The sequence below is a fragment of the Dipodomys spectabilis genome, unplaced genomic scaffold (genome assembly GCF_019054845.1).
Source record: "Dipodomys spectabilis isolate Male_0828 unplaced genomic scaffold, ASM1905484v1 ptg000120l, whole genome shotgun sequence".
Classification (NCBI taxonomy): domain Eukaryota; kingdom Metazoa; phylum Chordata; class Mammalia; order Rodentia; family Heteromyidae; genus Dipodomys; species Dipodomys spectabilis.
The window spans coordinates 4,225,874-4,370,052 of NW_024870797.1; the positions used below are offsets into that span (position 1 = coordinate 4,225,874).

A 144,179-nucleotide genomic window follows, 5' to 3' on the forward strand; every position below is an offset into this window, starting at 1 on the left:
AATTACATATTCCTTACTATTGCTGTAATCAGAAGGTCATTATAAAGTGAGGCAGGTGACAACCCAAAAATACAGAAAGCATTTATACTTCTTAGATATTTGGAATTGCTACCATTTAAGATATAATGAACGCTTACAGAAATCCCTATAGTAATGGGCTCAGGTTGAGCCCAAATCATGATACTTTTAATGATTCATGAATATCATTGTTGGTTGTACTTTATGCCTTGTCGTAGGTGCTGTGACCACTCAACAAAAAAGTCATGGATGAATATGGATTTGAGATGCAGCCACAAGAACCAGACTCAGCCATTGCAACAATGAGAAGTACAAGTTGTCATGTCGAAAACGAACTTTATAACTTTGGTGGTGGGGGGAGGACTGGGAGGGGGGACCGGGGGAGGATGGGAAGGGGAAACAAAGGAAGAGGCTACAATGCTTGATAAGAAATGTACTCATTATCTTGCCTATGTAATTGTAACCCCTCTGTACAGTATTTTCACAATAAAAAATAAATTTAAAAAAAAGAACCAAAGTCATTCTGTCCAGCAATAGGTATAAGTGTGTCTTACCATGTCCTATTGGAGTTGTTTATTAAGAGAAGAAATGTCCCGATCTAAGATTTATTGGCCTTATTATTCTGCCAGATTCTTATAGTTAATTCATTGGTCTTTTACTCTGGTCACTTGGTTTCTCTAATTATCCCAGTTATACACTTCCATCCTAGTAGCTATCACAATCAAAGTGTTTCTAGGTGGATGTGTTGGATGTGTCTATTAGTGTATTACCACAGTTCCCTACCATACATAACTGGATTCCCTTTGGAGTTTCTTCCATAAGAGCAAACTCAGGGTTTCTGTGTGGCTTCCTTTAGATTCTCCTGACTATGCAGATTTGGGGCCACATTAAATTCCTTTGGTTGTAAGGTTTCAGCCCTTCTTTGCTTTCCATTTATCCACCATGGTGATTTTTCCCTTTCAGATTTTTGCTCCTTGTACATTGCACAGGATTCCCTCAGGCAGCAGTGAAAGGAGTTTTCTCATGTATTGTATTTTCCATACCATGTCCTCCATCACATCTGGACTCCAGCCAGAAAACTATTCCCTCTAAGAATTGGTATGGTTATCATTAGAAATCCAGGCTATTGTGCCAGCTTTAGAATTTATCCTCTTAATTACATTTCCAGTTCTTTTGTATGCACACACACACACACACACACACACACACACACACACACCATGTGCTCACAGAATAATCTCACATATACAGTCAAATGTCATTTTTACAATATCAGGAAGTAGGAGTTTCTACCATGAGAGGTACCATGTGGTACCTACCTAATTAGTGAAATCTAAAAGGCCATTCTCAGTGTTCCCAGTCCATGAATGTCACTGAAGTTTAGCCCTTTTGAGTTGTAAAAGAACACTTAAATCTGATACTAAAGATCCTGTGGGCATATTATAGGAAGTGCAACAACCTTCTGCAATACAGTTTCTCTTGTGAGTTGACAAAAGTTACAAACACAAATTGCCTGTTACTAAGTTATAATAACAAAGTTCAAGATAGCCTGACACCTGATAAACATGGAGAAAAACCTCAGTTCACAGGTGTCTGCAATGCAAGCTACTCAGGATGTTGAGATCTGAGGATTCTGATTCCAAGCCATTCTGGGCAGGAAAGATAGAGAGTTAGGCTGGAGCCAAAGTCCTCTCAGAGACATTGTCAAGTCTTTTAGTTTTAGCCCCAGGAAAGGCAAGACAACATAGGAAAAAGAAAAGGGAAATTACAAAAGACAGTTTTAGGAGGTAGTAGCATTGGTAGAAGCACAGAAAGACTTTCTGGGGAAAGCCATCTTAGCTGGCTCTAGTGGCACACACATGTAATTGGGGTCCTCACAAGACTGAAGTGGAAGTTTCTCATATTTGAAAGTATCCCTGCTATATAGTGAGACCTTGTCTTAAACATGATTAAGGAATCCAGGCACATCTGAGAGATACTAAGAAAAGGACACAATAACAGAAGGAAATGGGACTCATCTCAATGGCAGCAATGGGAGAGCATGAATGAGAAGGAAAGAGGGAACATCTGACACTAAGCAAAAGGAAAGAAATGTACATATCACCTGATGTGGAAGATATAACTGTATTGTCAAAGCTCATAAACTCTATAGAACACGATAAAGATAATTTGCCTCATGAAAGTTTAATGTGTTTGTGACTTTCACTAAGCATCACTATCTCACAATACTGTGAAATTTATGTAATCACTTAATCACAATTTAAAAATACTAAAAGAAACAACAACTAATAATATCACTTGTTGTAGGGCCTAAGATTTTGGATTATTGCTTGTCTGATTGCTACATTTTACAGCATGTTTGTAAGAAGAAAGGTTTCAGTATATTCTTACCTGACAGTCTTGGTTCTTTGTAAAGAAAGATGTCAAGAGGTTTAACTTTTACTGCTGTTTTGCTTATAATGTTGGCTTTGCAATTGCTACAAATAATGAACCAATTTTAATTAGAAGATTTTAAAATAGTTCCAAGATTCCAAAATCTACCTCACCTGTTTACAAGCAGTTATTTAAAACTAGGATTAAGAATTGGAGATACTCAGCTGGGCACTGTTGGATCAGGCCTGTAATACTCAGGAGGTTGAGAGTGGAGGATCAGGGTACAAGGCGAAAGTAATGAAAGTATATCTCTTGTTTACTATTTCCCAATTTAGCAATACAATAAACATGTGATATGCTAGGACAATTTTTTCTCAAAGATCTATTATTCAGTTTTTTGTGAATCAGGTTAGAGATTGCGTTTGTGAAAAAGATGTAAGAAAATAGCAGTACTTCATGTATATAAATGTAATGATTCTAATTTATTTTCCACCTCTGTAGTGGATGATGCGTGCAAACTGGATCATGGTGGTCCCATTAGACTGAACATGGACATGGAACCAGAAGCCAGTTCTTGTAAAGTAGATGACATTTGCCTTGAAGTCATGAAGAAATCCACTATAAAATCTGACGGTGGAGTAGATGACTTAGGTAAAGAGGAAACCTTCAGCATGTTATATATGCTGTATTACTCATCTTAATACCTTAAATGGTTGAACCTTAGCTTTTGTAGACCAGAATAATTAATATTTTCTTTGGAGACATCTTTTAAGATTTATTTGCAATGTATGGTAAAAATATTATAGAGCATAGTGTTGAAATGAAGGTTCAAATGAATTTCTTGTCTTATTCCCTGACCGGTGGCCATGCAGATATGGTAGAGTGCCACCTGAGAGTAATCTTGGAGTGAAACTAGTGTATCAAAGCAAAAGAATTTGTGTTCCCAGGGAAAAGATAATGAGTATGCCTGTCAGGAACTCCAGGCAAAAAGAAGAAGTCTTAAGTAAGAAGAAGACATGTGGTGGGAAACATGTCCGTAAGGGATAAAGAGCTACTCGGAATTTTGTATTTGGGACAATAAGTTTACTATGAAGGCGCTCCGCTAACTGAATGTTTACATACCTCCATTTTATTATTATATTTCAGGCAGAACTAACATTTTTGTCCATGACAGCCTCAGCTTATATTGCTGCTAACTGTACACTGTTGCGTAGCTGGAATCACACATCCAGATTGTTGTTGTCTCAGATTGTATTACTCCTAAATATAGTCTACTGAGTAAGTAGCTGGGGCACACACACAGGCTGTCTGTTGTGATGCTGTCTCCGCGTTTTTTCCAAGTGGCTGTTCTCTTCTTTAATGGCTGGATTAAGATGCTCTGCCATAAGATGCTCTGCCATAAGATGCTCTGCCCAGCCTACACATGGTAACGAATGCAAGCAGTATTTGAATGAAGTAAGGAACACTGTTTTAGTAATTATTATGGTCTCTTTGCTTAAATAAGGCATCCTTGTCTTTTAAGTCCGCAAGAAATCCTTAGATTGTTGATTCTTTCCTTCTTGCTTTCTTTCATGAACTCTTTCTTTCTGTTCTTCTTTTTGCCTTTATTCTTTCCTTCTCAGCCATTGTTACTTCTTTTCTTCCTTCCTGTTTTCATTCCTTGTTTTCTTGCTTCCTCCCTGCTTCTCTTTCTTTGCTCCTTTCTTCCTTTCTTCTTTCCCTCCCTTCTTCCTTTGTTCCATATTTCCTCCTCTCTGTCTCGTTTTCTTTCTGTCTTTTCCTTCCTTCCCCTTGGGGTTTACATTCAGTGGTGGAATTCTGTGCTTTACCTTTGTGTTTTGAGGACTGGAGGTCTATCATTTGAGCAACAGCGTCTCTTTCAGCTTGAGGTTCTGATGTTTAACTGTAGAAAGAGTGACACATGCTTTTCTTCCCAGTCTGGCTTTGAACCTCAGATCTTCACATCTCAGCCTCCACAGCAGTTAAGGTTACACATATGAGCCCTCCCTTGCCCAGCTACATTGGTGCTTTGAAAGTTTATGGAAGGAGTTGATGGTATACACCTTCATTCATAGCACTTTGGGAAACTGAGACAGGAGGATCTCAGCCAGCCTGGGCTAGCAAGATTCTGTATGAAAAATCAAAGTATGAATTACAGCAGAGTCTCAGAAATTAACAATTCATCTCAGTAATATTTTTGTGCATTTACTTAATTTTGTACTTAGGTTTTGCTGAAATTACTGATGGAGGATATATAGATATGATTACAGGAAAGGAAGATGCCGCAGCTGTAGCATCAGCATCTTCTGCTATACATGAACAGCAAGTGGGTGACAATGAAGTGAAAGCCCTGATGCCAGTCATATGGACAGCTGCTTATGGTAAGTCACAAAGTGCTTGAAGAATTCAGTCTTTGAATAATGAAAAAACTGGCATCTGTGCTATTCAGAGTTTAGCACTGGGAAATGAATTTGTGGTGGTTTAAGGAGAGGTGAGGAACTCTCAGATGGATTTTCTTTTTTCCCTACGGATTTTGCCCTGAGTTTCCTGGGTGGCTAAAGGTATATTAGAAAGAGACAGACTATGCTGATTCATGACTGGTGACTTGACCCTTTAGGAGATTACTGGGTTTGGAAGCAAGGCATTTCTGTTCTTGATATGAATGTGCCCATAAGACAGTCCCTAAGGGGTATGAAGGTTCCTCAAAACACCACACATAGCGCTCCCCTATGAACCAACAAACTTACTTTTGGGCATTTATCCAGAGGATCACAAACAAAGCCTTACTAAAGCTACCAGGACAACTACTTTTATCGCAGCCTTCTTTACTATAGCTAAGATATGGAACCAACCCAGATGCCCCTCAGTAGATGAATGGATCAAGAAAATGTGGTATATATACACAATCAAATTCAATGCCTCCATTGGAAAGAATGACATTGCCCTATTTGTCAGGAAATGGAAAGACTTGGAAAAAATTATATTGAGTGAAGTAAGCCAAGCCCAAAGAAACATAAGTCCCATGGTTTCCCTTATTTGGAATAACTAGTATATATCTGAGTCAAGTAGAAAAGGTCAGATAAGTTGAGGTTAGGGAAATGAGCCCTAAGGTATGTATTCAAATGCTTTTTTTCTTTCATGCAATTGTTTCTAACACATTTATAAGATTATTTCTTTGTTGCTTTGTATGTCTCTCCCTCATGGCATAACCCCTGCTTTCACTGTATTTGATGTTGGTATAATTTGTGGAGGGGAAGGGAAAAAGCAAATTGTTTAAATAGGAATACAGGTGGACCCATTGCAACAATGAGATGTACAAGTTGTTATGTCAAAAATGAACTTTACAACTTAGGTTGGGGGCTGGGGAGAAGGTTGGGTGGGGGAGTGGGAGGTGGGGTGGATGGGAAGGAAAGGGGAAACAAAGGAGGAGGCTACAATGCTTGATAAGAAATGTACTCATTATCTTGCCCATGTAATTGTAACCCTCTGTACAGTATTTTCACAATTAAAAGAAATAAAAATAAATATAAATTCTGAAAAAAAAATACAAATGGACACTGCCAAATGAGGCATCTAATAGAATTGATTTTAAAAAGCATATTCTGACTTGAGAAAGATCTTCTGGTTCATGATACTCCAATCTACATCTGCTAATAGGCTTTTATTTTATTTTCCAGTGTCACACACACACACACACACAATTTCTTCACACTCATTTTCAAGGCTGACATCCCACCATAAATACAGATTGAGTTTTGAAGCCTCTTATACCTTCCTATCACATCTACATATTCCCTTGGCTTTTAGTATAATATTGAGGTATTGTGGAGAATAAATTTTTGTATGTGTAAGGATGTTTTCAAAGTTTTCTTTGAATTTCATTTTTAATAAAAAATATTCAGATGAAAATTTAACATGAGATATTTAAAAAGTATGAAAACATTAATATGGTGACATTCATTAAACAGAGAGATAACAGAACATTTTACATGCTTCCTGTTTCTCAGCCTCACTGGAGTCATAATTGTGTTGCTTTGAGCTTGTGGAATTGCAGAATGAAAAGAAAGAAAACTTTGGACAAGTAAATAATAAAAAAAATTGCCTCAAAGAAAAATGAATGTTGGGATTATAGCCTGGTTTTTGTTTTAAATTTGTTGGCTAAGTTAAAGAAGTTATTTCCATTAAAAATTTCCAAGAGTAGAAGATCTTAGCATGGCAAGTTATGATTTCACTGATATTTCCTATTAGATATTTTATGTCCTTTTGCACACGTTGTTTAAAATATCAATTATTTAAGAAACGTAAATGTATGCATTGTTGGAAATGTGTGTTTTAGAACGACATGCAAAAATAAGAAATGAGAATTTTTTTTTATTTCATCAAATTTAGTATAATTCTCAGGGAATTAGTCTTCATAGGTGATGATCCACCACTTGAGCCACACTCAATCCTATTTAGTTTCCAGCTAACATTGTTATTCTCATACTATAAAGAGCTAAATACAAATCCCCTGTGACTTTTTAAAATACTTAATCAATTGAGGTTTATTATGTTTGTATATACTAAGTTCATTTTTTAATATTTTATATGAATATTGATCTTAGTGAGCTACAAACCCTAGATTTTTTTTTATGACCTGGCATTCTATTATGAGTGAGGAATATAGTTGGTCAGTCTTCCATCACGTGAAATGTAATTTTTTTTGTCAGTAATGGGGCTTGAACTCTGGGCAAGGGTACGGTCTACCAGTTGACCTACAACAACACTTCTGGCTTTCTCTGTTTATGTGGTGCTGAGGAATCGAATCCAGGGCCCCATGCCTGCAAATCAATGATTCTACCACTAAGCCACCTTCCCAGCCCCTGAAAAGTAAAATCTTAAATGATAATTAATTCACTTTGACTCATGGTGTTTGAGGTTTCAGTCTGCCACCACATTACTGCCTAGGGATCTGGGTTAAGAAGAACGTGGTGGAAAAGTACGTATCTCAGATGATGAGGTGAGGGCACCTGTTCACCATATTTCAGTTCTAAACAGAGGGAGACAGAAAATGGAAATGGAGGCCTTTGAGAAGTCCATCTTTACTGGGTGCTGGTGGTGAGGCCTATAATCCTAGTGACTTAGGAAGCTGAGATCTTAAGTTCATGTACAAATACAGCGCAGGGAGAAGGGACCATGAGACTCTTAACTCCAGTTAACCAGAAAAATTGGGAAGCAGTGCTGTGGATAAAGTAGCTTCATGCACCAAAAGTCAGGGCTAGCACCTGGCCCCAAAGGTCCACTGCCAGATTTAGTGAAAAAAATAATAATAAGTAAATCAGGATCTTTTCCCAGAAATTTAGTTATTTAGTTATTTACTTATTTATTTATCAGTGAATTAGTTCATTCATGAAGACATCCATTATGATTCAACCAATCATCATTCAGTGTTTTGACCTATCAAAAAGAGACCAGACTTTCAACAGAAGAACTTTAGGGATGCTTGGCACAGAGACCAATTCATTTTGTGTTCTTTTAATATCTTTGCCTGGCTGTAATACTCTCATACTGTTGGCATTACACAGTAAGCCTATCACAGCCATAGTTTTACCCACTTTGCAGTAGCATGCTCAGCAAAGCTTAACAAATACATACTGTTTCAATGAAGCAAGGCAAACAGTAACAGTAACCTCTCCTGCCATAAAGATACGTTATGTGTAATATAAATGATAATGGGAAATTAGATTTTATGAAAGCAGTATGTTCTTTGTAGGTACTAGTTAGTGTTATGGGAAAATGAATCAAGTACTAAAAATTAAGTGGGGGAGTGTAGTTGTGGAGATGGGAGGGCAGGGATGGTAGGGGAAAAACAATGGAGGAGGCAACAATGCTTGACTTTGCTCATATAATTGTAACCCCTCTGTATGGTATTTTCACAATAAAAATTATTAAAAAATAAAAATTAAGAGCCAATGGAGCTGGGAAGGTGGCTCAGTGGTAGAGCGCTTGCCTTGCAAGCCTGAGGCCCTGGGTTTGATTCCTCAGAACCACATAAGCAAAAAGAAAAAAACCAGAAGTGGTGCTGTGGCTCAAGTGATAGAGTGCTAGCCTTGAGCTGAAGAGCTGAGGGACAGCGCCCAGGCCCAGAGTTCAGCCCCCATGACCGGACCCAAAAAATAAAAATTTAAGAGCCAATAAATAAGAACCTAACAATTCAGTGAGATTAATGTCACCTTTCCATGAGGTTTCAGTTTAAGGATGCTCATCTGTAATGCTCCTGTAGTATAAGTTAATGAGTGGTTGTGGAGTACTGAGCTTTTTGTATCCTGACCTTCCAAGGGCTTTTCTCAGTAATGGTCTCCTGGGAACCTTGTACTATCTGTACCAAGGGTCTAGTATACTAGCAGTTATGCAGTCTTTCATCCTCTTCAAATTTTTGGAAAGGTTTGATAAGAATTGGATTTAATTCTTCAAATGTTGGTGTGAATTCCATAGTGAAACATTTGGTCTTTGTTTCAGAGGTATATGTTGACAGACTCCTCTCTTCAGACAGACAGTCTTTTCAGATATCTGAAAAGATCTGTAATAAACTAGAAAAGCTAGACAACAGGATCATTTCATTTCTTCAATTTCAGTTGGAATATGTAGACCCTACATTAAAACGAACAGATAGAAATACATTTTAAACAATCAATTAAGCAATCTAAAAGATAATTGGTTAAAAGAATGTCCAATGTCAGCACAACTATGTTTATTGCAGCATTATTTACCATAGCTAAGACATGGAACCAACCCAGATGCCCCTCAGTAGATGAATGGATCAAGAAGATGTGGTATATATACACAATGGAATTCTATGCCTCCATCAGAAAGAATGACATTGCCCCATTTGTTAGGAAATGGAAAGGCTTGGAAAAAATTATATTAAGTGAAGTAAGCCAGGCCCAAAGAAACATAGGTCCCATGGTTTCCCTTATTTGCAATATCTAGTATAGGTATGAGTCAAGCGGAAAAAGTCAGATAATGTGATGTTAGGAAAACAAAACCTCAAATATGTATTTTAATGTTTTTGTTTCTTTCATGCATGTGTTTCTAATGCATTTATAAGATTATTTCTTTGTTGCTTTGTGTGTCCCTCCCCCACAGTGTAACCCCTGCTTTCACTATATTTGATGTCAGTATAACATGTGGAGGAGACGGGGACAAACAAGTCGTTTAAGGATTCAGGTGGACCTGTTGCAACAATGAGAAGTACAAAATGTCATGTCAAAACCAGCTTTACAATGTCGGTGGGGGGGGGGGGGGGGGAGGGGGGGTATGATTGGGTGGGAGGGAGGGGGGAGGCTGGGAAGGGAGGTGAAGGGTAAACAAAGGAGGAGGATGCAATGCTTGGTAAGAAATGTATGCATTATCCTGCCCATGTAATTGTAACCCCTCTGTACAGTATGTTCTCAAATAAAATAAAATAAAATTTAAAAAAAAAAAAAAAGAATGTCCAATGTTAGCTCCTTCTGGTACAAAGGAATTGCTTGAAATAGGAGTTTCTTGCCTGGCGCTGGTGGCTCACGCCTGTAATCCTAGCTACTCAGGAGGCTGAGATCTGAGGATCGCGGTTCAAAGCCAACCCGGGCAGGAGAGACCGTGAGACTCCTATCTGCAATAAACCACCAGAAAACCGGAAGTGGCGCTGTAGCTCAAGTGGTAGAGCGCTTGCCTTGAGCTGAAGAGCTGAAGGACAGCGCCCAGGCCCAGAGTTCAAGCCCCACAACCGACAAAAAAAAAAAAAAAAATAGGAGTTTCTTCTGGTTTATCTTTGGTTTTTGTTCGTTTGTGAGTTGTTGGAGTTGAACACAGGCCTATATGCCCCCCCTGGTTAGGGCTTGAGCTCTATCACATTAGTCACAGGTCTTCTTCCAAATTTTTAGTGGTTATTGGAGATAACAATCTCTGTAGAGATTTTTCTGCCTACAATCACTTTGAACATCCATCCTCACATCTCACCTCTGGAGAAGTTTGATTTTTCAGGCATGAGCCACTGGTGTTTATCTTGTAGAAATCAAAGCAATACACAGGAGATGATAAAGATTTAAAATCTTAGGTGTTTTAAGTTTTTATTGCTTTGGTGCTAGTTTTTTTTTTCCTTCTGTTTTCCTAGTACTCTGGCTTATACTTCGTAGGTCATTCGCAAGCTTACTACCATTACTCAGATTGACTAGATCCTCACTTTAAGCTCAATATATTTTAAGTTTCCTTGTTGTTGTTGTTTTGTCAATCCTGGCCCATAAGCACAGAAACAGCCAATAAGCTCAGGGCCATTGGCTGTCTCTGTGCTTTTTGTACTGATCGCTGTCTCTCTACCATAAGAGCCACAGCACTACTTCTGGCTCTTTTGTTGGCTCATTGAGATAAGTCTCCTGGACTTTCCTTACCAGCCTGGCTTTGTGCCATGATCCTGAGATCTCAGACTACTGGGAGCTATGATGACATTGCTGAGCCACCATCACCAAATAAATTGGAGAGGGTCACAAAATTTTCTCCCTACGATGGTTTGGAATCTCTTATTTTCTGATATCATTCTTCTAAGTAACTAGGATTATAGGATAGAGCCCTCAAAGCCTGCTCAAAATCAGCTTTCTAAAAATGAAATTCATTGATGGTTTTCTCATTCTGCTCAATTCTAACTTTATTTCCATTCTGTAAAGAGACATTTACTTTAAAAAAAATAAGTAGTGGATTACTGGCTACTATCACTAAATACATTTGTGACATTTATGAAAATATTGATTAAACCTTACCTGTCAATTCATTTTCTTAAAAGAGGGGGCTATCCTGGGCTTGAACTCAGGGCTGGGCACTGCATATAAGCTGTTCTGCTTAAAGCTAATATTCTATTTTGAGCCATAGTTACACTTAAAGCTTTCTTAGTAGTTAATTAGACATATGAGTCCCTTGGTTGTCTTGGAACTACATTCTCTAATCTCAGACTCTTGTGTAGCTAGTCTTATAGGTGTTAGCCACTGTTGCCAGTGTTTTCACCTATAAATTCTTATTATTTCTTGAGTTATTGAAGTTCTGTCTTTAAAGTTGCTGTGTCTATTTTTACTTAAAGTATTTTATCCAAGTATGCTCATTTTCTTCTTGTAGTTTCATAGTGTTAGGTTTACATTATTGTCTTTAAACTATTTTAACTCATTTCTTTACATGTTAGAGAAAATTTTTTAATGTTTTCCATGTGCACAAAATGATTTTTTTCACTACTTATTGAAGATAGTGTCTTTTCTTCAACAGTTTCTGTCAACTTTGTGGATAATCCAGTAGCTATAAATATGTGTGCTTATTTCTGGATTCAGTCCTATATCCTGTAGTTCGATATGTATTTTTTTTGTCAGTCATGGGGCTTGAACTCTGGGCCTGGGCACTATCCCTGAGCTCTTCAGCTCAAGGTGAGCACTCTACCGCTTGAGCCACAGCATCACTTCTGGTTTTCTAGTGGTTTATTGGAGATAAGAGTCTCACGGACTTTCCTGCCTGGGCTGCTTTTGAACCGTGATCCTCAGATCATGGTTAGGATTACAGGCATGAGCCACTGGCGCCAGGCAGTATGTATTTTTAATGTCTTACAATACTTGTTTTATTAATCTGAATTGTAAGTATGAATTTAAGTCAAGTATTTGAATACCCCCAAGATTGTTGTTTTCACTAAGACATTGCTTTAGTTAAGGTCAATATGACCATTACGTTTCTGTGAAGAATGTTATTGGATTGTTAATGAAGATTGAGTTGAACCAAAGATAAATTTTAGAAATGACTATTTGTAATATTATTTTTTGTAGCCATCATTTTTCTTGCTTTACATACTTTATCTCTTCTTTTGAGGCAATGTAATTGTGGAATAATGAAAAGTAGTACTTAATGGTCTTATTTTTCACCAAGTCTTGGTTTGCATGTTTTCTTTTTTTTCTACATTTTTATTGTAAAAAATGTACAGAGGGATTACAGTTACATGAGCAAGGTAATGAGTACATTTCCTATTGAGCATCATTGCCTCCTCCTTTGTTTTCACCCTGCCATCTCTTCCCTCCCACCTCCACAAGTCCCACCCCCCACAAGTTGTAAAGTTCCTTTTCAAGCAATTGTTACAGTGGTTCACCCTGTATCCTTATTTAAGCATTTTGTTTTTTCCTTTTCCCTCCCCGAATTAGAGAAGTGTATATACAAGATGCAGGGCACTGCCATCAAATACAGTGAAAATAGGGGTTATATCATGGGGAAGGAACATACAAAGCAACAAAAAAAATCACATGGTACATTATAAATACATTAGAAACAATAGCAAGCAAGAAAAAAGGTATTTGTGTCTCTATCTTAGGGTTGATTTCGCTTATCATCATCTTATATGGTCGTATGTATTCTTCCTTCATTGCTTCCTTTCTTCCATCTTTTCTTCTTCTTCTCTTCCTTCCTCCTTTTGCTTTCATTCGTTCATTTCTTTTCTTGTTTTGTTAGTTCCTTCCCTCTCTCCTTCATTTATTCCTCATCATTTTCTTATCCTTGCTTTATTTTGTTGTCTCTTCTTTTTCTCTTTGGTATTCTTTTATATATACATTATTTTCATCTCTCCAATGCTTTTAAAAATAAAGGGGTGAATTGAGAAGAGTGAATTTTTGGATGGGTTTGTCTAACCTGTAACCTTGCATTCTGATGTTTTAAACCCAAATTTCCAGGACTGGAATCTTCTGGTGGTGTGTTCTGGAACAGGTGCAAACAAAGTTTGGGGAAAAAATTTAAAAAAAAAAACCACAAAAACTCCCTAAGTCTACTTTGTGTACTTGAATAAGAAGTGAGAAACCTTGTTAAGGGATGAATGAGATAAAAATGGGCAAAGAAGAAGTGTAAGTCCTGGTGAGAAAGAGTTCCTCTGTGCTGTAAGAAAACCCTAGTATTCCACATTACTTCCTCTAAGCCCTAGGATTTTCGCATTTTGGGTACAACTGTTCCACTTTCACTTACTGCTTAAAACAATTGACCCAACTATTATCCCTAACTAGAAATAAGACTGCTCTCCTCAGTAGTACTGTGAGCATTAGCAGCATTGGCAGATTAGTTGCTTCTGACTTTTTCATGTCATTGTGTTGCTAATTGCAAATGGGTTATTTGCCATGGAGTCCCCTTGGCCTTCTCCTGAAAGCTATTTTCTTACCCATATTATCAATGTACCTCTAACTCCCAGGTAGTACACTCAGTAGAGGCCTCCTTAGTTCTTTACAACCTCTACCACTAGATAGTTTTATGGAATTGAATTTTATTTTTTGAAAATCCTAGCCTTAGAGTACAGTTATCCACTTTTCATCCTCTAGTCTCTCCTACTCTGTCTATTCCATTCCTCTTCCAGCCTTCCTTACTTGGAAATAGTTTTTATAATTAACAGATCCTTTCTTCTTAGGGATTTCATTTAATCTACAACTAAATTTGTGTGAATTCCAAAAGATATCTTTCTTCCTCTCAAGTTCTCCTTGAAGATAATGTGTTCCCAGAATAGATGACAAAGTCTCTTTAGGCCTCCAAATGTCATTTTAAAATGGTGTCAGCACTGAAGCACATTACTGTGTGCAAAGTGAACAAAACTTTCCCATTTTCCCCCCACTGGCTATGAAAAGCTTTTATGTTTAATATTCTGGTGAGTTTGCCTCTCATAATTTCTTCATATTAGACTAAGTCAAAATAAATATGTAATAAAGACTAGTACCAATGTTATTACTAGTCTGTTTCCCCATATGTTAATAGCGGCTTTATTTTATTCATCCTTTTTTATCCCAATAATGCTTATCTTTCCCCTCCTCTTTCTCTTGTTCTTCTCTGTATCTCTCCTTTCCTCTATCCCTTTCTTTGCCTGGCCCTCTGTGTATCTGTCCATTTGCCTGTCTCTTTTGCTCTCTTATTTTGTGTTTTTGTCTTACACTCTTTTCTTCCTACTTTCAGGTTCATCGTTCCTTTTTCCTCCATTAATTCCTTCCTTTTTATGACATAATATCTTGAAGAGATATTTGAACTCATAGTAATGAATCATTGGCTCTTTGTATAGAATTTTGGTTCTAGTATCTGAGGTGTGCAAAGCCATTTGGAACTATGCAAGCTGTGAATACAGCACATGACAGAATACCGGAATAAAAACCAAATATAAATGCCCCTTTACTTGAACAGCTCAAGGCTGACTTTTGGCAAAAAGTACAAGGGCCAACAATATGGGACAAATCTAGTTTTTCACAGAGATCTTGGGCTGATTTGACAGTCTGGCTCTCCATTGCAGGTTTAGAGAAATATGAAATTGCCCAACCTGCTTTGTGTATTAAACAAGGGAGTAGTAAAATCTGAGAAGAAATGAGCCCAACTTGACAAAGAGTAGCTTGGAAATCTTAGTGAAACTTTCCTTATTTCCACAAGAAGAAATCTCCCTTCTCACTATACTTCTCAGTTGGTTTGTATAAACCCTGTAATTTCACAGGAAGGGCTCCATACCTCATTCTGGCTGACTGGTCAAACAAGTTTACCATCCCACTTCTGTTTCTAAGTGGCTCTGAGCTATAGAAAGGTCTTGGTGTATGATTGTTTCCTTGCCATTGTCTGTCTGGTAACAGTGTGATTACATTGGGTGGTTCTTTAAAGCAAAGTTCTTTCCCTACCACTCTTTTTCTATTTTCATTAGTCTTAATTATCAGACAATAGGCCCACACCAGACATCCTAGTTCTCTTCTATCTACCCCACTAGTCCATAGAAGAGCTTCAGTGGTATAGTCCTCTCCAACTGTTCTAGTTTAGAATTCCAACTATTGATTCTTCCACTTCTGGTTTCCTTTCCCTACTATTGATTTGCTGACATCTGTTTTTTCCTTTTCTCTCTTCCCTCAACATGGAGTCCTTCTCTGTGATAGATTCTAGCTGATTTCCCACAGGGATTCAATTTAGCCTATAGCTTGTCAATTCCACTGCAATATTCAAAGCAGCCTTTCTTCCATCAGACTTCCAACACAGTTAAATTGAATGTATATGTGTGTGTTCATATCAGCTGGTGACCATTTCAAGTCAGGGGTGAGCACTTATGTTTTCATAATTATAATTGTTTTTTCAGTTTTCACACACACTTCTCTCTGTATACTTTATTTTTTTCTATGCTTAATATCATGCTTTATCTCCTTTATCTCAACCTTTCAGTTAAAGTAATTGTGGAAAACTGATGTAGTGATCTTAATCCTAATTTTTTCACCACTTGTGGACTTCTTCCTTCCTTTTTCTTTTTATTGTCCTCAATTGAGAGAAAGGAAAAAAATTAAGAAATGAGGAAAGAAAGATAAAAAGGCTCTCAAAGAGGAAAAAAAGAATTATGCATTGGTGGCTGATGCCTATAATTCTAGCTACTCAGAGGCTAAGATGTGAGGATTGTGGTTCAAAGCCAACCTGAGCAGGAAAGTCCATGAGACAACATGTCAGTTAACCACCAGAAAACCAGAAGTGGCTTGAGTGTTAGAAAGTTAGCAAACGGTGCTCAAGGACAGAGCCCAGGTCTAGATAGACTTAAAGCCCCAAGACAGGCAAAAAAATTTTTTGAGAAGATGACCTGTGTGGATGCAAACAAATAGATTCTTGTCCAGCATGTACCATGTATGTTATGGAAATTGAAAAGACTAGAAGATACTCAACTGAGGCAGTTCATTTGGTTTAAGTCCAAAGCCTCAGCTTCTGCAAGCTGCAGCCTTGCAGTACAGCCATGTTCTCTTCTTGCTTGGGTTTCCTTTTTCTGTTGTTAATTCACTGAAGTCTGGAAATTTTTCTTTAATATTCATCTGGAATTTTTCTTTGTGGTTTCATGATTTTTTTCTCTCAGTGTTTTAATTTAGCAATAGCTAAACTCTATTTTTTCATGCAGTATTCCAAGCAACCTTTTTTCCTTCAAACACCAATACATATAAGTTGAATTTAAATGTGTATGTTCTCACCAACAGGTGACATGACATTCAGGACATGACTTGGAATGAATATTTTCCTAATGATAACCCTTACTGACTACACGGTCCTCATTAAGAGTTTTGTCTGCATAACTCAGTGTTCATTGGTGGCTCATGCCTGTAATCATAGCTACTCAGGAGGCTAAGATATGAGGATCATGGTTCAAAGCCAATCTGGGCAGAAAAGTCAGTGAGACTCTTAGCTCCAATAAATCAACAGAAAACTAATAATTATGCTGTGGTTCAAGTGGTAAAGCGCTAGCCTTGAGCTGAAGAGCTGATGGACAATGCCCAGGCCCAGAGTTTAAGCCCCACAGACAAAAAAAGAAAAAAGATGCTGATGCTTGGAGATGTATCATGATGTAATTATGTATTTATAGAACATTTATTTAACATGGGGGATTTTCTTTCAAGTAGAAACATGGCTATCTAAGTCACCTATTCTTAATTTTCAATTTAAATGTTTATTATTTAAAATATTTACCTGTCACTTAAGAAACAAAGAACTCCCACTCATCTGGTCGAACCACTACTAAATATCCCCATGCTGCTGATCACATGTATGGTGTATATGTGTACACTGTTATATGTTATAGACTATGATAGACAATTTGTTCCAGGAAAGTTAGAATGAACTTGTGACTTTAAATGAGCATCATTATTCCACAATACTGTGAAATTTGGGAAATTATGTAATCACTTAATCACAATTAAAAAAAAAAAAAGAACCTTGGGGAAGGTAGGGAAGGAAGGGATGGTAGGGAGAAAACAATGGAGGGGGTAACAATGCTCAATAGGAAGTGTACTCATTACCTTGCTCATATAACTGTAACCCTCTGTATAGTATCTTTACAATAAAAAATTTTTAAAAAATATTTACTTGTCAAAGGTAAAGCTACTTCAATAATGAAGACATAAAGGAAAGAAAGGAAGGGCCTTGAAAATTTCTAGCAGGCCTAGTGGGATTTGGGTGTACAGCAGAAAACACACTTGCCTAGATCCCAAAATCTTATGACCCCATTAATTCAATTTTCACCTCCTGGAACTTAATTCCTGATAGACATATGGATGTTATTAGAGTATCAACAGCTCAGAGAATACCTTGTGATTGTTGATCTCATTCTTACCTAACTCAGAAGCAACACATAATGATTGAGCCATGGTTATTATTAACTTGGGACAATTTAATTGTAACAACTTTCTTTAGTTTTCTTCTTGTTCTTTTTTTATGTATAAAACAAAATCCTTAGCTATCACTTTGGAATAGATGTGACTCATCTACTTATCACATGCTGTGTGTCTTAACTTGACAACTTGACTCAGCTTGACAACAGTGTGAGAAATACTTTTGCTTGGCAGCTCTGAGCTTTGAAACAGAGACCTTGAATATTCTAGGCAAGACTTTTTTAAATTAATTTTTTATGATAGTATCTTGTGACATTGCCCAGGTTTATATTGAACCTCAATTCTTATCCTTTTTGTTTGTTTGTTTTTTGGTTTTTTGGTTTTTTTTCTATTTTTTATTGTGAAAAAACTGTACAGAGAGGTTACAATTACATGGGCAAGATAATGAGTACATTTCTATTTTTTTTTAATTGAAGTTAAATTTTTTTGTGAACATACTGAACAGAGGGGTTACAATTACATGGGCAGGATAATGCATACATTTCTTATCAAGCATTGCAGCCTCCTCCTTTATTTACCCTTCAGCTCTTCAGCTCAAGGCTAGTACTCTACCACCTGAGCCACAGTGCCACTTCTGGCTTTTTTCTTTTTGCTTATGTGGTGCTGGGGAATCGAACCCAAGGCCTCAGGCATGCAAGGCAAGCGCTCTACCACTGAGCCACCTTCCCAGCCCACTCTCTTTACCTTTGATGTGCTTTAAGGAGCTTAAAAGACACACATTTTCATATCCAAAGGTAATTCTTTTGTAAATCATGGAGAGTGTTCCTGGGCACACTAATGGAGAGTAATTCGCTGTACTTTCTTAAGCTTTCATTCTACAACCTTAAAAATTTGCTTCAATCTGGGCACCAGCAGCTCATACCTGTAATCTAGTTTCTCAGGAAGTTGACATCTGCCCTGGCAGAAAAAAGCCCATGAAATTTTATCTCCAGTTAGCAACTGTTGCTATTCACACAGCTAGACCTGGGAATGGGATGCCTGGGCAGAAAGCAAATTACACAATGTGGATATAGACAAAATTTAATAGGGGAAACTACCTACTCATATATGGCATACACACAAAGCAAGTCTTAGTCAGTGGGCATGTGACATTTCACAAGGCCAAAAGATTACAGGGATAGGCAAGGCCAAAAGGTTATAAGGTATATATGAGGTCCTTTCTTCCCTCCATCCCTTGCTCCTTCCCTCACTCCCTTCTTCTTTCCCTCCTTGCTTCCTTCCTTCCTTCCTTCCTTCCTTCACTCCCTTTCTCCCTCCCTTTCTCCTTCCCTCCCTTCCTTCCTGCCTGCCTGCCTGCCTTAGTTCCTTTCTTCCTTCCTCTCTTCCTACCTCCCTCCTTTTCTCCCTCCCTCCTTCCCTCCTTTCCTTCCTTCCTTCCTTCCTTCCTTCCTTCCTTCCTTCCTTCCTTCCTTCCTTCCTTCCTTCCTTCCTTCCTTCCTTCCTTCTTTCCTTTCCCTTTCCTTTTTCTTCCTCTCCATTTGCCTTTTTCTCATTTTTTTTTTCTTTTCTCCTCTTCTTTCCTTTATTTTTTATTTTGGTACTATTTCTTGGGCTTCACATAGAGCTCCCCTATGACCCAGCAATACCACTTTTGGGCATTTACCCTAATGTTTACAAACAAGACCACACTAAAGCTACCAGCACAACTATGTTTATTGCAGCATTATTTACCATAGCTAAGATATGGAACCAACCCAGATGCCCCTCAGTAGATGAATGGATCAAGAAAATGTGGTATATATACACAATGGAATTCTATGCCTCCATCAGAAAGAATGACATTGCCCCATTTGTTAGGAAATGGAAAGGCTTGGAAAAAATTATATTAAGTGAAGTAAGCCAGGCCCAAAGAAACATAGGTCCCATGGTTTCCCTTATATGCAATATCTAGTATATGTATGAGTCAAGCGGAAAAGGTCAGATAATGTGATGTCAGGAAAATGAACCCTTAGATGTGTATTTTAATGTTTTTTTTCTTTCATGCATGTGTTTCTAACACATTTATAAGATTATCTCTTTGTTGCTTTGTATGTCCCTCCTCCACAGTATAACCCCTGCTTTCACTATATTTGATGTCAGTATAACTTGTGGAGGAGATGGGGAAAAACCAGTTGTTTAAGGATACAGGTGGACCTGTTGCAACAATGAGAAGTACAAGTTGTCATGTCCAAAACGAGCTTTACAACGTTGGTGCGGGGGGGGGGGGGGGGAGGACAAGGATTGGGATTAGGGGGGGAGGGGGGAGGCTGGGAAGGGATGTGAAGGATAAACAAAGGAGGAGGCTGCAATGCTTGGTAAGAAATGTACGCATTATCCTGCCCATGTAACTGTAACTCCTCTGTACAGTATGTTCACAAATAAAATTAAATTAAATTTAAAAAAAAATTATACCCCTTAATATGTACTCATGATAAGTTTTCATTTAATCACAAAAAGAAGGCTAATAAAAGACAAAATTAAAGTTAAAAAGAACTAAGGGCTTTTTGGGTGCTAGTGCTAGTGCTTGAATTCAGGGCTTGAGGCTGTTTCTTAGTATTTTGCTCAAGTCTAGTGCTCTTAATACCTGAGCTGCAGCTCCACTTCTAGCTAATTTTTCTACTTAATTGGAAATAAGAGTCTAACAGACTTTCTTGTTCATACTGACCAAACCATCATCCTCAGATCTCAGCATCCTGAGTAGCTAGGATCATAGGCATGAGAAACCAGGCATTCAGCATAACAACTGACTTTGTGTATGTGTGTGTGTGTGTGTGAGAGAGAGAGTGCACATGGGTGCACCAGTCCTTGGACACAGGGCTTGGGCACTGACCCTGAGCTTTGATATAAAAAGCTAGCACTCTACCATTCCAAGCCACAGCTCCACTTCTGATTTCCTGGTTGTTAATTTGAGATATGAGTCTCATAGACTTTCTTGCTGAATTAGCTTAGACCAAAGATCCTCAGATCTCAGCTTCCTGAGTAGTTAGGAGTACAGGTGTGAGCCACCAATGCTAGCATGCCTGATGATTGATGCCTGATGATGGTGATTATAAATTGTAGAGTGAATAATTTAATTTTTATTTTTTCCTAAGTGTGATGTTACTTCAAATTATTTTTATGCTTTGATAACCATGAGTTATACAAAATAATTGTGGAATAACATAAAATAGAGAAAATAATAAGAAAAAAAGGTAAAGTTGTATGATAAATTTCTTAAACTATCTCTTTATAGGCATGGCCTGATTGATCACACTTGTAATCTAAACTATGGAGGAGACAAACATTGAAAAATGGCAGCTAGAAGGTATCGTCTCAAAAAAATCCAAGTCCCTTGGGGTGGGAATGTGACTTAGAGGTAGAGTGCTTGCCTAGCATGCATAAAGCCATGGGTTCGGTTCCTCAATACCATAGTCAGAGAAAAATCCAGTAGTGGAGCTATGGCTCAAGTGGTAGACTGCTATCCTTAAGTAAAAAGAAGCTCAGGAACAGTGCTCAGAACCTGAGTTCTAGCCCCGGGAAGAGCCATGCACACACATACAAAATATAAAAATAAAAAATAAATTCAGGATCCTATTTAAACATAAACTCTGCCAAGAGATAGGATCTCTGGGTCAAGTAATATAGTTCAAAATCCAGCAGCACAGAAAGAACAAAAACTAGTTGCATGTAGCAATTTTACTTATTTAGAAGCAAAGCCAGCTCTTTGTCTATATAGGGATTTTAAATCAAGTACAATTTTGTAGTATATGTTTGAAAAACTTCAGATGATGTAAACAACAAAAACAAAAACAAGAAATAGCACAGATACCTTCTCCTTTTATTTTCCTACAGGATTTTTCTTTGACACAAGCTTTTTATTGTGTATGTTTTAAAAGTATTGTTCAAAATGTATAATATTTCACTAAAAGTAAAATGCTACAATTTTTGTTTTACTGTGAGACATAGTCCATGTAACCCAAGTCTTGCATTAGAGTCAAGATAACAAAAAACCTGGTTCTACAATTTTCATTTTTATGACATCAATTATGTTTCCAAGTGGAAAATGAAGTGCCAGTAATGTTACTACAGGAAGAGATTTCTACACCCAGGTAGTTTTAAACTGTTTTTCATTTCTTTGGAATTTCCTGTTTGTAAATGCTTCTATTTTTTCTTCTATGAAGATGAGATTCTTGGGAGTAAAAACACCTAGGTATGTTAACTGAAATTTTAGGATGAAAAAAAAGACAGTTCTATATGATCAATATTATTTAATAATGTTCTACCAACAAACTTCCATTTCTAATGTTCATCCTATTTTCACAATTATTTTCATAGATTTTACTGAACTAGTTTAGAGCCAATTTGTGTGTGTGTGTGTGTGCATGTGCGCGAGCACATGTGCATGTGTATGCCACATCTCCACTTTTTTAGGGGGTAGATATTGGATAGTTTTGTGGGCTTTCCTGCTTGATCTGGCTTCAAATCACAACCCTCAGATCTCGGCCTCCTGAATAGCCACAAACACAAACATGAGTGTTTGACTGTCAGTTTCTTGCTTCCTGCCTGAGTAGGGAAGGAAATAACATTTATCTAAAAAATAACCAGTCTTCCAAGATATGGAAACAAAAACTTTTCTTCTTTTATTTTAGTTTTAAGTTTTTGATGATTTTTGTCTTCTTTTCCTTATGTATGATATACTCACATATATATCTTCTGGTGGGCTGAAGGAGGATGCTCAAGGAGAACTCAAGTGAAAAAGGGTGGAAAAGTACAGCAATGAATCTCACTGGACACATAAAAGTGAACTATACAATTTATGGTGGAGATGGGAAGGGAGGGTCTGGGAGAGAGGGAACAAAAGACGCCATATGAAAGGGTATGTTCTTAACATCTGACTCATGTAATTTCAATTCCACTGTCCATCTCCTTAATACATCATCTTTATAATAATAAAATAAATTAATAAAACAATCAACTCTTCTGGGCATTAGTGGCTCATACCTATAATCTTAGCTAGTTAGGAGGATAACATCTGAGAATTGAGATTTGAAGTCAGCTTGGGCAAGAAAGTCTACAAGATTCTTATCTCCACATAAGCACCCAAAAAAGGCTCAAGGTGTACCTGTATGAAGTGGTCAAACACTAGCCTTGAGCAAAGAGCTCAGAGACAGCACTCAGGACCTGAATTAAAGTCCCAAGACTGGCACAGACACACATATACAGACACACACAGACACACACAGACACACACAAAACAACAAAACCAAAAGCAAAAAAAAAAAAAAATTAAAAAAAAAAATATATGTCCAGAAAAGAAGAACTATGATTTCTACTTTAGCAGCCAGCAGAACAGTGTCAGGCCTTGAAAAAAATAGAAATAAGTAAGAAGGAAATTGCCTTCTAATAAATAGTAGAAATCAGACTTCATTTTTTAAAGTTTACAGTTTAAATGTTATCAGGAATGGACAATGGGAAATACTTTTTTTTGTCAGCTGTGGGGCTTGACGCAGGACCAGGGTGCTATCCCTCAGCTCTTCAGCTCAAGACGAGGACTCTACTGCTTGAGCCACAGCACCACTTCCAGTTTTCTAGTGCTTTAATGGAGATAAGAGTCTCATGGACTTTCCTGCCTGGGCTGGCTTTGAACCATGATCCTCAGATCTCAGCCTCCTGAGCAGCTAGGATTATAAGCAGGCGTGAGCCACCTGGGCCCAGCAAAAATTGGGAAATATTTATCTAGGAAAAAAGAACATCACAAACAAATTTATAAAGGCAATAAATATAGAAATAATTTAGCAAACAAAAGTGCTATTTTTTAAGGTTGTCATTCATTTAATTATTTTTTTGTGTGTATATGCCAAGATTGTGTGTATATGTTCAAGATTGGCACATTATTACTTGATTCACAATTCTAATCAATGCTTTTTGGTGGTTAATTGGAGGTAAATGTCTCACAGATACTCTGACTAGCTTTGAACTCTGATTCAAATCTCAGCCTCAGGTAGGATTACAGGTGTGAGTCACTGTTACCCTGCACACATTCTGCTCTTGCTTTACTTTAAAATAAGACACAGATCTGAGACAAGCAGAAACGGTCGGATAAGTTAATGTTAGGCGAAATGAACCCCAAGATAAGGGGTTCAAATAGTTTTTCTTTCTTGCTATTGTTTCTAACATATTTTTATAACCCCTGTTTTCATTGTATGCAATGTTTGTATAATTTGTGGAGGGGAAGGGAAAAAACAAATTGTTTAAATAGGGATGCAGGTGGACCTATTGCAACAATGAGATGTACAAGACGTTATGTCGAAAACGAGCATGCTTGAGGCCCTGGGTTCGATTCCTCAGCACCACGTAAGCAAAAAAGAAAAAAGCCGGAAGTGGTGCTGTGGCTCAAGTGGTAGAGCACTAGCCTTGAGCTGAAGAGCTGAGGGACTGTGCCCAGGCCTAGAGTTCAGGCCCCACGACCGGACCCCCCAAAAAAAAGAAAAAAAGAAAAACGAGGTTTACAACTTTGGCAGGGCGCTTGGGGGTGGGGGTGGGGGGCAGAGGGAGGAGAGTGGGGAGTGGAAAGGCATGGGAAGGGAAAACGAAGGAGGAAACAATACTTGATAAGAAATGTACTCATTGCCTTGCTCATGTAATCCCTCTTACGGTATTTTCACACACAAAAGATTGGAGGGGAGGGGGGATGGGAGTGATGGGATGGTAGGGAGAAAAAAGGAGGAAGCAACAATGCTGGATAAATGTACTCATTACCTTGCTCATGTAACTGTAACCCATCTGTACAGTATTTTCACAACAAGAAACTTATTTTAAAAATAAATAAAATAAAATAAAACACAGAGAGTAACTTTTGTAGGAAAGCAAAGATAAAAATAAAGCCCTCGTATGAGATGTAATCCTCTTGATATTTGTGGAATTTAGGTTAACAACATAATGAGGCTAGAATACAGACAGAAAACATTTTTGTACATCACTACCTGACTAATATTCAGTATTAAGTTATAAGTTAATTTGCTATGCATGAAAGTATATTTGGTATGGCAAAACTGCAACCAGTCACTATTTTATTTTTAACTATAAAACAAGTTACTTCAATTCTTCAAAATTCACCTATCTTTCCATGAGTTATGAGAATACCACTTTTATAGCCTTTAATTGGCTTCATTAATAATGCTGTATTATGATTCCAGCTTTTGTTCCCTTGAATAGAAATCTCTAGTCTCCCTATCAATTTCATTTCCAGAACAGTATCTTTTACATGCATATTCTCCATTCTTGCATCTTGTTAACTTCATCATGGAATTCTTATTTGTTTCCAAATTCATGACAGCAGTTCTCATAGTAATTTCACCAAAGAAAAATTAGTAGCAATTTTCAAGGATATTGAATGGAATCCCTCTTAAGCTTAATTTCCTAACTTACCTAGAAAATCCTAGGTAAGTCAGCAGACTTTTAAGAACAATTTAAAAATTTTCTAATTTTTCTAAGTATTTGAATCTTTGCCTCTATAGTGTACTAATGAAGGTTGGCATTAGTTATCTGGCTCACATTTACTTTATGTGTCAGCCAACCAATAATGTTTTTTAATCTAAAACTTTACTTAAATGGTAAAAATCATGTTTTAACATAATCAAATTTTTATAAAAATAACAAAAATACAATTTTAAAACTACTAGAGACAGTCATATATCATAACATTATGATGAAAGAAATTTCGGTTCAAATAGGCAAAATTAGGCTTTGAAGCAATTCATCTGTACAGTTCAAAAATGTGTTTTTAAATAAAGTTTATAATTGAAATATTTTAAGTAGTCATTTGACAAGCATCAGAAAAGTTTTAAAAGTAACAACCAGACCAACACAAAGGATGTAGAGAAGAGATGCTTTAAAATATTTGGGAGTTATATTCAGAATATATTGTTTTGCTATTTATTTTCTGTTCATTCCTATCTTTTTCTATTTCTGGTTCAAAAATAAAACTTATTGGGGCTGGGAAGGTTGCTCAGTGGTGGAGCGCTTGCCTTGCATGTCTGAGGTCCTGGGTTTGATTCCTCAGCACCACATAAGCAAAAAGAAAAAAGCTGGAAGTGGTGCTGTGACTCAAGTGGTAGAGCACTAGCCTTGAGCCGAAGAGCTGAGGGACAGCGCCCAGGCCCAGAGTTCAAGCCCCACAACCGGACCCTAAATAAATAAATAAATAAAATAAAACTTATCTATGTTAATAAGTTCTGATGTTTTTCCTAGTCCTTCCTGTAGTGATTTCTGCTTTTACATTAATAGCTCTGGTTAGCAAAATTGAATTCGATACAGAATAAGAGATAGGGGTCCAATTTCAATTTTTTGTATAGATATCCAAACATTTTCTTGGTGTAGTATTGTAGGACATTTAGCCTTTCTACAACTTAGTTGTAATCAATAAAATATCTTGAATAGTATATATTAGTAGCATTTAGGAAAAAATATGAATGTGTGAATTTTTCATAATCATAAGTATCTTTGTTCTTCCTTAATTATGTGTAACTACTTAGAAACATAATTTTAAAAAGCTCCAAAACCTCTAAATTATTTTCTTACCTTTCATCAACCTAATTCCTTAGGGGTAAATATACTAAACAGTTCACACTATTGTTGCCTCAGAGAAGAGGGACGACAGCAGGTTGGGTGCTGGTAGCTCATGCCTATAAACTTAGCTACTCAGGAGGCTTAGATCTGAGGATCATAGTTCTGAGGCAGCCTGGATAGGAAGTACATGAGACTCTTACCTCTAAAAACTACTTAAAAAAACCCAGAAGTGGTGCTGTGACTTGTATAGTAGAGCACTATCCTTGGGCACAAAAAGGTTCAGAGACAGCAACCAAGCACTGAGTTTAAGTCCCAGGACCAGCAAAAAATAAAGTACTTACTTAACCATTTCAAAAAGCTTGGGATCCGAAACTTTGATATTTCGTGCCATATTCCAGGAAAGATGAACCATAGGTACTACAGACTTCACATTTTGCAATTTGTTCCATTCATAGCGTTCTACAGCCAGTTTATACTGACAGGCTGGGGGCGGAGGGGGGGGGGGGAAGGAGGGAAGCAACAGTTATAAAGTATCAAAATATGAAGATATGCAAGTTATTACTGTTAGTATTATCCCCATATAAAGTCCTCAGCTTCACCCAGACCTGAGCTCCTCTCTGCCCTAGAGGTCCCTGCCATAGAGCTGGCTACTCCCTCTCTTCTTCCCAGACATACTTGTGCATGCTACCCCTCTAGAGCTACCCACCTGAATAGGGGCAGATGCCATATTGCTCCCTTTCCTAGGGGAAATATGGCCCCTCTAAAAAAAAAACCTTAAAATCTCTCCTACCTTTCTCTGCCTGGTCCCCTGTTATGGTCATGTTGGATCCTAAATATTACATCTCAAATTTTAAGTTCAACACAATTCTCAAAAAGTCTACTGTATAAAAAATATAGTATGTAAGGCTGTTTTTACAGAATGTATTACATTTCCTTCTGAAGTTTCCTTGATTCCCTCGATTCCCTCTCCACATTTTATAGTGGGTAAAGTGAGATGTTAAAAAGTTAAAAACAAGCAAGCCTTGAGCCAGTGACTCACATTTATAATCCAAGCTAAACAAATGTTAAGATACAAAGGATAGAGATTTGAATGTAGTCTGTTCAATAAAAATCCATGTCTAACATAACTAAAGAACTGGGAAATGGGATAATGTCTATAACCCTGGCTATTCAGGAGACTGGGATGTGAGGATCTCAATTTGAAGCTAGCCTGGGCAAGCAAGTTCATAAGACTCTTTTCTACAATTAATTAGCAAAAAGCAGGGAGCAAATCTATGGCTCAAGTGGTAGAACACCAGCCTTGAGTGAAAGGCTAAAGGTCAGAACTTAGGTTCTGAGTTCAAGTCATAGTACCAACACAAATCATAAAAGACAAAAAAAAAGTGCAAAAAGCAGGATTGGATGCATAGCTCAGATAATAAAGGCCATTGAGAAAGCAAGCTAAGCAAGTTTAAGCTGCTAATTTTCTAGTACCACCCAAAAAAATAAAAAACAAAACCAACTTACTCAAAATTAAAACTATGTACTTAGGTATTCTTTCATAAATAAATATTTTTAGAAAGATAGAAAGTATACGGAAGTGGCACTGTGGCTCAAGCTGTAGAGCACTAGCCTTGAGCTGAAGAGCTCAGGGACAGTGCCTAAGCCCAGAGTTCAAGCCCCACGACCAATCTCCGCCCCCCCCAAAAAAAGTACCTTATTCCAGATAGAAAGTATAGAACTCTAAATGTTAATACACTAAAAAATTGAGAGTATACATTCTATGTCTACTGAAAAATAAATTTATTGCTTGTTGATATTTGTTCTTGAATTGGTAATATCAAGAAATCCCCTTTTAGTGAATTGTTTCCCAATAAAAAGTAATATCCATTAAAAATAATCTCTAAAAATATAAAATCTGTTGTATTATTTTAAATTGTTTTAGTGAATTGTTTCCCAATAAAAAGTAATATCCATTAAAAATAATCTCTAAAAATATAAAATCTGTTGTATTATTTTAAATACCTGTGAGTGGACCAACATTCCACGCAATGTTGTTACACCATCCAATAGCCTGAACCCAATGCACAGTGCCAGCATTTATCCAGACCAAATCTCCAGGTCGCTGAATAAATCTATACACAGGAACATTTGCTTGATACAGGTCTTCCAGGTTAGGCCACCAAGAACTCATTAGGAAATTTAAATTATTTCTGGAAAAGAAAAAAAAAGAATAATCATAAAGACTATGTTTTAAATGTATAATCAAATGTAAGAAGGTTACCTCGAAAAATTTAAAATACCATTTTTAACTAAAATTTTGATTCACAAAATTACTGCAGTAATATCTGTTTCTAAAAGTGAGAAACACAGTGTAAAAGGATCAATTCTCAGCACAATGAACTGTAACTATCATCAGCTGATTTAATCAAAGTTACTTTCTCACACATATAACCCTATCTAGTCACCAGAATGACACCTGAAGGATCAGGGCTGAAGCCTGCCTAAATAGAAAAGTCTGAGTGTCTCCATCTACAATTAACTCAAGCTGTATAGTGTCTACTGTGAGTCAAATACATGAATTAAAGCCTCAAAAGTCTGAAATTAAAACCTTCAAGTTACACTTAAATACATAGTCAATCAATTCCATCAATAAGGAACAAAAATTTTAAGAAATAAAGCCAAATATGGCAGATAGGATTGAGTATTTTCTTTAACTGGGTGCTGGTAACTCACACCTGTAATCCTAGCTACTCAGAAGGATGAGATGTGAGGATCACGGTTTAAAGCCAGCTGGGGTAGCAAAGTCCATAAGACTATTATCTCCAATAAACCACCAGAAAACCTGGAAGTGGCACTGTGGCTCAACTGAGAGCACTTGCCTTGAGCTGAAGAGCTGAAGAGTGCACAGGCCCAGAGTTCAAGCCCCATGACTGGCAAACAAAAAGAAAAAACACTAACATTTCCACAAAAGGCAAATGAATTAAGTTGGTAGTTTTATTACTTCCAAGTTCAAACAGTTTCTAATTATTACTTGTATTTACAAACTTTCATTGAAGGATTCTTTATACACTGTCTGAAAAGGAAGAAAGCAAAATCATGGTACAAAATAGTTTCTACTGAAAATAAATCAGCAAAATCACTAATCAATTATAACAAATAGTACAATACATATTCTCATTACTTCCACAAATAATGTTTTTCTGTAGCACATAAAGGATTTCTTAGATGATCATTTTTTTTCTGCTGTTTAAGTTACCAGTTTCTGATTAACATGTTATTGCAATTTGCTTATTTATTTTTTGATGCCAATTTGGGGGATTGAACTCAGGGCCTGGGAGTTGTCCCTCAGCCTTTTAGCTTCAAGGTTAACACTCAACTTCAGGTGACAAGTCAATTGAAAGTTAAGAGTCTGACTGACTTTCTTCCTGATCTGGCTTCAAATGTCAGATCTCAATCTTCTGAATAGCTAGAAATAGCAGCTTGGCCGATTGCTAAATTTTAAACTTCACACAAAAAATTCTTTTTTTTTTGTTTTTGCTAGTAAATGAAGAATTTTAGAAAGAGTATCCTTTTATTCTTTTTACTATGGAAAACTTTATTACCATCAAATACTGTCCAAGAGTATTTCTTATTAACATTCCCACTTATGTATGTAAAACATCTTGAGAGCTTGCTTGGAGATTCTAGTAGAGACTACTCATGTACCCTTGATGGATGATTGTTCTCACTGACATAGATTAAGGCTTTACAGGATACAGGTAGCAGTTAGGGAAGAAGTAGATATCTGCCTAGCTCCCCTGAGTAGTTAAATCAACTCGGAAGATCAATGGAATAGATAAGTGACAGATATCACAACTAGATCATTCTCATATCAAAATATTATACTGATCATACTTACTCCCTTTATCATTCTTCCTCCAGAACTCCACATACTTTGCAGACAAGCCTCAGCAATACTACAGTAATGTTTTTACCAAATAAAGCATATTTATGAAATTGTTTTAGATTTAAAGTACAAGTTACTGCAGGGCATCCATTACTCATGCCATAATCCTAGATATTCAGGAGGCTGATATCTGAGAATGGAGGTTCAAAGCCAGCCTGGGTAGGAAAATCTGTAAGACTCTTATCTTCAATAAACCAACAGAAAACTGGAAGTAGTGTTATGGCTTAAGTAATAGAGATCTTTCCTTGAGTTGAAGAGCTCAGGGACAGCTGAGCTCAGGCCCAGGCCCAGGCCCAGAACCAACCAAAACACACACACAAAAAAAACAAAAAAAACAAAAAATAATTTTACTTTAGAATGAGGAAATTTCTTTTACCAAATATAGTTTTAGAATGAACAAAACAAAACAAAAAAGTTACTTCTGTGAGACTGTAGAGAACAATAATGTACTGTGTATTTCAAAACACCAAAAAGACAAGATTTTGCTTTTTTCAAAACTATAATAAGGGGGCTGGGAAGGTGGCCCAGTGGTAGAGTGCTTGCCTCACATGCATTAGGCACTGGGTTTAGTTCCTCAGCATCACATAAGCAGAAAAAAGCCAGAAGTGATGCTATGGCTCAAGTGGTAGAACACTAGCCTTAGCTGAAGAGCTGAAGGACAGTGCCCAGGCCCAGAATTCAGGCCCCATGACCGACAATCATCCTCATCATCATCATCATCATCATCATCATCATCATCATCATAATAGAGGAGAGAATGATGGAAAGATGATAGTCACTAAGATTTATTGTATCTTTTATATCAAATGTTCTCTGTTATATTGCTTTGCAAATAAACTTCTCTACAAAATTATAGTTAACTGCTGCATGAATTCTCTTGCTAGACTTGAGGACTTAAGTGATTTAGTGACTCAAAATTTTCTGGTAATGTATTTGGTGTTTAGCCAGGGATGTCAGGAAGGACACATCAAACTTTTTGCTAGGATTTTTCAACTGGTAACACTAGAAAGCAAAAACAATATGACCTCAGGAAGTAGAAAAGGAATTTAAATAAAAACTGTAGAAAAGAATTCTCTAATTCTTTTTTCTAATTTAAGTCGTTATGTTGAAAAATGAACTTTACAACTTTGCGGGGCGGGGATGATACGAAGGGATGGGAAGGGGAAACAAAGGAGGAGGCTACAATGCTTGATAAAGAAATGTGCTCATTATCTTACCCATGTAATTGTAACCCCTCTGTACAGTATTTTCACAACAAAAAATAAAAAATAAAAATAAATTAAAATAAGACACCTGCCACAGAAAAAAATAAAAATAAATAAATAAATAAATAAAGTATATATGTGGTTAAATTAAAAAAAAAGTAAGAAAAAAAGCTTTTGTTTTGTTCTTAGAATCAGTTTTTTTTTGTAAGTAATGGTACTTGACTTTGGGCCTGGGTACTGTCTCTCAGCTCTTCAGCTCAAGGCTAGTGCTCTACCACTTGAGTGGTTTTGTGGTGGTTAATTGGAGAAAAAAGTCTCACAGACTTTCCTGCCCAGGCTGGCTTTGAACAGTGACACTCAGATCTCAGCTTCCTGAGTAGCTAGGATTATAGGTGTGAGCCACTGACACCCAGCTTAGACTTAGTTTTACAGCTGTTGTTGTTTGTTTTATTTTTTTAAAGAAAGAAACCAGGGATTGGAAATGTGGCTTAGAGATAGAGTGCTTTCCTAGCATGCATGAAGCCCTGGGTTCGATTGCTCAGTATCACATACACAGAAAAGGCCGGAAGTGGTGCCGTGGCTCAAGTGTTAGAGCAATAGCCTTGAGCAAAAGAAGCTCAGGGAAAGTGCTGAGGCTTTGAGTTCAAGGCGCAGGAGGGCCCAAAAAAGAGAGAGAGAGAGAAACCAGTACACTAGATTCTGAGCCAGGAATAAACAGGAGTGGCCTAGAACTGGAACTTCTGAGAGGCTGCCAGGTCAAGTTCTCCACACTCCTTCATACCATTTTCCTACCTTGAGCCCTTGAGGTGTGCAGGAGCTCTTGTAATAAAGCACCGATATAAAAACACTGGAACCAAATTTAAAATTTCTGAAAACGTCTCAGATTTTTATTTAAGCCAAGTATAAAATAAAAACTTATGATGGAGCAAAAAGTAAAGACTGGTATTGTATTTAAAAAGCATTCCTTACAAGTATATTCTACAATTCTACTATTCTACAATTATTAGTTAAGAGTTTTAAGAAACTTACTTTTCGCAGAAGTCATTCAGAACTCCCCAATAATCTTCAGGCACAACAAACCATTCACAATCACCAGGACCAATATTTATATTAACACAACAGAAATTATTATTTTCTTGGTGACCTGAAAAGTAAAATGAAGTGAAAGCCCAAATCACATTATAAATGTACATTTGGAGGCTTTTCAGGACTAATTGAAAAATAACCTGTAGAATAGGGAATAATACATAAACGGAAATAGACAATAGCTAAATCCCACTTTCTCCTCCATAAACCTCTTCACATGTTCATAAATATTATTATACAATAATGAGTTTTCTAAATGTAACTGAATTTCCCAAATTGATGTCAATAACTAACATAAACATTTATAAAACTTCTCTTATGGTTAAGTGGATAATATTGCCATAGTATGGAGTTTTAAGAGTTAAAAATAGAAACCTGGGGCAAAATGTGCCCATTATAGAATTGTTATAAATAACACATTATATACATTGAGCAAACTATAATATGCCACATTCTTCTAAACCATTCCTTAAGGGAATGATTCATAGGAAACATATGAAATACTATACTAATGATAACCAAAGAATAATATCCAAACATTTTAGATAGAATTCACAAAGAGGTAACCTTTAAATCTGCCATCTCCCATACTAGATTATAATGATAAAAATTTTACTGTGTATGCTTAATTTTACTTTCAATCATTATGAAAATATCAGATACTCAATGTCTGTGGTTATTCATTTAGGAAAGTATTTTAGGTATTGCATCACATATTTTAGATATCGTTGAATCTTGTTAAATCCAGTTCATGATATATAGGTTCATTCTGAATTAATTTTAGTGATAAAATTTAGAAAACTTGTATTGCAGTAAAGTTTATTGTCATGAATTTATCCACTTATAAAATGATTTAGTGTCTCTATCTTGGTTTAAATTTTTTCAGATAGGCTGGGAAGGGAGGTGAAGGGTAAACAAAGGAGGAGGCTGCAATGCTTGGTAGGAAATGTATGCATTATCCTGCCCATGTAATTGTAACCCCTCTGTACAGTATATTCACAAATAAAATAAAATTAAATTAAAAAAAAATTTTCAGATCATTTTGCCCTTTGAAAATCTAATAAGTAAAAAACACATTATAAATGACATGGATGCCTCACACTGTTTTACTAGCCACTCAGAAGGTGGACAATTAAGGATCATGTTTGAAGCCAGCCTGAGCAGGCAAAAAGCCAGTAGTGGAAATGGGACACAAGATGTAGAGCATTAGCCTTGAATGAAAAGCTAATAAAAATGGCCACAGGCCCCATACTGGCAAAACAATCATAGATGACTTTTTAAAATAGCTATAAATATTACAACCAATAAAAAAGAACTTAAAACCATGTTGGCTCTGGGATTGGAGGTGTGGCTCAGTTGGTAGAGTGTTAGTTAATAAGCAAAAACATCAGGTATGGTCTTTAACTATATAAAATATGTATTAGTTTAGTCACCTGGTATTCTACTTCCTGGAACTTGCATATATAGTTGAACTGTATTCATGCCCAATATGGTATAACCAACATGGCTTAGAAGATTTCCTGCTGATACAACACGTACAAAAGCAGGAAGTTTAGTCAGTTCATGTAACTGCAACTTCCATCTGTGAGAAAAAAAAGCAAAAAACAGGTTGAGAACAAAAACCTCTGAAAACACTGACGTTAACTAGGTCCTCTAAAGAACTGAGATAGAATCAAAATACATTAAATGTTTTACCATTGGGTAAATAATAACTAATATTAGTGCCTCATAAAAATGTACTATGAGCTGGGAAGGTGGTTCAGTTGTAGAGTGCTTGCCTTGCATGCATGAGGCCCTGGGTTCAATTCCTCAGCACCACATAAGCAGAAAAAAAAAGGTGGAAGTGGTGCTGTGGCTCAAGTGGTAAAGCACTAACCTTGAGGTGAAGAGCTGAGAGACAGCGCCCAAGCCTAGAGTTCAGGCCCATGACCAGAACCAAAAAAAATAAAATAAAAGTGAAAATGTACTAGTCCTAAAACAAATTATTATTCCAAAACATTTACGTTCATTATACTCCAGCAAAGGAAAAACAATTTCTATTTTTAAATTTGGAAAATAGATATTCGAGTCTTTGGAAAAAATTATCTATTTGAAAATTCTTGAAAATAACTTTGAAATGTTACAATTTTTAGAGAAAATGACTAGAGATGGAAAAAAGAAAGCTAGACAATTTCTAATCCTAGGATTAGTCCTCTGCTTCAGTTCACAAAATAGTATTAGGAATGAGAAACTTACTTTTTATTATCAGAAAGGTCAATGTTGATTCCAGATTTTATGGTTTTGAAAGGTCCTTTTCTCTTCATCCCAGAACTCAAAAAAAAAAAAAAAGAGAAAATATTAAAGCCAACTCTTTCACATGAAAATATTAAGTAGATGCAAAATTTTACTTACTTTTCTGAAGATATAGATTCATTATCTGAATAGTCTTTAAGTTGGGTTTTTCTTTCATTTTCTTCCTATATAGTAAGCAAAATATTACCTTAGTATCCTGTAACAGACTACACAATTTCTAAAACACAATTAAAATATTTATCCAAACAAGTAGCAATGTCTATACTTTAAACACTGAGATCTGAAATAGGCATTAATGGCTCAAGCCTGAAATCTTTTTTTTTTTTCCTTTTGGGGTGGAGGGTGTCAGTCATAGGGCCTGAACTCTGGGCCTGGGTGCTCTCCCACTTGAGCCACAGCACTGCTTCTGGCTTTTTCCGCTTATATGATGCTAAGGAATCAAACCAAGGGCCTCATGCATGCAAGGCAAGCACTCTACGACTCAGCCACCTTCCCAGCCCAAAGCCTATAATCCTTTACAAAAAGAAGAGTTCAGGTGATAAAGCACCCACAAGTACAAGGCTTTAAGTTCAAACACACACACACACACACACACACACACACACACACACACACAGAGTAGAATTTTAGACACAAAAGTTTATGCAATTATGATCCCACATACATATAAATTCAGTAATGTCCAAAATTTTTGGATAGAAAAAATACAAAAGAGATTTCAACGCTAGAGAGAGTAAAAGAGTTATTGCTTTATAGACTTAGTATTTTTTATTTAGATGCTGAAAAGTTGCTGGAAATAATACTGGTACTAGATGTATTTGTTGCTGTTCAGTCACAAAAAGAAGTTAGGTCATTTTTAACATACAATAAAAGTTCTATAAGGTTAGGTTTATCCTAACAATACTATGGTTAAAAGTATGATTTAAGCTGACAATTTTAAATATTTTCTGGAGATCAATGATCTTAAAAAATTACAAGTTTCTAAATGGAGTTACTTGTGTCTCAGCTTCTGTGCCTGAGACCAATAGATCTCTCTGCTAAGGCACTGTCCTTTTTTATTACTTCCACCATCCTCTTTCCTATTCAGAACAAAATAAAAAGGTGACAAGAATTTACCAGAAGCTTTGTTTCGTTCCTGAGAACCTGTAAAAGGAGCTATATCCATTGATGAGAAGGAGAGCAGAGGGAATGTCCACTAAAAGCAAGCCCTTGAATCTACTCTACTGCTCCAAAATAAAAAATAAACCATTAGCCTCTCTTATTAAGGACATTTACTTCTACTGTCTTCAAAATTTCTACCTATTCCCAATGGAGACAGGAAAATCACAGTTTGAGGCCAGATTGAGCAGGAAAAAAAAAATGAAAAAACAAAAACAAAAAACACCAAACAAGCAGAATGTAATTGCTTACTTGTTTGTGATATCAGGTAATAGACAGAAACACTTCAGTACAAGTCCAGCCTTAGGAAAAACTCACAAACTTTTAACCAAAACATTTAGTTACTATATTTTTAAATACTAAATACTCTGAAGCATTTCTAGTTTTGCTTCTGAAGCTTTATTTAAAAATCAATTAAAGCCCTTGCTGTATCTTGTACAGTGTTCAAGCCCCACAACTGACAAAAAAGTATACATTCCAAAAACTAGAAACATCAAATAAAACAATCTTACTTTTTCTATTAAAAATATTTTGTTTACATAAGCTTGACTAATTAAAAAAAGTTAAAATGTAAAGATATGGTGCTGGGAAGGTGGAAGTGGTACAGTGCTTGCCTTGCATGCCCTGGCAGCACCACGTAAACAGAAAAAAGAGGCCAAAAGTGGTGCTGTGGCTCTAGCAATGAGCTAAAGAGCTGAGGGACAGTGCCCAGATCCAGAGCTCAGGCCCCATGACCGACAGAAAAATAAATAAATAAAGATGTTTTAGTTATTTTTCGTTTTGCTTTGGTACATCTTGTTTTTTTTTTTTTGTATTTGGGAAATTTGTTTGTTTTTTGCTAGTTCTAAGGTTGGAACTCTGGGCTTGGGTGTTCCTGATCTCCTTTTGGCTCAAGTCTAGAGCTTTACCACTAGGGCCCAGCAATACTTTCAGCTGCTTCTGTGATTAATTGGAGATAAAAAGTATCACAGATTTTTTGCCCTGGTATACTTCTATGGCAGACCTCTGATCTCGGCCTTCTGAGTAGTTAGAATTATAAGAGTGAGCCACCAGTGCCTGGCTGATACGGTTCCTTTCTTGTTTTGTTTTATTTTTATTTTCTTTCTTTCTTGGGGGGGTGGAGGGGGGTCGGTCATGGGGCCTGAACTCTGGGCCTGGGCGCGCTGTCCCTCAGCTCTTCAGCTCAAGGCTAGCACTCTACCACTTGAGCCACAGCGCCAGTTCCGGTTTTTTTTCTTTTTGCTTATGTGGTGCTGAGGAATCGAACCCAGAGCCTCATGCATGCAAGGCAAGCGCTCTATCACTCAGCCACCTTCCTAGCCCTTATTATTATTTTCAAATACTTATACAAAGAGGTTTTAATTTAACATGTCCATTTATGTGCATATCACATCTTGAACAGTTATTACTTCATGTATAGTTTAAATGCATAAAAGATATACCAAGCTAGTAATTATAAAAGTTAAAACATACTCTCCTCTTCAGTTTTAATATAGAACAAACTTACCCGCAATGATTCTTGGAAGGAGGAGGCTTGGTACTGTGCATACTTAGCAATTGTAGTGTGTGAGCTATTACTTTCATAACGCCAAATTTTCTTTGTTCCAGTGGGATTCCAGTTTTCTTCTGCTGGTTGCAGTAATTGTGTTCTCACCTCTACCATATGTTCATTGTTAACTTCTACCAAAGTTTTGGTAGAGAAAAGTCCAAGATCTTAATAAATATATAAATGTTGTTAAAAAATAAAATATAATAAAGAGATACAATAAAAATTTCAAAGTTCTTAAAACTTCAATTTTGTAGTCAGCTTCTTGTAAAGTAGCTCCAGTCATTTAGTACAAGATTTGCAAAGCAGTTCTTGTATTTTGCCATTGATGACAAGTGTAACAAGCAGGCTGTGGTGTTTATACCAGGATAAATACTGTGCATATTTCATATTCAAAATTTTTCTATTGTATGACTAAGTATTTATTATGTAGTATCTAAAATTGAAGTAAAAAATCCAACAAAGAAATTGCCAAAAACTAATCTCACATCATTTTGCAGATGTTCATTCTTAAACATAAGATTTACAGTTAAAACAAAGTGCTCTAAAAATGCTATAAAAACTTTCAAGGTTTTAATAAGAGGCAGATATAGATATGGAATAAAGAGTCACAGATGAATGGAAATATTCTTATGGAGATAAAGGGTTAAGATAAGGATAAAGACAAAAAAATCGCAAAAGAAAAAAAAAAAAGACAGAAAAACCGTGATAAGGCTAAATTTAAAGCATTTTAAATGCTAAAAGTATTTCAGAGTTTCTACTGATGTTCTAAGTTTAATGGTAGTAAAAGAAATGTTTAAAATACTTAAAAATCTTACCTAATTTAAGAACTCCAGCAAGACCACGAATTACTGTAACAGGGTTTTTTGGATTTGTACAAAATTGATGTAATGGAGGAAAGAAAGCATCACGCTTATTTTCCAACTGTAAAGTTAAAATATTTGTTAGATCTCAGAGAAAATGACCGTGTATATTATACTGCAAGGCAGTATCATATTTTCATGAGTCTGGCAGTTTAAAATGCACATGCATCTTAATTATAAATACTGTGGTGTAGATGAGTCCTAAAACAGTATGAGTTATTATAGCGACTCAAGATTCTCAAGTACTTTTCAAGTATACCTCTAGTAATTCTACAATAAGTATGAGAAAGAATATTAAATTTTAAAATCAAAATATACTTTAAAAACTAATGTTGTTAAAGTATAATCTCAATTATATACTTATTTCCTCAGTATTTATTTTATCTGTATTCTACTTCCATTTTATAAAAGCATCAACAAATTTTAACTGGAGAAAGGAGCAGAATAATTATGCAGAAAAAGAGTCAATCTTAAAAACCTTCTTATAAATACAAGTTCATTCTAAACACTACATCTTTGCCAAGTATTTAAATATTAGTTTAATGGCAAGTGGAATTAAAATGGTGTTTGCGCAGGCACTGATTGCTTATGACTATACCCTAGCTACTCAAGAGGCTGAGAACTGAGGCTTACCTTTCAAAGCTAGTACAAGCAGCAAGAAAGTTTGTGAGACTCTTATCTCCAATTAACTTCCAAAAAGCTGGAAGTAGAGCTGTGGAAGTAGATCTTCCTATTTAAATCCCCAGGGAGGTGGGATCACGCCTGCACATCCACGCCTAGCCTTTCTTATAGAGATAGAACGGGTGGAGATGTAATCTTCAGCCTTTTGGGAAGCTGCTGAGGCAGGGTCACAGTACCACTCCCACATATTAGATAACAAATATTTTTTTCTACAAGCTGGTCCTCCTGATCTCCCCTTTCAGGATTGACTAAGTTACAGGTAACTCAAAGGCACTTTACTAGACAAACAACTTTTTCTTTTAAGCCTTGTGAATTCAGGGCCTCATGATTGCTTACTGAGTCATGTCTCCACCCTGTATTTTGCAATTTTATTTTGGAGATGAGAGTATAGCAAACTTTCCTGCCTGAACTGGCTTCCAACTAATTACTCATTGTCTTAAGTAGCAAATTACAAGTATAAATTACTGTTCTAGCTTGATCTTTATTTCTAATGTAGGACATTTTTTTTCATTTATACCTCAAAAGGGAATAAATTATGGACTGGTACAAAATTTCAGGAGAATGTAAAAATTAGCAGATATAAACTAATTTCAACTTTCTACATAAAATATCTTGCAAAAAAGCAAAGTTGACAATTCTAATTAATGTTTTTTTAATTTTTTGTTTTATTTTTTGCTAGTTCTGAGGTTTGAACTCCAGGCCTGGGCTCTTACCCTGAGTTCCATTTGCTCATGTCTAGCTCTCTATCACTTGAGCCACACTACCACTTCTGTTTTTTTCTGTGAATTAAGTGGAGATTAGAGTCTCACAGACTTTTTCCCACCCAAGCTGGCTTCCAACTGCAATCCTTAGGTCTCAGAATCGGAGCAGCTAGGATTACAGACAATTAATGAAATTTTAAGGACCATAAAACTATCAAGTAGTAGATTCAGAAGCACATTTTAAAAAATCTGACAATAGAACAAATAATTTTGTTGCTCACATAATCTAAGGAAATACTTAGAATGAAATTTAAAATATGTGCTTCACAAAATGTATTTAATATAGTACTAGCCAACAAATTTTATGGTCAGAGCATAGCCAATAAATTATCTTATTTTGTGTTAGGCTACCCTGAACACTCATTTTTCAGACATGGAATACCAACATGCATTTCTGAAAAAAATAAAGAAAGTAATTATTCCCCCAAAGGGCAAATAACAATAATTTAAATGTTTGTGTATCTTCTAAAGTAAAACAAATTCAAACAATTTTCTAGTTATTCAACAGTGACTCACATAAATGCTAGGTGTGGGTGGATTCAGCTTCTCCTTTGGCAAGGGAGGGTATGGTGAAGTTGGTGGTCTTGGAGGCGGACATTTATCCAACAAAATATGACTATTAGACAAACCATTTTTACCTACGTTCCTTTTTAAAAAGAAAAAAGGGAGCAGAATAAAGGTTATCAGATATATAATATTATTATTTATTATTGTTGTTGTTGGAATGCATCCCTGAAGTTTTTTGCACAACGCAAAATTGTTCTACCACTTGTGTCACAACTCTACTTCCAGCTTTTCTGGTAGTTAATTGGAGATAATAGTCTTATAAACTTTCCTACTGGGCAGACCTCAAACTGTGGGCAGGACCTGTCTCATAAGTAGCTAGGAATACAGACCTACTTTTTTAATGAAAAGAAAATTGAATTAAAAAAATTAAAAAATTGAATTTACCAAAAAGGCTTAAATATCAATATCACTGAATATTGCTTTCCCCACATTACATGTTGTAATTATTCCCAAATACATTTTAGTCACTCCCGAATCCAGAAAATCTGTTTCTGTCTTCTCAAAATTTATTTTCTATGTAATTACTTCACTGTCATTTAAGACTCCAAAACTTACAAAAACAGTAATTTATAAATAGAATAGACATATGGCATTGACGGTATAGTTAAAATGAAATTGAAATTGAAATCACAAATGTTCAGGGTGCACAGAAGTTAGCTATATTATACATGTTTGATTCACTTTTCCAAGAACAGTGACCAATTTTCACTAAACATACACCTTTTTCAATAAATTTCAAATTTTTACTTTATCATTTAAATGTAGAAAATCTAAATACACTATGGCTTGCTACAAAGGCATTCTTAGATTTTTGGGGGGGTTGGGAGGAGACATTTTCACAAAATAAAAAATATACACAAAAAGTTGTACTCAATTTGAACACTAAAATATGGGAAGACCAAATGCTCTTGGCATCAGCTGAATTGCATATTTAGACAAGCATTAAAATGTTTTTTGCGTTTCTTTTTTTTTATGGATCTGGGCCATGGATCTACAGGTCAGGGCTTGGATGTCATCCTTGAGCTTTTGTACACGAGTCTACCACTTTGAGGGATAGTTCCACTTGCCACTTTTTAGGTGCTTAATTGGAGATAAAAGTCTCATGGACTTTCCTGCGTGGGCTAGCTTCAAACCTCAATCCTCAGATCTCAGCCTCCTGTAACTCCTGAGGTTACAGTTATAAGCCACTAGCACCCAGATACATTTATTTATTTTCCATTTAGTGGAGTACTGTATTTGCTAAATTGTAAACTTTTTACCTCACATTAAATTATTTAAAATTACATAAAGCCCTAATTTTTCTTTGTTAAATATTCCTTACTAAATCATTAATATGTGAATTCAGAAGCCTTTAAAAAAAAACTTTAAAAATTACTTGTTCTACCTAATTCTTAAATTTCAAAAGTAACTAATATATTACATATCAAAGATAGAGGATTAAAATTCCATACAAGAATCTGAAACCATTTTAGAGAACAAAAGTTTAGCAGTAATGGTGTTTCCTTCAAAAGAAACTATATTTTAATTTCAAATCAAAGAACAATAATTTGAAGTTATCTATTTTATTTTGCTATACCAGAAAAGCTCAAGTAAGGTTTTTTATGTGTTGTATTGTTTATGGAAACTAAGTATTAAAATGAAATATAAACAAACTTGATATTTTCTATTAAATATCCTTTAACTGTGTTTAACATTCTTTAACTACAATAATTTATTGCAGACTTTCAAGCTATAAACAAAGCTTAAAATTACTGACTTTTTTAATTTAAAAAGTGTAAAAATCTACCGAAGTTAAAAATTCAATTTAACTTATAAGAATAGTATTCTAGCTGGGCACCAGTGGCTCACACCTGTAATCCTAGCTACTCAGGAGGCTGGTATCTGAGGACTGCAGTTCAAAGCCAGTCTGGACAGGAAAGTAGTCCATGAAACTCTTATCTCCAGTTAACCACCAGAAAACTGGAAGTGGTACTGTGGCTCAAATGATAATAGAGTGCGCCCCTTTTTTTGGGGGGTGGTGTGGGGGGAGAGGGATCCAGTCGTGGGGCCTAAACTCTGGGCCTGGGTGCTGTCCCTCAGCTCTTCAGCTCAAGGTTAGCACTCTACCACTTGAGCCACAACACCATTTCCAGCTTTTTTCTTATATGGTGCTGAGGAATCGAACCCAGGGCCTCAGGCACCAAGGCAAGCGCTCTACCACTGAGCCACCTTCCCAGCCCCTCAATAGCTCTTTAGAAAGCATTAAGAACAATGTTTTAAAACACTTTACCCTTTAAAACTTAAATGTAGGAATTTGTAAAGTATACTACTTTGTAAATTATCCTAATTTGTATATTACACATAACTGTTGTTTTTTCTTTGGTAGAAACCACTGAACTCTGAGCTTAGTACTTTCTATACAGGCACTCTACCAAGTCACAGCCAGCCCTTTTTAATATATTTATTTTGAAATAATGTTTCAACTTTTATGTCCAAACTGACTTGAACCACAGTTTTCATAAATAACAATTCTTGTCCAAGCTTGGCTGACTGAAACAACCAACAACATCTAGCCTTTTCTGCTGAAAGTCTCCCAAAAATTTTGCACAAGGTGTCTTGAACTGAGATCTTCCTGAATAGCTAGGATCATACTCATGAAACATGGCATCTAGTCTTTTTTTTTTTTTTTTAATAAACTGAAAAAACCTGGCTGATGGAAATAATTCAAGTAACTCAGTAGGACAAGCACAATCCTCAGTCATACTTTCTACATATAAAAAACTAACATCAGTGCTGAATTGTAACAGTCACTGTACTTTTTTTTTTTGTCGGTCATGGGGCTTGAACTCTGGGCCTGGGCGCTGTCCCTCAGCTCTTCAGCTCAAGGCAAGCGCTCTACCACTTGAGCTACAGCGCCACTTCCAGTTTTCTGGTGGTTTATTGGAGATAGGAGTCTCACAGTCTCTCCTGCCTGGGCTGGCTTTGAACCGTGATCCTCAGATCTCAGCCTCCTGAGTAGCTAGGATTTACAGGCGTGAGCCACCAGTGCCCAGCTTCACTGTACTTTTTTTAAAAAATTACTTTTAGCAAGACTGTTAGAGGTTGAATTAATGTGTTTCATAAATAATAAACCATGTAGAAGACGATGTTTCATAGTGAATTTGCCTTATGAAGGTATAGCTTCTTGTCTAGTGAAGTTATGCACTATTTTATTTATGCAATCTGTGATGTTCTCCCAGCAGAGGAATCACCTAGTAATTTTAATGCATGAGTCTAATAGATGTTATATTTTTAAGACATAAAGATTTACAAAAGGAAACAAGATATAAAGATACATGATTTTCTTTTAACATAAGCACTCAGACTAAGAAGAAATTGCAAACAACAGAAATGTGCCTCTGGCCAGGCATAGTGGCACAAGTCCATAATTCTAGTTATTTGGGGGATGGAAGTAGGTGGATCATAATGCAAGGACATTACTATGAAAATAAATAAATAAATAAATACACAATTAAAAAGGCAAAAGGACTAAAGGCTCAAGGGTTACAGCTGTCCATAGTAAGCTTGAGGTCCTGAGATCAACCCCAAATGCATATACAGAGACATAACAGACAAGACAGAGCAACTAAGAGAGAACAAGATGTATCTCTGTAAGGTCTCTAGTTTTACTATCTCAGTTTTGTTCTTTTGGGGAGAAATGGGGAGGGGCCTGGTGCTGTCCTTGAGCTCTTTTGCTGAAGGCTACAGCTCTGCCACTTTAAGCCACGGTGCTACTTGAGATTTCCTGGTAGTTAATACCAGTCTCATTGACTTTACTATCCAGGCTGGGTCTGAGCAACCATATCAAATCTCAGCCTCTTGGGTAGCGAGAATTACACTTATGAACCACAAGTTCCTGGCTCTATCTCAAAATTTTCAAAATGAAAAAAAAATGAAAATTTTTACTGGAAATGAACTGATTAAAAAATGTAGACATCAACAAAAAGTAAAGGATAGGCTAGAACAAGGATGCTGTTACTGATCCAATCATCTCTTTCTAAAATTATTCTTTTTTTTATGCCAGTACCAAAGCAACTCAAAACCTCCCACTCAGATTTGACTTTCATACACAAAAACTGCACTCTCCCACTTAAGCCAAATGTTACTTCTAGCTTTTAATGATTAATTGAAGAGTCTCATGGACTTTCTGCCCACGTTTGCTTCAAACTGCAATCCTCATATTGCAATATGCTGAATAGCTACAATTTAAGGTATGAGCCACCACAACCAAGCCAAAATCAATATGTTAGTCTATAAGAAAAAGAATGTGGGGCTGGGAAGGTGGCTCAGTGGTAGAGTGCTTGCCTTGCATGCATGAGGTCCTGGGTTTGATTCCTCAACACCACATAAGCAAAAAGAAAAAAGCTGGAAGTGGTGCTGTGGCTCAAATGGTAGAGCGCTTGCCTTGAGCTTAGAGCTGAAGGACAGCGCCCAGGCCCAGAGTTCAGGCCCCACAACCAGAAGGCCCCACCCCCCAAAAAAAGAATGTAATAACTACAACCAAGACCACCGAAGAACAAAGAGATTAGAAATCACTGACTAGAAGCTAGCATGGTGATAAACACATACAAGTGCCAGCTATTCAGGATGCTGATGTCAGTGGATCACTTGAGGTCAGGGATTCAAACCTGGCAATGTAATAATAATTCACTTGAAAACAAAACAAAAAACTGACAGTAATAAAAATGATTCCCAATCTGGACACTGGTGGCCTGTAATCCTAGCTGCTCAGGAGGTTGAGATCTGAAGATCACACTTCAAAGCCAGCCTGAGCAGGAAAGTCCATGAGACTCTTATCTCCAATAAACCACTCGAAAACCATAAGTGGCACTGTGGCTCACGTGAAAGAGCGCATGCCTTGAACTGAAGAGTGCAGTGACAGTGCCCAAGTCCAGAGTTCAAGCCCTACAAACAACAACAACAACAACAACAACAAAAAGATTCCCCAAATAATTAATATTTCCCAGGTAGAAACTCTTTTCTTTTCCTTTCTCTAATGGTGAGAAAGTTATCTTTAGAATAGCTTTAAGAGAGTTGATCAAACCTGCTTTGACTAAAAATAAAAATGATTGAAGCTAAAGCAAGGTCAGGATGTGGGGGGAGAGTGAAGAGGTATAGAAAAGAGGTATAGTTAAGTCCATCACTACATATTTTTTAAAATAATCTCAGCGGGGCATCAGTGTCTTACGTCTGTGATTCTAGCTACTCAGGAAGCTGAGATCTGAGGATTGAGGTTCAAAGCCAACCTGGGCAGGAAAGTCTGTAAGACTCTTATCTTCAGTTAACTATCAGAAAACCGGAAGTGGCACTGTGGCTCAAGCAGTAGAGCGCTCGTCTTGAGCTGAAGAACTCAGGGACAGCGCCTAAGCCCAGAGTTCAAGCCCCACAACCGACCAAAAAATAAAATAAAATAAAATAATCTCACTATGCTGCTTACTTTGAAAAAAAAAATATGTAAAAGTTAATTTTAAATTTTGTTTAAATAAGCTAATCCAACTCCCTACTTCAATGATTACAGAAATGAATGACATTCTGTCCACAAAATCTTTAACAATTTAATCTGCCTCCATAATATTTCTTAACTAGGAAAATTAATAAATTTTGTTTCTTTTCCTAAATTCTTAAAGACTTGTACTCTGAACAAGTTCCTTTACCAACTGATGAAGCTGCTAAAACTATCTATCTATCATCTGGTTCTTTGCTGCAATAGAATAATCCTCAACTTTGTAACCTAGTCTTTGAGATTCACTTCTTTCCCCACTCTCCCTTTTGCTGACACAGTCCTTTTTTTCATTGTTATCTGTTTTTCCCTTTTTTTTTAATGGTGTCTCTTTTCTAGAGGCAAAGTGAAAGATTCATTCACAGAAATGATTCCTGCAGAGAAAAAATAATAATACTTGCAGGCAAAAAAATTAATTAATTAAAAAGAGGGACAGTGCCCATGACCTGAGTTAAAAGCTCCAGGTCTGGCACAAAACAGTAAAAATAAATGGATAATACAACAATTAAAACAAGGTGGGGGAGCTGGGAAGGTGGCTCAGTGGTAGAGCGCTTGCCTTGCATGCATGAGGCCCTGGGTTCGATTCCTCAGCATCACATAAGAAAAAAGAAAAAAACCAGAAGTGGTGCTGTGGCTCAAGTGGTAGAGTGCTAGCCTTGAGCTGAAGAGCTGAGGGACAGCGCCCAGGCCCAGAGTTCAGGCCCCATGACCGGACCCAAAAAAAACCAACAAAACAAAACAAGGTAGGCACAGGTGGTGCCTACTATGCAGGGCTTAGGCAAAGTTGATTAATCAGCAAATAGGCAGAAACAGAGTTCTAGCTTATGTGGTAAAGTACCTTGGGAAAAAAGTCAAGCAATAATGAGTTCAAACTCAGTAGTAGAAAATAAGTAATTAAAAGATATTTAAATAATTGAAAAGATATTGCCACCAAGTAATACGGGGTATTGATTCCAGAACTTCATGTCTCCTAGGCAAGAAGCTTTATCAGTTACGCCATACTCTTATCTTTAAAAATCTTGTAAAATAAATCTTCCAAAACCTGTTAGGTTCAGGTATTGTTGCCTCAGGCCTGAAATCTTACATACTTAGGAGGCTGAGATTTGAGGATTATGGTTTGGACAGGGAAGATTTTAAGACTCTTTCCCAATAAACAGCAAAAAAACAAAAGTGGATCTGTGGCTTAAGAGTACCTGAATTAAGCAAAAAATAAAGCTCAAAGATAGCACACGGACCCAGTGTTCAAGCCCAAGGAACAACATAAAAAATTATAATAATCTGAAAGGTTTATTTTCAACATGATACAAATGCAGTAAAAGAACCTATTATAGTCATGAGGGCTAGAGGCATGGTTCCAGTGGTAGAGGTCCTGCCTAGCATGTACAAGATCCTTTCAAGTACTACTCTCACCATCCCCCACACACAGTGTGTTTGGGTTTTTGTTTGATGTTCTTTTTCATTTTTATTCTTTGGACACTTTACCTTATTTTTATGCCAATTCTTGGACTTGAATTTAGGGTCTAATTCTCTCTCTCTTTTACTATGAGGCTGACTGACACTTTACCACTCCACTTCTGGCTTTTGCTTGTTACTTAGAGATCAAAGTGTCACAAAGCTTTCTGCCCAAGCTTGCTTCAAACTCCAATCTTCAGATCTCAGCCTTATGAGTAGGTAATTATGGGGGTGAGCAACCAGCACCTGGATTTTCACACTTTGAAAGAGCTGAAATGTATTTCCATTGCCTCTGTCTCTCCCTATCCCTCCCCTACGCTCCCATTCCCTTGAACACAGAGTTTTTTATCCTTCCTCTGTTTTTGCTTAGCACTCTACTTAGTTGATCTAGACCTCTAGTTCCAGCATTTTGCTGGTTAACTGGGATAAAAGTCTGACAGGCTTTCTTGCCTAAACTGGTTATAAACCATAATCCTCAGATCTTAGCTTCCTGAATAGCCAAGATTAGCAGATTTGATCAACTGGTGTCCATTTGCTTTATTTTTTAAAAAACAGATCAAAATCATATTTCAACTCTTCTGAACTGACAGTAATCAATCATTTTCATTTTCTATGAATTTTTTCCATACTACCTGCATGCCTTCAGAACTTCTGCTGAATTGGAATATATAGACACAGACATTGATGGTATCTGAGGATGTGATTTATGATTAACTCTAGGCAGATCAACATTTATAGACGTCTGTGAATTCTCTAGTTCTTCTCCATTAATTATGGGTAACCCATTAGGAGGACTGCTGAAGTTGGTAACAGTGTGTATATTAGTCTGGTCAGTGGACATTGGAGATGTTGCTATAGAAACGGATGAAGAGGGTGAAGAGAAAACATAATTATCAGTCTTTATATGAATAGCTGGATAACAATTACTGACTTTGTCACAAGTTCCAGTATCCATATTGTCATTGGCATTTTTAGCAAACAAGGAAGATAGCTGATGATTTTTATCTTCAATTGCTAAATTTGGTGAAACAAAATCTCCACAGTTAGGACCAGCAACTCCTGTCATCTGATGGACATAATTAGAAAGTCTCTTGATACCAGGACAACTATTTGATGTGTTTCCAGGATGCATACTTGTTTCAGACCCCAAGGATCTTTTTCTTGAAGGCTTGCTCTCTTTGACTAAGGCAATGTCTTTTTGTTCACCTGAGGTAGCAATATGAGAGTGCAAGGAGAGATGATTAAGAACATCCTCTTGTGTTGCTGGAAGAGAGTGATGTCCATTCTGGTTCTTCACAATCTTAGATGTCTGAAGATATTTGTTGGACTCAGTGGAAAATAAAGGTTGTTCATTATTAAATCCTGTCAGATATGAACTTTGACCTTTATGAAGACCCTAAAACAGGAAAGAAATAAAATTGGTATACCTATTAAGTATCCCATTGTACAAACTCAGAATGCATAAACACTAAGGACTAAAAGATTAAAATGATAAATAAAAGCATTGCCATTAAAAATATATATATACAATATCTTCAAATATTGTCATTATAAGAGGGCATATTTTGAGAGTAAGCTAAGAACATTAGTAAATCCTGATGTGTACATTTTGATTTTCAGAAAAATATACCTATATATTAAAATGAAAAAGTATATTTTCAGTCACTGACAGTTACGAACACAAATAACATAAACCAATCACCAATTCATATTAAGTTTAATATACAAAATAAATTGCTTTTTCTGTGCATTCTATCCCTGAAGCTTTGAGGACCTCACATCTTGTTATGCTGGTTTTTCCTCAAGGCTGATGCACTACCACTTGAACTACATTTCTACTTATAGCTTTCTGCTAATTAATTGGAGATCAGAATCTTACAGACTTTTCTGTCTAGGCCACCTTCAAACTGCAATCCTGAGTAGCTAGAATTACAGGTATACCATCACCTCCCAAAATAAAGTGCATTTCTTAACATTTTTAAAGTTATGCTTCAACTTGAAATGCTGAGCAATTAGCAACAATCTTCAAAAGGAAAAAATCTCTAAGAATATTTTTAGGAATAGTTTATTGAATTTCTACTTTTCCCCAGACCTCTCAAATAGATACACATTCTAAATACAATGTCATCAGTTAATGACTATTAATAGAGAGCATTTCCCCCAAAATTTGTTAGGCTACAAATATAAAGCTACTGCTAAATAATATTCCTTCTATATCACCCTCCCTCCTTTTATGTTTTTCTTGGCGTTTTTTTTGGTGGTACTAGATATCAAACCCAGGGCTTTGTGCAGTTTAGCCAGGTGTTTTACTTCTGAATTTTATTCCTAGCCCATAATTTAAAGGAGCAACTTCAGAGTACTAGAAAGGTAATGAGAAAAATTGGTAGTAGTTGTAAAAGACAGTGCCATTCACTATAGTGATAATGTGAAGCAGTTTAGAATGGGTTTGTAAGAGGAATTCAGAGAAGTTGGAAAAATTTAGAAATTTTAGAAATTTAGGTTTGGAGAGCCTAGAGAAAGGTAAAATGATGTAAGAAGATTTTGACAGGTGATTTTGGTAATAGTCCAGGATGCTGACCAAAATATTGAAAGAAAAATGTGTTTGAAAATTTAGAAGGAAATGAGGACTTTCGGGAATCAAACCACAAGTAACCCAAATGCTTCATCAAAGTAAAGAACCTGAAGGCATTTTGTCTATTCCATGATATTTTTGTGAGAGTATAACTTGAAGGAGATACATTAAACTAAGTGTTGTAGTGTATATTTATGGTCTCAGATATGTCAGGAAGGCTTATGGTTTGAGCTCAGTATAGGCAAAAATCAAGAATACTGTAACTCCAAAAAAGTGTATAATCCCAGTATACAGAAGACATAGTTAGGAGGATTGCTTTCTAAAGCGCAACAAAAGCAAGCAGAAACAAATGAAACAAAAATCCTAGCTGAAAAATTAAAGCAAGAAAGACTGGAGACATCAAATTGAAGCACATTAAAACACTAGAATTCAAGCCAAAGTATTGCCAAAGGAAACAAATAATAAATAATTAAAGGTGACAGGGTATTTATTTGGTAAAAGAAATTGTTTCAAAGCAGCAGAGCATTTAGGCAGTAACAACAGTACTACTTACTGCTTTTAAAAAACTACACTGAAGAATCAGCAGCAAAGAGAAATAGAGCAAATAGATATGGAAAATTTGGTCAGAAAAAGAGGTATCAGAAAAAGAGGTATCAAAAGTATCTCTTTAGTACCCAGCCAAAGAGATTAGCATCAGTACCATTGATAGCTGAATCTCCAGGAATCTCAGGAGTCTATAAGATTATAGTTCAAAGATATAGAAATGAATTTTTTTGTTATTAGGATAGAATTCTCTCCAAAAGAGAGATCCACATTTTCCAAGTAGAAAATGTGTGTTTTTTTAGGTTAGTTTTATTGGCAATGCAAATGCTACTATAGTCATGGCTCCAATGGCCAAAGTATAAATCTCCTTGGTGCCATCAATAGAATTCCAACACCTATAAGAAAGCAGGTTCAAGCCAGGCGCCAGTGGCTCATGCCTATAATCCTAGCTACTCAGGAGGCTGAGATCTAAGGAGCACTGTTCAAAGCCAGCCCAGGCAGGAAAGACCATGAGGTTCCTATCTCCAATAAACCACTAGAAAACCGGAAGTGGCGCTGTAGCTCAAGTGGTAGAAGGCTCACCTTGATGTGAAGAGCTGAGGGACAGCGCCCAGACCCAGAGTTCAAGCCCCATAACCGACAAAAAAAAAGTCAGGTTCAGAGTACTTGAGGGCAACTCTGAGAGAATGATGATATGTGATACTGTGAGAGTGGAGCCAAATCTAAAATGGAGAACTGAAGAAGTTAGAGCTAAGTCAAGAAAATGTGATATATTCATATATTAGTATATATACATATATTCATGTGCTATAAATATGTGTGTATATACACACATAAATATATATATACATATACATATATGTATATATAATGGAATTTTATCGTCCATTAGGGAGAGTGATGTATGTCATTTGCAAAAAAATGGATAGATCTGGGCCTAAATTCCATACTTCCTATGTGGAAGCTGAAATTTACTTATAAATGTATAATAAGTAAACATTATGGAGTTGTATTTGTTGTATACATATGTATTAGCACAGTATGGTATATACAGGTGAAAATTTCAAATGATGTAATTCCTTAGAAAAATTCACAGTCCAACAAAAGGAATGTCACAAGAGTAGTGTTTGAAATGTGGAAGCCAAAAGGTGGGCTCTTGACACCATGCAGTAATATAAATTCTAAGTGTAACAAAGAACTCAATTACTGCAGGAGAGTTGAAGAAACTAGAACATAGTATAGGTATAGTGAAAGCTTCCTGAAAAGAACCTATGGGTACAACAGATAAGAAAGAAGTTGGACAAGCAAGTGGGACATGTCAAATCTCAAAATATGTTTCTGCATAGCTGAGGACATAGTTACCTAACTAAAAAGATAGCCAACAGAGTGGGAGATCTTTATATTAGACAAAGGCCTAATATCTAATATATACAATGAGCCTAGGAAACTAACTCCTCTAAATCTAATAAACCAATCACTAAATGGACCAGCAAACTAAGAAGAGAAAGACTTCTCAGAAGAAGAGGTAAAAATGGCTAAGAAATACATGAGTAAATGTTCATCATCCCTGGCCCTAAAGGAAATGAAAATCCATTATCCCAGTTAGATAGGTCAACATGGTGAATTCCAACAAAAAATGCTGGTGGGAATATGGTGAAAAAGGAATTTTACTGCACTGTTGGTGGGAATATAAACTTGTACAATCATTCTGGACAGCAGGCTAGAGGTACTTCAAAAAATACATAGCTCATCCCAGCCAGCCATACTGGGCATCTATGCTGAACATCATGAGCCAGAATACCATAAACATGTACATACATGTTCATTACTGCACTATTCACAATAGCCAAGTTGTGGAAACAGCCTAGATGCCCTGCAATAAATGAGTGGTAGCCATAAACAAAGGAATTTCCTACAGTCATTAGAAAGAATAAAATAATATCATTTACAGGGAAATGGAAACTAGAAAACAATCATGTTAAATGAGGTAAGCCAAGCTTAGGGATACAAACAGCAGATGCATAGAAATTAGATGTTTAGAAATCAAAGAGACAGGGCTGGGAAGGGGGCTCAGTGGTAGAGCGCTTGCCTTGCATGCATGAGGCCCTGGGTTCGATTCCTCAGCACCACATAAGCAAAAAGAAAAAAGCCAGAAGTGGTGCTGTGGCTCAAGTGGTAGAGCCTTGAGCTGAAGAGTTGAGGGACAGTGCCCAGGTCCAGAGAGTTCAGGCCCCATGACTGGACCAAAAAAAAAGAAAATAAATTAAAGAGACAAACAGCACATATTTAGAAAATAGTTCTAAACTGGAATTACAATAAAGTATATAGGACTCTACATAAATACAGTGATACCAGAAGTGGATACTCTTAGGAGAAAAACACAAGGGCATAATGTTTATATGCTTCTTTATATTTTATGTAAAATTACCTATGTGTATCTTTTTTGTTTTTGTTTTATTTTGTTGTTGATGATTCTGTCTTCTTTTTGTTTCTTCTTCTTTTTTGAACTCTGGGCTTGGGCACTCTCCCTCAGCTCTTCAGCTCAAGGCAAGCACTCTACCACTTGAGCCACAGCACCACTTCGTTTTCTAGTGGTTTATTGGAGATAAGAGTCTCCTGCCTGGGCTGGCTTTGAACCTCGATCCTCAGATCTCAGCCTCCTGAGTAGCTAGGATTACAGGCGTGAGCCACTGGCGCCCAGCTTTCTTTAAATATGGTATATTCAGTAGGTTGGAGGGAAAGCAAAGAATTGAAGGAAAAGAGTTAAAAAGTGCAGCAATGTAGCTAAGTGATGAGAGTGAACAGATGGAAGGGACTGAGAGAAAATGAGGGAAGGAAAGATACTTTATGAAAGAAAATATACTCATTACTTGATTCATGTAATTTTAATTCCTCTGTACCTTATCTTTATAATAACAAAAAAGTAAACTGATCAAGATGCATTATACTTATAAAATAGTTTGTTGAATAGTAACTCTTCTGTCAACTCGTACAGGTAATAAAAATGTTAATTTAAAAAAATTGAAATTTATGGCTGAATTTGTATTGAGTCTTAGAGGACTTCAGGGTTTCTGAGAAAAACTAAAATAGTTTCAACACCAAACACTCTTAGAGACAGACATGACTCTTAAAGAGGATAAAATCAGTGATGCTCATGATTATGATATATTCTCTCTAGAGGTAGAGATAAAGAAAATCTTGGGCCAGCTCCATCAAAAATCTACTGAATCTCATCTCAATCAGTAAGCCAGTATGATCATAATTAGAAAGTTGATCATAATCAGAAAGTTATTTTACTATTCTCATTTTTTAAAATCGGTGACTCATGTCTATAACCTTTCCTATTCAGCAAGCTAAGAACTGAAGATTCCAGTTCAAAACTAGCCTAGTAGTTAAGTCCATGAAACTTTCCAATAACCTACTAAAAAAGATATGTGGAGCTGTGGATCAAGTAATAGAGTACTGGAAATGAGCAAAAGAATTTCAGTCCTGATTTCAAGTCCCCAAATAGCAAAAAAAAAAAAATTTTTTTTGAGGAAAAGAATGTTAGCTGACTAAGCCATTGTATAGTAGCTTACATAGTTTAAAAAAGGATTCTGTACACAGTACATAATTTTATGTGCAAAGTAAAAATGGTATTGAATAGTATTCATTTTAAATTTATCATGTTTATCTAGAATTACTATGGCAATACGTGCCATTATTCAGGAACAACAGGGTTTCTTTGTTTTGTGGCACTAAGGTATAAACTAAGGACCTTGTGCCTGCTAGGTAGGCTCTTTACTATGTAAGACATGCCTTGAAATAAAAGCTTTTTAAGTTTTTATTTAACTTGCTTTATAGTGGAGTATATAAACTGTCAAAAACGTAACTAAGAACTACACATTACCTTTTGAAAGTTCAAGACCTATCTTCCTCTAATAATATTCTCTGATATTTCCATATTTATGATGGGGACTATTACTGATATTTTTATGTGTGTGCTAGTACTAGAACTCACACTTTGGCATGGCTCTTTTATACATGGCATTAAACTACTTGAACCATACATCCAGTTCTGAGATCATTATTTTTAAATTACATAGGAAGATTCTTTAAACAATTATTAGGATAAGGGGGCTGGGAAGATTGCTCAGTGGTAGATTGTTTGCCTCACATGCATGAGGCCCTGGGTTTGATTCCTCAGCAACACATAAACAGAAAAAAGCCAGCAGTGGCACTATGACTCAAGTAGTAGAGCGCTAGCCATGAATTGAAGAGCTGAGGGAGGGCACCCAGGCCCATAGTTCAAGACCTATGACCAACAAAAAATTAAAAAAAAAAGAATTATTAGGATAAGTAATGAGGGTTGTTTGTCTGTTGGATTTGATAGCACATACTTGATTGCAAAAAGAAAAAAAAGATACATAATAATTCCATTCTATGAAAAACCTCAAAACCCAAATTTGAACATAATAAAGTTCAGTGATAATAACGATCAATGATAATATTCAATAACAACAAAAAAATCAATGTTTTCTTTCTTAAGACTACTGAGTATTTGGGGCTGGGAAGGTGGCTCAGTGGTAGAGCGCTTGCCTTGCATGCATGAGGCCCTGAGTTCGATTCCTCAGCAACACATAAGCAAAAAGAAAAAAGCCACAAGTGGTGCTGTGGCTCAAGTGGTAGAGCGCTAGCCTTGAGCTGAAGAGCTGAGGGACAGTGCCCAGGCCCAGAGTTCAGGCCCCATGACCGGACCCAAAAAACAAACAAACAAAGAATACTGAGTATTTTATTTTCCTATAGGAGTGCAAACTTTAAATCAATATATTTCGAAGAGATTACAATTTCTAACTTTTTGCATGAGTCTGTTAAATGAAATTACAAATAGGAGCTAAATGAGTTTTATAGTAATATACATACCTGTTAAAAAATAGGATTGAGTCAGCATAATATAATATAGAATGAAGCATTTTCTTCCTTTTGCTAATAATAGTTTTTATGGTTTATGTTCTTATAAAAAAATAATGTATTTTGGCACTGAGGCTTGAATATAAGGCCTCATGTAAGCCTTTTTTAACTCAAGGCCAGTGCTCTAACACTTGAGCTATATTTCTACTTGTGGCTTTTGCTGGTGAATTTCAGATTAAGATTCTCTCTGATTTGTCTGCCATGGTGGGCTTCAAACCATGATTCTCAGAACTCAAGTCTCCTTAGTAGTAAATATCACCGACAGGCATGAGCCTGTCTTTTTTTTCCTCCCTAACTTTTTTAACAAAACTTAGTAAGGATATGAGTTTTAAAATTTGAATGTTATAAGAAATTATTTTGGAATTTAACCTTTAACAAAATATTACATAAAAAGGATTTATATTGTACTAAAAACATTATAAGCCAGGCATGGTGGTTCATGAGAGTACTCAAACTACATGAAAAATACTGATAGAAAATCAAGAGTTAGGGGTCTAACACTAGTCATATGCAAAAGCAGAAGAAAAAAGAAGAAAAAGAAAAGAACTCAACAAAGAAAATTACTGAAAGAGCTAGAGTGGCAGACTGTATTTAATAAGTCCAAGGCCCTGAGGTCAAACCAAATAAGGTAGGAGTGAAGTCTTATACCTATAATTCTGTCTATTCAGGAAGCTGAGTAGATCTAAGAATTGCAGTTCCAAGCAAACCTAGACAAACAAATCCATGTGACTGTTCTCTCCAATTAAGCATCAAAAAGCCTAAAATGGAGTTGTGGTTCAAATGGTAGAAGACCATCCTCTAGTGCAAACGATATGGATAGTACTCTCACCAAGTTCAATTCCTCACAATGGTGCATGCGCATGCCCACATGCATGCATGCATACACACACACACACACACACACACACACACACACATACACACACACACAGAACTGGGGTGTACTGAATTTCTGGAACTGATGGCAAATCCTTGAAGAGGATAATGAAATTATTCCCTTTTTTCTTTCTCACCTTAGTTGCTAGTCAAAAGATTAACAGCATATTCCTACCATATACATGTACTCAGAAGGTACTACAAAAGGCCAAACAAAGCTTTTGGACCTATCATAGACTGAAACATCCAAAATTAAAAGGCAAAATAAAGTTTTTCTCTCTAAGGTATTTGATAGAGCAGCAGAAAGCAAGCAAACACTGATAAATTTCCCACTTCCCACTCAAATAACCAATTCTTTTAGTTTACAACAGTAACATACCATTGCTTCTATATCCCTGTATACATAAGACCAGTATAATTTTCATTTGTTAATAGTTTTATTCATAGACATTTTAGCAAGCCAATTTTCTTACATTGGGTTTGTAAAGTGGCTACAAGAATATGGAAGAATATATTGAAATGTCAATAAACTATGATATAACTATAATATTTATAAAATTCTCATGAAATTATAAAACTATAATCCTCTTACTACTGGTGAACATGCCCAAATGAACAATAAAAAAATTTAACTATGAAAATATAAAAGATAAACAGCTTAATTAAAATGAACAACCAGACACTGAACACATGAAAGAATTGCTCATATCTTTAGCATGGGAAAGTACATATCCCAAATCACAATGATTTATCATTTAAAACCCGGAAAAAGAGCTATATGCAGAAAAGAGATTTAGTTATAAAGGAAAATTAATGTAATTAACTGAAATTGAAAATTAATATGAGATGTAATCGTATAAATGTCAACAGGTTGAGGGAGGAAATAGGAGTTTTGTGGTTTGTGAACAAGGTAAAAATAGATGGCACAGGTAGATCACACCTATAATCCTAGCTACTTAGGCGGCTGATATCCAAAGATCACAGTTCAAAGCCAGACTGGGCAGGAAAGCCTGTGAGACTCTTATCTAACACCAGAAAACTAGAAGTGGCCTTTAGTTCAATGTAGTAGAGCACTATCCTTGAGCAAAAAGAGCTTAGAGAAGGTGCCCAACAACAGCAACACACAGACAAAAGACTGACACCTATTTAGAAAACTATACAACACACTTTACCACATCATAATATAGAAATCTATATAACCATTGATTATTTTTTGAAAAAGCCTCTGATAATAAATACCAAAGATGCCAAAGAGAAAGTGGGTACTGTGACCTAGTGCTAGCCTTGAGCAAAAGAGTTCAGAAACAGTCCTAAGATCTGAGTTTAAGGCCCATGAACAGCAAGAGAAAAAATAAGATTTCACAGAAAGTTTTAGTCACTAACATTAACAGCTAAAAACAGTAAAAATAGATGAACTCATGAGTAAATAGCATAAAACCTCAATGTAATTCAGTAAAAAAATATGGAAGTTTGGAAAACTACACAAACCAGACAAGATGTCTGAGAAAAATCTTCTAAATATTATTGTTGGAAGTAAGTAAAAGGAAGATAATTTTTTATATTGTATGAAATAAAAAAATACTGAGAAAGAAAGAAATACAGTTCAATGAGGTCATAAATAAAACAAAATCAGAGTGCTATCAGAATAAAATTGTAAAATAAAGGTTAGAGCTTCACTTCTAAATTTTGTCCTCCTACCAAATCCAAGAGGGAACTACCTAAAGTCAAGATTAAATGTCAGGACAAAAGTTGTGATGGATTGAAATCAAGCACTAAGAAAATTATTAGTAAAGGCCCAAGTCTGTAGGCATACAAAATTTCCTGGAATTCGGGCAGAGAGTCTGTCTTAGTGGAAGAATGCTTGAGTATAATGTGTGAAGCCCTAGGTTCAATATCTCAGAACCACATAAACAGAAAAAGCTAGAAGTGGCTCAAGTGATAGAGTGCCAGCCTTGAGCACAGAAAGGCTAAGGGACAATGCCTAGGACCAGAGTTCAAGCCCCAGGAATGGGAAAACTGAATTCATGGTTCTTCAGTGGAAAATGTAAGTGTAAACAGATAACCTGGCTGATACCTAAAAAGAGCACCGACTCTTATTTCATCTAGAAACCATTTAAAACAATGATTAAGTTAATTGTAACAGATAACTTGTATACAGAATGGAGTTGGGATTTGTGGTGCTTTTTTTATACAGTACGTCTGCATTCCAATCAACAAAATAAAGAAACTGACAACCCATAACATGCTTCCAGAAACAAGGTCAATGTGACTTGAGGTACAAATCCCTAGTCATGATCATCACTACACTATGAGGGCTGCATTCCCTAGACCACAGTAAGGGCTGAAGGCAACCTCAAATGATTCAAGCTTAGGTTGAACTGGTAATAGTAACAAGGGTCACAAGCTTTGTAACTATAATAAATAGTCTAAATAAATTGCCAGGACTTGATTTCTTTGCTGTTGTTGTTGTTTTAATTGGTCATAGGGTTTGAACTCTGGGCCTGGGTGCTGTCCCTGAGCTCTTCAGCTCAAGGTTAGTGCTCTACCACTTGAGCCACAGAACCACTTCCAGTTTTCTGGTGGTTTATTGGAGTCTCAGGGTCTTTCCTGCTTGGGCTGGCTTTGAACTAGGGTCCTCAGATCTCAGCCTCCTGAGTGGCTAGAATTTCAGGAGTGAGCCACTAGCGCCAGCTCCAGGACTTGATTTCTAAACAATGAATATGTATGACTATCTAACATATCATAAATAAAATGACATTCATAGAGAAGATCAGGCACATAAAAGAAAATATAGAAAATTAATAGATTGTAATGTCTTAAAAAACTAAAAAATCTGAAAAAACAAGAAGGAGCATCAATAGCAGATTTGATTGAGCAGTCAAAGAAACCAATGAACTAGAACACAACTATTTAAAAGCCATACAGTAAGCGAAACAATACAATGGAAAGAATGAAGAAATCTTTGAGTTATTGTTTAGGCCACTGTAGTTCAAAGGGATTAAAGAATGACAAAGTTTAGTAAGTGCATTCAATGAAAAATAACCAAAAAGGTTCCAAATCTGCAAATCAACTGGTCATCAGGAAAGACTCAAAGCAAAAGACTATGAAAAAATGTATTTGAATTTATTAAAGTTCAAATACAAAAAAAAAAAAAAAAGATCAGATGGGTTTATATAGTTCACATATGTAAGACTAGCAACTAAAAAGGTAGAGAATGGGAGAACCATAGTTCAAAGCCAGTTGAGGTATAAAAGTTGACAAGGTTGGGCTGGGAAGGTGGCTCAGTGGTAGAGTGCTTGCCTTGCATGCATGAGGCCCTGGGTTTGATTCTTCAGCATCACATAAGCAAAAAAAGCCAGAAGTGGGGCTGTGGCTCAAGTGGTAGAGTGCTAGCCTTGAGCTGAAGCGCTGAGGACTGTGCCAGGCCCAGAGTCCAGGCCCCATGACTGACCAAAAAAAAAAAAAGTTAACAAGGTTGTCAGGGACTAGTGATCCAAACATTCCACACATATAATCCTAGTTATGCAGGAGGTAGACATCTGAGGATTTTGGTTTAAAGCCAAGACCAGGCAGGAAAGTCTGTGAGATTCTTTCGTATAATTAACCACCAAAACGCCATTAATAGAGCTGTGGCATAAGTAGTAGAAAGCTAGCCTTGCTAAATCTTACTGCCTAGGCCCTGAGTTCAGAACTGACACTCCCAACCTCCCCACCCACACACACCATACACATACATGCATACATACACAACAAGACTACACCTTGAAAATAATCAGAAATAGAAAATAAAAACAAAAACACAAATGAAATCTAGAGGGTTAGAAGTGTAGCTCAAGAGACAGGATGCTAGCCTAACAAACATGAGGCACCTAGTACTACCAAAAATGAATAAAAGAGATAATATGAGAATTTCAATATGCCTGAATGTAATTTTTTGCAAATTAATGCAAAGGGAAGACTAAAACTTTTTTAGCAAAAAATATTCAATCATTTATCAATGGTAATATTTTTTCAACAATTTATGTTCTTGATGTGTTACCAGAAGTAAAAGGGGTTGAACTCATGGCTTTGCTCTAGTTAGGCAATTTCTCTACCAGAAAGGTCATAATCCAACCCTTTTTATAATCTTTTTTTTTCCCAGAGACATGTACTCACACTTTTGCCAAAGGATTTCAATTAACAAAAAGTAGAGTGTAAGCATATTTATTTATTTATTTATGGGTTTTCTGCTCTGTTCCGTTCAGCTCTCACTTTTCTTAATGTCTCTTTTAAATTCCAAAACCATTCAGTTTGGGTTGCTATATCTTTGTGTCTTTTTTATTTTTTTTTTTGAGTGTCCTGGTTTTGAACTCAGGGTCCAACTGCCATACCCAAAATTTTTCACTCAAGACTAGCTTAAGCCACAGGTTCACTTCCAGCTTTTTAGTGATAAGATAGACAAATGTGTCATAAATTTTCCTGCCTGGGCTGGCTTTGAACCTTAACCTTCCTGAGTAGCTAGTATTACAAGTGTGAACCACCAGAATGCAACTTCTATTATCCTTTTTTACTTTTTGTGTTTTGATCTTTTCTTTTTTAGCAATGGAGATAAAACTAACGACAGTGGGCTTGCTATACAACAGCCCTGTACTTTCTTTTGAAGTCAGATATCATACTTATTATTGTTGTTTTCTGGGGTGCATTGACAGTAGGGTCTTCTGTAGCTCCATGTAAATTCTATGATAAAAAAAAAACACCAATGAAGAATATCATTGGTTTTCTCAGAGTAATTGCACTGAATCTGTAGGTTGCTTTGAGTACCATTGACATTTTACAATAGTATTAATACATGCAACCAATAAATATCTAGTATATTTGCCTTTACTTGTATTTTTTTCTTAGGTATTTTTCATTTCTTACTTTAGTTTGTCAGTAGAAGGGCTTGAACTCATTGCTTCAAGCATTCAGCTTTCTTTCCTTTGGTTGGCATTCAAAGATTTGAAACATCCCTCCAGCCTGCCCTTTTGCTGGTTAATTGGGAGATAGAATTCCATAAACTTTTCTATCTGAGCTGTTTCAAATCTCATCCTCCAGGTATCAGCATAAGCCAGCAGTGTATGGTTTCTAATTATTTCTTAAGATCTACTATAGAGAAATGGTGCAGAGGAAAGCTACTAGGGTTTTTGCATGAAGTTTTTCTTTTTTTCTTCTTAGGAGTATTAGGATTTGCAATTAGTTGTTTTTAATCTAGTGATAGATTCTACTGATTCTACCATTAGAGCCACTTTTCCAGTTTTTCATTCCCCCTTCCCTTTCCTTCCATCTTCATCTTCTTTTTGTGTGTGTGCTCATCCTGGGGCTTAACCTAGGACCTGGGCAAAGTCCTTGAGCTTTTGTTTTCAAGGATAACACTGTACCACAAAAGCCACAGGTCTATTTCCAACTTTTGGTGTTCATTAGATTTAAGAATCTCACAAGACTTTTCTGCCCATGGCTTTGAAACTCTTCCGATCTCAGCCTTTTGAATAGATAGAATTACAGGTTTGAGCCACTGACTCCTGGCTTCCAGCCCATTTTCCTTTTTTTTTACATTATTTATTATATTTTGTCCTGAATTGGCCTCAGATCTTGATCCTCCTATAATTGTCAAATATCTATAATTCTCTGTCAAACACTGTAATCCTCACAGTGTTTTTTGTTGTTTTGTTTTGTTTTGTTTTGATGTGGTTGTAGGGCCTGAACTCTGGACCTAGGTGCTGTCCCTCAGCTCTTCAGCTCAAGGCTAGCGCTCTACCACTTGAGCTACAGTGCCACTCCGACTTCTTTCTTTTTGCTTATGTGGTGCTGAGGAATTGAACCACGGCCTCAGGCATTCAAAGCAAGTGCTCTACCACTGAGCCATCTTCCCAGCCCTCTCACAATGTTTTATAGTGATTATCTGAAATAAATTTTTCTTGTCTAAATGACTGGAATTACAGATGTGAGGAATGGTGTCTGGCTGAGTAATGAAAAACAAAAATGAAACTATTTAAAAACTATACACAGGATACACATACAAAAAATGTCCCACTTAACAAAAATGTTTTTCATGCCTGTAATCCTACCTACTCAGGAAGCTGAGTTCTGAGGATCAGTGCAGGCAGAAAAGTCTATGAGACTCTTATCTCTAATTAACCACCAGAAAACTGGAAGTGGAGCTTTAGCTCAAGCTCTAAGTGGTAAAGGGTTCACCTTGAGTGAAAAGAACAGCCAGTGCCCATGCCCTAAGTTCAAGCACCATGACTGACAAAAAATAGAAAAAGAACATGCTGAAACTGGCTGCCAGTGGTTCTTAACCTGTAACCCTACCTATACAGGAGGCTGAGATCTGAAGATCATGGTTCAGAGCCATCCTGGGCAAGAAAATCCCCTAAGATTTTTCTCCCCACTTAATCAACAAAAAGCCTGAACTGGAACTGTGGCTAAAAGTGCTAGAGCCCTAGCCTTAAGCATGAAAGATCTAGGACAGTATCTAGGCCTCGATTTCAAGGTAAAAAACAACCAGACATACAATCACATTCATAATAACCTCTATTCTATTAAGAATGCCTAAATTTTTTCTTTCATGTGATTGTTTCTAACACATTTATAAGATTATTTCTTTGTTCCTTTGTATGTCCCTCCCCCACAGTATAACCCGTGCTTTCACTGTATTTGATGTCGGTATAATTTGTGGAGGGGAAGGGGAAAAACAAATCGTTAAAATAGGGATACAGGTGGACCTATTGCAACAATGAGATATACAAGTCGTTATGTTGAAAACGAACTTTACAACTTTGGTTGGGGGGGGCATGATTAAGGGGAGGGAGGATGGGAAGGGGAAACAAGGGAAGAGGCTACAATGCTTGATAAGAAATGTACTCATTATCTTGCCCATGTAATTGTAACCCCTCTGTAGTATTTTCACAAAAAAAAAAAAAAAAAAAAAAAAAGAATGCCTAAATGTAAACCAAGACTTTTAGGATGTAAGCTATAAATGAAAAGACTCTATCAAGGAGAGAAAACTTTTTTTATCCCAATGTAAATTTGGATATTTCTAACACAATCCAATTGTATCTATACAGACAGATGTCAAAAGACAAGAAAAATATATACAGAAGATTTACATGTGTGAAGAGTTACTAAAATAGTTAAGAGTACCATTCAGGGAGTAAAACTATGTAAATTCTATCATACAATGAAGAGATATTGGGTAAACTACAACTGTATTTCTAAATAAAAGATTAACAATCTGAAAAATCTCTCATATATGATTATAGCCAGAAGACATTTTAGAAAGGCAATATTGGGGATGGGAAGGTGGCTCAGTGGTAGAGCTCTTGCCTTTCATGAATGAGACCCTGGGTTCGATTCCTCAGCACCACATAAGCAGAAAAAGCCAGAAGTGGTGCTGTGGCTCAAGTGGTAGAACACTAGCCTTGAGCTGAGAGTTGAGGGACAGTGCCTAGGCCCAGAGTTCAGGCTCCATGACTGACAAAAAGAAAAAGAAAAGGCAATATTATAGAAACAAACAAAAAAATCAGTAGATGACAGAGGTTCAGGTGGAGCTGAGAGGAAATTTGATTTGACACTGTCATGCTTTAGTTAATAATCAGTGTCATCTCACCATTATAAGAAATGTACTACACAAATACAAGGTGTTAATAAGGGAATGAAATGTCTATATTTCCCCTTAATTATAAACATTGAACAGCTCTGAAAAGTACAGTCCATCAATTACTAACCATTTTAAAAGAAAGTCCTATGTCTTCCAGTAAGTGACATCTTTCATTGAAGTCTCACATTTTGTCTTTCCCTTTATACAACCTATCACCTATTCACATTTTAACAGACAAATCTATTTTCTGAATTGTTAAATTTTGACTCTTCTGAAGTACTTGGGTATCCACAGTTCCTGTCATATTTTATTGTAATTCTTGATTCTGTTTTAACTTCCCCCTACACACATTGGACCTATTAAAGATGAAAGGTCACCTAAAAAACCATGATAGCTTAGTCTGGCCTAACTTAAATTACCAGTTGGTCAAGATATCTAAAGCTTATTTTATCACAAAGAAGATATCACAAAACTTATTTTATAATAAAAAGTTGAGCTCTGTAATTTATGGAACACAGTACTCAAAAAGAACGGCTGCACGGGACTGGAGAAACAATTTGGCATTTGTAGACATGATGAGATGCAAAACCAGAGAATAGGATAGTTAAAAAATGGTAACAACATAAAACATGGTAGTATAGGATGTTTAATACTAATACATTATGGCTATGTCAGACTGCAAACAACTGCTACTGTCATATATTTCAAGAGAGTTTATATTTTAACTAGCCCATATAAACACCACAAAAAAAAATCAGTATCTAAATTCAAACCTCAAGCTTCAAGTAGAAACTAATCAACTAGTAAACTAAACTAGCAGACACTAATCCATATTGCTTTTAAAAGTCATTGAGTCGGTGGCAGGGAGGGATATGGGAAGGGATACGGAAAGGGAAACAAAGGAGGAGGCAACATGCTTGATAAGAAATGTACTCGTTATCTTGCCCATAATTGTAACCCCTCTGTAAGGTATTTTCACAATAAAATTAATTAACTAATTAATTAATTTTTTAAAAAGTCACTGAGTCAAATTTCTAAGAGAAATGTTCTATTTTGATGCCTAAACGTAATTCCAGGAATTATAAGTCTCCTAAGTTTTTTTCATCTTTTCCCTTTATTTCTATACTATGTAATAAAATGTACAAACTTCCAGTTGGTAAATAAACAAAAACATAGAAACAGAATGAATTATAAAATAGCAATGATTATGTAACATGTATGGTTTTCCTATCATTATGAATTAAAGATAGTGCTTATATATAAAACCATTCCTTAAATTATTATCTCTTCTTCTCAAAATGTATATCAGGTAAATAAAGGTAAAGCATTGTGTAAGGGCCAATAAAATAGCTAGTCTTTCTTTTACCTGAGCAGAATTAGAAAGTTGTTTTCTCAATGGCTCTCTTGTACTGCTGGTCTGGTTTTTGCAGATATGAGGTAGATTAAGTATGTTTTGCTGCAAGTAAGGCACATATCCATTACTTCTACTTCTGTTTATATAAATATTGCCCACCAAATAGTGTTTGTAATTCTTACAATTTGTGATGTGGTGAAAGGAATGCAGCCTACAGAAAAATTTACATTAGACAAAAGGCTTTTCCATACAAAAAAAGAGAAGTAAAACTAAGTTGACAGATGCTAGGTATTCTGGTCAGAGAAACATGTGGTTTCTAGCTACAGATTTGTAGTCAGTCGAGTCAGATATTGGCCCATTAAAAATTCCAGTAGTTTGTACTTGAGCAACTCTTGTCTGTCTCAATTTTAAAAGCAAAAAGAAATCTACTTGTGTGATTTTGAAACTGTTTAATTAAAACATCACTAATTTTATTATAACATCTAATTTCTCTAGCTAAAAACTACAAAAAACATTTTCAGTTTTAAATGTAGTGCCTGAATAAAAAAGGATGTTTTCCTTAATGCTCAACAAAAGCAGCTGATATGGATTATGAATCTGAAATTTATAGTTTTTTTTCTATCATGAAATAGTAAATTGACATATGCTTATGCCAAACAACCATTCAAATTGAGAAAGTGGTTAATGTTAAGACACAAAAAAGAGAGAACAAAAAGGAATACAAAAGAAAAATACTATGTAAATGTATAATAAAATACTAATACTTGTCCTAAAGAAAGTTATGATTATTTTTCCTTAAAAAAATCTTTTACTCATCAATATTTAAGGTTCAAATATGTAAATTCTACAGAATATACAAACACTGTAAGCATTACAAACTCTACAATGATACATGAAAAAAAAAGTCCATAGGTGAATAGATTTTAGAAAGAAAAAGATTTTATGCATACTTGTTGCTGCATTAAGGCAAACTGACTTTCCAGCTGGTCCAGCATCAGTCTCTGTGTTGGATTTAAATTATCTTTATTTGCACGCAGATGTTCCAACTGCTAGAAGAAGGAAAATTTAATCTAAAAATGAAGATCCCATAGGCACTTCTCAGAGAAATGTCTATAAACTCATAAACACTATATGACATAAGATAGTAATTCCTCTACCAGATGTCAGTGTCTCAACCTGTAATCCTAGCTACTTTGAGATCTGAGGACTGTGGTTTGAAGCCAGCCTACTCAAGAAAGCCCACAAGGTATCTCCAATTAACCACTAGAAAACTGGAAGTGGAACTCTGGCTCCAAGTGGTAGAGCACTAGCCTTGAGCAAAAGAAGTCAGGGACAGTGCCTAGGCCCTAAGTCCATAGCTAACAAAAAAATAAAAATAAATAAATAAAATAAAATACTGATATCTACCTAATAGTTAATACTTAATGAAGTCTAAGTTAGGTAGTAAAAACAAGGCAATCATCCTGAAAAAAAATTATTTTGTTTTTAGGAAAATGTTTTAAGAGAAATCAAATTTCAAAGAGAAAATTCCTTAAATGATGTATGATTTTAAAACACGTGGAAAACCATGCTTTGTAATAAAAGCATTTGAAAAGACTTAAATGAACTATAGTGAGACATTACTGAAATGAAAATGTACCCTTAGAACTATAAATGGAACACTATATGGTGACAAAAGAAGTAATTATTGACAGGAAAAAATCCTTAACATATATTTTATTTATGTCAATCATCAGTCTTGAACTAAGGCTGTCCCAAACGTTTTTTTATTCCAGGCTATTGTTCTACTACTTTAAGTGGCAGCTCTACATCCAGTTTTTAAGTGGTTATTTGGAGATGAGAGTCTCAGACTTCACTGCCTGACCTGGCTTCAAATTGTAATTCTCAGATCTTAAGCCTTCTGAGTGGCTAGGATTGCAGGTGTGAGCCACCAGTGTCCAGTTCCAAATACATTTTTAAGAAACATTTTTTTTTTTTTGCCAGTTGTGGGGCCTGAACTCAGGAGCCTGGGTGCTGTCCCTCAGCTCTTCAGCTCAAGGCTAGCACCATATCACTTGAACCACAGCACCACTTTTGGCTTTTTCTGCTTATGTGATGCTGAGGAATCAAACCCAGAGCCTGGTGCACTCTACCACTGAGCCACCTTCCCAGCCCTGGGGCAAGATCTTAAATATAGATGTATAGATAGATTTTTGCTTACATTTCTATTTTCATAAAAAATAATCTGTAAAATTTGTATTTCTTAAATATATTTAAAATTTTTATCTTTTTTCCTTTTTGGCCAATAGTGGGGCTTGAACTCGGGGCATGAGCAGTACTCCTAATCTTGAGTCTTTTATTCTACCATCCATTTAATATTTCTCTCCATAACTACTCAAATAGAGTACAACTCTATAACAGGGGTAGGTTCATTTTATCTACATAAGTATTAAATTTAATAGCCCTAACTTTTGCTTAGAAATCATTTTACAACAATGTTTCATACCTGTAGTTTTTGTGGTGTCCAACACTGTGTATGAATTTGTTGCTCTACTGGATTATATGAAACAGTTTGTCCACTATTCCAGTAATCAGAACCATTCTAAGAAAAATTCAGTTTAAAATTAGGATTATGTATAAAACCTAACTCTTATGTTTAGTGTTTAGTATAATGCTAAAAGATTAGTATCTGAAAAATTTGCATACTTAAAGTACTTATTATACTGAATTTTCTTGAACTTAGTCCAAAATGTGCAATAAATTTGCAAACCTATAAACTTATGGGAAAAAGCCACTATTTAAGACATGTATCAAACAACTAGAAGGACTGTCCAATATATCCAATAATCAATTTATTTCCTTGTTACCAGAATGTTTAAAAATAGGTTAAAATTGTGAAATGAATAAAATGATTGATAAACACAACTTTTCCCTACTGTCTATACATAAAATCATGCAACTACTACATGAAACAAATACTACTTCATTTTCTATTTATGCTTTATGAAGGGCTAGAACTTCATTTTTATTGGAATTTTCCCTAACATATGTTTATGTATACATGAAGTAGGCAAGCCTTCCACTTAATTAGAGGTAATCAAGTGACAAGCATTTCTGTAAAATTGGCGATTAACTGAGTTATAACAGGAGTTTCATAAACCTTACAAGTAAAAAAAAATTATGGTTCTATACATTTTTAATTCATATTTTCAAATTTCAAAATGCTATAGCCATGAACTTTCAAAAGTTCAGTGAAAATAAGAAGTAAATTATCAGTGCAGAAATGTGTACCTTTTTAAAGAAAAAATTGTTTCAAATTCACTAAGTGTTTGATGAGGAATATTTCCAATAAATAAGATATATTAAAATTTTTAATTGGTATTCAAGTTTCTTCCTGTAAAAGAAGGAATTCATTTTGATTTAATATGCCTCTGTGACTAATTTTGAAATATTTATTTTTTTAAATAAAAAGATTTTACATTTTAAAGAAGCTAATTCTACATCTGGTTAAACAATACAGTTTGAACTACTATCAATAAAAAGTCCTTAAAGCTGGGTACTACAGAAGATAACCCAACTTCTCACCTGCTGTGTTGTGTTCATGGCACCCTGCCTGGAGGTAAGCTCTGCGGGAATTGGTAGGCTCCATGCCTCCTCAATACTAGGAAGTAATTTAGTTTTATTCTGTAGACTACTTTGTGGAAGGTTACAGAACTGAGCCTAGGAAAAATTATGTAAAAAGCAAATTTAACACAAGCCTATTTAGTAAGAGTATGTCACTAAATCTTCTGTAATGTTATAAATATTTAATTTTAGTAGGAATGATTTTAAATCTGGAAGTTCAGAAAGATGCCAAATATAAAGCTATGATCCGTTTTTCAGACTTCTCTTATATATATTTCTTATGAAACTTCAAGTAAGAGAAAAAAGTAGTGTTGTGTTCTTTTCTTGGAATACTATGACAACTTTAAGTATATAGCACACATAAAAGGATGTTAACGCATGTAATGTAGAGCATATAAATTAATATGTATAAACAAAATACATGTGTAAAAAACATATTTCAAATACCACATCTCACTTAAAATGAAAAGTAAAATAATATGAAAATATTAAGAATATGGAAACAAGCTAACACCAAAAAATGCATAAAGTTTCCACTTTTCCTGCTACATGTTCTAAAGGGAAATCTGTATCTTTTAAAATACATTATTTAAAATACTTACCTGTAAAAACTTAATTCTTGCTGCAAGTGTAGAAGTATTACTACAACTTTGCTTCTAGTTGCATTTAAGTAACATTTAATGGCATCTCCTGGTTGGCTGCAAGACTCATAAAGAGTGCCCAAGTCCATCCAGGCTACTGCGTGCCCATGGTCCAACTGTACAGCACAAATATAAGCCTGTAAGGCATCCATAGGCTGATTCTGCTGTTGATAGAGGACTCTAGAAAAATAATGAGAAAATTTTCAAAAATTGTTTAGATTGATAAAAACTGCAAAGTATGCTTTCCAATGATCCAGTGCATCAATTAAATTATTACTTTGTGCACTGGTAGCTCATACCTCTAATCCTAACTACTCAGGAGGCTGAGATCTGAAGATAAAATTCAAACTCAGTCAGGACAGAAAAGTCTATGAGACGCTTATCTTCAATTTGCCACCAAAAGGCCAAAAGTAGAGTTGTGGCCCAAGTGTAGAGCACTAGCCTTGAATGGAAAAGCTCAGGGATATGCCTAGGTTTTGAGGTCAAGGCCCACATTGGTACATTAGAGAGAACAATAATAAGCTATTACTTCTATGAGTATAACCTTACCCTATTGAACACCAGGTATCTGCACTTGCTTCTGATTTATCAATGGATTGCCTGTAAGATATAAAGGCATCTTGAACTTTCCCAATACTTGAGTAACACCTACAAAGGAAAAACATACATATGAATAAGTAAAATTATAATTGCCAATACAATATTGGGAAAGGGACAGAGGTAAACAACTTACTGTGTATACTGTATATGTATAGTACATTAGCTATATGCAGGTTTATATGTAACTAATATAGTGTAACATTAGCAGTTAAATGATTTATCTTATAAATGCCTGCACATTAATGAACTCTAATGAATTTTGACAGCAAAAATCTTTTTAATGCTATAATTTTACAAGCTAAATTTACAAATTTGAACCCATGTTTCCTGAATCACAGAAAAGATGATTTTTAAAAAAGAGGTCTGGTGGTTTATGTTTATAAGGAGGCTATGATCTGGGAATAGAGGCCAGAGGTTAGCCAAGCTGAAAATTCTGTGAAGCAGATTTTTTCTTAAAGTTAAAAGGAATTCCAATCTGCCAGTGGCTCACCTATAATCCTAGCTACTGAGGAGGCTGAGATGTGAGGATCACAGGTTGAAAGCAGTTCAAGAAGTCCTTGAGCTTATTTTCTCCAATTAAACACAAGTAAGGGCAGAAGTTGTGCTCTGGCTTAAGTGGTAAGGACTAGCCTTGAGCTATAAGGAGATTGGGGACAGTTCTTAAGCCCTGAATTCAAGCCCCAGATCTGGCCAAATCACACACACACACACACACACACACACACACACACACACACACGGGGCTGGGAAGGTGGCTCAGTGATAGAGCACTTGCCTTGCATGCATGAGGCCCTGGGTTCGATTCCTCAGCACCACATAAGCAAAAAGATAAAAGCCGGAAGTAGCGCTGTGGCTCAAGTGGTAGAGCGCTAGCCTTGAGCTGAAGAGCTGAGGGACAGCACAGAGTTCAGGCCCCACAACCAGACCCCAAACACACACACTCACACACACACACACACACATTTGAATTATGATTCTCAGATCTTCCTTCATTTCCTTATCTGGCTGCTTACCTTTATACTTTATTTTTCTTGTTTACCTTTCTTCATTTACATAATCATTTAAGAAGAGTTAAAATCTTCAACCTTTGAATAATAACTGCTTTTAAAGATAAATAGTTACTTTACTTACTAAAGAACAGTTTCTCACGATTCAGAAAAAAATTCTATTGGAGGGGGTGGGAGGGTGGTTCAGTGGTAGAGCGCTTGCTTTGCATGCCTGTGGCCCAGGGTTCGATTCAGCATCACATAAGCAGGAAAAAAAAAAGCCAGAAGTGGCGCTGTGGCTCAAGTGGTAGAGCGCTACCTTTGAGCTGAAGAGCTGAGGGACAGCTCCCCCCCCCCCAAAAAAAGAAAAGGAAAATAAAAATTCTATTGGAGAATGTGTATTATGTGACTGATCTATTCTCGTTAACTTGGTTATAAAATAAACCATCTAATGGGAATAGAAACAGTTATTCGGTTATAATATCAAGAGAAACTAACATTCTGGCATAATCCATTTTGTTTAAGTTCTAAACTGTTAGCTTTGAGGTTACATGATATAATTTTATTGGTGTGGATAGAAAACTGGTACTAATACTGTAGCATCATCAGAATTAAAAAATGTTATATATATATTTTTTTAATTTTATTTTATTTTATTTGAGAACATACTGAACAGAGGGGTTACAATTACATGGTCAGGATAATGCATACATTTCTTACCAAGCATTGCAGCCTCCTCCTTTGTTTACCCTTCCCCTCCCTTCCCAGCCTCCCCCCTCCCCCCCACCCAATCATACCCCCCCTCCCCCCCTCCGACATTGTAAAGCTGGTTTTGACATGACATTTTGTACTTCTCATTGTTGCAACAGGTCCACCTGAATCCTTAAACGACTTGTTTGTCCCCATCTCCTCCACATGTTATACTGACATCAAATATAGTGAAAGCGGGGGTTACACTGTGGGGGAGGGACATACAAAGCAACCAAGAAATAATCTTATAAATGCGTTAGAAACACATGCATGAAAGAAACAAAAACATTAAAATACATATTTGAGGGTTCGTTTTCCTAACATCACATTCTCTGACTTTTTCCGCTTGACTCATACCTATACTAGATATTGCAAATAAGGGAAACCATGGGACCTATGTTTCTTTGGGCCTGGCTTACTTCACTTAATATAATTTTTTCCAAGCCTTTCCATTTCCTAACAAATGGGGCAATGTCATTCTTTCTGATGGAGGCATAGAATTCCATTGTGTATATATACCACATTTTCTTGATCCATTCATCTACTGAGGGGCATCTGGGTTGGTTCCAGATCTTAGCTATGGTAAATAATGCTGCAATAAACATAGTTGTGCTGGTAGCTTTAGTGTGGTCTTTTTTGTAAACATTAGGGTAAATGTCCAAAAGTGGGATTGCTGGGTCATAGGGGAGTTCTATGTGAAGTCTTTTGAGGAACCTCCATACTGCTTTCCAAAGTGGTTGAACAAGTTTACATTCCCACCAACAATGAAGTAAGGTTCCTTTCTGTCCACATCCCCTCCAGCATCTGTTGTTGTTAGAGTTCTTGATTTTTGCTGTTCTAACTGGAGTGAGGTGATATCTCAATGTTGTTTGGATTTGCATTTCTTTTATGGCTAGGGATGTTGAACATTTCTTCATGTGTCTATTGGCCATCCTTCTTTCTTCTTCAGAGAAGCTTCTCTTTAAGTCTTTAGCCCACTTACTTATTGGGCAGTTGTTTCTTTGAGGATTTGTTGTTGGGTGGTTTAATTTTTTGAGTTCCAAGTATATTTTAGATATGAGACCCTTGTCCGTTGTATGGCTAGTAAAGATCTTCTCCCAGTCCGTGGGCTTTCTATTGATCTTGCTAGCTATGTCATTTGCCCTGCAGAAGCTCTGCAACCTTATACAATCCCATTTGTCCAGCCTTTCTTTGATTTGTTGTGTTTCCGGGTCTCTATTCAGAAAATTTCGGCCTGAGCCAAGGAGACCCAGGGTTTCTCCTATTCCATCCTGTAATGTTTTCAGAGTGTCTGCTTTGAGTTCAAGGTCTTTGATCCATTTGGAGTTGATTCTGGTGCAGGGTGATATATAAGGATCTAGCTTTAGTTTTCTACATGTAGTTAACCAGTTTTGCCAGCACCATTTACTGAAGAGGCTGTCTGTCTTCCATTCTATTGTTTAGCTCCCTTATCGAAGATTAGATGGCTATAGGTCTGTAGGTTCATTTCTGGGTTTTCAATTCTATTCCATTGGTCCTGAGGTCTGTTCTTATGTCAATACCAAGCTGTTTTGATTACTATGGCTTTATAGTAGAGTTTGAAATTTGGTATTGATATTCCTCCAGCAGTGTTCTTTCCGTTGAGGAGCGTTTTTGCTATTCGGGGTCTTTTATTGTTCCATATGAATTTTTGGATTGCCTCTTCTATTTCCTTGAAGAATGAGGGTGGAATTTTGATAGGTATTGCGTTGAATTTGTAGATAGCCTTGGGAAGTATTGCCATTTTCACGATGTTAATCTTTCCAATTCAGGAGCATGGGAGGTTTTGCCATTTTTTTTTTAATTTTATTTTATTTTACTTGAGAACATACTGTACAGAGGAGTTACAATTACATGGGCAGGATAATGCATACATTTCTTACCAAGCATTGCAGCCTCCTCCTTTGTTTACCCTTCACCTCCATTCCCAGCCTCCCCCCTCCCTCCCACCCAATCATACCCCCCCCCACCGACTGTAAAGCTGGTTTTGACATGACATTTTGTACTTCTCATTGTTGCAACAGGTCCACCTGAATCCTTAAACGACTTGTTTGTCCCCATCTCCTCCACATGTTATACTGACATCAAATATAGTGAAAGCGGGGGTTACACTGTGGGGGAGGGACATACAAAGCAACAAAGAAATAATCTTATAAATGCGTTAGAAACACATGCATGAAAGAAACAAAAACATTAAAATACATATTTGAGGGTTCGTTTTCCTAACATCACATTATCTGACTTTTTCCGCTTGACTCATACTTATACTAGATATTGCAAATAAGGGAAACCATGGGACCTATGTTTCTTTGGGCCTGGCTTACTTCACTTAATATAATTTTTTCCAAGCCTTTCCATTTCCTAACAAATGGGGAAATGTCATTCTTTCTGATGGAGGCATAGAATTCCATTGTGTATATATACCACATTTTCTTGATCCATTCATCTACTGAGGGGCAACTGGGTTGGTTCCATGTCTTAGCTATGGTAAATAATGCTGCAATAAACATAGTTGTGCTGGTAGCTTTAGTGTGGCCTTGTTTGTGATCATTTGGGTAAATGCCCAAAAGTGGGATTGCTGGGTCATTGGGGAGCTCTATGTGGAGTCTTTTGAGGAACCTCCATACTGCTTTCCAAAGTGGTTGAACAAGTTTACATTCCCACCAACAATGAAGTAAGGTTCCTTTCTGTCCACATCCCCTCCAGCATCTGTTGTTGTCAGAGTTCTTGATTTTTGCCATTCTAACTGGAGTGAGGTGATATCTCAATGTTGTTTGGATTTGCATTTCTTTTATGGCTAGGGATGTTGAACATTTCTTCATGTGTCTATTGGCCATCCTTCTTTCTTCTTCAGAGAAGCTTCTCTTTAAGTCTTTCGCCCACTTACTTATTGGGCAGTTGTTTCTTTGAGGATTTGTTGTTGGGTGGTTTAATTTTTTGAGTTCCAAGTATATTTTAGATATGAGACCCTTGTCCGTTGTATGGCTAGTAAAGATCTTCTCCCAGTCCGTGGGCTTTCTATTGATCTTGCTAGCTATGTCATTTGCCCTGCAGAAGCTCTGCAACCTTATACAATCCCATTTGTCCAGCCTTTCTTTGATTTGTTGTGTTTCTGGGTCTCTATTCAGAAAATTTCGGCCTGTGCCAAGGAGACCCAGGGTTTCTCCTATTCCATCCTGTAATGTTTTCAGAGTGTCTGCTTTGAGTTCAAGGTCTTTGATCCATTTGGAGTTGATTCTGGTGCAGGGTGATATATAAGGATCTAGCTTTAGTTTTCTACATGTAGTTAACCAGTTTTGCCAGCACCATTTACTGAAGAGGCTGTCTGTCTTCCATTCTATTGTTTTAGCTCCCTTATCGAAGATTAGATGGCTATAGGTCTGTAGGTTCATTTCTGGGTTTTCAATTCTATTCCATTGGTCCTGAGGTCTGTTCTTATGGCAATACCAAGCTGTTTTGATTACTATGGCTTTATAGTAGAGTTTGAAATTTGGTATTGATATTCCTCCAGCAGTGTTCTTTCCGTTGAGGAGCGTTTTTGCTATTCGGGGTCTTTTATTGTTCCATATGAATTTTTGGATTGCCTCTTCTATTTCCTTGAAGAATGAGGGTGGAATTTTGATAGGTATTGTGTTGAATTTGTAGATAGCCTTGGGAAGTATTGCCATTTTCACGATGTTAATCTTTCCAATCCAGGAGCATGGGAGGTTTTGCCATTTTTTAAGTTCTGTGTTGATTTCCTTTTTCAAGATTTTAAAGTTTTCATCATAGAGGTCCTTCACTTCTTTAGTTAAGTTAATTCCGAGGTATTTTATTTTTTGTGGGGCTATTACAAATGGAGTTGCTTTCCTAATTTCAGCCACACTTTTCTCATTGTTGGCATACAGAAAAGCCATTGATTTTTGGGGGTTAATTTTATAACCTGCTACTTTGCCAAAGTTTTGAATCAGCTTGAGTAATTTGGGAGTGGAGTCTATGGGATTCTTTAAATACAAGATCATGTCATCTGCAAAGAGGGAGAGTTTTATTTCTTCTTTCCCTATTTGGATCCCCTTTATGTCTGCATCTTGTCTTATTGCTGTAGCTAGGCATTCTAATACTAGATTGAAGAGAAGTGGAGAGAGTGGGCATCCTTGTCTTGTTCCTGAGTTAAGAGGAAATGGCTTTAGTTTTTCACCATTGATTATAATGCTGGCTGTAGGTTTGTCATATACAGCCTTTATTGTATTGAGGAATGTTCCATGGATTCCTAATTTTTCCAAAACCTTCATCATAAAGGGGTGTTGGATCTTGTCGAATGCTTTTTCTGCATCTATTGAGATAACCATGTGGTTCTTATTCTTGCTCCTGTTGATGTGATGAATAATATTAATTGATTTGCGTATATTGAACCAGCTTTGCATCCCTGAAATGAATCCTGTTTGATCGTGGTGTATGATTTTTTGGATGAATTGTTGAAGTCGATTGGCCAAAATTTTGTTGAGAAGTTTTGCATCAATGTTCATCAAAGAAATGGGTCTATAGTTCTCTTTCTTTGATGAGTCCCTGCCTGGTTTTGGGATGAGGGTTATGATGGCTTCATAGTATAATTTTTTTAAATAGTTTTTTATTGTGAAAATACTGTACAGAGAAATAACAATTACATGAGCAAGGTAATGAATACATTTCTAATCAAGCATTGCTGCCTCCTCCTTTGTTTTTCCTCTATCATCCTGTCTCTCCCGTCTCCATAACTATACTCCCCCCTGCCACTCCACCTAATTTGTAAAGTTCATTTTTCGACATAGCATCTTGTACATCTGATTGTTGCAATGGGTCAACCTGTATCCATGTTTTAACATTTTTTTTCCTTCTGCTCCCCAAATTATATCAACATCAAATATAGTGAAAACAGGGATCATACCGTGGGGGAGGGACATACATAGCAACAAAAAACTCAACATCATACCTTATAAATACATTAGAAACAATAGCAAGAAAGAAAAAAAAAACCGTGTCCTTATCTTGGGGTTCATCTCGCTTAACATCATCATATCTGACCTTTTCTGCTTGTCTCAAACATATACTAGATATTGCAAATAAAGGAAACTATGGGACTTATGTTTCTTTGGGCCTGGCTTACTTAGTATAATTTTTTCCAAGCCTTTCCATTTCCTAACAAATGGGGCAATGTCATTCTTTCTGATGGGGGCATAGAATTCCATTGTGTATATATACCACATTTTCTTGATCCATTCATCTACTGAGGGGCATCTGGGTTGGTTCCATATCTTAGCTATGGTAAATAATGCTGCAGTAAACATAGTCGTGCTGGTAGCTTTAGTGTGGCCTTGTTTGATCATTTGGGTAAATGCCCAAAAGTGGGATTGCTGGGTCATAGGGGAGCTCTCTGTATAGACTTTTGAGGATCCTCCATACTGTTTTCCAAAGTGGTTGAACAAGTTTACACTCCCACCAACAATGCAGAAAGGTTCCCTTTTGTCCACATCCCCTCCAGCATCTGTTGTTATTAAGAGTTCTTGATTATAGCCATTCTAACTGGGGTGAGGTGGTATCCAATGTTGTTTTGATTTGCATTTCTTTTATTCATTTCTTTTAAGGTTGAGCATTTGTTCATGTGTCTATTGGCCATCCTTCTTTCCTCTTCAGAAAAGTTTCTCTTTAAGTCTAAATAAGCCCATTATTTATCGGGCAGTTGCTTCTTTGAGGATTTGTTGTTGGGGGATTTAACTTTTTGAGTTCCAGGTATATTTTAGGTATGACTAGTGAAATCTTCTCCCAATCTGTGGGCTTTCTATTGATCTTGATAACTATGTCCTTTGCCATGCAGAAGCTCTGCAATTTTATGCAATCCCATTTGTCCAACCTTTCTTTGATTTGTTGTCTTTATAGGTCTCTATTAAGAAAATTTCAGCCTGTGCCAAAGAGACCTAGGATTTCTCCTATTCTTTCCTGTAATGTTTTCAGGGTTTCTGCTTTGACTCTTAGGTCTTGGATCCATTTGGAGTTTATTCTGCTACAGGGTGATATATAAGGATATAGCTTTCATTTTCTACAAGTGATTAACCAGTTTTGCCAACACCATTTACTGAAGAAGCTTTCTTCCATTTTACTTTTTTTAGCTCCCTCCCTTATCAAAGATTAGATGGCTATAGGTCTGTGGGTTCATTTCTGGATTTTCAATTCGTGTGTGTGTGTGTGTGTGTGTGTGTGTGTGTGTGTGGTTGTGTGTGCGTGTGTGTGTGTCTGGTCATGAGGCCTGAACTCTGGCCTGGGGGCTGTCCCTCAGCTCTTCAGCTCAAGGCTAACACTCTACCACTTGAGCCACAGTGCCACTTCCTGCTTTTTTTTTCCTTTTTGCTTACGTGGTGCTGAGGAATCGAACCCAGGGCCTTAGGCATGCAAGGCAAGCGCTCTACCACTGAGCCACCTTCCCAGCCCTGGATTTTCAATTCTATTCCATTGGTCCTGAGGTCTGTTCTTGTGCCAGTACCAAGCTGTTTTGATTACTATGGCTTTATAGTAGAGTTTGAAATTTGATATTGATCTTCCTTTAGCACTGTTCTTTCTATTAAGGATTGTTTTTGCTAGTCACTACTTTTTGTTTAGTTCTTGTATCTTTATTTGGTATCCTATTCTTCTCTGTGCAATAGGTATTGTCTTCTGAAAGTTCTAAAGCAATGTCAGGCATTGAGAGAGGCTCTTCTTGCATCAGGAAAAGAGGTTCTATGGCATGGACGGTCAAAAAAAGAACCAGCTTCTTACTGTAACATCTGTGAGGTAAGTAACTGTACATTTCTTCTCCCCTCTTCTCTCACCCTCTCTTTTTCCCCCCTTTCTCTTTCTCTTACTATACAGGTCTTCTATTGCTTGGATTATGGTTCCAGCTCTTTTTCCCCAAGCCAGCCTGGACCACAGTCCTCCTATTTATTCTTTCAGTGTAGCTTGGATGGCAAGCATGTACCTTTACTCCTTATTTCTGTTGATACAGGGTGTCAAGAACTTTATTGATTGGACTATTCTAGACCTATTATACCAATCACAGACTCTACAAAGGATAGAATGAGAGGCATCACCATCAATTTATTATTTGTCATTTCTAAATAAAATGTAGATCTAATTAAACATTACTGTGAAATGTTCTCAAAATCAAAAGAAATAGTGAAATCCATAGATGCCATCTGTTAAACACTTTTAAACTTGGTTTATTTTTAGAGATAGAAAAAGAATGTTTGGAAATAGAAGCATGTTTAAAAGGCCGAGGGTAGGTGAGAGGGAAAAGAAGTAAATATAGTCAATGTACTCAGTGCATATTGTCTAAAACTTGAACTGTATAACTATATATAAGTTAAGACTGGGAAACAGATAAACTACATTCTGACTTACAGAACTGAAACTTTTTTATACATGTACTTAATAATCTAAGAGAAAAATAAAAGTAAAATCAAGACTATCTTTTAGTGAAAATTTCTAAATGTACAAACACCACTCTTGTCTTGCTTATGCTGTGAAATGATGTGGTATATCATACACAATCATGATTTTTAAGTATCAGTATTTTCAATAGAATTCTCTGGTTCAAAATTTAATTATTATCTTATTCCTTTTTTTTTCCTCTTGTGTAAAAAGGTAGAAGTTTTTAACCTGCTTTTTGTCACTAATGAAAGCAATTCTAAAAAGACATATGAAATACATTGCCATGATTGTGCACAAAAATCAAGTCGAAATTTGGAAAACTTTGTGGTACTTGAACAGTACAAAATGGAGGATCTAATCCAAATCTATGATCAGTTTACACTGGTAAGTGAAGTTGTTAGTTTATCATTACAACATTGTAAAACAGCTTTTTTTATTCTTAATACTTCATTAAATTGTATTTTTAAGACTTAAGTGTCGTCAGCACATACATATTGCAAAATTAAAACATTTGAAGTTCGTATATAACCATTTTTTCTTAATAATAATATCCTAAGTAGTATCATAATAATTAAATTTAAAAATCTTGTGCTTTAAAAATACAGGTAGACTTTATGTTATTAGCATAAACTTTTGCTAGAAGTTTAATTCTTCCGTACTAGTTACACAGATATAAATGGAGAAGTATGTGTGTGTCTCTGTGTTAAAATACACATTAATTGTAGTAGAATGTCATTCTTCCTACAAATATTAACCTTATAGTTAAAGATGTAGCTAAACTAAATGGGATAATATATAAAATTCATGTGAGAACATTTACAATTTTATGTATCATACAGTTGTTAAATTCAAAGACAACTTATTTAGCTTAGGCTTTACTTCTGGTTTTGTTTTATTTTTGTTTGTTTTGGAACTTTTGTTGTTTGGAATTATTTATAGTAACATTAGGGCTTGGACTCAGGACTTTCCTTAGCTTTCCCACTCCAACACTTTTTGCTGGTAGACATAAGAATCTCTGACTGCCCTGGCTAGCTTGAGTAGCTTTTAGCTATTCACGATTGGACTCTTGAATAGCTAAAAAATACATATGTAAGTCACATGAGCCTGACTTGGGAGGGTAATACACATAGGAGATATACATACACACATAAACATATACATACATATATAAATACATATGAATATGTACATACTAACATATTATTAAATTAGTATATACATCAGTATATTATATACTATTTTATACTTGCATTAGACATATAGTTGTATATATACATATATATGCTTAAATCAGTACTGAGGCTTAAACTCTGAGTCTTGCACTTACTGTTTCAGTTCTACCATTTGAGTGAAATATCCATTTATTTATTTATTTATGTCATGGGGTTTGAACTAGGCCTGGGCGCTGTACCTCAGCTCTTCAGCTCAGGTGAGCTCTCTACAACTTGAGCCACAGTGCCACTTCTGATTTTCTAGTGGTTAATTGGAAATAGGTCTTATTTTCAGACTTTTCTGCCTGGCTGGCTTTGAACTGTGATCATCAGGTCTCAGCCTCATGAGAAGCTACGATTACAGATATGAGCCACTGGTGCCCAGGCATCTCTCCATTTTTTGCTATTGCCTATTGATATGTTTCCAGGACCTTTTGTTCTAAATTTGAAATCTTATTTTGCCTTTTCCCTTCCTCCCTCCCTCCTTTCCTTCCTCCCTCCCTCCTTCCCTTCCTTCCTTCCTTCCTTCCTTCTCTCTTTCACCAGTCCTAGGGCTTGAACACAGGGATTAGGTGTTGTCCTCAGCCACAATGCCACGTTCATTGAAATTTTATTTCTGATAGTTGTTATTGAATGACATATTTGCTGGAAAGATAAAACGTTAATAGCAACAGGTTTAGATCACTTACTAGTAAGAATTTAATATTCCATTTAATATTCCACCGGAATGTTGGGACTTTTGTTTTATTTTGTTTTCTTGGTCGTGGGTCTTGAACTCTGAGCCTGGGCAGGAGTGCTCTAGCATTTGACCATGTCCTATTTTAAGTCTTGGAAAACTTTCTCGAGTATAAATAGTAAAAACATCTTACTTAGCTAGCTGTTGAGGTAAAGTGTTTTGTTCAAACTCACTTCATAAGTAGCTTTAACTTGTTTAAAGCCATAAGCAACAAGTTCTCTTACAGCTTTATGTGACAAAACTATTAATATATATCATTCTTATTTTCAGGTTCCTTCTTTATCATCCTCTTCATCTTAATATGGTTCTAGGAACACCAAGACCTTTCTACTCTTCAGGAAATATCACTGGCTTTCTAGCTATTCGTAAGATTTTTTGACTCAATTCTGTCTATGCATCCTTTTGAGACTAAAAGATTAGGCAACTAGACAAAGAATACATTGCCTTTATTCCAAGTTTAACAAAGCCAACTTGGCTGACATTTTATAAAATAATAATTATATGATTTATGTGTATATCTGACCAAACTATCAGAGCTGTACAAACTACTGCTTTATTATGTCTGTGCAGTTTTGGCTAATATGTTAGTTTTTATTTGCATTTTAGCCCTTCAGAATTTTCATAGGGAAACAATTACTGTCTGTCTGGATTACTGTTTACCTGGTCAGTTCTTTGAAGGATGATTGACAAATTTAAATCAAATTTTTGACCAACTTAAGGTTTCCTGTTTTAAGACCCTGATGCTTAATCTATGATTCTAAAATAAAAGAAGTTAATAGTCAAGATACAAACATAATGGATTGCACATACTAAAGAATAGATATGGTTGATCTTTGCTTCTAATCTGAACCAATTAAAGTATTTATAAAATGCATATTTATTGCTTGAAAATATTTGTGATTGGAATGTTGTTATTATTCCCACACTTACTTTGCCATTAAATATGGAGTATTGTAATTTTAAATAAATACTATTACGTTTTTTAATTGTAAAAAAACTGCTTAATATTGTATAGAAACTTTTATTAAAATTGTTTAATGTTTAAAGGGTTTTCCACTGTTTGAGTATTGAAGATTTTCTACAAAGACCCAGTTTCTGTTTTCTTTTTAATTTAAAGAATATATATTTTAAATGTATGTTTGTGTGTGTGCACTATACAAATGTATATTAGAGACAAATCTCAATATATAATTATGTAAAAACAAATTCTAATTTTTTACATCTGTGATTGCTTTTAAGGTGCCTGATATAAAACATCCTACCAAACACAAGTATGATTATTTTTCAAGTTTCTTTTAGTCTCATTTTATATTAAGTGACAACTTCTGTAATGTTAAGTAGAAAAAAAATTGTTGATAGTACCTAGAGTAAAGTTGAGACTTCAAGTTGAGACTTGAACATTATGTAGCTTTGATCAGTTTTATCACATAGAATATTTAATGGAAAAGAGATTTAAAGTGATGACTTCTGTTTGCAGAGCAAATATATTGACAATTATTTTTAAAATTAGATGATTAAAGTTCCATGTTTCCCTGCTTATACAGTATGGTGTGACTAGGGAGATGAAGCTATTTTAATATTTTTAATCACTAATTTTAGCAAGTTCTATGAAGACTTATTTCATATGGACATCTATTTAACTATATAATCTTATTTTACAATAATACTTGGCTTATCATACCCTTTACTTCTAAAGTTTTTGGCATATATATTCATTTTCTTATTTATTCTTTAGAAACTTCAGTGATGAGTTAAAATGTAATAAAGTGATTAAAATTTCAGAAGATATTTTATAATAATACTTGGTATAATGGATTAAGAATCTTTTTATGCAAATGCTGATAGGTCACACCCAAAATCCTGGCTACTTAAAACACTGTGATCTGAGGATCAAGGTTCAGAGCCAGCTTGAACCTTTGGGCAGACAAATCCAAAACACTCCAATTATCCAGCCAAAAGTTGGAAGTGGCGTATGACTCAAGCAGTGGATCACTGACTTTGAGCATAAAAGCAGGTTTAAATGAAAACTCCAATACCAGCACCATTCCTTTCCCCGCCCCGCCTCCCCCCCACCCCCCATTTTCTTTTAGAACTCAAAGTGATAACTTTTTTTGGAGGGGTGAGGTTAGTCGTGGGGCTTGAACTCTGGGTCTGGACACTGTCCCTCAGCTCTTAAGCTCAAGGTTATTACTCTACCACTTGAGCTAGAGCGCCACTTCCCAAAGTGATAACTTTTAGAAGTAAATTATCCTAAGGAAGGGTATCTTTTTTATACAGTCTTGGAATGCTTTGTAGAAATAGTTGTAAAACCAAAGTATGAAAATCCTTTATTTTAAGGTAATTTTCTTTTTTTTTTTTAATTTTATTTGTGAACATACTGTACAGAGGAGTTACAGTTACATGGGCAGGATAATGCGTACATTTCTTACCAAGCATTGCAGCCTCCTCCTTTGTTTATCCTTCACATCCCTTCCTAGCCTCCCCCCTCCCCCCCCTAATCCTAATCCTTCTCCTTCCCCCTCCCCCCCCCCCCCCCACCAACGTTGTAAAGCTCGTTTTGGACATGACAACTTGTACTTCTCATTGTTGCAACAGGTCCACCTGTATCATTTTAAGGTAATTTTCAAATACTGTAATCTGTTAACATTAATTATCTTAATGGAATTCAGAAGGAAATAACTACAGCTTTACTTAAGTAAATGTTTCTGAATATTTTAAATGCTATTATTTGTGTATTCTAACATTGTTCAATAAAGTCAAACCTTTTTTACCCCATGCAAAAATTTCAGATCAGCCATCAAAGACAAAAGATTTTAGAATTCTACCAATGACTTTTCTTAACTGGTTATATTTTGTTATTGCTGACATATATCTTGTTTTTTGGCACCTATTTTTAAATGTTTAAATGAATAGGAAATGAAGGAAACATTATTACTTGGAAGTATGTATTGATGGTGAACTCCTTTAATCAACTTATCAACTTTTTGAAAGCTTTTTAGGCTTTAAAATTTAGCATTCAATTATGTGATCTAAGAGGGTTAAGTCCTTTTTACATTTTTGCATTCTATGTATTTTCTTATTGCAGTAAAGGACATAATAGCTTCATAAACAATCATAAGAGAAAACATTCTATCTTTCATTGTTATACTTCAGGCTTTGGAGAGGCTTTTATCAAGAATAAATTCCTTTCATTACTAGTTGGCCACTAGTTTAGTTTTTTGTTTGTTTTGTATGTATTTTTTTTCCCCTTCCAAAAATGAGATTTAAATTCAGGGCCTTGAGTTTTCTGGGCAGTATTGTATCTCTTAAGTCATGTCCAACCCTTTCCCCAGATGTCTTTCAATTAAAGAAATTAATATAAGACCTACATTGCACAACACATACTTCTTCCTAAAGTAAAATAAATTTGACTGTATAATTAATTAGATATTGCTAGTTTTTAGCCTGATCATTTTTTTCTTATTGTGAAAATACCATACAGACGAGTTACAATTACATGGGCAAGATAACGAGTACATTTCTGACCAAGCATTGTTGCCTCCTCTTTGTTTCCCCTTCCCATCCCTTTCCATACTCCCCCCACCTCCCCTGACCCGATCCTCTCCTCCCTCCCCACCCAGCCTGATTATTTTTGAGGTAGTTTACATTTAGGTCCAAGCTGGTCTGAACCATGATTTATTTTTTTGTAATTTCTGTGTCTTATAGTCTAATATATTTTTATTGTTATGTTGTCAGAGATGAGAGACACTAGCCTGTAGTTTTCACTTTTAATACTACCATGAACAACATCATTATCAGGTTATGATGTAAAAATTGAGACACTGATATAAAATTTTTATTAATTCCTTTAATATTCAGTAGAATTATCCAGTAGTACCTTCTTGTCCTTTCTTTTTTAATTATTTTTTTGGTTAGTCATGGGGCTTGAACTCTGGGTCTGGGCACTATCCCTCAGTTCTTCAGCTCACTGCTTAAACCACAGTGCCACTTCCAGTTTTCTAATGCCTTATTGGAGATGAGTGTCACGGACTTTCTTGTCCAGGGTTTAAACCGTGATCCTCCGATCTCAGCCTCCTGAGTAGCTAGGATTGTAGACCTGAGCCAATGGTGCCCTGCTCTTTTTTAGTGTTTTATATTACAGATTAAATTTTTTCCCTCTGGAAGCAATAGCCTTTATAACTTGTGACTTCACACTTGCCAAGCAAGTATTATACTTCTTCAGCAATATTCCTTACCCTTTTTGTTTCACATATATTTTCAGATAGAATCTCAAAAATTCTGAGATTTCAGGTCATAATCCTCCTTCCTGAGTAGCTGGGAATATAGACATATACTCCTACATCTGGCTTGGTTTTGAGACAGTTTCAGTTTTTTTACTAAAGTTTTGTAGGGTTTTTTTGTTGTTGTTGTTTGTTTGATTTTTATTGGTCCTAGGGCTTGAATTTAGGGCCTGGGCTCTGTCCCTGAGCCTCTCTGTGCTCAAGGCTTTACAACTTAAGCCATAGCAGCACTTCTTTTTTTATTGAGGCAAGCATTCTACTACTAAGCTACATTCCTAGCCTCAACGTTCTTGAACCAAGATGTCTCAATCTTTTTCTCTAAAAGAGTTGGGATTACAGACATTAATTATCATACTGGCCTTAAATTATTTTAAGGATTACAAAACTATTTGAATTGTACAGTTACTCCTTGGGGTTACTATTTTTTTTTTTAATCAGTGAGAATCTTTTTTTTGGGGGGGTTACTATTGTTTGTTTAGTACCTTCTTGTAATTCTTTTGCTAGCATTTTTTTTTTTTTTGGTCAGTTGTGGGTCTTGAACTCTGAGTGTGGGCATTGTGCCTTAGCTCTTCAGCTTAAGGAAAGTGTTCTACCACTTGAGCCACAGCTCCACTTCTGGTTTTCTTTGGTTCATTGGAGATGTTTCAGGGAATTTTCCTGTCTGGGCTGGCTTAGAACCACAGTCCTCAGATCTCAGCCTTCTGAGTAGCTAGGATTATAGGAGTGAGTGACTCGCACCGAGCAAGCTAGCATTTTCTTATCTCCTATGTTTTTGTGTAGATTTTGTATAGTATAACAATAGTGTCAGGTATTTCTAAGTATTGGAAAAATTCAATATCTGCATTTAACTATTTGGGCTGAACTGTAAAAGAATTTGTACTCTACATTTATTAAATACAATATTGATTTTCCTTTACACTGAATATAACATCAGATGTGATCATTGTTATTATATAACAATTATCAATATGAATATGAAACTTTATGAAAAGGACCCTATAGGAGGCAAAGGAAGGAAAGCAAAGCAAAGGTAAAAGGAAGATTTCAAATGTCCTCTTTTCAGAACTATTATTTTTGGGGATGTAGCAGTGGCCCATAAGGCCAGATTGATTATACACAATAGAAAGATACTCTCTTTACCTTTTTTTTTTTTTTTTGGGTCCGGTCATGGGGCCTGAACTCTGGGCCTGGGCACTGTCCCTCAGCTCTTCAGCTCAAGGCTAGTGCTCTACCACCTGAGCCACAGTGCCACTTCTGGCTTTTTTCTTTTTGCTTATGTGGTGCTGGGGAATCAAACCCAAGGCCTCAGGCATGCAAGGCAAGCGCTCTACCACTGAGCCACCTTCCCAGCCCACTCTCTTTACCTTTGATGTGCTTTAAGGAGCTTAAAAGACACACATTTTCATATCCAAAGGTAATTCTTTTGTAAATCATGGAGAGTGTTCCTGGGCACACTAATGGAGAGTAATTCGCTGTACTTTCTTAAGCTTTCATTCTACAACCTTAAAAATTTGCTTCAATCTGGGCACCAGCAGCTCATACCTGTAATCTAGTTTCTCAGGAAGTTGACATCTGCCCTGGCAGAAAAAAGCCCATGAAATTTTATCTCCAGTTAGCAACTGTTGCTATTCACACAGCTAGACCTGGGAATGGGATGCCTGGGCAGAAAGCAAATTACACAATGTGGATATAGACAAAATTTAATAGGGGAAACTACCTACTCATATATGGCATACACACAAAGCAAGTCTTAGTCAGTGGGCATGTGACATTTCACAAGGCCAAAAGATTACAGGGATAGGCAAGGCCAAAAGGTTATAAGGTATATATGAGGTCAAAAGGCAACAAAAGTTATACAAAGCACAAATGAGGGGTTGTTTATGTGTTTATGGCACCATTAGTAGGAAGCATGAAGAGCACATCCAGAGCCTTCTCTAAGGTCATGGCCAGGGCATACAAACTTTTTTGACTCAAGAGTTTTCTCTTTCCCCCTGAGGCTTTTAGCTAGATGCTTTGACTGTTGCCAGAACTATGGAAGAGTTTTCTCTTCCCCTTCTAGCACACACAACCTCCTACAGCCCACAGATCCTCTAGGAAGGGTCACACAAGTTTGTGTCTCTGACAAGCAACCAGAGAACAAAATGAAACTGCAGCTAAAGTGGTAGAGACTAGCCTTAAGGCAAAACAGCAGGGATAGCACCCACACACATGCAAAAAAGTTGCTTCAAAGTTCATTCTTTTGAGAAAAAGGAAGAAATTTCTTGCTGAAACTAAACATGGTAGCAACTATCCCAAGTGGAACTGCCATTTCCTTACCTAGGGATGAATAATTTTCATCCAGACTCCTGTTGTTTGCCACTTTGGTCTCAATCTCCTCAGACAGAGTACCACTTGTTGATTCTGTCCAACAGATACTGGACTGACAGATAAAATGTTCATGTGGTCATTCTAATACTTTAATATTAAAAATTTCATTACCACCATGGTTGAGGAATGATGACTGAGGGTAAGGAAGGTGTCTTCCTCTACATTGCACCATTCTTTTTAAGGGTCAAATTGTGGGGGCTATCCCTTAGGGGACAGATTAAAAGGCACATTTCAGGTGGCTAAAAAAAATCAAGAAGCAACAACATGAGAAACAGACCCATGATAGAAGGAACAGTAAAATACAGGAATTCAATCCTGTCTTTTGATAGGGTTACCACTCCGTGTCAGACACACAAGCATCCATAAAACTGGATTTTTCTTCTGGCATCATGCATTCTCCATACTTTCATAGTTCCCTCCAAACAGATAAAAAAAATACAGAATCTGATGAAAGAAGAATGTAAATAACAGTTTATAGTTCCAGTCTCACATCAGAGAGCTGGTCATAACCACTGGTGAAGATGAATGCCTTGGTGACACACTTAACCATCCTTTTTGCAAGGTAAGAATATACTTTTTGCCACATTTAAACACAGTGCTTATGGGGATTTGGGTATAATGGTTTCTTTTCTCATGTGGTAAGATAGTACCAAAGAATAAAGAAATTTTATTTCTCCTAACATCTCAGATGGTAACTTGATATCTTGACAAAAAGCCTAATTTTTGAGATTGAGTACCTGAAACCAGAAATAATATCATCTTAGCAAGGGAATAACTACCACAGTATCTAGAAGAGAACTATGAGAAGGACCATGATGAGGGTGAGGTTCTGAAAAGTACACAAAGATAATACAGGAGATATACAGTCTGTTTACTAGTGTCTATACCTGTGGCAAAAAGTGAATTTTATAACTAGGGATCACTGGAAAGAGTACTTAGCCTACAACTGGCATAGTCTTCAGCCTCTACTAACCATCTGGATTGCTTTATAATGTAGGACTGAGAAATTTAAAAGCATGTGTTAAGAATCATGTGATTTCTTCAGCATTGGTTAACTGCTGGAGGGATATTAAAACAGAATCTGGAAGGCAGAGTTCTCTCTAAACTCCAAGCGTCTGGCTTGTCTACTTGCTGCCCCTGGAAATAGAAACAAGATCCTAAGGAATAAGTAGGAACCTATGCATAAAACATGGCAAAGCCAGGCACTGGTGGCTCACGCCTGTAATCCTAGCTATGAAGGAGGCTGAGATCTGAGGATCACAGTTCAAAGCCAGCCCAGGTAGGAAAGTCTGTGAGACTTACCACCAGAAAACTGGAAATGGCACAGTGGCTCAAGTGGTAGAATGCTCTGAAGAGCTGAAGAACTGAGGAACAGTGCCCAGGCCCAGAGTTCAAGCCCCATGACTGACAAAAAACAAAAAACAACAACAAACACATTGAAAAACTCATCCGCTAGCAGAGAAGCCTGGAATGCACAGAAGTAGAGCTGCAAAGTAAAATCATCCCTGAAACAGACAAATGACTAGATAGGCCAAGTTGTAGACTATGAACTACTAGAGATTAGTTATCGGTCCTCTCTAAAACTCTGAATATTACCTTCAAGATCCTAAGCCATCCATGGTAGTAGTGCATGCTTAATTTCAGAACTATGGTACTGTAATCAAAGAAATATGAGTTCAAAGCAAGTTTAGCATATAGCAAGTCTTACATATGTACACACTAATGAATGTTTACATATTATTCTTACATAATTTTTATTGTAAAGGTGATGTACAGAGAGGGGTTATAATTACATGAATAAGTTAATGAGTATATTTTTTGTTGAATATTGTTACCTCCTCCCTCATTTTCTCCTACTTTCCTTCACTCCCTACTTCCCACCCCAAACAAGTTGTAAAGTTCATTTCCAATATAGTGTTTTGTGAGTTCACTGTTGCATGGGTTCACCAGTTGTCCTTTGTCTCATTATTTTGTTATTACCCTTCCCTTTCCCAAATCAGATAAACTAAACGTATATACAAGTGTGGGGGAGAGGGGAATGTTACTGGGAATGTGGCTTAGTGGTACATGCTTGTCTGGCATGTATGAAGCCCTGGGTTTGATGCCTCAGTACCACATAAACAGAAAAAGCTGGAAGTGGTGCTGTGGCTCAAGTGGTAGTGTGCTAGCCTTGAGCACAGAGAGTCTCAAAGACAGTGTCCAGGCTCTGATTTCAAACTCCAGATCTAGCAAAAAATAAAAATCAAATAAAATCTCTTAAAAAAAAAAAAAAAGACACAGGGTACCAAAATAAAAAATAGTGACAACAGGAGATAAGCCAACTGGAAAAAAATGAAAAAAAATAACTTCTTGCAGTATGTTAAACCCCCACACACAAACCCACACAATACTCTTATTTCCATATCTTCTGGTTTTAATGTTTTTTAAAATTGTAAAGATACTATACAGAGGGGCTATAGTTACATGAGTAGGGCAATGAGTACATTTCCTAACAAGCATTGTTACCTCCTCCCTCCCCAACTCCTCCCTCCCCCTCCACCGCCCACTCCCACATTGTAAAGTTCGTTTTCAACATAGCTCCTGTATATCTCATTGTTACAATAGGTCAACCTGCATCCCTATTTAAGCATTCTGCTAACCCTTCCATTCCCCAAACGACAAAAATGTATATACAAAATGCAGAAACACTAGAATCAAATACAGTGAAAACGGGTTATACCATGGGTTAAGAACTTACAAAAGATTGTTTCCATATCTTGGAGTTCATTTTTATTAGCATTTAGTGTGGCTAAGTGTACATAGCTATTGAACTATCGTGATCCTCTGCCAGTACTACTCTAGACATATACTAATTATTGCAAATCAGGGAAAACATGGAGCTTATGTTTCTTTGATCTGGTTTACCTCACTTAATAAGCTTTTTTTTCTCCAGGTCTTTCCATTTCCTTACAAATGGGGCAATGTCATTCTTTTTGGGGAAAGTGTAGAATTCCATTCTGTATATTTACCATACTTTCTTGATCCATTCATCTTCTGAGGGACATCTGGGTTGGTTCCATATCTTAGGTATGGCAAATAATGCTTCAATGAACATAGCTCTGCTGATAGCTTTAGTGAGGCCTTGTTTGTGACCCTTTGAGTAAATGCCCAGAAATGGGATTGCTGGAGCATAGGGTAGCTCTATGTTTAGTCTTTGAGAAACCACCATACTCCAGAGTGGTTGAACCAGTTCACATTCCCACCACATCCCCCACCAGCATCTTTTAGAATTTGTTAACTTGATAATAGCCATTTTAAACTGGGGTGAGAAGGAATCTCAAAGTTGTTTTGATTTGCATTTCTTTTATGGCCAAGGACATTGACATTTCTTAGTGTAGCCTAACTGGGATCCTGACTAGTACCACAAAACATGCCCATGCTCCAACAGCAACCCAAAAAAGAACTAAAATGAGAGCAAAGAAGAAATGGATAACAAAAGATTAAAGAAACGATGGCAGAATTGGCCAAAGCAATAAAAAGAGTAGCAATAACAATTTCAGAAGAAATAACAAAGTAATTCCAAGACCTAAAAAAAATATATAGAAATAGTACATATGCCTTTAAAAGATGAAATTAACACTTGGAAAATCCATATGGAAAACATAAATAGATTTCTACAATGCAAATCACAATGGGAACCATAGGTAACAGAATGAATGGGATGGGAAGCAGACTATAAGTAGTTAAAGACAGGAGGTGGAGAAGAGAGTCATAGATATGGGGAAAAACACTCAAATTATTAAAGGGAAGCCCAGGAACTGTGGACAATGCTAAGAATAATTGGGATTGATAAAGGAGAGGAATACCCTTATTCAATAAGATTACTAGAGAAAATTTCTCCAATCTCAAGAGAAAACTTCACCCACATAACAGACACATACAGAACACCTAGAAGACAGGATGCTAGAAGAAACACTTCTAGACACATCATAGTAAAGACAGTAGACCTGAATTGCAAAGAGTTGATTTTAAATGCTGCAAAGTAAAAGATGGAGCTATAGTACAATGGAAAGAAAATTAGAATCACTGTAGATCTCTCCAAACAAATCCTCAATGCAAGGAGAGCCTGGAAAAGTACCATCCAAGCCCTGAAAACCAATAACTGCCAGCCCAAACTGATATATGCGGCAAAACTATCATTCACATTCAATGGAGAAACTAAAATTTTTAATAATAAAAAATTGAAGGAATTCATGAACAAGAAGCCAACACTACAAAAACAAAAACAAAAAACTAAATGGAGGAATATAGCCCAAAGAAAATCAAGAGCAGGGAACCACATCAGACAGAAACCTAATGGCGAGTTCACTTTATTAATATAAAATGCCCTTCTTTTTCTAATTGTAAATTGTAATTTTTTTAATTGTGACAATACAGTACAGAGGGGTTACAATTACATGGGCAGGCAATGAGTACATTTATCAAGCATTATTGCCTTTTCCTTTGTTTCTCCTTCCCATCCCCCATCTCCCCCCACCCCCCAAGTTGCCAAAGGTTCAAATCAGCTTGAATAATTTGGGATGGAGTCTGTGGGATTCTTTACATACAAGATCATATCATCTGTAGAGAGAGAGTTTTACTTCATCTTTCCCTATTTGGATCTCCTTTATGTTTGCATCTTGTTTTCTTGCTGTAGCTAGGCATTCAAATACTAAATTGCAGAGAAGTAGAGAGAGTAGACATCCTTGTCTCGTTCCTGAGTTAAGAGGAAATGGCTTTAGTTTTTCACCATTAAGTATAATGCTGGCTGTAGGTTTGTCATATACAGCCTTTATTGTATTGAGAAATGTTTCCTGGATTCATAGTTTTTCAGAGCCTTCATCATAAAAGGGTGTTGGATCTTGTCAAATGCTTTTTCTGCATATTGAGATAACCATGTGGTTCTTATCCTTGCTCTTATTGATGTGATGAATTATATTAATTGATTTGCGAATATTGAATCTGCTTTGCATCCTGAAATGAATCCTGTTTGATTGTTTTGATTGATTTTTTGGATGAATTGTTGAAGTCAACTGGCCAAAATTTTGTTGAGAAGTTTTCTATCAATGTTCATCAAATGGGTCTATAGTTCTCTTTCTTTGATGAGTCCCTGTCTTGTTTGGAATGAGAGTTATGATGGCTTCATAGAATGAGTTCAGTAGTAAACTTTCAATTTCATTGAAGAGTTGGAGGAGTATTGGTGTGAGCTCAGCTTTGAAGGCATTGTAAAATTCTGCTGTAAAACCATCTGGTCCTAGACTCTTCTTAGCTGGGAGGTATCTTATAGCTGTTTCTATTTCAATGCTTGATATGGGCCTGATAAGATGGTTTAACTCTTTGTAATTGTAATTTCTAATTGTATTGATCTAATATCAGTAATACTACCCCAGCCTGTTTATGAGGACCATTTTCTTGGAAGACTGTTCTAGCCTTTCACTTGTTAATAGTTAATATTTCAAAGCCTCAAGACAATAATTAAAGACAAGAAAAGACAGGAATTGTTGCAGATTAGGTAAATTTAGTGGACAGGAAAACTAAGAAGGCTAGATTAGATTTTGTGATGGAAATTAAATGATGGTGAGTATTAATAAAGCCAATGAACTAAAGCAATTTAAAGCATTGCATCTCTTGATACTTACATGGATGTTATTGTAAAGTTTTAGGCAAGAAAAGGACCACACAGAGAGGAATTAAAAGATTGACAGTAAAGTTTATTGGTATGTGATCCCAGTCAAACTCCCTTGTTGGTATTAGAGAGGTTGCACTGAGTTTAGTTGTAGGAGAGTTTTTATAGGTGGCATAAAAGCAGAACTTGTAGTAAGCAAAGACTTGTAGCACGTATCTTGTTTTGCTGGTTTGAGTGGTTTTAGGCCAGTGTACTTCAATAAGTGGTTGACTTGGTGTTTTTGATAGGGATGTAGTCTTTTCCCCTTCATTTCCATGTCTGAAATGCCTTGAACAGAACTTTAAACTCAAAATAATCAATCTTTACATCTTATATCAATGTCTATGTCTGTCACCTGAGGTGTATGAACTTAATCTGAGCTTTCCAACTGTGGAATCTCATAATGTCAAGAGCTAGGAACACTCTTTTTTCACTGAGCATCACAAAGTTGACTTTGCTGCACAAACCTAGTACAGAATAAATTGGACACCATTATGAAGTCTTTCTCAGCAGCCCCTTGTTTTTCCTAACGGCCTGATATTTTTCTTGGCCACTTACTTCCTCTAGCCACCTGACAGTTATGTTGATTTTCAGCCCTAGGAGTTGCTCTTTGAAATCTTATTGTAAGTTATATTAATCTAAAATTATCTCAAAATGCAAAGTTAAGGAACTATGCTTCCCCAAAGTCCCTTAAGTAGACTATTGGAAACTTTAGTGGTTTGAGAGGGCACAAACATCACAAATTTGGAATGTAATATGATATTGAAATTAGTTATCATGATCCTTACAGAAATCCTTTTACTCTCTAACTTACATTCTTCAAAGTACACCTATGTCTCAAACTTGGAACCAATCAGTTAGTGGTTGGTGGCCTTTGTGTCTTGGCAGATACTTATTTAGTATCTGGAGAAAATTTATACCAGCAAATATACCTTCATGTTGTTATTTTGCTGCTTGTATTTATTGAATTTGCGTTTTTGTTATCATCTTTGTATTATAGCATGCATTCTTCTCATAACCATGCATCAATAGCTTCAGAGATTTGTAAGGGTATAAAAGTTAAGACAGAAATATTAATTTACTCAGAATTGCTAACACAAATGTAAACTGAGAAGACTAATCCATTAAAAAAAAAAAAAATGGAGCCGGGTGCTGGTGGCGCTGGCTGTAATCCTAGCTACTCTGGAGGCTGAGATCTGAGGATATCAGTTCAAAGCCAGCCCAGGTAGGAAAGTCCGTGAAACTCTTATCCTCAATAAACCACAAGAAAACCGGAAGTGACACTTATAGCATAAGTGGTAGAGCACTAGCCTTGAGCTGAAGAGCTGAGGGACAGCTCCCAGGCCCAGACTTCAAGCCCAGGCCCAGAGTTCAAGCCCCAGGACCAACAACAACAACAACAACAAAAGCTGAATTTTAATAATTTGTTGCATTAGTATGTTGTCTAAGATGAAACTTTGCAAAGAATTGCTGCAAGAACTATGATGTTTTCTTTAATGACATTTCCACAGAATGTTTTGGGACATATTGAGTAAACTAAGGGTATGAATTTTAAAAAAATTACCACATACTTTGTGTCTAGAAACTTAGACTTAGTTGTGTAAATTTGGAAAACAAATTCTTTTTTTTTTTCAGGCTAGGAGTCTTTATTGCTGTATGGCATCTGCATCCAGCTCACAGAGCTTAAAAATGCAGCCCCAATATAAATTAAATTCTAACAGTCTTCATTTGCTCACTAATAAAGTGGGGGAAATGAAATACTTAAGTCACAGCAGCAGTGAAAAATAATACTTAGAACAAATACAAGGTTTCAATAACTATTTTATAAGAAGAAATACTGTTATTGCTTTTGCTGTTATTGCTACTATATTAATGTGAAATTGGAAAAATTACCTGTAACACTGTGCCTTAGCAATATTTAACAGTGTTCTTAGCAATATTTGACTCCTGCCTTGGGACTCAAGTGAGAGGGTAGCATCTACTCAATTTTTCATATTTATTTTTAAGCCATACACAAAAAAAATGTAATACTTAAAAAAGATTATATTTTCTCTTCCTTCCTTCCCTCCTTCCTTCCTTCCTTCCTTCCTTCCTTCCTTCCTTCCCTCCTTCCTTCCTTCCTTCCTTCCTTCCCTCCTTCCTTCCTTCCTTCCCTTCTTCCTTCCTTCCTTCCCTCCTTGCTTCCTTCCTTCCCTCCTTCCTTCCTTCCTTCCTTTCTTTCTTTCGTCAGTCGTGGGGCTTGAACTCTGTGCTTGTGAGCTGTTCCTGCACTCTTCAGCTCAAGGCGAGTGATCTACCGCTTGAGCCACAGCACCACTTCCCATTTTCTAGTGGTTTATTGGAGATAAGAGTCTCATGGACTTTCCTGCCTAAACTGCCTTTGAACCGCAATCCTGAGATCTCAGCCTCCAGGGTAGCTAGGATTACAGGTGTGAGCCACCAGCGACCAGCCTAAAAGATTATATTTTCGTAGTCATTGAAATTGCAAAAAAAAAAAAAAACAGAACAAAACCAAAAAACAGAAAAGGAAGAAAAATACCACAACAGACTTTTGATGCCAACAGTTATAAAGCTATAATTTGTATTTATTTGCCAATTTCTTCAAAACCCTCTCAATATTTCATAACTTCTTAAGTCTGGGTTTGGGGTTACATTCAGTTCACAGGCTCTCTTCAAATTCCATGTTAACTATCAACTATCTAGGACATTTAGAAATGTCTGACAGTTTTGGTGATTCACATCAGGAGAGAAGTTATGGATTCTACAATTTTCATTACACACCTTTCCTATTCCCAGTAGAACCCAACTCCAGGTATCATCACTGCCAAGATTAAGAAACGCTGACTGGCTTCACCAGTTACAAGTTGAAAGGAACTCTAATCTTGAAATATAGTTATTTTCCTGTGAGTATACATGAGCTGATTTTATAGATACTGTTGACTTGGAATTTGTTGTGCTCATTAATAGGCACTTGCTGCCTCATTCTCCTGCTGATGCCACTCCCTCTTATTGCTACTTCTTGTCTTCTTAGTGTTGCCAGTCAAACTCTTCTACTGTCTTTCCTGTACTTTCCCCTTTGAATTTTGACAATTTATGAACAAATGTTTGCATGGTTTCAGGGAATGAAAACTTTCAAAGGAAGGAATGTATTTACATAGTAGACGAAAATATAAGCTTTAGACATATTTTGAGATACTAAAATTTATGCTTTATTTTAAATAAGCAAATGAATGCACAGCAATATTGTGTAGATTTAAGAAATCTCTTCAAGGAAATGGTTATCAGACTTTCCAAAGGTACAAGCCCTCAGTTCAGATCTTTTGGTGACTTTTAGCCACAGCCACAGGCACCACTTTGTTTCTCTTTTTCAATGAACATGTCTCAAACATAAACATGGTTGCACTAAAGAGTGAGAAGGCAGCTGTTAGTATCCCTAGTGGGAAAACATGAGAGAAGTGTTTCTTTATCAGTGCCTCCTTTTCAACAGGAAAAGTACTTGGAAAGTCAAGGGTAGTTTGGCCATAAAACTCCACAGCATAGTTCCAGCTCACAGCACCTACTGTACAAACACTGCTGAGGACAAGAAAGAAGATAGAGATGTTGTAACAAGATCGCAGGAAATGTGGATATGGGGCTTTAATCCAGCTGACCAACGTAGCCTCTGTGCTGAAAACTAGGACTACTGACTTCATAAAATTAGCCAACAGTATCATGTCCTGCCCATACTGAAGTTCAGGTGAAATAATCCAGCTTGCATTGATACTGCTGTGCATTGGCAATTCAACCACTGAACCAGAGATGTTAAATTTTTGATAATAATAAGCTTCCCAGAGTCCAATGAACACAAATTGGACAATATTGCTGTCAAATTCCCACATTCGCCAGGATCTGCTCTTTGCTAAGCTTAGGCCAAAAGCCCATGCCACATAAGTGCAAAGGAGGCCAGTCAGTTTGCAGATCCAGTGCTTCACTTCAGAAACACTGTAGACACAGTTGAGAAGGCATGGAGTCAGGACAGGAACACCAAAGAAAGCCAAGGAGAGAAATAAGAACAGGTATCATGGATTAGACAGTGCTAAATATCTAGTTTCAGTTAAACATTCTACATACATAATGGTATTTTAAATATTTTAGATAAAAATAATAGAATCCTTAAAGCAATGACTATTATACAAGTATCCATTTGTAAGATGTTCTGGGTATATAGCTCAATGAAAGAGCCTAGCACATGCAAGACCCTGAATTATATCCACAGCCACACCAATATACATATATGTACATATAATATGTGTATATGTGATATTTGTAATATATATCATATGTATATTTCATTTCCAATGTCTTTTTAAAAAGCAACTCCAATTCTGAAAATAGTAAACCCAGATTTACAAAATTATGTAGAGATGCTTATTTCAGTATCTTTTGCCATAGAAAAAAGTTGGAAATAACCTTTGTTTCTAAAGAAATGCCCAAATAAATCATGGTATCAGCAAAATTATAGTGGAATATATGTCTGGTTCAGTGACTCACACCTGTAATATTGCAGAGATCAGGAGAGTTTTTCAAATCTAGCCCAGTCCATACCAAATGTTTGTGAGATTCAAAGTCATGGACATGGAAGTTACAATTGTCATACCTGCTACATGGGAAGAATAAGTAGAAAAATTTCCATCAGAGATCGTATATAAAGAATAACTAGGTAGGGCTGCGAAGGTGGCTCAGTGGTAGAGCGCTTGCCTTGCATGCCTGAGGCCCTGGGTTCGATTCCTCAGCACCACATAAGCAAAAAGAAAAAAAAAAAGCTTGAAGTGGCGCTGTGGCTCAAGTGGTAGAGCGCTAGACTTGAGCTGAAGAGCTGAGGGACAGCGCCCAGGCCCAGCGTTCAGGCCCCATGACCAGACCCAAAAAAAAAAAAAAAAAAAGAATAACTAGGTAGAGAAGGCTTACACCTGAAATTCTAGCCATCTAGATCCAAGGATCTAGGAAAGACTCATCACCAGTTCAGCAAAAAGCCAGAGGTAGAGCTTGGCTCAAGTGGTAGACCACCATTCTTGAGCAAGAAAGCTAAGACACAGTGCCCCAGCCTTGACTCTTACTGGAAAACACACATACATACACAGCAGAAAGGACTGAAGATGTGGTTCAAGTGATATATGACTGCTTAATAAGCATTAAACCTTGAATTCAAAACTCCAGAACCACAAAAAAAGAATGAGTCAATCTATACAAACTTTAGGCAGATACAGTATTTTGTGTTTTCCTCAAGAAAACAAATTCTGATTTTCTTTATTTGTACAATTAGGTTCTTATATATTTTAACTTTAAAACATAAATGCCAAGAAGTACTTCTAAGCATATCAGTGGAATAGAGTACTTTCATCCTTATCTATATAATTTTCTAAAATTTGTTTTTAGTGAAAACTGTCTGTTACTTTACAATTAAAGCAAGTATGGCCATTAACTATTTTATGCATGACTTACTCAAATCTCCTACTTTGGATAGTAGAACCTCTATTAATTATAGCTTCAAATACAGTAATATATATATATACGTATATATATATATATATATATATATATATATATGTTTTTTTTTTTTTCTGGTCATAGGGCCTGAACTCAGGGCCTGGGCATTGTCCCTCAGCTCTTCAGCTCAAGGCTAGCACTCTACCACTTGAGCCACAGCGCCACTTCCGGCTTTTTCTGCTTATGTGGTGCTGAGGAATCGAACCCAGGGCCTAATGCATGCAAGGCAAGCACTCTACCACTGAGCCACCTTCCCAGCCCACAGTAATATATTTTATGAGAATTAATACAACATAATGAAGAAAAGCTTATATTTCACATTTGTAGTAAGAAGTAACTTATTTAAATCTTTGTCAATATAAATCTTTGTGTTAGGGATATCAGAAAATTATGGTCCAAGAATATCCCCCAAATTTGAAAGATTTATGGAAGACTTATCTTGTTAATTACCTATATATCTTGGACATGAATTCACACATTTGGATGATGGGAGAATCACCAATGTTCTTCACAGCAGTAGAAAATGTTGAACAGGGAAGGGAATTGTCCAGCCAACCTGAAAAGATTCCCAGAAAGAGATGAACCATCTATATGAACCATCTAAAGTACTGTTATACAGATTGTGAGGTCAAAGCAAAGCTTCACACATTTCTTTCACGTGTCCCATTTGTGCTGTGTAAGTTAAGGTGTAATCCAAATACTTCAGGAATATTACATTTAATTACATTATTTCTTACATTTATTTATTTATTTGGGTCTGGTCGTGGGGCCTGAACTCTGGGCCTGGGCGCTGTCCCTCAGCAATTCAGCTCAAGGCTAGCGCTCTACCACTTGAGCCACAGCGCCACTTCTGGCTTTTTTCTTTTTGCTTATGTGGTGCTGAGGAATTGAACCCAGGGCCGCAGGCATGCAAGGCAAGTGCTCTACCACTGAGCCACCTTCACAGCCCCCACACTTTTTACATTTAATCCCATGACAATCCAAGGATGATCACTAATGATCCCCACATCATTAAAGTGAAAACTCAGACAAGTTAAATAACAAATTGAAGTTCGGTAAGTTACATGGACCAAAAGAGCGATACAGAAAAATGAAATATAGGATATTGGACATTTTAAACTTCAAAATTTAAACTTAGAATTCTCAAACGATAAACATTTCTAATTGTGGACATGTGCTCAAAAGTCTAGAATAGATAGCTTCATGGCATTTTTCAGAGCTACCAAAGCAAAAATCTGCCTGTACAAAGATGGATGAATGGATAATCAAGGGGTCATTAGATAACAGTCTAAGTGTAGACAGTTCTGACACAGGCTATGCCCTGGATGAGCCTTGAAGGCTTAATGATAAGTATAATGAGCCAGTCACCAAAGAGCTATCTATTCCTTAAACTTGAAGTGCCTGTAGGAGGAATTTTTGGAGCCAGAGTACAATGTTGGTTGCTAGGGCCTTAGGAGAGGAGGGGTAATGGAGTGATTTGCCAACATTTCATTTGGCAGAGATGAAAATGTTCTAGGGATTAGTTTATAAGCTTAATGAACATACTGTTTATTAAGATACTTTAACATGACTAAGATGGTTGGTGCTATATATTTGACTCTAGTAAAACTTTATCATCAAAGCACTTCACAAAATGCAAAGAGGTATTTGATTTTTTAAAGGAAGGACACCCTCTAGAGTGGTAACAATATCTTTTAGTTTCAAGTTAACCTTTTACTTTGCTCATATACATTCAAGTTTTTGGTGTTTACAGTAAGCAAATATATGACAATAGAAATGATGTTTACAATAGAAGGAGTTAACATTCATACTAAAAGTGACATTTAGATAGTTTTAGGTAAAAATACTAACTAGTCAAGTTAATAATGCAAAAAAATATAATGGAGATCCTGTATGTCACAAGATAGCTTGATATGACCTCTTTCAGGGGACCATTTGTTAATAATGAAGCTTTTTATAAAGACCAAGATATTATTTAAGGAATGCCTAACAAGTTTTTAGGATCTCTGATGCTTACAAATGATAGTAATGGCCAGATGAAAGAAAAATAAAACATTTCCATGACTGCCAGGGCTGGTTGGTAAATTTTTTTTTTTTTGAACATGAAATGTCATTGTGTTTATTTGCATCACCTTCAATTTCTTTTCTTTTCTTTTCTTTTTTTTTTTTGGTTGGTAAATTCTTAGTGAACAAATTCTAAGACATAAAATTTGCATCACATACTGACTTTATGGGTACATAGTACTTTTCCCTTTTTGTTCTTCCCATCTTCACCATTCTCCTCAGCCATGATTCTTCTGCTTTGTTGCAGACTTAAAAACCTTGGAGCCAGCTGATCATAGACCAAAACTAAATGAACTAAATACATCTTTTTTTTTTGAATTCAGTTTTTCTTATTTTGTTACACCATTGAAAAACTTACACAATTACCTGACCGATAACCATAGCCCTAAAACATCTGAAAAATGTTCAACTTCATTAATAAATGAGATACAATTTCTCATCTATCATATTGAACTACTTGTAATTCCTATTCTTTCTTTTTTTTTTGCCTGTCCTGGGGCTTGAACTCAGGTCCTGGGCATTATCCCTCAGCCTTTTTGTGCTCAAGGTTAGTGTTCTACCACTTGAGTCACAGTTCTACTTCTGTCTTTTTCTGAGTATTTATTTATTAGAGATGAGAGTCTCACGGACTCCAGCATCCTCAATTTCATCCTCTACCACTGGTGCCTAGCCTATTTCTATTCTTTACAATGTATTCTTTTGACAAGGTTGTGAGGAAGCAAGACATTCTAATGGATAGCTCAGGAATATGCAAAATGGATCACCATTCTGGTCACAGTATTAGCAATTACCAAAATTAGACAGCTTGAATCATAGCCTACTAGTAGAAAGTACCTGTAGTTACTATCCAGAAAAATTGCAGATTCTTCACCCTTTTTGTGTGTGTGTGGTCGGGGGGGAAGAGGGGGGGGACGGGAGATAGGGGTGGAGTTGGGGGGAGAGTCATCGGGCTTTAATTCTGGGCCTGGGTGCTGTTCCTTAGTTCTTCAGCTCAAGGTTAGCACTCTAGTACTTGAGCCATAGTGCCACTTCCAGTTTTCTGGTGGTTAATTGATGAGTCTCACAGACCTTCCTGCCCAGCTGGTTTTGAACAATGATCCTCAGATTTCAGCCTCCTAAGTAGACAGGATTACAGGGCCTCATGCATGTCTACAACTGAGCTAGTTTCCAGCCCTGATTTTTTTTTTTTACTACGTGTGTGTGTGTGTGTGTGTGTGTGTGTGTGTGTGTGTGTGTGTGTGTGTGTGTGTGTTGTGGGGCTTGAACACTGGATCTGGCACTGCCCCTCAGCTCCTCAGCTCAAGGCTAGGGCTTTACCACTTGAACCACAGTGCCACTTACGGTTTTCTGGTGGTTAATTGGAGGTGAGAGTCTCATGAACTATAGTCCTCAGATCTCCATCTCCTGAGTAGCTAGGATTACAGAAATGAGCCAATGATACCGGGCCATTTTTTTTTTTTACTATTAAATATTGTGTTCTACCTTGTTTGACGTAGACTTTAAAAATATGTGTAATATTGATCTAATAAATTGGAGTTAATTTTTACTTTTAAGCTCTATTCTTTCCCATCATAGGCATTTTAAACTTTGCTTTATTTTCCAGTATTTTCTTTTGAAAATATGGTATGTTTATTTTTATTTCATCTGTTACAAAACGCCATTGTGGTATTTATATATTATTTGGGTTCTTGTTTTTCTACTTAATAATAAATTCCTGAAAATAACTTTATATCAGTATGTAGAGATCTTAAAGTAACTGAATAAAATGTATTACCGTGTTACGTGAAATCTTATTTTTATACATATACACATTGTATAATTCTTAAATTAGGTTAAATATTATCTCCTTTTCTAACTTTTTACTGTATTGTTATCTATAATCAACCTACTATTCAGTATCATATCAGAAATAGTTACTCTGATCTAACTTTTACCCCAAACTTCCTTCCCCTTGACATTTTTCTCCTTGCATAGTATTCTATCATGTGAATGTACTCTAAATGATTAGTTTAAATATATACATGTCTGTTCAGATAGTCTTGTTTTATATTTTGTGTTAACTCTATTTATGGAATTGATTCATACCAGGCTGGATAAAAGGGTGAATGAGCCCAGCACTAGTGGCTCACATCTGTAATGAGATCTGAGGATTGTGTTTCAAAACCAGCTAGGGCAGGAAAGTCTGTGAGATTCTTATCACCAATTAACTTCTAAAGAGCTCTAGAAGTAGAGTTACAGATATAAGGGGCAGTGCCCAGCTCAGCTCATGCTCTAGCATTGTCCCAATCAAAATGATAATAACCTGCTGTTATAACAGGTAATGTAAATAAATATGCTTTAATGTCAACATTTCTTAAGTTTTGTTACATTATATTAATGTTAACTGTACCATTTGTTAATTAGGAAAATCATTTTCCTAGAATAAATTTCATTGACTAAGAATTCCTTGAGGTAATATTATGATGGTCTTGAAAAACGTACTCTTAGCTGAGTGTTGTGGTTCACACCTGTAATGCTTGCTGCATAGGAGGTGCTATCAGAAGACTCATAGAAAATCTCAGGGAAACCCTCTCTGAAAAACAAAGTAAATACAAAATGGCTGGAGTTATAACTCAACCCAGTGCTATAGCATGAAGTCCAGACTTGATGCCATCTACTATTAAAAAAGAAAGAAAGGAAGGAAAAAAGAAAGAAAATAAAATTTACAGTTTCTTTTTCTTTTTTTTTGTGGCAGTATGAGGGCTTGAACTCAGAGCCTCAGGCAGGTATTCTATATGTAAGCCACATCTGCAGATATTTTTTCAGTGGTTTGTTTGCTTTTTTCTGTCGATGCCAGAATCTTGATAGGTTTTGGAATTTATGGCTGGCAGTTCATCATTTGAGTCATGCTTTGTGTCTGGCTTATGGGCTGTATAGAATATTAAAGATTTTTCTTCTCAGGCTTGCTTTAAACCTTGATCCTCAGATCTCAGCCTCCTGAGCAGCCACAATAAGTAGCACTTACTTTTAGGTTTCCTGTCATATTTCTGATTGACATGTACCATCATGCCCAGCTGATCTAGAAATGTGATCTTCTTTACTGAGCCTTTCATGTAGTTACAGTAATATATGTACATCAACAAGACCAACTGTTGAGGTCTCATAAACTTTTCTTCCCCAGCTAGCCATGAAAGTGCATACCTATCAGTTTCAACCTCCTATGTAGGTAGAATTATGGCACTTTTTGTCCCAATATTGGGGTTTGGATTTAGGACCATAGATCTTGCTTGTTTGCTCAAGGCTGGTATTATACTAGTTGAACCATACCTTTACTTCATCTTTTGGCAACTTTATTGGAGATATGAGTCCAGGCTGGCTTTGAATGTCAATTCTTACATCTCAGCCTCCTGAGTTTCTAGGAAAATTGGACCTTGGGTATTTGAGTAATTCATTTTTAGAGTAGTAGCAATATGGTTATGAGAAGGACAAGAAAAGTTGTTTTGTTTGTAGTACTAAGGTTTGAACTCAGGGTCTTGTGTTGGCCTTACAACAAGCAACACCCTCCAGCTCTTCTTACTATAATTATTAATTATACAGTATCCAAGGATGGGATTTAAAATCTATTTACTATCCATGACTTCTGATAGATGGCCTTACAAGTATGCACCACCACATCCAGCTAGCTTTGAAATGGAATTCTATAATTTTTCATTTGTTGTCTTCAGATGGCATTTTTTTCATCTCTGCCTCCCTTATAGCTGGCACAATTATGTGTCATCATGCCTGTTCCAATCTTTATTTTCAAAACACATATTGAGTCTTCTACCACAGATCCTGTGGCTCTAGGTCTTTTAATAAGGGACACAAATGACCAAGAATAAAAGAAGTTAAGGTTTTTTGTTTTTTTCCCCCATCATGGGGCTTGAATTCTGGGCTTGGACTCTGTCCTTCAGCTCAAGGCAAGTGCTCTTCCACTGTGTCACAGCACCATTTTCAGTTTTCTGGAAGATGAGTTGAAGATGAGTCTCATGGACTTTCCTGCCCAGGCTAGCTTTGAATCCTGAGTTTAGCCCCCTGGTTAGCTAGGATTTTAGGCATGAGCCACCAGCACCTACCATGTTAAAGATACAACATTGTCATGCAAGAAAATTTTGGGGTTGTATTTGTTTGCTATTACTGGAGTTTTAACTCAGGGCCTCATACTTGGTGTTATTGCTTGCTTTACTACTTCAGTCACACATCTAGTTTGGCTTTTTACTGGTTGGAGAACTTGTGAACTTTTCTGTACTGCTTTGCTTTGAATTGTGATATTCCAGATCTCAGCTTCCTGAGTATCTGGGAAAACAGGTAAAAGCCACAAATGGCACTTACAAATTGCACTTTTTTCACATTTTTAAACAGAATCAAAATTTAAACACATGTGAGCAAAAGGATATGTCTGAAGTTTGGTTTAAAATACTTAGAAAAAATAAATTTAAAAAAAAGTGAGGAGGAGCAAGGTGCTTGTGGCTATTTTTTAAAAAATAATCCTAATCACTCCTTTTTCTGTTCAACACAATACACAGGCTGGGGACCATTCTTCCTGTAAAGGAATTTTATCATCTCCCTTCTTTGCCTGGTGAGTCCCAGGGGGGGCCAACCCACGCCCTTGGAAAAGGATCATGCTGACTCTTAAATCTTGTTTGGAACATCAGCTATCCATCCATAGCTGGATATAGACTGTGCAGTTAAACACAGAGCATAAGAGAAAATGTAAAATTCCCCCAGGCTCATGTAGCTTACTATTGTAATCCTGACTACTCAGAAGGTTTGGATCTAAGGATTATGATTTAAAATCATCCTGAAAGGAAGGAAGGAAAAGACATAATCAGTATGATAAAATCTTGAGAATGATTGAATCTTGTAATGAGTGTAGGAGGAGACTTAGTAACATTTGCACTTTTTCACATTTTACAATACTTTCAGAGACACTCTTATGTTGTTAGGAAAATCCACTTTGTGTGTGTGTGTGTGTGTGTGTGTGTGTGTGTGTGTGTAGTGCTCCTGATGTTTGAATGCAGGGACTTGAGAGCAATATTCCTGAGCTTCTTTTGATCAGGCTAGTGTTCTACTACTTGAGCCACAAATGACTCTTCGGTAATTTATTGGAAATGGGCATTTCATAGCAAGCCTGGGCTGGCTTTAAACACAGTTCTCAGATCTCAGCCTCCTAAGTGGTTAGGATTACAGGTGTGACCTGGGACCATGCTAAGATCCAAATTTATTTAGCTTAAGTAACAGAGGGACATGTGAGAAATTAACATACTTGTTTCCATACTGGGTTTATTGTATTTATTTTATCAAAAAGTTATTAAAATTCAGATCAGTTGGTGGGTAGACATTTTTAAATGAGTGCCTAATTCAACCAATGGCCCAGTAAACAAATTCAAACACAAAGATAATAACTCAGTTTGCCTATTTCTATTCCAAGGCATCTTGTCCATTGTCATAAGTCCTTAAAAATGTTTGAGAGAACATCTCATTAATATCCTCTGGGTATATTGGATTTGTAGATCCAACACAATTGAAAACTGATTTTCAAACATCAGGGTGCACTTGGATGTCTGGGGGAAAACTGTAAGACAGAAAAGTTGTGCCACTTAATAAAAATAAGAAGGCAGCTAGAGTTGCCACTAGAGTGGCACTCCCAAATTCCTGACTATTTGGTTTGAAGGGAACATGGAAATATGGAGTAAAGTCAATCCCCTCCATGTTTGTGATGGAGTAGTAATTCCAGAGCACAGCAATGGAGACACATCCACTAGCAGTGATGTTCAGGATTCCTGAAATGACAAATAGATTGTAGGTGACATTCTTCTGAAGAATCCCCAGATAGACATTCTTAAGTGCCAAGATGACTAAGGCTCTCCCAAAGAGCCCAAGAATGTTTGTGGACAGCAGCAGGTGTTGACTAACACGAATATCAGGAGGGAGAAAAGTATCATAGTAGGTATATTGGTGGCACATTTTGACCTTGCTGGAGTTGTTGTCATGGTGGTAAACGCAGACTCTCCACATTCCTACCATGGCTATGCCAGAATAGGAGAGTGATGGGTTGTCCATGTACCATACTCGCCACTCCACGAGGCCCATGGAAATGCTGGAGAGGATCCATGCCACAGTAGCTACAGCAAAACCAGCTACTTGGCGATTGGCACTAGTGATGGGCAAGATCATGATGGCAGTCTACACAGGGCAACTGCAAACAAACATAGGGCATAATGAGGATGGGCTCCTTGGGCCTGGAACAGTTCCCCATTGAGGAGAAATACCAGGAAGAAAAGTCTATATTTTTTGAAAAAGGTGGTTTGATTTCCTGATCTGCTGCTGAGTTTGAAGTCAGAAAAAATAATAAAGAGACTGAAAAGCTTAAAAATATTTAAAAGCTTAAAATCAGTGATCATTAAGTCCCAAAACTAGTTAATTTATACAATATACATGCCATTGAGCTATATGCTAACAGTAAAGATAAAAATGAGTCATACAGATATACTATTTTAGGCCTTGGCTCTTAACATAAGATTTCAAGGTTCACTTGTATTGTAGGATGTCTGAGTTTTATCATCTTTAGTACTGAATAGTAAACTATTGAATAGGTATGCCATGGTTTATTTACTCATAAGTCTTAGACATTTAGATTTCTTCCCTGTTTTACCTATTATAAATAATGTCACTATAAAACTTGGTGTTGACACATATTCTTTCAAATGGACCATACAATATCTCATTGTTTAGAGACCACTCAACTATTTCAGTTGTATCATTTTTCATTCTCACTAGCAATGTATATGAAAGCCTCAGCTTCTTCTAAAAGCACAGTTGTTATTTTTAATATTTTAAATCATTTTTGTATATTAATTATATGGAGAAGTTTCATTGCTTTCTACACATGCATATAATGAACTTCAAATTACTCCCCTTGCTATTATTTTATTCTCTCCCTACTTTTATTTATTTTTTTAAATTTATTTTATTTTATTTGTGAACATACTGTACAGAGGGGTTACAATTACATGGGCAGGATAATGCGTACATTTCTTACCAAGCATTGCAGCCTCCTCCTTTGTTTACCCTTCACATCCTTTGTCTCTCCCTACTTTTAAAATGCACTTCAACAAGTTATTTTTACATATGCATATGAAATACTATGGTGACATTGTCCTATTTCATCCTTTTCTCCTACTTCTGATAGGTTCTTTTGTGTGTGTGTGTGTGTGTGTGTGTGTGTGTGTGTGTGTCTTAGGGCTTGAACTCATGGACTCTCCCTGAGCTTTTTTGCTCAAGGCTAGTGCTCTACCACTTGAGCCATAGCTGTACTTCTGTTGTTTTTGGTAGTTTCGTGTACATAAGAATCTCACAGGGGAAGAGGCACTGTAGCTCAAGTGGTAGAGTGCTCGCCTTGAGCTGAAGAGCTGAGGGACAGTGCCCAGGCCCAGAGTTCAAGCCCCACGGCCGACAAAAAAAAAAAAAAAGAATCTCATAGGCTTTCCTCCCTGAACCGGCTTCAAACTGTGATCTGTCCCCTGAGTAACTATGATTACAGGCATGTCTTGTCTGGTTCCTATCTTATAGAACATTCTTTGTGTGTGTGTGTGTGTGTGTGTGTGTGTGTTTAATTATGATAGACATCTAAGACTATGTAGTATTTTGTGTGTCTCACTCTGACTTACTTTGTTTAAAATGATGATTTCTAGTTTTTTGCATTATTCTTTTTTTTTTTTTTTTTTTTTTGGGTCCAGTCGTGGGGCCTGAACTCTGGGCCTGGGCGCTGTCCCTCAGCTCTTCAGCTCAAGGCTAGAGCTCTACCACTTGAGCCACAGTGCTACTTCTGGCTTTTTTTTTTTTTTTATTTTTGCTTATGTGGTGCTGAGGAATCGAACCCAGGGCCTCATGCTTGCAAGGCAAGTGCTCTACCACTGAGCCACCTTCCCAGCCCCGCATTATTCTTTAAATGACATTTTATTGTGATTTATGGCTGAATAATACATGTGTGTATATATCATATTTTTAAATCTAGTCTTGAGTTGAGGATACTAAGCCTGATCCATTGGTTATTGTTATACTGCGATAAACATTACTGTATAGGTATCTCTTAGATTTTATCAGATATATGGCCAGAAATAGTATTTTATACTTGTGTTATAGCACTATAAATACAATTATATGGTAGTTCTATTTTTAGTTTTCTGAGGACTCTCCATACTGATTTATGTAGTAGCTACAATAATTTCCATTTCTATAAATAATTCATAAGGGTTCTTCTTTTCCTGTGTGTTCACTATTTGTTGTTATTTTTATTGGTAACATAAACAGAATCTCAGCATATTTGTGTGTGTTTGTGGATGCATGTGGATACCCATAACAGGGCATACTTGAGGAACTTTGAGCTCTTAGTCAGCCTTTTATTCACAATTAGTGTTCTACAACTTGAGCTATGCCTCCAATTATGGCTTTTTGCCAATAAATTGAAGATAAAAATCTCTTAAATTTATCTCATGATGTTGGCTTCAAATAAACATCCTCAGACCTTAGCATCCAAAGTAGCTATGATTACACTGATGCTCAAATTCAAAGCTTTTTTGTTTTTAATAACTGAACTTAGTCAGTTTTTTTTGGGGGGGGGGGATGACTGAGGCCTGAATTTCAGTAATTTAACTTAATTTATTTTGGGGGGACTTAAGCCATAACTTTACCTCAGCTTTTTTTTTTTTTAGTAGTTAATTGGAGATAAGAGTCTCAGAGACTTTCTTTGATGGGCTAGCATCAAACTTCAATCTATAGGCTTCAGTTTCCTGAGTAGCTAGCATTATAGGCAAGAGCCGCTGGACCTGGTAACCTTGCGATTTTTATAGGGTTTACATTGAATTTGTATTATTTGCTTTTGCCAATATGCATTTAAGTGATAATAGTCCTACCAATTTGTGAAAATGGAAGGTCTTCAAAATTTTAAAATTTCTGTAGAGGTAATTCATCTCTTATTCTTATTAAAATTTTTGGGCTATTGTGAGTAGAAAATTTTACTTAGTTACTTCCACAGCATGTGCATTAGTATACAGAAGAAGTGTTAGTTTTTAAATTTTTTTTGCTCCAGTCATAGGGCCTTAACTCTGGGCCTGGGCGCTGTCCCTCAGCTCTTCAGCTCAAGGCTAGCGCTCTACCACTTGAGCCACAGCACCACTTCCAGCTTTTTTTCTTTTTGCTTATGTGGTGCTGGGGAATCAAACTCAGGGCCTCATGCATGCAAGGCAAGCACTCTACCACTGAGCTACCTTCCCAGCCCCGAAGTATTAGTTTTATATGTTGATTTTGTTGACCTTTTCATGTTGCCAAAGTATTGCTTGGATTTAGAATTTTTTGATGGATTATTTAGAATCTTTGAAGGATAAGATCATATTTACAAATAGGATAATTTCCTACTTCTATCCCTTTAATTTCTCCCATCATGTTTGTTTGCTTGTTTGTTTGTTTATTTATTTATTTATTTATTGCCAGTCTTGGGTCTTGAACTCAGGGCCTGTTGACTGTCCCTGAGCTTCTTTTGCTCAAAGCTAGCACTCTTATCACTTGAGCCACAGTGCCATGTCCAGCTTTTTTTGTTTATGTGGTACTGAAGAATTGAACCCAGGGCTTTATGCATGCTAGGCAAGCATCTACCACTAAGCCACATTCCCAGCCACTCTCATCTTACTTCTATGGCCATTGAACAAGCATAGCGAGACTAAACAAGCTTCCTTCATTCCCTACACTATAGAAAATGGTTTGTATTTCCTCATTTAATACATTGCTCATTGTGGGTTTATCATATATTGGTTTATTATGTTGGAAAATATTTCTACAGTTCCTAGTTTGTTCAGGGGTTATATTCTGATAGAATTTTGAACATGGACAAACATGAACATTTAGTGAGATTATGTGTTTTTTGTTCTCTAACTAATGTGCTATATTGTATTTATTGTTTTACCATATTTGTTGAACTATCTTTACAGCTTGGAATGAAACTAACTTGATCATGATTGTATAGACTTCAAGGTATTGTTTAATTCAGTTTCTAACTATTTGATTATGTATTTGCATCTATGTTCATCAAAGAAATTGGTCTGTAATTTTCTTTATTTTTTCTCAATCTTTCCTTTCCTCTCACTTTCATCCTTCCTCTCTAACCCTTTTCTTTTGTAAGACTGGTTAAAATAAGAATGGGTATGGCAATAGTCATATGAAACAGGTACAGGAACATTTGCATTAGTTTTTAAAGGATTTGTACAAACTCAGCAGTAAATCCTGTGAGCCCTGTTGAAAAAATATTGCTTTATTTCATTGCTTCTTAGTCTCTATAGGTGTTTTATATCCTCTTTTTAATTTTTAATCTAGAAACTTTGCCATTTTTCTAAATTTTCTTGTTGGATTATAATTAAAAATTTTAATTATCTCGAATCTATTTGTTGCCTTGTGCCCCCTTCCCCCTTTTTATTGGTGGTTGTGGGGCCTGAACTCTGGGCCTGGGCACTGTCCTTCAGCTCTTCAGCTCAAGGCTAGCTCTCCACTAACTGAGCCACACCACCACTTCCGGCTTTTTCTGCCTATATGGTTCTGAAGAATCGAACTCAGTATCTCATGCATGCAAGGCAAGCACTCTACCACTGAGTCATCTTCCCAGCCCTATGTACCCTTTTTATATCTCTAATTTTTTGAGTCTACCCTCTCTTTTTTATTTGTTAAGGGTTTGTCACTCTTCTTTAACTTTCTTCCTTTTTTTTTGTTGTTGTTGATGTTGATCATGGGCTTAAGTGTATGACTGGGTGCTGTCCCTGAGTTCTTAGCTCAAGGTTAGCATTCTACCACATGAGCCACAATGCCACTTCCAGTTTTCTGGTGGTTTATTTGAGATAAGAGTCTCACGGACATTCCTGCTTGGGCTGGCTTTGAACAGTGATCCTCGGATCTCAAGCCTCTGAGTATCCTGGATTATAAGCTTGAGACACCAGAACCTGGTTTCTTTATCTAAAACCAACTTTTGGTTTCTTTTTTCTTTGTACTGTTCATTTAATCTACCTTTTATTATTTATTAAACTCTGCCATGATTTTAAGTCTGCCTACTGCTTTTGGGTTCAGTTTCTGGTTTTTCTATAAGTTTACAATACATCCTATAATTGGGCTGGGACTATGCCTAGCAAGCATGAAGCCATGGGTTTGATTCCTCAGAACCAGATAAACAGAAAAGCTGGAAGTAATGCTGTGGCTCAAATGGTAGAGTGCTAGCCTTGAGCAAAAGAAGCTCAGGGACAGTGCTGCAGGATTGGGGGGTAGGGAAGATATCATATACTTGATTTTTATTAATTTATTTGGTGCTGGTTCTAGGGCTTGAACTCAGGGCCTGGCACTCTCTCTGAGCTCTTTCATGCAAATCTAGTGCTCTACCGCTTAAGGCACAATCCCGTTTTTTGGTAGCTTATTGGGGATACAGTGTCTCAAGAACTTTTCTACTTGGGCTGGCTTTGAACTACAATCTTTTCCTTTCTTTCTCTCTCTCTCTCTCTCTCTCTTTTTTTTTTTTTTGGTTGTGGGGCCTGAACTCTGGGCGTGGGCAATGTCTCTCAGCTCTTCAGCTCAAGGCTAGCGCTCTACCACTTGAGCCACAGTGCCACTGCTGGCTTTTTCTGCTTATGTGGTACTGAGGAATCAAACCCAGGGCCTCATGCATGCAAGGCAAGCACTACCACTGAGCCACCTTCCCAGCCTACAATCTTTAGATCTCAGTTTCCTGGGCAGGTAGGATTACAGGCATTACCCACCAGCTCCCAGCACAGTGATATTTTAATGAGGATTTTGTAATTTTTAAAAGTTATTATAACTGTGATATACAGAGGGGTTATAGCTACATAAGTCAGGTAAAATATACATTTCTCTAGGACAATGTCACCTCTTCCCTCACTCTGTTTTTCCCTTTCAACATAGTGTCCAGTGAATACCATTGCTGTTTTGCTCATCCCTTTTTCCTCTATTTCTGTGCCACCCCTTATACTGCAAAGACATATAAATGAAAACATAGAAAAAGAAAACAAAAACAGAAAAGAAACAAAAACAATTCCTAAAGTTCATTTTGATAAGTATTATTTCCTATGATCAGATGCACATAGGCATTATGCCTTTGTGTTCCTAAGAGTATCTTCATTTGGTTTCTAGGGACCTGTATAATGTATTATGTCCTATTTTAGATCTAGCTTCTGCATATGAGGGAAAATAATGTGCCCTTTGTCCTTCTGAACTTGGATTACCTCACTTAACATGATCTGTTCAAGGTCCAATTCCCTGCTAATGACATACAAAACATTATTCTTTCTAGTGGCTGTGTAAAATTGCATTGTGTATAGAGTGATCCACTCATCTATTATAAGACATTGAGACTTCCCACAGTTTTATTGTGAATAGTGCAGCATTAAACAGAGATGTGATGTTCTGGATAGATGCCCAGGATTGGTATGGCTGGGTTATAGGAAAGGCCTATATTTAGTTTCTAGAGAAACCTCCAGACTGACATCCAAAATGGTAGTACTACTTTATATTCCACCAACATCTCTACAAACATTTGTTGTTCAAATTCAGAATATTGGCTAATTTAACTGGGCTGAGATGGAATCTGAGTTGTTTTGATTTGCATTTTCTTTATGGCCAGGGATGATGAGCACTTCCTCGAAGATATTCTTTGTAAACATATTTTTTTTTCTTCTTATTGTATCTCAAAGGTGGTTTTTAAATATTTTTTATTTACTTATAGGAAGTTTTTTTAGATCCATTATTTCTTTAGTGTCCTATTCACTCAAGGGTGAATTGTTTTTGGTTGTAGGGTAGATTATTCCACAGATGTCTATTAAGTATATTTGATATACAATGTCATATAAGTATGAAGTTTACTTATTTACTTTTTTTTTTTTTTTTTTGGTCCGGTCATGGGGCCTAAACTCTGGGCCTGGGCGCTGTCCCTCAGCTCTTCAGCTCAAGGCTAGCGCTCTACCACTTGAGCCACAGTGCCACTTCCGGCTTTTTTCTTTTTTTGCTTATATGGTGCTGAGGAATTGAACCCAGGGTTTCAGGCATGCAAAGCAAGTGCTCTACCACTGAGCCATCTTCCCAGCCCCTTACTTATTTACTTTTTTGATTTGGATACTGAAGTCACATTATATGTGCTGTGTTCTCTGTATGTAGTATTTGCTTTATGAAATTGGATACAATGACAGTCAATGCATATATTTATAACTGTTGATTTCCTCTTGCTGGATAATTCCTTTTTTGTTTTTGTTTACTGGTCCAGTACTTGAATTCATGGCCTGGCACCATCCCTGAGCTTTTTTTGCTCTAGGCTAGCATCCTACCACTTGAGCCATAGTACTACTCTAGTTTTCTGTTGGTTAATTGGAGATGAGTCTCACAGACTTTCCTGCTTGGGCTGGCTTTGAAATATGATCCTCAGATCGCAGCCTCCTGAGTAGCTAGGATTATAAGCATGATTATAGCACTCAGTTTGCATTTACTTTTCTCAAAAAAATATTGTTATTGTAAAGGTGATATACAGAAGGGTTACAGTTATATAAGAGCACATTTCTTTTTGGACAGTATCACCCCTTCCCTTGTTCTCTTCCAGTTTGTACTTGTGACTTTAAATAACTTTCATGTTAATCTAGTCACAATTAACTGCAGACTTTGTTTTTCATAGAGATTTTTGGAATCTAGGTTGGAAATTATTTTCTTTCAGGGGATTGAAATACATTATTAAAAGCCTTCTTTGTTTTCAGTTTCTGTAGATAAATTTATTGTTCTGATGGGCTTGTCTTTATAGATGATTTGATACTCCTCTTGAAGCTTTCAAATTTTTCCTTGTTCTATATGTCTAGTATGTTAACTAAAATATGGTGTAAGAAAGTTATTTGTGAGTTTTGTTTTTTAGAGACCTAAAAGCCTCTTGAAGCTGTATTACATTTACTTTTCTATGTTCATGATTCATAGGGTTGGTCTTTTAATGGTTTCCTATAGGTATTTTATGTTCTACTTGTACTTCTTTAGTTCTTTTCTTTTTTTAATGTTCATCTGCTTACAGCTCTGTCTTCAAGCCCTGACACTGTCAATTGATCCTGTCTACTGGATTTATATTCTTTGGTTTGCTTTTTTTTTTTTTTTTTTTTGGTCCAGTCATGGGGTCTAAACTCTGGGGCCTGGGCGCTGTCCCTCAGCTTTTCAGCTCAAGGCTAGCGCTCTACCACTTCAGCCACAGCACCACTTCCGGCTTTTTCCTTTTTGCTTATGTGGTGCTGAGGAATCGAACCCAGGGCCTCAGGCATGCAAGGCAAGTGCGCTACCACTGAGCCACCTTCCCAGCCCCAGGATTTATATTCTGTATTAAGATTCATTGTTGTCTTTCTGTCCCCCCCTCCCAGAATTCCCATAACTTTAATGAATTCATCTTTCATGACGTGAATTATTGTAATTTATTTTTGGAATTTATTCAGGCATTTATCTGTATCCTCTTTAATTTCCTTGTTCATTCTTATGATTAGAACAAGAAATTTTTTTGACAGTTCATTCATTGTGTTTTGTTACTGTGATATTGTTCTGTTTTAGAGAGTTTATTGCTTTTCTGTATTTTTTTTTCATATTTTTCCTGTATAGGCCCACAACATTCGTTGAAAGTTCAAAAATCACATGTTCTCTTTCAGCTGATATATTTTCAGAACAGTATTTGAGTTAAGTAAGGATCAGGGATTCTTTCTCAGAAGCCAACCATTTGTCCACATCTGAGGGCACCAGAACTGCTCAATAATTGTTCCTATATGATTTCCCTATACATGTTTCCCTCTCTCTTTTTTTTTGTCTACTTGGACCCACATGTATTTTTACAGCTGAGTAGCCACCTGTTTGCTCCATAAGCTCCCAAGGCTGTATCCCCAGAGGAGCAAGTATTTAGATCTAGATGTGACCTCAAACGTTGAGACTGGGAGAGAAAACAAGCACTGAGGTTTGGCCCTAGTAGGATAAAACTGAAACGTTCCATTTTGTTTTCTGGTTATAAAACAAATCCAGCAGTTTAATTTCATATGAAGTTTAATTTCACAGAAGGCTATGAAAGTCTCAGAGTTCAGCAGGCTTGGCTTTAAGGTCTCAGTCTTCCATGGAAACCAACACATGCCTGATGCAATTCTTAACTGTTAGTCTTACTGTTTTCATACACTACCCAGAGGTTTCTTCCCTTCTTTGGAAAGAGGGGTGCAAGAGACTATAGAAACTAGGTGATTTGACAAGCCTGGGATTGTGACTCTCAGGTATATTTGTCAACAAACACAACTTGGAGCCAGGCTCTGGTGGTTCACATCTGTAATCCTAGCTCTCAGGAGGCTGAATTCCAAGGATCATCGTTCAAATTCAGCCCAGGAAGGATTTGAAACTTTTATCTCCAAAAAAGTCAGAAGTGGAGATGTGGCACAGGTGGTAGAGTACAAGCTTGAACAGAAAAGCTTAGGGACAGAACCCAGCCCCTGAATGAATTCAAGCCCTAGTGCTACCACCAAGTAAAAAACAAAAAGAAGAAGAAAAAAAAAACAAGTAACACATAGTGGAATGTATTTCCTAGAGGGGTGTTTCAGTGCTTTAAAATACTGTTCTGTCTGGGAAGGTGGCTCAGTGGTAGAGTTTGATTCCTCAGCACCACATAAGCAGAAAAAGAAGTAGCACTGTAGCTCAAGTGGTAAAGCACTAGCCTTGAGCTGAAGAGCTGAGGGACAGCACCCTGATTCAGAGTTCAGGCTCCCGCAACTGAAAAATAAAAAAAATAAAATACTGTTCCAGAAGTTCACTGTAAAAAATAATTTGGTTTTGTAGGTCTGTTGAGAGGGTCTTAGTGTTGCCTGGCAACAAACACACACTGAGATCCAATTAACAGAAGTATGTTTCAGTACTTTCAGATCCTGCATAACAATCTGTGATAGGGAATAGGCTATGAATATCATGGATTTGAAAGATCTGAAATCAGGATCTTCAGGTTTACCTAGGTAGGACAACATAAATGTAGGCTCTGGAGGCCAAATACTATACTAGCATCATACTTTGTAATTTATTTCCATTTTGGCTATTGGGTGATGATACTGACTCCTTATCCAGGAAGTCAAAGCCTCTGTAGGGGTCCCTATAATTTGAACTTTCTATGAATCCATATTAGACATTCTCCTTTACAACTACCACTCAAGCCATCCTTCAGAGACCCTGGCTTGAGGTCATAAGTCTCCCAGAAGTATAGTTGTTTCCTAGGTTCCTGACCATCTCAGAGCCAAAAAATAGGCTTTCTCTCAAGATGGTATCTTTCTATATCACATGGAGACCATGGGAGTGGCAGAGTGTTTTTCTCTTCACAAGTTAGAGTTGTATCTTATATTAGTCATTAACTCTCTAAATCCCTTACTGGGCTTAAGGTCTGAAGGAGAAGAGTTTATTGTTCAACTAGAATGAGTCAATGATTTTTTTGGGGGGAGCCATAGCATCACTTCCAGTTTTTGAGTGGTTAAAAATTGGAGATAAGAGTCTCACAGACTGGGGCTAGGAAGGTAGCTCAGTGGTAGAGTGCTTGCCTTGAGCAAAAGAGCTGAGGGACGGTGCCCAGGCCCAGAGTTCAGGCCCCACGACCAGATCAAAAAAAAAAAAAAAAAGAGTCTCCCAGACTTTCCTGCTTGGGCTGGCTTTGAACTGTAATAATCTTTTTTTGTTGTGGGTTGTGGGGCTGGAACTTTGGGCCTGGGCCTAGGCACTGTCCCTCAGCTCTTCAGTTCAAGGTTAGTACTCTCTCACTTTGAGTCACAGTGCCACTTCCATTTTCTGGTGGTTCATTTGGAGATCAGAGTCTCGCAGACTTTACTGCCTTGGTTGGTTTTGAACTGCGATCCTCAGATCTCTGCCTCCTGAGTAGCTAGGATTACCAGCATGAGCCACCAGTGCCCAATTGAACTGTGATACTCTGATAGCAGCCTCTTGTGTAGGTAAGCTTATCGGTGTGCACAACTGGACCTGGCTGAGCCAATGATTTGAATCTTGAATCAAGTTTTCCTTACCCCTACCTCTCCTTGTGGATGGGAAGCAAGATGGGCTTCGAAATGTTTGCTGCTTGTTTTGATCCTCCTCTAGGCTTGTTGGCTCTCTTGCTCTTTTATGACTCTCAGTATTCTTTCTCTTCTTATAATATGTTCTCTACAATGTTATTCAACTCTTACCATTCAAAGGAAAACTTAGGAATGCTTCTAGTTCACCATTTATACTCTCTTCCCCCAAGAATGTTTTGTTACATAACCCTGACTTTAGGCTTATGATCATCCAGTATCAGGACTTCTTCCTACTTTCTTTCCCCGAGTGTTGGGATTACAGGCATGTTCCCTAGGACTAGCACACACAAAGTTTAAATTCTAATACATATAACATTATTACAGAAAATGTTTCAGCTGAAGCGTACAAAATGTTTTCTGTATGAATAATAGTGATTGTTATATAACATTAATATACTTAACTATACACTTTCAAATAGTTAAATTTTGCTATGTATATTTTACCACAACAAAGTAAGAAAAAAAAAGGAAGGTCAGAACCTCTATTAACCAACAGTATAATCTTCACACGAACCAGCAACTGTAGCAGAAGAACAGTTAGATCACTGGCCAGGTGCTGAGATGGATACAGCTCTTCTCAAGCATCCTTTGCAGTTAATCACTGTTGGCTTTATGATCCCGGCAGTTACAGTCCTGGCCACGACCTTCCCTGCCTTCTGTTGTGTCAGAAGATTCCATTACCTGTTCTTACCTTCTGCATTCCCAGTTGTTGGCCTCTGAATTCTATGATGATACTAATTTTCAGTTGCCTTAATACAGTCTTTGAATTCTCTTTTGTTAGACTTTTGAGGGGTAGGTGTTTAGTAATGACTTCTCAAGTCATGTTCAATATCTCTCTGACCAATTTAGATTTATGTACTAATAGTTCCTTTGTTACCCTATGCCCAAACTTATTTATTTTTTTGTTTTTGGTCGGTTGTGGGGCCTCAACTCTGGGCATGGGCGCTGTCCCTGAGCTCTTCAGCGTAAGGCTAGTGCTCTACCACTTGAGCCACAGTGCCACTCCTGGTTTTCAGGTGGTTTATTAGAGATAAGAGTCTCACTGTCTTTCCTGCCCAGGGTGCCTCTGAACCTCGAGTCTCAGATCTCAGCCTCCTGAGTAGCTAGGATAATAGGCGTGAGCCACCAGCACCCTGCTCCCCAAAGTTATTTCTAACCATATCATTGGAGAGGATATTTTATGGAAGGCCAGTGATCAGGTGCAACAACAGGTATTAGTAATAGAGGCTTCTGTTTGTATGAGATTTAGTTCTGAGACCCTGGCAACCCATCCCTAAGACAGATACTTTAATTTCAGGGAAATGACTATTCCATTGAATATTGAATTATAGGCTTGTTGAAAGATAGTACAAATGGAAAGTGGAATATGAAGATCTTCCATAGCCAGGTACCATTGGCTTACATCTGTAATTCTAGCTACTCAGAAGGCTAAAAGCTAAGGATTGTGGTCCAGAGTCAGCTGAGGCAGGAAAGTCTGTGAGACTCTTACCTCCAATTAACTACCAAAAAGCCAGAGTAGAGCTGTGGCTTAAGTAGCGAGTGCTAGACTTGACCGAAAGAAGATTAGGGACAGTGCCCAGGACAAGTTTGAGCCACAGAAAAGGCACACATTCACACAAAAAGATCTTCCCTAATTTGTGAGAATAGCCTGCTGAAATTGCAGGAGTTTAAAATGGGATCTCTGTAAGAAACAAAACTGCTGCGGAGGCAAAGGATTTCAGCTCCCTGGAATTTAGGACAAAATGTTAATGACCAATATCACACTAGAATTCTTTGCTGGCTTCCATCCTTGGGCTGGAATTCTTCCCAAGAAATGACCAGAGATAAATAAGAACATTTAAATATTAAAGCACAACCTGATTGTAACTCAGACAAAAAGGGGGAAAAAAATCTTAAAAACATATTAAAATATATTCAGAAAATAATGCTATATTCTTCTAATAGAATATTACACAATAACTCGTGTTTAAGTATATTCTCCCAGGGATATGCTCCATATCTTTCCCAGTTGGAGTTCATAGTAGTTATGAAAGCATAGAAATTGTTCACCAGGACCAATGCCATGTCTGTTTTTTCCCCCACTTACAGAGTGAACACTTAGAGAAAGGAAAGAGAAAGGAAAGAGATAAAAGAAAGGAGGGGAGGGAGAAGGGAGATGAAAGAAAAAAGAAGAGTGGAGCAAGAAGAAGGAGCCAGTTGAATCAAATATGATCTTGAGGTTGCACTCCTGTAGCCAAAGGATCACATAGTTCTAATGATGTCTGTAATTTGCTAGGAAGCCCTAACCCTCCAAAAGTAGGACAGACCAGTCCCAAACAGGAATCCACTATAAGGCTATTCATTTTCAGTCAGATCTCATTATATTAAGGTCAAATTCACTCAGGTTTGGAACTTAGAGAGCATTAGCCTCTTGCAAGAGGAATCTGTGTCACCCACATCACAATATTCCTCATTACATACATAAGGTCAAAATGTCTGAACTTCACTTCCCATGCAGTAAACATAAAGGTGTGGTGTTCTGGGAACTCCAGGAACAAACTAGGCCTCCATCAGGGAGGTCCCTGCTTCAAGTCAGCATGTCTGACCAGAATTATCTGCCCCAGTATACAAAAGGTGGAGCCCACAGGCTTTCCCCCTTAACCTGACAGGAATCTGCCTAAGCAACAGGCAAAGTTGAAATCAGCCTTGGCAGTCATGCTTCTTACCGTCTTTCTTTGGGGGGGTGGGAGGGGACGGTCGTGAGGCCTGAACTCTGGGCTTAGACACTATCCCTCAGCTCTTCAGCTCAAGGCGAGTACTCTACCGCTTGAGCCACAGTCTCAAGGGGTTTCCTACCTGGGCTGGCTTTGAACCGTGATCCTCAGATCTCAGCCTCCTTAGTAGCTAGGATTACAGGCATGAGCCACTGGCGCCCAGCTTCCTCTTACCGTCATTTGTACCCCTCATGTTTTTGGTTCCTCTCTGGCCCTATGACACACAGCTTGATCACTGCAGGGCTGATATGGTGTAAAAGGCATTAATGATGCATGTTTTACAGGGACTGATACAAGGTAGAGGACCTTATGGGCAACTGATTCAACTGGTCAAGATTTTGTTAATATGTGAAAGATTATAAAATATCCGGTCGGGTTTCAGTGCATTTAAGGTCTTACTTGCCCTTTCTTCTACTAGGGAGTAGAGGCTTGTAGAAATGGCAGGCTTGGTGCAGGATTCAGCATGTATCTCATATGTCAAATCTGTGAAACTAAACTGTCACTGGTCATTATCTTGGTGCAATTTTCTAAGCAATTACCCTTCTATTATTCTGTTGGAAATAAGGATATATCAACATTGAGGAAGTCATAAAGAGCATCTGCTCATAAGTCATATGGCACTAGAAAATAGTGCTCAGTACAATACAATTGAAATTGGCAGTTTACTACTTTAGAAATACACGTTAAAGAATTGCAGCATTGATGTTCACATGCACATTCAAACAATGAGCCATAGTAGAGTCCTGTGACTAACAGTAACATTCTAGGCATTGGGACTCAAATACAAGAGGATTTGAGGCCTACAGGCCATCTTAGGAACCCCTGGAGCAACAGCAGGTAGAGTTATGTTCGAGTTGAGTTAGAGAGAAGAGGGAGGAACAAATTATATACAAAGAAAAGGCAAAGGAAAATGTTCACATTTGATCATGAAAGGAGGCAAGGAGCAACAAGACAAGATTGTCCTTATGATATAATTCTAAGGAAGTGATATTAGAAGTTCCAATGGTCATGAAATGAAGCTAGCTGTGGAGAATATAAGCAGCTGAAAGGTAGAAGGGTATAAAGAATGAAGCAGATATAAAAAGGTAAGAAGACAACCCTGGATTATTTGGATGGGCCCAGTATATCACAGGGGGGTGCTCTAAGAGGGAGGCAGAAAGGGGAGGGTCAATGAAGGAAAGAAGGTGCCAGAAGCAGGGTGATTGGTGATGCTGAGCTTCAGTTCTGTAGATCTCTCCTCCCCCAACCCTCCTTACTTCTTCCCTTCCTCCCCACATCCTGGGCTTGAATTCAGGGCCTGGGCACTGTCTCTGGAGCTGCTTTTGCTCAAGGCTACACTCTACCATTCATGCCACAGCTCTACTTCTAGCTTTTTCTGAATAGTTTATTGGAGATAAGATCTCATGGACTTTTCTGCTGAGGATGGCTTCAAACCACAGTCCTCAGATAACTTCCTGAATAACGAGAATTACAGATGGGAACCTCCATCACCTTGCTGTAGATTTGAACTGATTGAAAGTTGATTGGCCTCAACTAGATTGGCAAGTTAAAAACATATAAGGTATACTCAAATGTTTTCCAAAAACAGAGAGGATTTTGGGGGGGAGGATAGGTTGGAACTACACTGAAGGTGAAATTGAAGACTTTGAGCTCATAATACTAGGTTAAATCTTGCTCCAACATTTTGGTTGTCTTTGAAATGCTACAGTGGAGGTGAATCAAAGCCATGCTCTATGACTCCAAGATACACTATTTATTTTGTGAGAGACAAGCAGGATACTCTATACATAAGTCATAAGTGCCAAACAAGATATTGTATATATTTGCCCTAGTGTAGAGCAGGGTACAAGTCATAGATAACAATCCTGACCAAAAGCAATCTTAGTATGTACTGCTTCTCACAGCTGTGCTATGAAAATGTCCAGGTATCACTTACCACCTATGAACACTAAGGGCCACCTAATGGTCTTCATATGCAATATAACTATATACAGTTATGTATCTGTATACATGGAAAACTTTGGGTTCTTGCCAAAAGCATTCTACAGCACAATATACTGCTATGCACAAAAGGAAATCCTCAATAAAAAAAAGACACCAAAAGGTTGGGAATAAATTCATTATTCACATTTTCATATGGATCATTATTTGATTACAATACTGTGGGAGGAAAAAAATCATAGATTAAAAAAACACAAAATACTGTCTAAATTAAAATATTCTGAAATCTCCTCTGGAGGAAGGTCTATGGACAGCCAACTTTTCAGACATAACCTGTGTTCATGATAAATGATGGCCAAGAGAAAAGAATGCTGACATGCAGAATAGTGCTTTTTAAGATAGAAATAGCATCACTGAATAAGAATAAACACTTGAAAAAGCATTCATCCTATTGACATTGGTATGTTGCTAAAAAGGGGGATGGTGGTGGCTATTACCTGCATAATTGAAGTTGATTATTTGGAAACATCAGGGAATATCTTTACCTGTGCCTGTGGCTCAAGAAGCATGGATTTCACTGATTTAGGACATCTCATGTACACATCAACACAAGTATAAGCATTTGCAAGAATGTATGCTTTTGGATGGTTGTGATTATGAAGACCAACACCCTACCATATGGAACTCTGAGGGAAATGAAGATTCAAATGATCTCTGATAAAACAGAGCCCCTCATATAATCAAATATTAAGTCATCTAAGGGACTTGCCCACCATTAACCATGTATTCAATTAGATGAACACTCTTTGAAGAACTATATTATTATAAATTTATAATGAAGCTATCAGCAGTTGAACAATCTTCTCGTGATTATTTGTTGTGTGTAAACTTTTTTTTAGTGCAGTATCTTCGCAAGTCTTCTCCCTTCTATGTTTTTCAGGCACTGAGTCTTAGTGTTTTTGTTCAATGTTACTGCTCCCTACTATAGATGTAAATTTACAAGCAGCTGGGCACCCATGGCTCACACCTGTAATCCTAGCTACTCAGAGGCTGAGATCTAAGGATCACAGTTCAAAGCTAGCCTGGGCAGGAAAGTCCATGAGATCCTTTTTTTCTTTTTTTGGTCTGAACTCTGGGCCTGGGCGCTGTCCCTCAGCTCTTCAGCTCAAGGGTAGCCTACCACTTGAGCCACAGTGCCACTTCTGGCTTTTTTTTTTTTTTTCTGCTTATGTGGTGCTGAGGAATCAAACCCAGGGCCTCAAGCATGTAAGGCAAGTGCTCTACTACTGAGCCACCTTCCCAGCCCAGGTCCGGTCCGTGAGATTCTTATCTCCAATAAACCACCAGAAAACTGGAAGTGGTACTGTGGCTCAAGTGATAGAGCTATTGCCTTGAGCTGAAGAACTGAGGGACAGCGTCCAGGCCAAAATTTCAAGTCCCATGACCAACCAAAACAAACAAACAAAAACCAAGCATCTGACTTTCTTCCCACTTCATAACTTGTCTGTTTATTTTCCTTTTGGGTTTTGGAGAGTTCTTCATACAAATCCATGCTTAGATTTTCTTCTAGTCTATGACTTGACATTGAAAACTGATAATGTTATACTGTTGATAAGATGCTCTTTAGAATCTTCACATTTAAACCAGTGAAAAGGATATGTAAATTCTATGGCAGAAAAAATTAGGTTTAAGTATAGCATAGTCCACAGAACTTCTGCAAAACCAGAAAAAAGTCTCTTAAAGTACATGGAATGCAGCTTTCAAAGTATCTTAATAGACTTGGAGGCAAAAAAGAAAGAAATCAAAGCCAGGTGCCAGTGACTCACACCTGTAATCAAGCTACTCAGGAGACTGGGATTTTAGGACTGCAGTTCAAAGCCAACCTGAGCAGAAAAGTATGTGAGACTCGTTTCAATACACAAAAAATAAACTCAGAAAACTGGAAGTGGCACTGTGACTCAAGTGATAGAGTGCTAGCCTTGAGCTGTAGAGCTAGTGTCTTACCCAAAGTTCAAGCCCCACAACTGGCAAGGAAAAAAAAAGAAGTCAATTGTCATGAATAAACACACATGTTTATGTCCTGGGGGAAAGTAACCTAAGAAATATTTCATGATCTCTGGCAAGAGAACACAAAGTTACTATTACTGGACATAGTTTTAACCAAGTAATTTTAGTTGTTTGGAAAAAGCATTTAAACTCTGATGAGGACTATGGACTGCAGCTATTTGTTTTGTGCATGTTGTAGAGCATGCACTTGGTTTCTTTAATGGTGATTTTATTCTAGAATGAGTATACGCAACATGTGGGTTATTCATTTCATAAGTAATTTTTTTTTTTTGGGTCCGGTCGTGGGGCCTGAACTCTGGGTCTAGGCGCTGTCCCTCAGCTCTTCAGCTCAAGGCTAGCACTCTACCATGAGCCACAGCGCCACTTCTGGCTTTTTTCTTTTTGCTTATGTGGTGCTGAGGAATCGAACCCAGGGCCTCAGGCATGCAAGGCATGTGCTCTACCACTGAGCCACCTTCCCAGCCCTTCATAACTAATTTTGAACCATTAGAAAACCATTCACTTTTCCCATATTAATAATGCATCAGTATCAGCATCAGCTCATGATTTTTCTGTATCACAGAACATTATTACATGATGCAGACAACAAATGCTCACTGGTAAACAAGCAAAGATAAAAACATAGCTGCCTGTACCCAGATGAGTCATGAGAAAAGATGTGCATCATGGTTAAGGTTTTTTGAGTGTACCCCTCAGGGTGTTGCCACAAGTCAGTATAGCCCGTGTCCTGTGATAGTTATATAAGATGCTTTGTATTACAAGGAAACCCTAAAAGATTAAATTATCCCAGACAAACACAGATGTTATTGCTTCTCTTGTAACCACTTTGCTCATGAAGAAGTCTTACTCCTAGAGATAATATTGGCTGGGGATTTCACTTACAATTTGGCCACCAGCTTGAAGGCTTTGTGCTTGCTCTCTGCAACAATGGGGTTATCATTTGGCTTTTACTCTTTCAGGTTACAGGCTATCAACAAGCACTTTAACTGTTCTTCACTAAAGTGGATTTTGTCTTCTGCAGCTTAATGATGAGGGCTGACTTCATCATCACAAAGTGTTCATAGTTGGTCAAACTCTCTTCACTGAAATACATAGCGAGATGTCAGACATGATGCTTTCCCACTGGTCCAGGTTCTCTGTGAGCTCCTTGGCATCTTGGCATCTTTGTGCTGCCTGGGAAGAAAGTGCTACTTTTAAAGCAGTATCTATTGTGCAGAAAGAAAGAGAGAATGAACCTGTTGAAAACACTGGTGGCTTATCCCTATAAGCCTAACTTCTCAGGAGGCAGAGATCTAAGGAAACCATCTTGGGTAAGAAACTCTGTGAGACGCTTATTTCTAAGTAACTACCAAAAAAGCTGGAGATGACTCAAATGGTAGAGTGGTAGCCTTGAGCAAAAAGAGCTTAGGAACAGCACACAAGCCCCAGGTTCTAGCCCTAGTACATGCACACACGCACACACACACACACACACACACACACACACACACAGGCAAGGACTGAGGCAGTACCAAGCTCTTGAAAATGTGGCTATGTTGGGGGCTCTGCAACTACCAAGTAATCAGTGAAAATCCCGAGGTTGCCCAAAATTCCATGGTCTGTACACAGAAATGTTCCTAGCACCCCCAAAATAGCCTTTCCACAGGACTATTCCCAACCATTGTTTCCTGGTCAGATTCATCTGCAGATACTTGATCTTTAGGAGATGGACTGTTGTCCAAATTATTGACAGGATTTTCCACTCAGGCCAGGCAGCCTGATCATGACAGCAGGAGATTCACCATTTTGTCCAAATCCTAGTAAACATCTGGAACTTGTGAAATTCATTAAGTTCGAAGACATCTTTCAAATAGCTTCCATCTTATCCCCAAGTACATTGTTGGCCTGAATATCCTCCAGCAGACTTTGTCAGGCTTCCTGGAGCACCTGCAGCTTATGGCTGATGCTGTCAATGAGTTCTGCTAGAGAGACACAGAGAAACATGGAGATACCCATGAGAATGGCCTGGTGCTCCGAGTTACTCAGCCACAATACAGCAAGACTGCATGAAATATACTCTTTGCATCCTTAAATAATGAAGGAATTACCAGTAAATGATTTTCATTTAGTAAACAAAATTAACATGAAATTATATATGTAAATATACAAAAATTACTAAAAAAACAGGTACATATACACAATGGAATTCAGAAAGAATGACATTGTCCCATTTGTTAGGAAATGGAAAGACTTGGAAAAAATTATATTAAGTGAAGTAAGCCAGGCCCAAAAAAACATAGGCCCATGGTTTCCCTTATTTGCAATATATAGTGTATGTCTGAGACAAGCAGATAAGTTGATGTTAGGTGAAATGAACCCCAAGATAAGGATTCAAATGTTTTTTCTTTCATGTGATTGTTTCTAACATACTTATAAGATGATTTCTTTGTTGCTTTGTATGTCCCTCCCCCATGATATAACCCCTGCTTTCACTGTATTTGATGTTGGTATTTGTGAATATCTTTTTATTTTGTTTGCATTTTGGTGCCAAACTGGGGACTCGGCTCTGGGCCTGGGTACTGTCCTCTAGCTGTTTGGCTTAAGGGTGGAGCCACAGCTCCACTTCTGGCTTTCTTCCAGCTAACTAAAGATAAAAGTAAAACAGCCTTATCTAACTGAGATAGCTTCAAAATGTCATCTTCCAATCTAAGCTTCTGAGTATGTAAGAATTTAGGGTTCTACTTATTAGATACCCACATGTAAACCACTGAGTGGCATGACCAGATTGTCTTGTTAGTCCTGACCTCCTGGTCCTCCCACCTCAGCTTCCAGAGTAACTAGGAGTTTAAGCCACTGTACCTGGCTCTACTTTATTAACTTTTTCACTGACAGATCGTGATCCAAGTCATTTGCCACATAGTCCTCAGGCTCTTGCTGCCCTTGTAGATCCTTTGTTTTGATTGGCAGCTCAGCCTTGGGGGCTATATATGGAATTGGTGGTCTGGGACAAGACCATTAATACATTTGGCTCTTCTTTCCTGTGTAAAGAGGTTATAGTCTCAGTTAGCTGCAACTATATTCCCAGACACCTATTTCTCCTTTAGATCCATTCTCTGGCACTAACAAAAGGTCACCAACCAGAAAGCTAATGGGGAAAAACCAATCAATCAAAAACCTCAACAACTCTTCCAAGGAGATATAAAGAAGCAAAACCATAGCCAGGAAACAGTAGCTCATAAACCTATAATCCTAACTACTTGGGAAACTGAGGTCTGAAGATTATGATTTGAATGCAGCTCAAGTAGGGAAGTGCATGAGACTCTTATCTCCAATTAATGAGCAAACAGCTAGAAGTGGAGCTGTGGCTCATGTGTATAGCACGAGCCTTGAACAAAAATGCTAAGGTATAGCATTCAGGCCCTGAGTTCAAGTCCCAGCATTGGCATACACACACCAAAAAAAAAACTACCCCTACACAAACTTGAGTGTACACTCAAGTCTAAGCTTTCACATCTGGCAGGCATCTCTTGTCAGCACTACTGACACTGGTGCTATCCTAGTCTTTGTGTGGTGGGGCCATCCTATTTTGGTTGAAGTTTAGAAGCATACTAGAGTTCCATCTACATGTTTTCAGCTGTTCCCATATAGGCTCTATGAGATACTGCACTTTCCCGTCCTACCAATAATAACTGATTGGAAAAACTCCTAGTTAGTAACTATTCAAAGTATCCTGAGGTTTGGTATGGTAGTGTGAAGCTTCTGACTGATGGCTTTATTGATGTTGTCCTAGACAAGGAACCCAGGGGCTTGAGCATGCTGGTAAGCACTCAACTGACATGCTGTATCTCTAGCCACTTACTGTCTCAAATCAATCAAGAATCTTTCATGACCCTATGGTATGTCTCCTGTTGTCACTGCATTTGATTTTGGTACCCTGGTATTGTATATACATTTATTTGAATTAGGGAAGGGAAGCGGAACAACAGAATGGTGAGATAATGGACAAAGGAGGAACCAATACAACAGCAATACTCACAAGACAATATGTTGGAGATAATCTATACAACTTGGGGGTGGGGTGGGGAACAGGGAAAATAGGAGAAAAATGAGGGAAAGGGTAACAAGTTTGACAAGAAATGTACTTATTATGCATTTAGTTATGTAGCTGTAACCCCTCTGTACATCACCTTGACAATAAAACAGAGAAAAAATAAAATGGAAAAACTTTTAGAAAAAACAAAAAAGAATGTTTCATGAATAAAAGATGTGCTCAAAATCCCATCCTTAGCCTAGACAAGGGGTACATCTGCTAAGGAAATATCATTTGATTTGGGCCCACCATCAGGATTCAAAATTAAAATATAGGAGCTATTTCCATGGCAACATAAATACTAATATCAGCTAATATCATAGGCCAAATTGGCAGGAAAAGAGGTTTCCTACCATTGGTTTAGAGGCATGACTCATATGTTATATGCTTCATAAACAGGTGACAGCTTTTTTTTTTTTTTTGGGTCCAGTCGTGGGGCCTGAACTCTGGGCCTGGGCGCTGTCCCTCAGCTCTTCAGCTCAAGGCTAGCGCTCTACCACTTGAGCCACAGCACCACTTCTGGCTTTTTTCTTTTTGCTTATGTGATGCTGAGGAATCGAACCCAGGGCCTCATGCATGCAAGGCAAGCGCTCTACCACTGACCACCTTCCCAGCCCCGACAGCTTTTTTTTTTTTCCACCAAGATGGTGCTGAAAGCAAAGAAGGGAGCTCCTGCTCCTCCTAAAGCTGAAGCCAAGGAAAAGGCTTTGAAGGCCAAGAAGGCAGTGCTGAAAGGTGTCCATAGCCACAAAAAGAAGATGTGCACTTCACCCACCTTCCGTTATCCCATGATACCGAGGCTCCAAAGATAGCCCAAATATCCTCAGAAGAGTGCTCTGAAGAGAAACAAGCTTGACCACTATGCTATGATCAAGCTCCCCTGACCACTGAGTCAGACATGAAGAAAATAAGAAAATAGAAGACAACAACAAACGTGTTCATTAAGGATGTCAAGACCAAGCATCATATCAAACAGGCTGTGAAGAAGCTCTATGACATTGATGCGGCTAAGGTCAATACCCTGATCAGACCTGATGGAGAAAAGAAGGTATATGTTCAACTGGCTCCTGATTATGATGCTTTAGATGTTGCCAACAAAACTTGAATCATCTAAACTGAGTCCAGCTGGCTAATTATACATTTTTTTCCACCATTAAAAAAAGCCAGGTGATAAACAGGCAGACAGAAAACAGATAGCCTCTGACACTTAAGAGAAGTTGAGTACTGAGGACATTCTATTCTCAATGTTTGCCTACATATGGAAGTCCTGTGTACTAGGTTTTTGTTATTGTTGTTTGTCAGTACTTTGGCTTGAACGAGTCTGGACACTGTCCCTTAGCTCTTTGCTCAATGCCTACTTTCTAGTGCTTGAGTGCTTCCTGCTTTTTAGTAGTTATTAGAGATAAGAGTCTCATAGACTCACTTACCTGTGCTGGATTGAACTGTGATCCTTAGATCTCCATCTCCATCTCCGTAGTGGCTGGATTATAGGCATAAGCCACTGGCCCCTAGCTTATTCAAGGTATATTGAGTAGTATTGCTGATGTCTTTCTACTAAATGTCAGAAGCAGCACTCTCTCCAGTAAAGCAGTGCAAATGTTTACCTGATATTGCCAGCTATGCTAAAGAAGAAGTGGAGAACAATGGCCCCAGAAGAAAAGAGATCCACATCATCATAATTATGCCAGCCAAAGAGCTTAGCTTTTACAGCATGAATCTTCATGCCCAAAGTCATCACACCCAAGGACAGTATTTTTTAACCCTTACTTTCTCTGTGAGAACACTGCCTACATAGGGGTGACAAGGTTCAGCAACTCTGACAAGTAATCATACTCTTCTCCCTTTCTAAGAGATGTAGGGCCAGATCCAGGCTCCCATTAGAACTTGTCTCTACTCACTTTTCCTCTGTGGTTCTCTGTGAATTGATTTTGGAGAGTAGCTTCCTCCACTGTAGAGATGTTCATCTTTGGAAAAGATTCCATGGTGATTCTGATCTTCATATCCTGGGTTCCAGGATATCAGCAAGGAACTTAGCCTTCCCACAATCTCCCTAGTCAGCTTCCTCTGAATTCAGGTGGTCTATTATCTTCTCCCTGGCCTTCACATAGCTAAACTCAGGAGAGGAGGTACTATCATGCTTTAAAGAAGGTGTGGGACTGGGGCTCAGGAGGTTGAACATTTGTTGGAGTCTTGGTCTCAGTGCTGTGCTGTGTATACACACAGAAACTGGAGTAGCGTCCCTCCAATGTGCTAGGCTCGGGTAGCAATCCTTCTCTGATGGGCTCTCCAAATGTATATTTTGATGGGTACCAGCTTCTCTGTGGTGATATTGTGGATCACATGCTCAATTCAGGAAAGAGAAGAGCAGTTCTCTGAGATCTTTCTTTTTCTTATTTTTTTTTCTGTTGGTTAGGGGTCTTCAACTCAGGGCCCAGGTGCTGTTCCTGAGCTTTCTTGCTCAAGGCTAATACTCTGCCACTTCTTGTTTTCTGGTGGTTAATGGAGATGTCTCATGGACTTTCCTGCCTGGACTAGCTTTGAACTGTGATCCTCAAATCTCAGCCCCTGAGTAGCTAGAATTACAGGCATAAGCCACTGATGTCAAGCTTTTCTCTGAGATCTTGAAAGGCTACAATACTAAGCTAAGATTCATCAGCCTGTGTCCCCTTCCCAAAAAGAACCTGATACAAAACAACTGGTAAGCAGCTTCAGTTGGCTGGGTGATTATGTTTCATGGAAAACGAAGAGGGTTGAAATAAAGTTGGAAGTAGCTTGGTCCAAATCATGACACTTACAGGTAACTCAGAGTTACTTCTTGCGTTTTAATATTTGATTTGGAGTTTTTGTTTGTTGTTACTATTTTTGTCAGTTCTAGGACTTGAACTTAGGGCCTACCTAGGCACTGTCCCCTACAGTTCTACTTCGAGCTTTTTGCTGGTTAATTGGAAACAATAGTCTCATTGACTTGCTGTTCTGGCTTGCTTGGAACTGAGATCCTCAGATCTCAGCCTTCTGAGTAGGATTATCAGGCATGAGCTACCAGTGTCTGGCTCATTTGTTTTTATGCCCAATGGTAATGGTACACAGGAAAAACTGCTCAATGCTTCACCACCAGATTGTGTGCCTAGAGGGTACCTATAGGCGAGACAATAGCTCAAAACCAAGAAACAGTCTACCATGTAGATTACAACCATTATTGTCCCTACAGATGTGTTGGATAGGAACATGAAAGAATAAGGTTGACATATCCTTCCTTAGCATCTATAATAAGTACTGCCAAGTACTAAAGATTGTCCTAAGCCCATTCAAACTTACTGAAGAGAGAATGACATAACACACTTACTGGGAACAAAAACACATAAAGAATATTTTCCACAGAAGAGCCTATGCAGATCAGAAACACTGTGCAGACACACGTTCTTGTTTTCCCACACACCTCACTGCATTTTCACTAGTTCCCAGGACAGATCCTAGAAGAGGCCCTAACCAACTTGTATGGGAAAATATGGCATACATTGGTTACCAAAGAGATTACCTTATTGCTTTTCCTTGTGGGAACTTATATTTATGTGCTCTCAAAAATTTTTGATGATAAAGAGGAGTGAGGGAGGTGGGAGAGGGAAGGGATAGTAGGAGAAAAACAGGGAAGGGATAACAATGCTCAACAAGTTATGTACTTATTCTCTTACTTATGTAACTGTAAACCCTCTGTATAGCATCTTTACAATAAATAAAATAAAAAAAAAATTCTTGATGACTCTTACCCTCTGTTACAAGGAGGTAGGATCTTAAGAGATAGGGCCTCATGGATATGAGAACCCAGTTAGAACATGTGAGAACACCATGAGAAGGTGCATCTATGAACCAGGAAGCAGCCCTAATCTTACAGAGAAGCTGCCACACTTTGAACTTCTAGTTTCAGAATTATGAGTAATAAATGTTCATTTTTTGTGCCAATCTTGGGGCTTGAACTCAGGGCTTTGTACTCTCCCTTGTTTAGTTTTGATACTCAGGCTTATTTTCTGCTTGAGCTGGTTTCAAACCCTGTTCCTCAGATCTCAGCCTACTGAATAGTTAGGATTACAGATGTGAGCCAACAGTGCCTGGCTACACTGGCTATTTTTTTTTTGTCAGTCGTGGGGCTTGAACTCTGGGCCTGAGTGCTGTCCCTCAGCTCTTCAACTCAAGGTGAGCGCTTTACCACTTGAGCTACAGTGCCACTTCCTGTTTTCTAGTGGTTTATTGGAGATAAGAGTTTCTCCGACTTTCCTGCCTGGGCTGGCTTTGAACCACGATTCTCAGATCTCAGCCTCCTGAGTAGTTAGGATTACAGGCGTGAGCCACCAGCGCCCAGCTTTACATTGGCTATTTTTTAAGTATGATCTTATAGCATGCCTGAGCCACTGAGCTTCTGTCCTTTTACTTGTGCTTTCCTACATCACTAGGGATGACAGTTACACACAAGTATGCAGTCATTGTGCTTCCCCTATAGGTGAATAGCCATTGGTTGCAATAGAGCCTCTCAAACATTTTTGTTCAGCTGGCCTTGAGCTTTAATCTTCAGGTTTCTGCTTATGTATTAACTAGAATTATAGACTTGAGCTACTGTGCCCAGTTAAGAACACATTTTCTTCTACTTTAGTAAGAAATTTATAGTTCCTGTGTTTATTTATCTAGGCATTACTGGAATTTGAACTTAAGGTTTCAAGGCTTCTGGACAGAAGTCATGCTACTAGCTGAATAGAGACTCACATTTGAGCCTGGGCCAGCCTGGGCCACCTGGACTGCATCCTCCCATATCTGCTTTCTGCATAGAGGATATGACAGGTAGAAATACTGTTTTTTTATTGAGGATCTCACCAACCATTTGCTTGGGCTAACCCTGAACTTCAATTCTCCTTATCTCTGCCTCCTGAGTAGCTAGATTTATAGATGTGAGCCATTGTATCCAGCCCTACTGAGATTTTTATTATTAAAAAAAGTCAAGAAAAATGTTTACTGGTGTACTCTGCCTGTTATTCTAGTTACCTCAGGAAGCTGAGATCTAGGGATCATGGTTCAAAGCTAGCACAGGCAGGAAAGTCCATGAGACTTATTTTGAATCAACCATCAGAACACTAGAACTGACAGTGTGACACAAAATGGTAGAGTGATAGCCTTGAGCAAAAGAGCATAGAGACAGCACCAAGACTGATAAATCTCCCAATGAGTTTTTTGGTTTTTTTTTAAACAAGCCATTGGAGTAAAAGCCTTTTCCTCCAGTTAATTTTCCAGTACCAACTTTCAGTTCAGTGTGTCTCAAAATGCTAGATGCTGAGGCCTTAACCTATAGAAGGAGGCTTGGGAAACAGGATAAACAAGACATTGTGGTAAAAGGCATTACCTTGTTGAATTGGGGCCATTCTGGATAGACAAGGGAGACATATCTATCAGCTTCTATAGGGCAAACTGTGGAGAGGGGGAGCTAGAGGTCTCCATGTGGATGCCTACAGAGGCTGGAACTTAGAAGTATACAGCATTGGTCGCAGTGTCAGCTCCCGAGCCTGTGCTGTGGCCCTGGCAGGTCAGTGTAGGAACCTTCTCAATAAAGTTGCTTCTTTATTAACAAAACAAAACAAAGCAAAACAAAAAAGAAGTATGCAGCATTTCTGACTGAGGACAAGAAGTGTCTGCATTCACAGCTGGCTGTCCTGGGGGATGGGCACTGCTGAACACAGAGGAACTGTAGAAAAGTGACAGGTAGGTCACATTTGCATCCAAGAAAACAGGAAGTAGTGTTGGACAGGGCTATCCAGGAGTGGCCAGGAGAGTGTCTGCAGTTGTGTTGTCTGGGCTCCTGTATTTCCAGAGTTCACACTTGTATGGTGGAGGCCTCTATAGGGCTAGCTACTTGGTGAATGGTGCTTTGCTCAGTGGCCACAATTCATATTCTTGACCATGTGGGATGAATGGGTATCCTTGGCTTGGGGATCTCAATTCAGCTGGTGTGTTCTCCTCTGAAAACTCTCTAGGTAAAGTTCCTGATTGGCTCCAGTCCAACCAGGGCAGTGCTAGAGCTTCTGAAGTATGAGATGATTCTGATGATGTGGATAGGGTTCTAATTCTGTGAGTTTTGTGATGTTCCCAGACTGATGTTCAGACACTGGATATTTGCTTTTCTAGAGGAAAAATGAAGAGAAATTAATCATGGATTATAATTAACCCATTCTCTCTATATACAAGTTGACTCTGATGGCAATCTTTTTAGGCCACTTTCAGGAATGTGTGTGTGTGTGTGTGTGTGTGTGTGTGTGTGTGTAAGTGATTAATTGAGATGTCTTTTATGCTAGGGTTGGCTTTTAGCTTTGATAATAAGATCTTACCTTCCTAAGTAGCTAATGATATAGGTGTAACCACTAATGCCTAACTAAATCCATTCTTTATCCAATACTAATCTCTACTGTCATGTCAGATGTCTGTATTCTAAAGTGTTATGTACACTACATGACATATTAAAGACATAACACACCTTGTTGAGTACATGACTTACATCTATAATCCAAATTACAAGAAGCTGTGATCAGAGGATCACCATTCAAAACCAGCAGTAAAATCATGAAATGTGTATTTCCAATTAACCAGAAAAAACAAAACAAAACAAAAACAGAAGTGGAGGTATGACTCAAGGGTTAGAGTGCCAGCCTAAACCAAAATATTCTGATAGAATGCAGGCCCTGAGCTCAAGATCTAGTGCTGGCATCCCCAAACACAAAACACATAAACTGGGTACAGCCATATGTACACACTAAGTACATTCCTGCTCCCTGCCTACTTTTTTTTTTTGTCAGTTGTGGGGCTTGAACTAGGGCCTGGGTTTTATCACTGCATTCTTTTGATCCAGGTTAGCTCTCTAACACTTTTTAAAAAAAAAAAAACACTTTTTTTTTCTTGTGAAAATACTGTATAGATGTGTTACAATCACATGAACAAGGTAATGAGTACATTCCTTATCAAGCATTGTTGCCTCCTCCTATTTTTCCCCCTACCATCCCTTCCCTCCCCTCTCCACAACTACATTACCCCCCTCCACCCTGCCTAAATGGTAAAGTTTGTTTTTTGACATAGCATCTTGTACATCTCATTGTTGCAATGGGTCCACCTGTATCCCTATTTAAACAATTTGTTTTTTTCCTTCTGCTCCCCAAGTTATACAACCTCAAATACAGTGAAAACAGGGATTATACCATGGGGGAGGGACATACAAAGGAACAGAAAAATCACAAGGTACCTTATAAATATGCTGTCTAACACTTTTGAGCCACAGCTCCACTTCCAGTTTTGGGTGGTTAATTGGTGATAAGAGCCTCACAGGCTTTTCTGCACAAGCTGGATTTGAACTGTGATGGATCCTCAGATCTCTGCCTCCTGAATAGCTAGGTTACAGGCATGAGTCACTAGTGACCAGCTTTACATCTTTTTATTATCTCCCTGTTTATTATCTCAAATAGTTTCAATTCAATATCAGTTCATGAATACAATCATTTTGCTCATTGCCATTTCCTTTCATCATTCTTTTAATTTAAAAATAGACAACTGTATAGACACAGTTATATTCAGAACTATTCACTCCAACTTGCAGTACTTTTTGTTGTTGTTGTTGTTGTTGTGGGGCTTGAACCCTGTGCCGGGTGCTGTCCCTCAGCTCTTCGGCTCAAGGCTAGTGCCCTACCACTTGAGCCACAACGCCACTTCTGACTTTCTTTCTGCTTATGTGGTACTGAGGAATCGAACCTAGGGCCTCATGCATGCAAGGCAAGCACTCTACCACTAAGCCAACTTCCCAGCCCTAACTTGCAGTATTTCTAGGTGACCAAAAGAAAGTGCCATATACAAAAAGCTAACCAATCATTGGTTGCCTATCATTCTGTCATAAAAGTGCCACACAAAGCTTGCTGTTAAGGCTGGGAAGGTGGCTCAGTAGTAGAGCGTTTTCCTTGCATACATGAGGCCCTGGGTTCGATTACTCAGCACCACACAAGTAGAAGAATAAAAGCTGGAAGTGGCACTGTGGCTCAAGTGATAGAGTGCTAGCCTTGAACTGAAGAGCTGAAGGACAGCACCCAGGCCCACAGTTCAGGCCCCACGACCGGACCCTCCCCACCAGAAAAAATTAAAAAATAAAGCTTGCTGTTAAAAGCAGTGGTACATTATAACAAGTGGGAAAAAAACCCCAGAAGAGGTATGTCTTTTGGAAACAATGTCACTGAGAAATTTTCCCAGTATTGTCTTATTAGACAAATACATGAGATACAAAAACATACCTGAAATATCCATGCAGGTTTTACATGCACAATTATCATTGTCATTGCTAAAGTACCTGGATGGCTAACTGTTTTTTGGTTTTTTGTTTTTAATTTATTTTATTTTATTTGTGAACATACTGTACAGAGGGGTTACAATTACATGGGCAGGATAATGCGTACATTTCTTACCAAGCATTGCAGCCTCCTCCACATCCCTTCCCAGCCTCCCCCCTGACACCCCAGTCCCAATCCCCTTCCCCCCCCTCCCCCCCCCCCCCGCACTGACATTGTAAAGCTCGTTATGGACATGACAACTTGTACTTCTCATTGTTGCAACAGGTCCACCTCTATCCTTAAACGACTTGTTTTTCTCCATCTCCTCTACAAGGTATACTGACATCAAATATAGTGAAAGCAGGGGTTATACTGTGGGGGAGGGACATACAAAGCAACAAAGAAATAATCTTATAAATGCGTTAGAAACACATGCATGAAAGAAAAAAAACATTAAAATACATATCTAAGGGTTCATTTTCCTAACATCACATTATCTGACCTTTTCCACTTGACTCATACATATAGTAGATATTGCAAATAAGGGAAACCATGGGGCCTATGTTTCTTTGGGCCTGGCTTACTTCGCTTAATATAATTTTTTCCAAGTCTTTCCATTTCCTAACAAATGGGACAATGTCATTCTTTCTGATGGAGGCATAGAATTCCATTGTGTATATGTACCACATTTTCTTGATCCATTCATCAACTGAGGGGCATCTGGGTTGGTTCCAGATCTTAGCTATGGTAAATAATGCTGCAATAAACATAGTTGTGCTGGTAGCTTTAGTGTGGTCTTGTTTGTAAACATTTGGGTAAATGCCCAAAAGTGGGATTGCTGGGTCATAGGGGAGTTCTATGTGGAGTCTTTTGAGGAACCTCCATACTTCTTTCCAAAGTGGTTGAACAAGTTTATATTCCCACCAACAATGAAGTAAGGTTCCCTTCTGTCCACATCCCCTCCAGCATCTGTTGTTGTTAGAGTTCTTGATTTTTGCCATTCTAACTGGAGTGAGGTGGTCTCTCAATGTTGTTTTGATTTGCATTTCTTTTATGGCTAGGGAGGTTGAGCATTTCTTCATGTGCCTATTGGCCATCCTTCTTTCTTCTTCAGAGAAGTTTCTCTTTAAATCTTTCGCCCATTTGTTTATTGGGCAGTTGTTTCTTTGAGGATTTGTTGTTGGGGGATTTAATTTTTTGAGTTTCAAGTATATTTTAGATATGAGACCCTTGTCCGTTGTATGGCTAGTAAAGATCTTCTCCCAATCCGTGGGCTTTCTATTGATCTTGCTAGCTATGTCCTTTGCCATGCAGAAGCTCTGCAACTTTATGCAACTGGATGGCTAACTGTTAAACTTGCAATCTCCCAACGATTTTGTCTGCCAACACACTATGACAAACCAAACACAAATGAATCACAAAAATGAGTGATTTGGAATTATTTTCAGTTTAAAAATGACCTCTGGGAATTTGGGGGTGTAGCTCAGTGGTAGAGTACTTGCCTAACATATACACAGCCCTAGGTTAGACCCCATGTATACTACAACAAACCTGAGTTGTTTCATGAGACCCAAACAATGGCAAAAATCAGATCTAGAAGAAAAGCAATAGTGCCAGTAAGACATAACCCAGGTATCACCAAGCAGACTATAGACACAATACTGGCTTGAGAGTGTCACTGCAGGACCAACCTTGAGGGCTCTAGAGATTTTCCTGCTCTTGAACTCTATTTTGGGAGCAACCTAGATATAGTTCATGGGGTCTAGCCCTACAAATAGAGGTCTAGATCAAACTCTTTCAGGAAGAATTTAAGTCTAGAAACACTCATCTCTGATTAGGCTTTCTCTACAACAGCTACAGATAGGGTTTCTGGTACAATTCTAATGTCACATAGGAAAAGCAGTAGCTTTAGAAAATCAGATAAATTTTCTTTCTTCAATGTCTTCATAGACAAATTAAGAATGTTTGCAGCTACCATGAGGTTTGAGTTTTTGTTGTTGTTGTTTTTTGTTTCTTTGCTTACAGGGATGCCAAACAGTAATGAAATTGAGTTAGAAAGACTGATAAGTCATTTGTGGTTTAAAGAGGAGGGTGTGGGGTGAGAACAGATTAAAAGAAAATCTACTGACTGATGATCCAAAGTCAAATTAACAGATACCAACTGACTTCTTAATAGATTAGTATCCAGCAATTTAACTAGAAGATGGGGTCTGAGCAGAAGTAGGAAGAATGAATTTTTACCTTAAGGAAAGTCTTTTAGGCAATATGGAACATATTCCCAAATTCCTTCTCTCCATTTTTTTCCCTCCTACATCTTAATATTGAAGGATAATTGTCACAGGATACATTCTTTATCTCAAGGACAAAATATATGGCAGAATTCATTATTTCCTACAAGAGATGTCCAAACATAGTGCACCAAGATTAAAGAGCAGGTCAGTCTGAAGATACTCTGAACTCAAGTAATAAAAGTAAAATACCAAGAGTAATCGAATGTACTAGCTGTAAAAGCAAAGATAAATAGCTACTCTAGAATAATCTTAATTCAGATCCTTCCTTTATCTCATATATGATATATAACTCACATATGAGTGTGAGTTATATATCATATACATATCACATACATATATAATATATAGATGTGTATATATGTATGAATGTATGCATATATCTGATACCAAGAGCTAAGTATGTTTTCCTTCAAGCATCCATACTCAGTTAAGAGTGTGCCTCTGCAGAATCAGTGGGAAACAGAAAAACATACAACAGAGGGACCCATCAGCTGCACTAGACATAGATGAAAATGAACAAAGCAATCTAAAGACAGCAATGGGAAGGGAGGAATGAAAGGGAAAGAGAGAACAGCTTACACTAAGCAAAAGGAAAGAAATGTAGAAGCAATAATTGTATTATCAAAGCTCATAAAATTCACAAACTTTATAGACCATGATAATGACAATTTGCCTTGTGAAGGTTAAAATGTGTTTGTAACTTTAACGAAGTATGACTATTCCACAATACTTTGAAATATGTGAAAATTTTGTAACCACCTAATCTCAATTAAAAACAAAAAGAAAGAAAAGTGAGACAGGGGTGGGTTAGTGATTGTCAGCGATAGCTGACAATGTTGTCAGACACTTCATATTCATATACTGTTTTGTAGAATGGGAACTTCTTTGTACAATTAAAGCTAATTAAAAACAATTTTAAGTGTGCTTCTGCCTTTTTGCTTACCTACTTGCCTGCTTATTTTCTTATTCAATAAAGTTCTGCCAAGTTTTTTACTATTTTTTTTTTTTTGGTCGGTTGTAAAGCTTGAACTCTGGGCCTGGGTGCTATCCCTGAGCTCTTCAGCTCAGGGCTAGTATTCTAGCACCTGAGCCACAGTGCCACTTCCGGCATTTTGTGTGTATGTGGCACTGAGGAATAAAACCCGGGGCATCCTGCACACTAGGTAAGCACTTTATCATAGCCACATTCCCAGCCTGATTTCCTAAATATTTTATTCTCTTGTTATCTTCTGTATTTATGCTTATTCTATAATATACTTGTTCACTTTTCAATTGTCTTTCGTAATTGTAATTTCTTTTCTTCCTGTAGAGATCTATTGGCCTGAGGTCTCTCATCATCCAGATAGCACAGTTTACAAGGGAGCTCTGTACTTACTCTTTCCTTTCAGACAAGAAAAAGTATGTTATCATCAGAGATAATGTGTTTTACACACATGGAAATCATGATCACACAGAAAAATTTTCTGGGAAGTGGGACTCTTAGGATGACAGGCCTCACTCATGCCATGGAATACCTGAGGATACCTACTACAGATTTTTGCTGACAGGCTGATGTTTTTTTTTTTTTTTGAGGAAACAAGCAAACTAGTGGGCTCCCAAAAGAGAAGGCAGAGGCCCAAGACTGGGAGTGTAGGGAACCTTTGTCCCAAGAAAGACCCCATGCCAACTCCTTTAGAGAGATACCCAACGGTCATGAAAAATCTGAAAGGGCAAGGAAGTCTGACCCACTGGAAAGACTTGGAAACTTTGCTGAATATCAAGCATCCTGTTAGGAGCTTAGGAAGGCTTTAGAAGGCAGAAGTTCTGGACAGTATTACTCAGCAGGTAACATTCTGGACGTGGGTTTGGGACAACAGTGGGGCCCCAGAACCTTCATGAATGCTCCCTATTCATAGACACTATATTCACAGGTGAGCATTGGGCTAAGAATCTGGTGATAATCTGCCCTGACCAGACATTCAGAATCTGTTGGGCCCCGCAGACCCACTTGAATCCAGTTATATAAGTGTTTGTGAGTAATGCCTTCTGTGAAAGGTACTTGAGGACAAAGTCGGTATCTGTAGAACAATTTTAGGTGCCATATTTCTGCCAGCCCATCTTTCATTACCAGTATGCTTGTCCTAATCTCTTAGCTTACTCTGTGAGTGTGTGTGCACAACTGCACACATGCATGCATACACACTCACATAGTGATTTGTTCTCTTGCTTAGCTTTTTATCTCAAGCCTGTTGCTCTACCACTTGAACCACAACTCTGCTTCTGGCTTTTTGCTTTCTTCACCAGCTAGCTTTGAAAGTCAGTGAGGACTTAAGCCTCCTTTGTACCTTGGGTTAATTTTTTTCTTTTGAGTGGGTCCTGTGGACTGAACTTGGGGTCTGAGTGCTTTCTCTTAGCTAAGACTAGTGCTCTATCACTTGAGCCACAGCTCCATTTCTGGATTTTTTTGATAGTTTATTAGGTGTAACAGTCTCACAAGCTTTCCTGCTCAGGATGGCTTCAAATCATGATCCTTACAGCTCAGCCTTTCAAGTAACAAGGATTATAGGCATGAGTCATGGCACCTGGCTAGTTTTTAATTCTTAAACTGTCAATGAGCTAGAAATCAAAGGAATAATAAACACTCATATTAATCTGGCCTGTGAAAATTAAAAGAAATTCAAACTTCAGTTCATAAATGAAGTCTTACTGAAACACAACTGTGGCTGTTTGATCTGAAGCGCTTTTATGCTAGAATTGCAGGTTGACAGACAGGCTTATCTGCAAGCTGATGCTATTAAGGGACAGGAAAGTCTGTGAAATTCTTCTTTCTAATTAAGCAACAAAAAGCTAGAAGTGGAGTTGTATCTCAAGGTCTAGCCTTCAGTGAAAAAACTAAGAGACAGTCTCTAGGTCCTGAGTTCAAGCCTTAGTACTTACTGCTAAAATAGAAACAAAGCAAGCAAGCAAGGAAGAAAGAAAGAAAGGAAGAAAGAAAGAAGAGAGAAAGAAAGGAAGAAAAAAGAAAGAAAGAAGGAAAGAAAGAAAGGAAAAAAGGAAGAAAGGAGACTCACTTCTACCCTAACTAGTATAACCCAATGAGGAAAAAAATAAAAATAATATTCATGCATACTTAAAAACGTGCACACTCATACACGAGTACACATACAGGCACACAAGGGCACACGCAGTTATACTTATTTATGAATACATATACAGGCACATATATACAAGCACAGATACATATAAACATATGCATATCCACATGTCCCCATAACCACACTCTGCTTTACCATCATACTTCTAACAGGAGACACATGGGGATGTTACAGACCTCTAATACATTATGGGGTTCCAGAGTCAATTCAGGAAATACAGGAGAATCCCCTGACAAACTATGATGAAATACTTTGCTGATCCATGAATATATCCTGCCTGCCAGTCCACAGGAAAACTCTGAGAAAGAGTATGGTGGGATGCAGGTAGGTGCCACAGCCACAAACAGCCTGGCTAAGAACCACCAACTGCCTAGAGTTTCTTTGCACAATCTCAAAGAGATTCCAGTGAGGATCTTTCTCTGGCTCTCAAACACAACACAACACAACACACACAGACACACACACACACACACACACACACTTGTTCATCTCTCTCACATTTCATTATTTAACTTTAACGGAATATTCATAGACTTGTCTCATCAGAAACATCAAAGCTATGTTCGAGTTCAGAAAGCACTGGAATAGGCTTTGCTTGTGCTTAGGCACCTGTCTTGCATAGTGCTGAACATGTCAGAAAGGACAGCCACTGGCACAGGGAAATGAAAAGTCACAGGCTCAGGATGACCATCAGAGAACATGATGGCATACTATATGTAAGTGAGGCCTCTAGCTTGATTCATTCATTCTGGAAAAGAATGTGAAGACTAAGGGAATTGGTGCACTGGACACATTTGTGTCAAAACAGCAACACAAGAAAGTAGTTTCACTTGCTTACTTGGACATAGCAGGTACTTCCCACTGTTTAGATCTCTGTTTTCTTCTTCTCTTTTGGTCTGAGACTAAGACTTGAAATTGGTGCCTGATGTTTTTGCTCACTGGCTAGTACTTTACCAACTGAACCACTCCTTCAATGCCTAGATCTCTATTAATGAGCAACTCACCCCAATGCACAATGGAAATCAGAGGCCCCAAAATATGAAGCAAACCTTATTCTTTACAAGTCATTCTTCCATCGGTGTATGATTATTGTTGATCAGTTAAGAAATTAACTGTTTACATAAATAAAATTAACTGTATTTTTTACATAAGTAAATCTTTTCCCTATCCCCCTAATGCCAATAAAACCAGGTTTTCCCATCTTTTGAATTTCAACATTACTTTTTCAGGACCCGAAGTCTTTATGGACAATAGATTGGACTAGGAAAAAAGGTCTCTTTGTTACTTGTCATCTAAGACACATGGAATTTAGAATGCTTAGCTCTTTCCAAGTAAAAACAATGTAGTTAATTAAGAGTAGTAGATTTATCTTCCTAGCTAGTCTGAGGTCAACCCAAGGTCCCTCTCCTGTGCTCAGAATACTCCACATTGGCAAGCTTGAGTTAATCCAACCTCGGGCTTTTCAGACTGGTTTAAGACTGCATCACTTTCCATTCTATACCTGCCCAG

At 37.3% G+C, this 144,179-nt stretch overlaps 4 protein-coding genes across 4 annotated transcripts; 1 reads left to right on the plus strand and 3 right to left on the minus strand.

Moving 5' to 3' along the window:
• Positions 1-26,418: 26,418 nt before the first annotated feature.
• LOC122115540 (lysine-specific demethylase 6A-like) lies at positions 26,419-69,957 on the minus strand. The gene is given in 20 exon segments (XM_042689025.1): positions 26,419-26,564; positions 28,086-28,273; positions 32,244-32,358; positions 33,734-33,882; positions 34,536-34,610; positions 34,692-34,756; positions 37,258-37,463; positions 38,115-38,220; positions 40,118-40,247; positions 47,771-48,534; positions 65,061-65,212; positions 65,215-65,284; positions 65,287-65,366; positions 65,369-65,455; positions 65,998-66,097; positions 67,534-67,629; positions 68,613-68,747; positions 69,254-69,300; positions 69,303-69,472; positions 69,842-69,957. Coding segments are annotated over 20 exon segments (2,997 nt in total).
• Positions 69,958-70,059: 102 nt separating this feature from the next.
• Positions 70,060-82,294, plus strand: LOC122115541 (histone demethylase UTY-like). Its single transcript, XM_042689026.1, has 4 exons — positions 70,060-70,073; positions 78,300-78,426; positions 79,276-79,446; positions 81,280-82,294. The coding sequence occupies exons 1-4, from the start codon at positions 70,060-70,062 to the stop codon at positions 81,307-81,309; spliced, it is 342 nt and encodes a 113-aa protein (XP_042544960.1). The 3' UTR covers positions 81,310-82,294.
• A 14,356-nt stretch (positions 82,295-96,650) lies between these two features.
• LOC122115542 lies at positions 96,651-97,379 on the minus strand (the record flags this gene model as incomplete). Its single annotated transcript, XM_042689027.1, has 1 exon — positions 96,651-97,379. A coding segment is annotated over one exon (729 nt), but the record flags the coding sequence as incomplete, so codon positions are not given.
• Positions 97,380-106,485: 9,106 nt separating this feature from the next.
• LOC122115547 (claudin-34-like) lies at positions 106,486-107,124 on the minus strand. The gene has a single exon (XM_042689036.1). It carries the CDS (start codon positions 107,122-107,124, stop codon positions 106,486-106,488), a length of 639 nt encoding a protein of 212 aa, XP_042544970.1.
• Positions 107,125-144,179: the final 37,055 nt, after the last annotated feature.

Excerpts from the sequence above, each read along its gene's own strand:
- LOC122115541 (XM_042689026.1), top strand. Across the intron at positions 78,427-79,275 it reads CTTACTGTAACATCTGTGAG|GTAGAAGTTTTTAACCTGCT; the intron begins GTAAGTAACTGT and ends TTGTGTAAAAAG. Across the intron at positions 79,447-81,279 it reads TCTATGATCAGTTTACACTG|GTTCCTTCTTTATCATCCTC; the intron begins GTAAGTGAAGTT and ends TCTTATTTTCAG.
- LOC122115547 (XM_042689036.1), bottom strand. The coding sequence starts at position 107,124 with ATGATCTTGCCCATCACTAGTGCCAATCGCCAAGTAGCTGGTTTTGCT.